This window comes from Prionailurus viverrinus, chromosome C1 (assembly GCF_022837055.1).
Source record: "Prionailurus viverrinus isolate Anna chromosome C1, UM_Priviv_1.0, whole genome shotgun sequence".
NCBI lineage: Eukaryota > Metazoa > Chordata > Mammalia > Carnivora > Felidae > Prionailurus > Prionailurus viverrinus.
Window position 1 is genome coordinate 198,913,096 of NC_062568.1, and position 119,493 is coordinate 199,032,588.

The 119,493-nt window shown below is 52.8% G+C and overlaps 1 protein-coding gene across 3 annotated transcripts; it reads left to right on the plus strand.

Moving 5' to 3' along the window:
• Positions 1 to 5,427: 5,427 nt before the first annotated feature.
• ECE1 (endothelin converting enzyme 1) lies at positions 5,428 to 119,281 on the plus strand. Of its 3 annotated transcripts, none has more exons than XM_047869801.1 (19): positions 5,428 to 5,891; positions 58,538 to 58,624; positions 66,809 to 66,950; positions 71,790 to 72,002; positions 86,593 to 86,714; positions 88,439 to 88,585; positions 89,676 to 89,741; positions 90,776 to 90,967; positions 96,931 to 97,073; positions 98,343 to 98,457; positions 103,012 to 103,122; positions 104,404 to 104,502; positions 104,997 to 105,074; positions 106,590 to 106,693; positions 111,146 to 111,256; positions 111,943 to 112,010; positions 112,831 to 113,021; positions 115,956 to 116,051; positions 116,711 to 119,281. In XM_047869801.1, exons 1-19 carry the CDS (start codon positions 5,889 to 5,891, stop codon positions 116,885 to 116,887), a joined length of 2,265 nt encoding a protein of 754 aa, XP_047725757.1. In that variant the 5' UTR covers positions 5,428 to 5,888; the 3' UTR covers positions 116,888 to 119,281. The 3 variants fall into 3 exon arrangements, with proteins under 3 accessions (XP_047725757.1, XP_047725758.1, XP_047725756.1); XM_047869802.1 differs by lacking the exon at positions 5,428 to 5,891 and adding an exon at positions 55,415 to 55,433; XM_047869800.1 differs by lacking the exon at positions 5,428 to 5,891 and adding an exon at positions 58,174 to 58,309.
• The last annotated feature ends 212 nt before the right edge of the window (positions 119,282 to 119,493 follow it).

A 119,493-nucleotide genomic window follows, 5' to 3' on the forward strand; every position in this document is an offset into this window, starting at 1 on the left:
AGAAAAGAGAGTCCTGGGGCGCCTGGGTGGCTCAGTCGATTAAGTGTCCGACTTTGGCTCAGGTCACAATCTCACAGTTTGTGAGTTCGAGCCCCATGTCGGGCTCTGTGCTGACAGCTCGGAGCCTGGAGCCTGCTTCGGATTCTGTGTCTCCCTCTCTCTCTCTGCCCCTACCCCACTCATGCTCTGTCTGTCTGTCTGTCTCTCTCTCTCAAAAATAAATAAACACATTTAAAAGAAATTTAAAAATAAAAATAAAGAAAGGACTCAGCCACAACATCGGAGGCTTTGTTTCTAGTCCTGGTTCTGCCCTGGGAGTGAATTTGGGCAAAGCTCCTCCCTGCTGTCCACATGTTCCTTTCAGAAGTGAGGAAGCCATGACCACTCTCCTCTGTTTCTTCCCACAGCCAGGATCACATCTTGTTTGTGCTGTTTCCCCACTGCTCAACCCGGTTTCTGCCTCGCTGATAGAGCATTTCAGAATGTCCATTGCATGAGTGAAGAAAATGTGGTTAGGATGCATGCCCTTTCTTTTTTGTTTTTGGAACATGTTGTTGGAATAAAATATACAGGCATACCCCCTTTGGGGTTTTTTTTAATAGCTTAAATTTTTTTTAATGTTTATTTTTGAGAGAGCGCGAGAGAGAGCGAGCACGAGTGGGGGAGGAACAGAAAGAGAGGGAGACACAGAATCTGGAGCAGGCTCCAGGCTCTGAGCTGTCAGCACAGAATTCAGTGCGGGACCCGAACTCACTGGCTGTGAGATCATGACCTGAGCCGAAGTCGGACGCTTAACTGACTGAGCCACACAGGTGCCCCGTGCTTGTTTTTTTAATTTATTTTTAAATTTTTTATTTTTGAGAGAGAGAAAGAGAGAGCTGCATGAGCGAGGTGGCAGAGAGAGGGAGACAGAGGAGCCAAAGCAGGCTCTGCACTGACAGCAGAGAGGGGCTTGAACTCATGAACCATGAGATCATGACCGGAGCCAAAGTCAGATGCTTAACTGACTGAGCCACCCAGGCACCCCAATGTTTATTTATTTTTGGCTCTGTGCTGATAGCAGAGAGCCTGATGTAGGGCTTGAACTCATGAACCATTCATGACCTAAGCCAAAGTTGGACACTTAACCAACTGAGCCACCCAGGCGCCCCTATTGTGCTTTGTAGAGATTGCATTTTTTACAAATTGAAGGTTTGTGGCAACCCTGTGTCGAGTAAGTCTATGGGTGCCATTTTCCAACAGTATTTGTTCACTTTGTGTCTCTGTGTCCCATTTTAGTGACTTTTTCATTATTATTTTTAAAGTTTTATTTATTTCAGTAATCTCTACTCCATGTGGGGCTCGAAATCACGACCCCAAGATCAAGAGTCCCATGCTCTTCTGACTGAGCCAGCCAGCACCCCAAATTATATGTTTCATTATTTTTCATTATTATATCTGTTATAGTGAACTGTGATCATTGATCTTTGATGTTTATTGTAATGGTTTGGGGGCACCACGGACCGTGCCCATATATGACAGCAAACCTCATCAATAAGCGTCGTGTGTGTTATGGCTGCTCCACTTATCAGCCACCCCCCTGTCTCTCTCCCTCTCCCTGGGTCTCCCTATTCACTGAGGCACAACAGTATTGAAATTAGGCCATTTAATAACCCTACAGTGGTCTCTAAGTGTTCAAATGAAAGGAAGAGTCACACGTCTCTTACTTTACATCAAAAGCTAGAAATGACTCAGCTCAGTGAGGAAGGCATATTGAAAGCTGAGATAGGCTGAGAGCGAGGCTTCCTGCACTGGTTAGCCAAGTCGTGAATGCAAGGGAAAAATTCTCGAAGGAAATGAGAAGCGCTACTCCAGTGAACGCACAAATGATAAGAAAGTGAAAGTCTTATTGCTGAGAAGAAGAAAGTTTGAGTGGCCTGGATGGAAGACCACACCAGCCACAACAAGCCCTGAAGCCAGAGCCTAATCCAGAGCAAGGCCCTCACTCTTTTCAGCTCTATGAAGGCTGAATGAGGGGAGGAGGCTGGAGGAGAAAAGTCCAAAGCTGGCAGAGGTCGGTTCACAAGATTTAAGGAAAGAAGACATCTCCATCGCATAAAAGTGCAGAATGAAGCAGCAAGTGGTGATGTAGAAGCCGCCGCAAGTTAGATCTAGCTGAGATATTGATAAAGGTGGCTACACTGAATAACAGACTTCCATGTAGATAAATCAGCCTTATATTAGAAGAAGATGCCATGTAGGATTCTCATAGCTGGAGAGGAGAAGTCAGTGCTGGGTTTCGAAGCTTCAAAGGACAGGCTGACTCTCTTGTCAGGGGCTAATGCAGCTGGTGGCTTGAGGTTGAAGCCTCTGCTCATGTACCACTTTGAAAATCCCAGGTCCCTCAAGAGTCATGCTAAATCTACTCTGCAGTCTAGAAAGGGAACAACAGAGACTGGGTGACAGCACATCTGTTCACGATGGTTTGCTGAATATTTTAAGCCCACTGTTGATTCCTATTGCTCAGGAAAAAAAAAAAAAAAAGCTTCATTTCAAGATATTACTGCTCACTGACAACGCACCTGGTCACCCGAGAGCTCCGATGGAGGTGTACAACAAGATTAAAGTTGTTTTCATGCCTGCTAATTAATATATCATCCCTTCAGCAGCCCATGGATCAAGGTCTTGGTATGTAAGATTATTTGATGCTGTTTAATATACTCACTTAATATTGAAGATTATTTAATAATATCCAAATTATTTGGATCTGGGCAAAGTAAGTTGAAAACTGTCTGGGAAGGATTCACTATTCCAGATGCCAGTGAGACCATTCATGATTCATGGGAAGAGGTCAAAATATCCACATTCACAGGAGTTAGGAAGAAGTTGATGCCCACCCTCACGGATGACGTGAGGGGTTCAAGACGTCAGCAGAGGGATCAGCTGCCGATGGGGTGGAAACAGCAAGAGAACTAGCATTAGAAGTGGAGCCTGAAAGGGGGACTTGCTTCTTATGGAAGAGCAAAGATCACGGTTTCTTGAGATGGAATCTACTCCTGGGGAAGATGCTGTGAAGACTGTTGAAAAGACAATGGATTTAGAATATTACATAAATATTACTTGGTTGATAAAGCAGTGGCAGGTTTGAGAGGATTGACTTGCAATTTTGAAAGAAGTTCTACTGTGGGCAAAATACTATCAAACAGCATTACATGTTACAGAGAAACTGTTCATGAAAGGAAGAGCCCATCAATAAGGCAAACTTCACCGATGTCTTATTTTAAGAAACTGCCACCAACAAAAGACAAAAACAGAAATTGCCACAGCCACCCCAGCCTTCAGCACCCACCATCCTGATCAGTCACCAACCATCAGCGTAGAGGTAAGACCCTCCACCAGCAACAGATTATGACTCATCGAAAGCTCATAATGTTTAGCGTTTTCCAGCAATGGAGTATCTTTTAACTAAGGTATGTACATTGGGTTCTTTTTTTAGGTATGATGCCTTTTGCACACTTAGCAGACTACAGTATAGTGTAAACATAACTTTAAATGTACTAGGAAACCAAAAAATTCATTTGACTTGCTTTACTGCAGTATTTGTTTCATGGTGGTGGTTTTGAACCAAACCTGCAATGTCTCCAAGGTGTGCCTGTAGAAAGAAAAATACACAGAGTCTAAGGAGGCTTCACAAACTGAGCACATCCCGTACCCAGCCCCTCTTTCCTGAGACCTTACCAGCACTCAGAAGTGTCCCTGGCTTTCCCTTTCCAGTTATTCCCTCCCCAAAGGTAGCCTGACTTCCCCACAGCACAGATTCATTTTGCTTATTTCTGAACTTTGTATAAATGGAACGATGCTTAGCATTTTCCAGTGGTTTGTAGTTTACAAGGGACTTGCGTGTACATTAACTTGTTAAATCCTCACATCAGTACAGGGAGGTGGGCAGGAATACAGAGGAGAAAACTGAGGCCCAGAGAAGAGAAGGGAATCCCCCACAATCACATTGTTGGATAACTCAGGATAACTGGGTTCCAATTTTGTGTTTTCCTGGATCTCAAAATCCAGGCCTCAGGCTACACCTCCCAGGAAGATACTTGAGGAATTGCCAGGAATCTGAAACTAGCTCAGGCCTGGGCAGCTGATGGTATGTTACCCAACCTCCAGGGTGGAGAGAGTGTCTGGGACAGAGACCTGGGCAAGGCCCAACCCGCCCCCCTCTCTACCATGCTTCCTGTCTGCTGCACTCAACATGCTACATGAATTTTGACAGGTGGCCCTACTCCTTACATCCTTCCCTCCACCTGAAAGGATTCAGAGTACTCTTGAATGGAAGGGGGGAGATTTACGTTCACAGAGCCCCTCCCTGCTCTCTAGGTTGCCACACACACTGCCCAGGAACAGATGGTCCCCTAGAAATCCTGGCATTGTGTGCCTAGACCTTCCCTCTTCTGCACGCGCAGTCATTCTGAGCCAGCTCCTGAGCAGGGGTTGCTGTCCCCTGTTCTCACCCTCCCTCCTGGCACTAGATGTCCTCTCTCCCAGAATCCACCTGTTCCCAGACAATTCAACGCCCTTACCACCAGTCTCACAGCTGGTGGGCAAGATTCCGCACGTCTTTCCTTCTTGCCTTATGAACGGCTTCTACCTCCTTCAAAGCCCAAACCCCATCTCCTCCAGGAGGGCTTTGTCTCTCCAGAATATACACTCATTACACCCCTTACACCTTGGTTTCTCTTTCTCAACACAACATGAATACAAGTGATCACAAAGTCACACAAACAAAACACTTTTGCTGCACACACAAGGTTTTTATCTCTTTCCACAAACTAGGCTACATCCACAGTGTACCAAATCACAGCCAAGCCTCCTTGTGTGTGCACATGTACACATGCACCCCCAACACCACAAAACCACAGGGATTTGGTCTCTGTAACAGGGACACAGTCTCTTTCTACCATATCACATGCATGTACAACAGGCCCATAAGGCACAGGTCACACATCATACAAATACACAGACACCCTGCCGCTCCCTCCTCCTTCACTCACTCTCTTATACAACACACATGTAGAGACAGTCTCTCCCCCGGACGCCCAAAATGCACAGGCATGGAGAGCCATCGGTCCTCCTCGCTGCTTGCCTCCCACTCCTTTTCTCGCCCTGCTCTCTTAAAACACACACACACACACACACACACACACACACACACACACACGCAAGCTTGAAGTAACAAACCCCAAATATAGCCAGTCTCTGCCTTTCGGTCGCAAATAAACACACAGGCACGCGGGATCCACGCCTCCCCCGCTTTTTCTCTGTCTTCTCCCCCTCCTCCCCTCTTGCGCGCGCGCGCGCGCACACACACACACACACACACACACACACACACACGCACACCACATAAATACACGCGCAGCTGCAGCGCCCTGGGTCACACTCCCGAGCAGGCGCCAGGCAGGAGACAAAGGTCGCCGAGGCTCCTGGCGCCGAGCACCCGCCGAAGCGGAGCCGCTCCCTGGGCTCCGCCTGCCCCCGAAGCCTGGCTCAGCGAGGGCTCACCCCGCACCCCGCACTCCGCCGCCCGAGACTCCGCCCGCGCGGGCCGCGGGGTCCCCACGCAGCCGCGCTCCCTGCCCGGCGCGCCTGGGGTTAAGGAGGTTGTGCGGGGCGGGGCCGAGGGCAGGCTCGGGGCGTGATTGGCTGCGCGGCCCGGCCCCCGCGTCCTGCCATTGGCCGCTCGGCGGGCCCGCCTCCCCGAATCTAGGCGCCGGAGCCGCGCTCGCCCGCGGGGAGCCGAGCGCGCGGCCGGGGCCAGCCAGCCGCGCCGTCCGAGGAGCGCTGCCTGGAGCCGCGAGCTGGGATCCGGCCCGGGGAGCTGCGCGGTGCAGGAGCGGAGCGCGCGAGCTATGGTGAGTGCCCCGCCCCGCCTGGACGGCCCCGGCGGCGGCGCCGCGGTGGGACTCGGCCGGGCTCGCGGGGGGCTGGGCGCCGGCTGCGGCTCTCGCCCGGGAGGCGAGGAGTCGGGGGGCGCGCGGGCCGGGCTCGGCTGGCCGGGCGGCGCCGCCTCGGTTCCGTCGGGGGCCGCGCCGAGCTTGCTTCTGGGCGGCTGGCCCCAGCCGGGTTTGGAGGGCTCGGGGTGGCCGATTCGGTTCGGGGACACTTGGTGCAGTTGGGGTCTGGGGCGTCCGGAAGTCCTGGCTGGGCGTGGAGACCCCGGGCATTCCGGCTGGGTCCGCAACGGGGTCGGGGTTGGTTAGGGAGCCGGTGGATCCAATTGGACCTGAGTGTCCCGGGACGCTGAGGTCGGTCTGGTGCTGAGGCTCGGCTTGGGGCATCGTGGGTGGCCGAGCCCAGCGCATTCGGAGGGTTCGGTCGAGGGCACTCGGGGACTGTCTATGCCACTATGGCCTACGGGAGTGGAGAATGGAGGCAGCTGGTTTGGCGGCTGTCAGAGACCAGGGGACACTTGAGGACCCTGCATTCAGTGATCCGGTCTCCCCAGCATCTCCCCGTAATGGGTCCTCGGAGGAGGGGGTTGCTGAAGGGGTTAGTCAGCGACACCAAGGAGAAGGGACATGGCTGGGAGATTTCATGGGGGTTTCTGAAGCCCCAGAGAGAAACTCATGTGGTTGAGGCTGGGCTTTTTGGAGCTCTTTTAAGGGAGGGGTGTTTTCTCTGGAAGGAAAAGCTTGGACCTTCCAATCACCTCCCTAGAGAGGTGACCTCCCTAGATCACTTCTGCATCTTGGGGGCGGAGGCCACCTACTTCTCTTTGCTTTCTTTCCCCTGGGCAAGCCCTTCTGATTCTGTCTCCTAGTCCTGCTCTGTGCCCTGTGAAGTGAGTACAAGTCACCATGTAGGGCCTGAGGAGGGCATGTGCCAGCGATGATGGCTGCCAGTCCCAGCGGTACAGCCACCTCTGTTTCTCTGTGATGCTGCTGCCAAGCCTGAAGGGGCCCAGGTGGGGGCAAGATGGGACCCCTGTAGACATGAAGAGTCCCCCAGTGGTTCCCCAGGACCAACCTCTGCTCCGCCCAGAGCTGGAGTCCCCTTACAACATCCCTTTCCCTTCCTCTCTCTCTCCTCTTCCTGCCAACATCTGCCTCCCCCTTTGCCATCACTTGCCTGTTCAGAGTCAGAAGTAATGAAATTATGGCTTAGAGACCATCTTGGATCCAACGTACCTCCTTGGTCAGGAATCTCTCCCCTGGAATGCTCTACTTGGATGGTTCCAGTGGCAGGGAGCTCGCACCCTAAGGCCACCCTATGGCCTGGCCCTTGATTTAAAGTCTCAGCACATAGGCAATTAAAGGGGGTGAGACATTGAGGTCATATCATTTGCTCCGCCTCCAAACCCACCCTGACCTACGTTACTCAGAAAGAGAATTTTTTCCTCCTTAGAAACCACCAAAGAAAGAGAGGGCACCTCACCTTGGACACACTTTTCCGAGCCTTACAACCTAAGAAACCTGCCAGGTTTTAGCATCAAACGGATTCAGGTGCAGAGCCCGGCTCTTCCACTTCCCCACAGGGACTTGGATCAAGTCAAACCCTCACCTCTAACTATCAGTTTCCTCATCTGTGAGAAGAGTTGAAAAGTCTTACTTGCAGGGGTGGAGTGGGGATTTGGTGAGATAACACTGCGGGAGTGCTTGCTCAAATACAGCTTCGTTTCCTTTCTTGTACAGTCTTAAACTCAAATTGGGAAGTTGTGTGTGACATCTGTTTGTTAGTCTGGAAGAAGGATTACAGTGTATCATGTTGTCGGGAGAAGAAGGGGACAGTGAGACTTAAGAATCACTTCTTTGTTCATCATTCAGTGAAGATTCATTGAACACTTACTATATGCCCTGTGCGGAGGAGGAACAACTGTCACAAATACTGTTAGGAGAGCTTCTGCCAGTGTGTAAATGTCTGCCAGGATCCTCATGCTAGGTGGCATATCTTCGGGAGGGGCAGAGGTCTCATGCCAGGCGAGGGCCCCCTCCTGGCTGGAGAGATGAGAGAAAGCTTCACTGAGCAAGTGGCATCTGAATTGGAAAGAACATCCAGGTAGAGAAACCTGTGTGAACAGAGGACCAGGGCGTGAGACACAGGAAATTCTCTCGGAAAGGCCAGAAGGGGGCTTGCCTGGCACCTGGGCATGAGCGAGCCAGGAAGGAGGAGAGAACGTGGTCAAGGGATGTTGGTGGGGCCAGATGGCCGAAGGCTTAGGCTGAGGAGTGGATTGTAGACCCAATGAGCACGTGTGTGTGTGGGGGGGGGGGGGTGGCTGTGGGGGGAGGGGGAGATGGGGTGGAGGCGGACGTCAGGCCTCTTTGGCCCCTGTCATTTGGTTTCCCCTGAACACTAGTTCCTGTGCTCATTCCTGAGGTGGGGGTGATTCAGGGCAGCTAAAGAGTTTATTCCTTGGATCTCCTGCTCCATGAGTTTTAAACAAACCCCACATTCCCTCCCCTCCAGTGTAGCCAAGTTTCTTTCCCATGGCCCCCAGGTTCCAAATGGGGCTCCTTTGGTGGGTGGGTGGGGCTGTTCCCTCTTGTCCTGGCTGAATCTCCCCGATGGTTTCCAGCTGCTCACCCAGGGCAGTTCTTAAAGTCCTCAGGTGGACCTCAGTGCAGGCTTAGCCTGAGGGTTCTAAGAAGGCTTTTTCTATCTCCTGTCTTCAGTTGTCTCATACCACCCAGCAGCAGGCACAGAGAGGTGAAGGAGATTGCCTAGAGTCACACAGCAAGATAGGGTCAAACATACCTCCTATATATTTAGAGCGTTACCAGGCAGACAGGTTGGGGAGAAAGAGACTCAACCCAGTGTTTCCAGTCTGCTGTTGTGGCTTCTTGAGAATGTTCCTTCACAGTCCAACCTAGGGGCTGAGCATAAAGCCATGGCTGAGGGTTGGGAATCATCTTTACTGTGAGTGGCTGAGTTGAGGACAGGGTCCAGTGCCTAGGTTTGAACACTGGATGTACCTCCAGCTTGCTGCATGACCTTGGATCAACTCTTCCCCCTCTCTGCACCTCCTTTCCTACCAAGTGGGGCAGATTTGTTTTCTTAGCAGGATTATCATGAGGATACAATCTAGGATACTATGTGGAATGCTTAAGAACTTAAGGTAAAGTGTTACTATTTGAAGATGCTAGGCCAGCCACATGTCCCCTGAACCAGTCTCTACTGGCTTCCCAGAGCCCGGTGGTACCCTTCCACGTGCAGCCAGCATCTACGCTCATAACCGGATTACTCAGGTTTCCTGACGTCGCTAAGATTTTTGGTAGACAGGCCCGTTGTTCATTTTTGTTAAAGAATAAATAGATGGTTTCCTAGGCAGAACTGGAGAGACCAGACCCCATCAGGGGAGCGACAAGATTTGAGGAGTGAGAGGGCTACAGGGTGGGTTCGACAGAAGGTTTCGGGCATTAGCCAAGACATAACCCGCTTGGCTAAAGTCCACACTTTGATGTCTACGGCCAGGGAGGAACCATCAGCAAACGTTTATGACTTTTTGTGTTTCCGCCCCATTTTTTTCCTTTTTTAGTTCACTAGGTGAGCACCCCTAGCACATTCATTCGTTCGTTCACCAAACAAGTCCGCCTGGCACATTACCAGGCATCGGGGCTGCAGTCAGGGTGAAAGAGACTGATAGGTCTCTCTTCCACAGTGTGGCAGACAGGCAGGCAGATAAGGAGCAGGAAATTAGGAGTGCAATTGCTGTTGCCAAGGAGACACACGGGGTACTGTAGAGCAGATAAGCGAACCTCACCTGGGGATCAGACAAGGCTCCTCGAGGACATGGCATTAAAGTTGTGGCCTGAAGAATGAATGGCACCTGGCAGAGCATTCCAGGCGGAAGGAGCCGTAGGTGCAAGATGGGACAAAATGTGTGTTCCGGAATTAATTCGTCTGGGGGCTCAGAAGATGATGCTCGGGAGGTGGCTGGGGCAGGTGCACGCAGGTGGGGTCTTGTTAAAGGTTTGGGGCTCGATCCTAAGGACAGTGGGGAGCCACCGTTGAGTTCAGAGCGAGGGGAGTGATGTCGTCAGAGTTGTGTTCTAAGATGGTCACACAAGCTGCTTCGGGGTGGGAGTGGTGAGGCTGGGAGCTGGAAAACCAGTTGGAGTGGCCCTGGGAGAGTTGGTGGTGGTCTAGACACTAGTCGCTGCCCCCTCCACGCCACCCACACCCCCAGCATGCTGCCCAGAGTGGGCGGTGAAGAGAGGTTGCACAAAGCCCCTTTCCGCGTGGACATTGACCGTCCTCCCCACCTCCTTTCCTGCAAATGATGTGTGGGGCTCCTGGCCTCAAGGAACTTTGATCTAATAGAGGAGAAGGACGAAGTTCCCAAGTGGCTCTAAAATAAGGTAGAATATGACATTACCAACCTGGGGATACAACTGCAGAGTCACCCCGGCCATGAGTACATATCAGGGAGAGCTTCCCAGAAGAGGTGGCATTTGTGCTTCCTCTGGCAACAGTTAGTGGAATGGAGTGCTTCCTAGGAGCCAAGTTTTAGAGTGATGAAAATAAGGAGGTGCTGTCCTGTCCTTAAAGAGTTTTAGTCTGGGCCAGGTTTAACGAACAACCAATGTTGATTGAATCCCACTGTCAGTAGGGGTCTAGAGCCTGGGGATTCTGCCCTTTTCCCAGATGCCCCAAGGACAGGGGTGGCAGAAATATCCACAGGCCTGTGTTGGCTCACTGACAAGCCTGGGAATGACTCTCTCCTCCCCACAGAGCTGTTGGGGGATTCCTTGGGGGGAGATGTAAACAGGGGAACAAGTTTCTGAAGACTATTCAGGAAATTAGCTGAGGGAGGATCTAACTTCGGGGCTCAGAGACGGAGAGGGGAACCTGGCTGCTAGATCTTACAACTGTAGAGTGCTTGGTTGTAACCATCTGATGCAACTTCCCCATTTTATAGGTGGAAAGATCGAGGGGCAAGATGAGGATCTCCCGTGTGCCTGGCACTTAAATGTAAACCTCTCCGACCTTCACGTGAACCCCAGGAAGTAGGTTTATCTCCGTTACAGAGCTGTGGAAGTTGACACTCAAAGATCACTTAGGGAATTAGGGACTGGAACCAGGCAGCGGCCTCCTGATTCCTCAAGATTCTGGCTTCAGTCCCAAGTTGCCACCCACTTCAGAAACTCTGCCCTCCTAGGAAAGCCCCCCTGGGGACGGGAATGGGGCTGTTGGGCAGTGGCCAGAGGCAGTGGGAGCTGATTGGGGCTGGACGGTGGCCAGGCTGGAATGTTGATACTTATCTTTCACCTTTGCACAGCACTTGACAGTCACTGAAGCCCTTTCCTCCCCATTCACGGACTGTTCTTGGGTCCCAGTGCCAGTCAGTGGCAGAGCTAGGACGGAAACTCAGCCCTGTGACTGCCAGCTCAGACCCCAGCTCCCCAGCTCCCCAGCTCCCCAGCTCCCCAGCTCCCCAGCTCCCGGCATTGCCCTGTGGGCTGCAGCCCAGGTCTCCAGCAGCCCCCCGACCGAAGATGTCCCGGGCTCCCTGCCCACTCGCCCCTAGGAGCATATGAGCAGCAGCTCCTGGCCCGTAAGCCTCCTCCCCTCTGGGCAGGACGGATCGGGACAGGACAGGACGAGTGTGGGGTGGGTGTGGGGTGGGTGTGGGGACAGGCGGAGTAGGGTTACAGTGTAAACAGTGTCATGTCAATATTTACCTCCGCCTGGAACCAGGCCTCCCTGCCTCCCACACGCTGCCCATCCAGGTGCACATGGCCTGCTCCAAGGCCCTGGTCACTGAAAGCCAGGCCAAGGGTGGACATGCAGCTTTCAGGCCAAGCCCTGCCACCAACTCTTTGTGTGGCCCTGGGCTGGGGGCTCTCCCTTCCTGGGCCTTAGTCTTTCCATCTGTAAAGCGATGCGGTCGGAACAGACCTACTCAGGGGGCATTTTCGGTGATAACGGGCAGGATTACAAGCATCACACTCCGGTTCAGAGCCCAGGGCTGAAGGCCGGGCAGACCTGGGTTTGAATCCCAGTGCTATCACTTCCTCCCCGTGAGACCCGGGAAGCCACCGCACCCCACTGAGTTCCAGTTTGTGTGTACAATGAGATCCTAACTAACTGTACCTGTTTTGGAGGGGCGTCGGTGAGGCTTCGCGAGACAGGCTCAAGCTCTTGGCACAGGCTACGAACTGAGTAAGCGGTGGCGATGGAGGGGGTGGCTGTTATTCCAAATAAACATTTCATGATTCTCTGAGTCCAGACACTGGGTTACGTCACTCGTGAACTGGAGCCAAGGGTGGGGTCTCTGACCGCAAGCCCTCCTGGCACTCTGGGGCCGCAGGCCTGGTCAGGGGAGCCCAGGAGCGGAGAAAGCCGCTTGGTCCACACCACCACTCACCCCTCGCCCCCAACACATAGCTGCCCGGCCTCTGGGGCTCCTTCTCATCGGGCAGAAGTCCAGGGCTGAAATGACCTCAGAGATATGTGGCAGTGAGGGGGTGAGGGAGGGTGGAAGAGGCGGAAGGCGGAGGAAGAACGCATTTCCTAAGCAGCTATTTCACAGAAGTTCAGTGCTCGTGCGGTGTTCGGTGTTCAGCCGGAGAGGAAGGGGCATGGGGGGTACCTGGGACCAGCAACCTCAAGGTGTGGGGAAGGGAGACAGGGGGGTGGAGACTGCTCCCTCACGTTTGCTGTGTCACTTCAGACACTCGGTCACCTCTCCGAGATTTGTTTTCCTCACCTCTGATCTGGAGATAGTGGGACCTCTTCTGTACAGTGGTTGGAAGTGTTAATCATACGCTGTTTCGGAAGAAGCCAGCTGAGTCCCAGCACAGCCTCTTTCATGACCGTGGTCATGAGGACGATATGCCAGTCCTGTTCCGCGGGTCTGTGTGCTTCCCGAGGGCAAGACTGTGCATTTTTTTAAATTGTGGTATAATTTCTTAAGTAAGATGCACACATCTTGTGCAGCTCAGTTTTTACAAATGTATATGCCTGCAGGGGGACCTGGGTGGCTCAGTTGGTTAAGCATCGGACTCTTGATTTCCGCTCGGGTCACAATCTCGAAGTTCGTGAGTTCCAGCCCCACATCGGGCTCTGTGCTGGCAGCATGGAGCCTGCTTCGGATTCTCTCTCCTCACCCCCTCCCTCTGTTCCTCCCCTGCTTGTGCTCTCTGTCTCTCTCCCCCTCCCCCTCCCCCCCAAAAATGTATACACCGGCAGAACCAGGACCTAGATCAAAACATAGGACATTTTCTCCTCCCTGGAGAGGTCCCATATACTCCCTTCCATCCCTCTCTGTGACAGGTAGCCGCTAATCTGCTTTATGTCACCCTAGTTTTGCCTGGTTTTGAACTTTATCTGCATGAACTCATAATATGTACTCTTGGGTCTGGTTTCCTTCAGCTTCCGATAACAGTGAATGGTGTTTAGTTTGCCCACGTTGCCGCACAGGCCGGAATGTGCTCCTTTTCAGGCTGCACGGTGTCCCACTGGGCAGAGGCACACGTGCGTCCACGGATGACACTCCTGTCTGGGCAGCTGTGACATTCCTGTTTTTCTCTTGGTGGATCTACACACCCCTTTCTCGCAGCTGGATCCTGGGAGGAGACCTGCAGAGTCAGAGGGTCTGTGTGTATTTCACTGTCATAGGATCCACCACGTGGTTCTCCGGGGAGGTGTCTGTTTCTGAGTGTGCTGTTCACCTCTGCCGACAGGCCCAAGATCTAGCCTCGAGTAGACTCTTGATGAATGTTTTTTTTTTTTTTTTTTTTTAATTTATTTTTGGGACAGAGAGAGACAGAGCATGAACGGGGGAGGGGCAGAGAGAGAGGGAGACACAGAATCGGAAACAGGCTCCAGGCTCTGAGCCATCAGCCCAGAGCCCGACGCGGGGCTCGAACCCACAGACCGCGGGATCGTGACCTGGCTGAAGTCGGATGCTTAACCGACTGCGCCACCCAGGCGCCCCGATGAATGTTTTTTGAAAGAAGGAAGGAATGTGAGTCTTTTCTTTGTCCAGGTGGTTCAGATCCACTCTGCCAGCCCTCCTCTGCCCTCAGGGCCTGGCAGTGCTCTCTCCCTAGAACCTGGGCTTTGGGTTTCCCCTGTCATTTCTCAGGGGAGGGAGGGGCCTCTGGCTCTGGAGACCCCAGACCGTGAGGCTCTGCCAGGCTGTGTAACCTCAGGTAGATCCCTTCCCTGCCCTGGTCCTAGGTTTCCCCTTCTGCACAACATGGGGTAGATTGAAGGTTTCCCCAGCTCCCCAGTTTCTAGTGGGCTCCCTTTATTTGGGAGGCATTCACGGCATGCTTCTTCATCTCCAGGATTGTACCTGCCCCACTGGCGAGCCCCAGCTGCCCCGTATCTCCAAAGAAGGACCATTGAGGAAGTAGGCAGGCCCTTCATTCTTGCTATCCTTGGTAGGAGCCTCACTGTGAATAAGTCCTCTCTGGGTGAGGGCCCCCCCCAAAGTGGGCCCCTGGAAGCCTTGTCCACGGAGGCTTTGCAGAAATGGCCTTGGTATCAGGAAGACCTGGGTCTGCATCCTGTGTGACCTTAGGCAAGTCAGTCCACCACTCTGAACTCCAGCATCCTCACCTGCACAGTTGTAAGGATGAAATGAGGTCCCACTCATTGTAGGGACCAAAGTGGATGAGGCAGTAAAATCCCTGCCCTTGAGGAGAGGTATTCTAGGTGAGGGAGCCGGAGACTACACAAGCAAACCAACCAACCACAAAGATCACTTCAGAGAAAGGAAGGAAAACAGAGTGATGTGGTGGAGAGTTAGCTGCGAGGTGGGGAGGGAGCTCCTCAAATGGGTGGGCAAGGAAGGAGGTGACATTAAGCCGAGTCCTGAAGGATGAGGAGAGGGCAGCTGGGCAAAGATGTGGGAGAGGAGAGTTCTGAACAGAGAAACAGCAGTGCGAAGGGCCTGAGACAGGGACATGGGGTTTGGATGTTATGGGCAGTAAGAAGGCTGACGTGGCTGGGCAGAGAGAGCAAGGGAAGAGGGGTGGGAAAAGGTGGGCATGGAGGGCCTTGTCAGGTGTGGGGACAGGGGCTGGAGGAGTTGACATTTCATTCTAAGAGTGATGGGAAGCCACTGCTGGGCTCCAAGCTGGTGTGTGTGTGTGTGTGTGTGTGTGTGTGTGTGTGTGTGTGTGTGTGTGTGAGAGAGAGAGAGAGAGAGAGAGAGAGAGAGCGAGCGAGCGAGAGAGTGTGACTGGTTTTGGCAAGGTTCTGGCTGCTGTGCGGATGAACCGCAGGGGGCAGGAGTGAGGCAGGGAGGCGGGCGGCAGGTAAAAGGGAAGCAGGACCCTAGTACTTTGACCTGTCCTGAAGGGGAGACTTCTCTTACGCTAGGATCTGAGACTTTAGCAACTACTTAGAAGGATGGAGAGGGGGAGACAGGGTATCTCAGATGGCACAGGACCTTCTGGCTGCAGAGCATGGTGAGCAAAAATCGCCTTTGGAACCCAACAGAGGTTCTCGTCTTAAAACTTCCCCTTGAACTTAGCCCTCCAGAGTGAGATCTCAGGATTCTCCCAGAGTGACCACATTCCCACCACTCCAGGTCACGGGGACCCAGAGAAATGAGCCGGAAGGGCACAGAGCCAGAGCCTGCCTCCCCCACTTCCGCACACCCTGCCGAGAAGTGAGGGCAGAGGAAGTGGTGGCTGCCCCGGGGATGCCCGGCCCCTCTGCCCTCTGGGCTCCCGCTCCCACGGCCCGGCGCGAGGGAATCTTGTGGCTTTGTGGTTCTGGGTGTTCCAGCTGCTTCGGATCATAAGGCAGCCATGAGAAGGCACTAGCTCATCTTTTTCTGCATGGCTGCTCCACTTGCTGCTGGGCTTCCCAGAGTGGGGGGGGGGGGGCAGCGAGAGGGCGTGGCAGTTCGGAGGGTCACCGAAGGGCTGAGACACCTTCTGGACCAACCTCTCCTGGGGAGACAAAGGCTCAGGACGGAACAGGGAGGAGATTTGCGTGAGGCCACACAGGGAGTTGGAAGCAGGACTTCGATCTTCATCTCCTGGACTCCTAATTCAGTGCTCTTTCTGTTTAAGATGTGGGTTTTACAGTCAACAGACGTGGTTTCTAGTCCCAGCTGGGTGACCTTGAGCCAGTGACTCTCTGAGCCTCGGTTTTCTGCCCCGTGGAATGGGATAATAGTACCTCCTTTCTCATGGATTGGTTGAAATGATTCATGTAGAGCTCCTGGGATGGTGCACATAGTAGGTCCTCAGTAAGGGGGAGCCATTATTGACATTATCACCGTTGTGGCTCTGTCATTCTAAGCCTGGTGACGTGCTGGGAAGAACAGGTGTGTGTGGCCTTCTCTTGCCCTGATTTCTGGTTCTGGTGAATGCACTTAAGCAGGGGAGGGGAGGAAATTCCACCATCACCCCACCCCACTGCTGCTTGCTTATTTTACTTCCCCATATAGTTGGGAGACCCTTTAACAAGGTTCTTAATTACCAACACCACCCCAACACACACACACACACACACACACACACACACACACACACACACACACAGCTTAGGTAGGCTGGAGCTGTTGTGTCTGCCTCCAGCCTGCACAGGGAGCCAACATAGACTAAATGCAGGCCTAGGATGGAACATCACGTGGCTTCCCACCTTCTGCATCAGGTCCCTACCACACACTCACCGATTCCTGTTTGTACGGTGGGGCCTAAGGGTTAAGAGCAGGGGCTACGGGATTGACTTGAACTTGAACCCAGCATCCACCCACCACTTAGTTGTTGTAAAGGGCCTTTTAGCAGGTGAGTTTTTCTCTCTGAGCCTTGGGCTTCCCGCCTGTGAAGTGGGGGGGGGGGGGGGGTCACAACTTCCTCCCTGGGTGATGGCAGACATGAAATGAGAGACGATGCAATCGGAGCACGTGTGGTGCATATACTCAGTGCTCGACTCAAAGAGGCGGGTGTCACTCAGAGCAACATTGACACATGTCCCAAATCCATTAAGCCTATTCCTCTTTCCACAGCTATCCTTAGATGTTTTCTCGATCACCCCCCACCCACCTGTCATGCACTCCCACAGCCCCTGTCACTTCCCACCCTGACTGCCTTCTGTCAGGGCGTAAGTCACCTTGGATGCAGTTTTCCACCCTGTCACGTCTCCCTGCGTCGACACAGATCAAGAGCTTGAGCTCTGGGGCCAGCCCGCGTAGGTTTGAATCCCAGCTCTGCCAATTACCCAAGGAACCTCAAGCAAAGTCCTTAATTTTTATCCTTTATCTCTGCCTGAGGAAAATGGGAACCATTATAGTACCAAACTCAGAGTAATTCCTGTGCAGTGTAGGATCCAGACCTACCATACAGGAAGTGCCTAGTATATGTTAACTGGTTTTATTCCCAGATGGAGTTCTAGTAGTGCCCCTGCCTTTTCCGCTCTGTATTCCTAGCGCCTGGCAAGGGTGGGATCGGGAGGGATCTGGGGCGGTGTGTAGGGGTGTGCGTTATGGACAACGGGGAGTTGCCTTACCAGTGAAATGGGCCTCCCTGGAAGGACTGTGCTTGGGGCCTTGGTCAAGGACTCAGGTTACATGGCCAGCTTGTTTACTTGGCAGAGATCCCCCACAACCCTGCTCTGTGTCACCCTTCACTGGGAGGACGTGCAGATGCAGCTCTTCCTAGGGAGCCCCAGTCCATGAGTGAGACCGGGCAACACGGCTCTGATACCGTTAGACCACGATCAGCACGGGGCCGGGCCCGCTGCTTCAGGGGAGACCTTCTGGGCCCGGCGACACCTGGTGATTCCGTGGCGGAAATGATATAATATTAACTTCTGCCTACATTAGGGTGTTCTTCAGTAATCTTTAGTCTTTTCCTGCCAGCAGTGTTTAATAGCTTAGCTATCATGTGATGATAATGGTGTTTATTGAGTTACTTGCTGTGTGCCAGGCACGATGCTGAATGTTTTATGTGACAAATTCACTTAGTCCTCATAGCAACCCTGTGAGGTATTTATTATCAGCCCCATTTTATAGGGGGTGAGACGAAGGCACAGAGAGGCAGCATATCTCTCAGAGTCAGTAAGTGGCAGAGCAAGATTTGAACCCCAGACAATCTGGTCACACAGCCCATTCTTAGCTACTGTGCTAGAGTGCTTCATCTATAACTGACTTTGCCCCACAGCCCTTATGCCCGACCAGGCAGTCTCATGGACTCTGAGCACTTCACCTTCCATGGGAGGCCTTGCAGTCAGCACAGGTGGAGAAATTACTATTAGGTCTTTCTGCACAGCCTTCCTTAAGTGTCAGCTCCGCGACGAGCAGATTCAGACCTCCAGGAGAAAGGGATCTGGAAGTCAAAACCCTAAAAAATAGAAGAGCCTGTATCAAGGAGAGGCACAGGGAGTCAAGTAGGAGGCATTCCGTGGGGAAAGGAAGGGAGCTCAGAAGGCTGAGAAAGTTGGAATTCAAATTAAATCAGCATTTGCTGAGCACATCTTTTGTGCCAGGTGTGAGGGTGCCCTCAAGGAACTCCCAGGCCTGTGGGAAAGATAGACAAGTCAACAGGTAAATTCCTGAATAGTATTTGAGTGTGTGGGCAGGAGCCTTTGAGGGCCGGGAGAAGTGGATGACTAAGTTGGCCCTGGGAGGTGATACTTGAGTTGGGTCTCGAAGGATGAGCAGGAGTTTGCCAGCCAGGTGCAGCCAGTAGTTGGCAGAGCGAGAATTTAAACCCAAACAGCTTGTCTTCAGAGTCTGTGTTCTCACCCACCATGGCTTGCTTGTCTCCACTACTCTGCAAGGCCTGGCCCTGAGAGATGTGACCCTTCTGGTCCCAGGTCCCTCAGTATGGGCCCTGGGCAGCTATCTAGCCATTTCCCATACATCCCCTGCTTCTGTTCCTTGGAAACCTGGCCGACTCTCCTTTTCTGCAAAGGAACTGGGTGGTTGACCAACCTTTCAGAGAGGGTCTCTGCCTGTTCTAGGTGGCCAGGAATTGTGGTGTCTGAGAAGGACACAGATTCCACCACCAGTGCTCTTGTGGCAGCCCAGGAGGCTTGGGGAGGTAGTGAAGCACTTCCTGTTTTGTTTTTCACCCTCCCCCCTCTTCCTCCCACTGGGCACCTGAAATGTACTTTGCATAAGGCACTTCCTCAGATTATCCCAACAACCTTGGCAGGTCGAGGTTGTTTGTCACCATTTTAAAAGTGAGGAAGGCAGCTCAGAGAGGTTGGGCCACATGTCTGAGGTCCCACAGCTAAGCAAGTAGGTAGAAAGACCAAAATTTATACTGTGATTTGTCTAAGCCCAAGGCCTGTGCTTCAGCCATTAGGAAGCATACCAGTTTCTGATAGACCGTGTGCCTTTCTGCTGACTGAAGCTTTAACCCTGTTATAACAGATAACCTCTGGGCTTAGAAGCAGGGCCCCCAGGAGTTGCCGGTTCCAGGTAACAGCGATACGATTGCATTAGTTGCCATGCTTCTCAAACTCGAGTATGCATGAAAACCATCAGAGATTCTGATTGCTAATGCAAATTTCATTCCCCTTGTCCCAGACATTCTGATTCAGTAAGTTTGAAGTGTAGGGACCTACATTTCTGACACACTCCCAGATTCTGATGCTGGTGGGCCATAGATCACACTTTGGAAATCCTGACGTCTTACAGTGTCTGCTCTGGACTCCGTGTTGTCCTGGGCATTTTATTTTGTCTTTCAGCCATCAGAACATTGCTTGGTGGCAGAAATTGATGCAAAAGGAGGCAGGGTGTCCTGAAAGAGATTTCTGCCAGTCATAATGAAGACATTTTTAAAAAAATACTTATTTTTGAGAGAGAGAGAGAGTGTGTGTGGGGGGGGGGGGTGGGGGGGGATGGGGCAGAGAGAGAGGGAGACAGGATCCAGAGTGGGGTCTGCACAGCAGTGAGCCCGATGCAGGGCTCGAACTCACTAACCGTGAGATCATGACCTGAGCCAAAGTTGGACGATCAACCGACTGAGCGCCCCGGGCACCCCATAACGAAGACATTTATAACCAAAGTGTCCAAAGTTTTAATTTAATCCTCAGATTAACAGGATCAGCCTGGCTGGCTCAGCTGACTGAGCATGAGACTCTTGATCTTGGGGTTGTGGGTTTGAGCCTGATGTTGGGTGGGGAGATTATTTAAAAATAGGATTTAACCAAACAAACAAGATTAGGAAACTGAGGCTCAGAGAAGTTAGGTGACTTGCCCAAAGACAGTTTGTAGTAGCAGAGCTGGGATTATAACCCAGATGCCTCAGCTGCCCAGGCTGCCAAAGTAACCCCCACACTGCCTCTTTTGCAGACTCTCGCATACAGATTCTTGGAAGCACAGAATCTAGCTCCTCCCACCAGGTAAATATGGGAAGATTAATGGTGACAATAGCTACCATTTATTGAACACCCGTTATGTGCAGGCATAAGGTAGAGAATGGTGAGCACACAGACATGGTCTTAGGTAATCTCATGGATCTCTAATTATTAGCAGGATGCTATGTGAGTTTATATCAGAGGGGCCCCTCCAAGGCAGAGGCTCAGGGGACCAGCATCAGGGAAGACATCTGTGAGGAAGAAATATTTGAGAAGAGATCTGAAGGATGGGATAAGCTAACCAGGTTAGAAGATGGGGAGAAAGATTCTAGGCCAAGGGAATAGCATGTGCAAAGGTCTTGAGGTAGGTGACCTCTATAGCATGTTCATGGTAGCTGGAGTAGAAATCAAAAGCAAGTGTGACCCAAGGTAAACTGAGAGGTAGTCAGGGGCTGGGCCCCACAAGCAGTGTAAACCAGGTAAGAGACTTAGACCTCATCCCAAGAGCAGTGGAAGTCTCTGTGTGTATGCGTATGTATTTTCAAATGAATAAATTTTAGGCTTTTATTTTCTTTGACACCAAAGACCCCATTTGAGCTGGAAAAAGAACAGAAGGCAAACATTTATAACCAGCAGGGTGGAGGGTTCAGCGGGGCCTGGAAGGGGTGCCAGCAGGGAGGCGACAGGATCTGACTTGCCTTTTTATCAAACTCGCTCTGGCTGTCCGCTGGGGATGAGGGGGCAAAAGTGGGGGTCGGAAGTGGTTCAGCCTAGGCCGGTGATAGTAGCGCTAAGAGGGAGAGAGGCAGACGGAGACATTGAAGGCTAGAATTGACAGGGCTTGGCGATTGGTTGGGGTGGGGCCGGGGATCCAGCCCACCGCTCTGACAGGTGGGAACAGAGCCTACAAAGGTGTGTGAGCTGCCCTGGGTCAGGGTCACGTAGCTCAGCATCAAAACTCCTGACTGACCCAGGGCCTTCCAGGAAAACTCTGACTCAGGGCCCCGATTCCCGGCAGCTACTTCAGCAAAGTTCTTCCAGGCTTTCTGGTGGCTGTGCCCCCTCTCCGTGTCCCCCCCCCCCCCCACCCCCAAAGACTCTGGTGGCTTCCAGGGAGGGGGATGCTTTGTGCGCACAGATTCTGTCTTTGAAGCCTCTGTTGGGGGAGGGGAGAGGGGTGGTGCTCTGACCTCCAGATTCTTTCTCTGTGACCTCTGCACTGAAGCCCTCCCCAGGCTTTTGAAGGAGCCCACAGAACCCGGGCTGGGCGGGGGCTGGAGCCACTGTGTACAAACAGCCCCTCACTGGGTGGGGTGGGATGTTCCAAGGCTTGGAGGAGATGCCCTGCCATGGGGAGAAAGGAGTCACAGAGCCAAAGCCTGGGCCTGCCTCGTTGCCCAGTGGGGTCTTCCCAGAGGCCAGCAGATACCCTTTCATCCAAACCTCTGAAAGCGGAAGCTGCTGGCTGCCCCTGTTTTCTTCCCCTAGTTAACCTTGTCTGGCACATAAGACCACTGAGATGTTCAATTAAATGACTTTCCAGCTCTGCAGGTCCCCACCTCCCGCCCCACCGTGGTCTAAACCCTCCAGGGATCCAGGATCCAAGATAACTCCCCTGTCATGAAACTCATCCCCTCTGTTTCTGAGCCCCCATTTTTCTCAGGATTTGGAATCTCTTTGGGGTTCAGGCTCCTTTTTTTCTTTCTCATCAGGGTCTGGAGCCCACTCACCTCACCCTATTCCCTGAGCATTGCCCTGGAACTTGGACCTGGGCCTGATCTCTGGGGGCTGGGTCCGCTGCTGTCCTAGAGACCCAACACCCACAGTCTTCTGGGTTCCTGAATCTCCCCAGGGACTGGCCCTTTCTCGCCCTGACACACAGTAGGCACTCAAGAAATGCCCTCTCTTTTTCCTGCTACCCCACCCCCCAGGCCCTCGCTTTGTGGCGTCTCCTTAGCCTCCTCCCCCTCCCCCACATGGGTATTTTTGCTCAGGGAATAGTGCTCTGTGGGGCAACTGAGCCTGGAAAGTAGCTATTGTTGGCTCAGAATGTTGGGTGGAAGAAGGATGAAGGCTGAGAAGGGGCAGGAAAAACAGATCTGCCCGCTCAGCCCCCTGGTCCTGCTGGGTCAGGGTGAGGCAGGTTTAGGACAAGCCTAAGAAAGTTCCCTTCCCCCATTAGGGAGCTGCGATCTGGAAATCACGGCACTAGTGTAAAGTGGGCAGCAGGTTTGGAAATGAGGTAGGTTAGTGTCAGAGCCACGAGTGGCTTCATGGAGAAGCCAGGATCTCCTTGAACCTCTGGCCAACATCAGGAGGACAGTACCGGGACCCCTTTATAACTCTTTGTAACACCTGTTCTCATTGTTCTCCGACCTGTCTGCTCCACGGAGCAGGACATAGGAACCACGGTTCCCTGAGCATTAACTTTTGAGGGCCCTGGGGGAGCAGCACATTTCATTTCATTAGGACGGACTCTCAAGAGGTGGGTCCTGTTGTGTCCCCATTTAACAGATGAGGAAGCTGAGGCTGGGTGAGGCAAGGCGACTCCACAAGGCCGTGCTGCTTAGAAGCGGCAGACCCAGTATCGTGGCCGACTCCAGAGCCAGAATTTCTTGTAGGGTCCTGTGGAGTATCCAATATCAGGGTGGAGGCTGGGTGTGCTTACGGCCTAGGAAGGCCACTGGGAGGGACAAGAGGAGGCTGGCAAAGGAGGACGAGCAGAAGGCTGCTCTGGAGCCCCATCTGGGGGTCTCCCTGGAGGGGAGCAGTTGGTACCCTCGGGGGAGGCAGGCAGCCGGAAGCACATTTGGAGCTGCCTCCCAGCCACTCACACCCTTTTGCCTCTTGTCTCTCCCGGAGGGGAAGTCCGTCTTGGCACTCCTGCCCTCAGCAGATGCCAAGCAAAGGATGAGCGGAGGAGGGCACAGCTTCGTGGGGCCGAAGTAGAGAGGGGCTCAGGATGGAGGACAAGCCTTCTTGTAGCCGGTCTCGTGTTCATGTGGTCCCTGGGGACGCATCTCTGCGTGTTGAATGCCAGCTAAAGGAGAAGTAGAATTTAACATCTAAAATTACCCTTTGCAGTCAGTTCCAACCCCCAGCCGCTGTGTTGTGCTTCTTTAAAGAATAAAACCCAGAACGAAATGCGAGTGAGCATTTGCGCTGGTGGTCTCTGATCCATCCACTGAAGAGATTTCTTAATGGGAACCGTTTTTCCCTTCTTTGGTGGTTTGCAAGTTCACCCGCTGTCCCCAGGTGGCGGTGAGTCAGCCGTAAAGCTCATTCAGGAAGGTCCAGAGGAGTTTTCTTCTGCATCAAGGTCCGTTTGAGCAATGCCAGGTGACACCTAGTGACATGCTCCAGGGTGGGTTGGGAGATCCTCTGGCTATTTGTGTGTGCCACCTCCGCCTCCGTTTGTTCCCTGACTTCCTGGGGCCCTGAGCCACTCAGCCAGCGCGGACAAGCTGATGAGTGATCCTCGGGTTCCTCCAGCCTGACTCAGCCCAGGCCTGGCCGTCTCTGGGGAAATGTGAGTCACTGCTTCAACCCTGAAATGTTTCTCTTTATGTGGAAAGAAGGGGGAAAGGTTCGGGGGTGGGGAGACCCCCTCTTGGTCCCCTCCAAATTTGTTTCTCAGCTACGAAGAGTGCCGTAACCGTGGATGGAGGGGTCCCAGGGCGACTGTTGGAGGGGGCAGCCAGACGCGGTTAAGTCACTAAACCGAATCTCCGCGGCCATCGAGGTCATCCTGGACAGAACTGTGCTGGGCTGAGCAGGTGGAGGGACCCTCCTGTCGACCAACACTGGCCCCTCTCCCCCTTCCTCTGCCCACCCGGTGCCCTCAGGAGGGCATGCGGCCCATTCTGTCCCTTAACCTCTCGAACCTGATCGAGTTAAGAAGGTACTTGGAGGGAAGGTATGGCAACACCCTACTAATTAGTAGCGGCTGTTGGAAGGGTTTGGAAATCTGGCTTCAGCAAAGGAGCGAGCAGAGGTGGGTTCCATCAGTTAGTGACATCTGCCAGGGCCCGGGGCGGGGCGGTGGGGCTCCTAACCACTTTCCCCAGAGAGGAACCGAGGGGCCCGTGTCCAGTTGTAGGTCTGGGAGCCTCCATTCTTTTCTAGGTGACCTTAAGTCAATTGGTTTAACCTCTTTAGGGCTCACTTTCTCATCTGTAAAACAGGGCGAATAAATACCACCCACAGATGTGAAAAATAAATGAGAAACCACCTGCAAAGTGTTTCCTTTGAGTCTTTGCTTAGATGTCGCTTGAGGGTGACATGAGGGCCACCCTAATGAAAAATGCCCACCCTTCCCATTTTCCGTACCCCATCCCCTGCCCCCCACTTGATTTTTCTCCTTAGCACTTACCATAATCTAGCACTTACCATAATTCGGTCCCCCTGCCTCTGCCTTCTCTCCAAGTTAGCGTATCCACTCTTGAGGCTTCATGCTTAACTTTTCTTTATTACTATTTTTTAAATATTTATTTGTTTTTGAGAGAGAGCACGCACATGCGAGTGGGGAAGGGGCAGAGAGAGAGAGAGAGAGAGAGAGAGAGAGAGAGAGAGAGAGAGGGAATCCCAAGCAGGCTCTTCACTGTCAGCTCAGAGCCTGATGTGAGGCTCCAGCTCACTAGTTGTGAGATCAAGACCTGAGCAGAAATCAAGAGTCGGACACTTAACTGACTGAGGCACCCAGGCTTTTGTTTTATTTTATTAAAAATTTTTAAAAATGTTTTAATTTTACTTTTGAGACAGAGAGAGACAGAGCACCAGCAGGGGGCAGGGGGGTGGTGCAGAGAGAAAAGGAGACACAGAATCGAAGCAGGCTCCAGGCTCCAAGCTGTCAGCACAGAGCCTGACATGGGGCTCGAACCCACAAACCACGAGATCATGACGTGAGCCAAAGTCGGATGCTTAACCAACTGAGTCACTCAGGTGCCCCTGTTTTTGTCTTAAATAAGCATCTGATTTTGAAATGATTTCAGATGCACAGACAAGTTGCAAAGATGATAAGAATTCTTGTGTACCCCTCACCCAGTTTCCCCTAATGGGAACGTGTACTCGACCACAGTGCATCTGTCAGCAGTAGGCAACCGGCACGGGGACATCACACTCTACTTGGGTTTCCCCGGTTCTTACAGCGAGGTCCTTTCTCTCTTCCAGGATCCCATCCAGGGCATCACAGGACATTGAGTTGACCAAGTTCTTTCAGCATCATGCTTCCCTCCCTTCCTCTTCCTCCCACTCCTCACCCTTGCTGGCCTCTGTCGGCCCCCTTTGCCCGGATTAGGTCAGAGCCTCCTTTCTGGCCTCCCGGCCTCCAGCCTGGCCCTCCAAGCTTTCCTCCTCAGCCATCTTTCTGAGACACATGGCTAGCCCGGCCACTGCCCTGCTTCAAACCCTTCCATTGCTCCCCATGACTCCGGGAGCGAGTCAGACTCCTTCATGGGAATTCTGGGGTGTTCGAAGCCCGTTTCCGTGCCTGGGCCTTGCGTGTTTCTCTACCTCTTCTCTGGCCTTCCCCCAGCCTGTCCTCCCTGCTTCTTCCACACAGCCTGCTCAGCATTCCCACCTCCACCCCTTTGCCCTCTTTGTCAGTTTCCTGCCGTCAGGCTGTGAGCCCCACGAGCGTAGAGACCTTGCCTGGCTTGTTCGCCACTGTCCCTGTGGCACCTTGGACAGTGTCTGGCGTGTGGTAGGCACCTGACAAATACCTGTGAGGAGGGCGTGGGGGCAGGTAAGCTCTTGATCAGATCATCTCAGACAAGCATGAAACTGCAGCAGTGACAAATGCCCTGAAGTCCTGGTGCTTGGGGGTGGGGTGGGGTGGGATTTGACCTCGTAAAGGTCAGAGGGGGCTTCTCTGCAGACGTGACACTCACTGTGATCTGAAGGAGAGGTGAGGTTGATTAGGTGGGAGGGGAGGAGCACTCCAGGCACAGGGAACAGTGTGTGCAAGGGCCCTGGAGTTTAAGGGATTAGAAAGGACGAAAGAAAAGCAGAGTCACTGGGGCCTGGGGTGGGGAGGCTGCAGATGTTGTGAAATGAGGCTCAACAGGGTGGCAAGGCCAGAGCCTGGGGTGCTTGTAGTTTTATCTTTAATTTTGGAACAATAAGGGACCATTGAATGGGGTCAGACGGCGAGAGAGTGTAGACAGAGAGAGAGATGGTGGGAAATAGAAGGAAAAGACAGGAAGAGAGGAAGAACCGTGACTTTGTCCCTGCATCCGAGCTGCATGACTCCACACACGGCGTGTCGTCTGCCTGAGCTTCGGGCTCCTGGTCTGTAAAGTGGGGGCAGCACCACCTACTTTGCAGGGTTGTCGGGTGGATGAAATGCCAGACACGGAAAGCACTTTCCCCCGTTATGGTGCGTAGTCCAGGGTCTGATAAACATCAGGTCTCCGCCCTCCCTCTGCCACCCACCCCCACTTACAAGCAAGCTGTGACAGCTCAGCTGTCCTCTTTGCTCAGGGCTCTTCCTGGCTCTTCCCTTCTTCCCTCCTGTCTCAGGAGCCAGGTGGGTCTCAGGAGCCCAACCAGACCTGCCTCCTGCTCTAACCAACAAGACCCTGGGATCCCGACGGCCTGTTTCTCCCAGAGTGCTGCAGGGACCAGTGAGCTATGGGAAAGCCAGCTGGTGTGGAAAGGTGGTTCTGATAACTCACGCGTCCGCCCCGACCCAGCCACCTGTCCGCTTGCTCTGTGCTAGCAATGACTGCATTTCCCAAGGACCCTGCTGTAGATGCTCTGTCACTGTTACCCTGTTTAAGCCACAGGCAGTCATACAAGGCACAAATCAGTGTCTGCTTTTCACGGATGAGGAAACTGAGGCCCAAAGAGATGACGTGATGTTCTCCAGGTTCCCATAGCTTGTTGGTAGCAGAAATGGATGGAAAACTGGTCTGTGTAACTCAGAGACCCACCATCCTGCACTGCCTCCTGTTGGACTTGGAGATCGTTGGAGACCAAGGACACTGGGATTAGCAACCAGTGTTTCTTTTTTTAAAAACTTTTTTTAAATGTTTATTTATTTTTGAGAGAGAGAGGGGAGCATGAGCAGGGGAGGGACAGAGAGAGAGAGAGAGAGACAGACAGAGGATCTGAAGCAGGCTCCATGCTGACCACCCTGAGCCCTATGCGGGGCTCGAACTCGTGAACTGCGCGATCATGACCTGAGCCAAAGTCGGAGGCTTACCTGACCGAGCCACCCAGGTGCCCCAGCAGCCAGTGTTTCTTAATGCAGGTGCCGTTGGCATTTTGAGAGAAGCAGTTTGTGTTATTTTGCAAGACTGTTGCACACACCGTGGGAATTTAACAACTATGGCCCCTGGGATTAAATGCTCGTACTCCCCAGTCATCTAACAACCAAAAATGCTGCCATGTATATACCGAAACTCCTCAGAGGGGCAGAACTGCCTCAGACTGAGGCCCGCTGATAATCCAATAAAAGGTACAGTAACCTTAATACCAGCTAATATTGAGGGTTTCGTATGGGCTACGTGCTTAACCTACATACTTTCATTTAATCTTGTCAGATATAGGTACCATTAATAGACCCATTTTACAGACGAGGAAATCGAGGGTCAGAGACAGGTTAAGTGATTTGCCCAAGATCACACATCTCGTTAGCAGTAGGATTTGAACTTGTGCTTCTGTCTTAAAGAAAAGGCCCAGAGAAGGCAGATGCTTTACCAAAGGTCACACAGCAAGTGAGTATCAGGGACTTGTAGAGCAGTGTTCTTTTCATTCTATACGATGCTTAGAAGGACAGAGACGAGCCCCGCTGACTGGCTGCTGGCAAGAGGAGCCACTGGCCCGTGGATGAGGGAGGATTCCTGCCACCCTCGGCCTGGGCCCGGGCCCTGGGGACCTTGAAATCTTGGGTCCACCACTGTCCCGTCCACCTAGACAGCTCTGTGGTGTTTGCTTGCACCCCAGTTCCCTCATTCTTCTCTGTCCCTCTCTCACCCCTGACCTTGTGCCCTGGCCTGGGCCCATCACCTGCATCTCTGACCTCACTCCCCTCCGTCTCGGGAGCCGTCCTTATCTTCTGTGGGGTGGGACAGTGCAGAGGCTCAGGTGACAACACTGGTGTGCCGAAGTGCTAGCTTGACACCAGCCATGGCCTGCAGGCTCAGGAAGTGTTGGCCGACTCTGAGCCCCCTTGTCCTTCCTGGCTCTGTTCTCTGGCTGTCCCTCTGTCTGTCCTTCCTCTGATTCTCCTCACCGTCTCTAGCTGGCTCACCGTCTCCTCGCCTACCTAGCTGTTTAGGCCAGCTTCACTCCCAGGGCTCAACAGCACCACCTCCCGGTCTTCTGTGCCGACATTTCGCACTGTCATTTTTGTCGCAAGGTCTGGAGCCTTGGAATGGGGCGCATGGGAGGAAGGTCCCTGGCATAGCCCCACTTTGAGCCCTTGGCCTGCCTTGTGCACTGGCCTGGTGAGAGAAGCTGACTGGCCTTCTGCCCTCACAGCGTCCTCTGGTGTTCCCATGGCATCCGTGCCGCCAGGATCCTCTGGCTTCTGCCGGGCAGAGGACCACCGAGTTCCCCACAGGGTGCCCGCAGTCATGGAAAGGAAGCGTCTGTTAGGAGGCCAGAAGTGGGCAGCACTGACCTGTCCCTAACCCTTACAGAGGGGAGCATTTCTCAGCTCAGCGAGGGTGTGGGGTCTTGTGGTTTCACCCCCACATACCCTGCCCCCAGCCCATCTCACTCGAAGCCACCGTGAGACTTCACTCTGAGCCTTGGTTTCCTCATCTGTAAATGGAGATACCATACTGATCTCCGAAGTTGTCCGGCTGCGCAGGTGAGCCATGTGGGGGCAGTGGTCAGTGGTCAGTGAGCCTGGGGAAGTGCCCTGGGAGCCTCAGGGAGGCGGGGACACAGGTCCAGACCAAGGAGAGCTGGCCAGGGACACAGCTGTGTTCCATTCGGACTCGGGAATCAGGCGGATCTACCCCTTTTGAGCAGAATGGTCTTGAGGAAGTGTCCTTCCCTCTCTAAGCCTCAGTTTCTCTTTCTCTAAAATGGAGATAATGCTTCCCGTGTGACAGGATTTCTAGGAAAACAGAATAAGATAAGCCCGGTGCCTGGCCCAGTATACAGTAGGTGCTCATTAAGTGTTGATTACTGTTGAAGGCACTGACTGGCCACAGGGAAGGATATCTCCCGTGGTCAGCCCTGTCTGCCCAGGCGTAGATCCCTAACAGACCCCCTTCGTGGGCAGGGCTGCTGGCGCCCCCAGGACTTGTGTCTCCCATGAGGGATTCCTCTTGTGTTACTCACACAAAGACTTCCCCAGGAAGGCCGAGCCCCTCTCTGTAAATGTCCCAGCCTGTTATCTGGCCTTCCCTGAAGGTCCTTATCGATTTCTGGTTTGTGTTAGGTTGTTTGTGTCGTGTCTTATCTCTCTCAGGAGACAGGGGCAGCCTGGTGAGTCAGAGTGGCCTGGGTTTGAGTCCCCAGCTGTCACTGATCGGCTGTGGGACGCCACCGGGCAAGTGATATCACCTCTCAGAACCTTGGTTTCCTCCTTTATAAAGTGAGGATAATAATACGTCCTGCACAGGATGGTCATGAAAATGCCTGCCGGAACCTGGCACGGGACAGGTGGTGCATCGCCGAGGGCTTCTCTAAGCCTTCTTCCCCTTCTCCAAACCGGGAGGCCCACAGCAGCAGCAGCAGGCCCCTGTGCCCTCTGACCCAGGGCAGGAGAAGAACGTTGCCTGCGATCTGCCCCAGACATTGGGGTAGCGGTGGCAGCACAGCTGAGCCCCAGGCTGCTGGCAGCTCCCACTACTCCCGTGGCCTAGAGGAGGCTAGGACCTCAGGAAGAAGCGTCCCCACAATGGTGGAGGGGTGGAGGGAAGACACCGGTGAGGTTCCTGCAGGGACATGGGCGAGTGTGGAGGTCAAGGGCACAGGCTGTGGATCAGGCACACACTTCCTCCAGCTGCCAGGGGGCTGTGTGACCCCGTATACGTGACTCAACCTCTCTGAGCCTCAGTTCTCCACCTGAGAAATGGGACTAATAATGCACCCTATCTCCTAGGGTTGCTGTGTGACGTGATGAGATCATGCATGGAAAGTGCTTGGCACGATCTGGCCAGGAATTTCCTGTTATTTATTTTTAAGATGTGCTCTCGGGGCCCACTGACTTTTTAGCTAAATTCCTGAATTACCCATAAGACAGTAATCATTTTTTTCTTTTCTTTTTTTTTTTTTAATTTTTTTTAATGTTTATTTATTTTTGAGACAGAGACAGAGCATGAACGGGGGAGGGTCAGAGAGAGGGAGACACAGAATCTGAAACAGGCTCCAGGCTCTGAGCTGTCAGCACAGAACCCGACGCGGGGCTCGAACTCACGGACTGTGAGATCATGACCTGAGCCGAAGTCGGCCGCTTAACCGACTGAGCCACCCAGGCGCCCCCAGTAATCATTTTTTAAGAGCTTAGTTTTTCAGTACCTTCCATGAGCCAGGCACTGTGCTTTGTGCCTTCCTCACACTACCCCGTTTAATTTTCACTGTCCCTGTTGTCCCCACTTTATAGGAAACCGAGCCTCTGAGAAGTCGGGTGACGTGCCCGAGCCAACACAGCTTCCCTGAGTGTTCTCTCACTTCGCCCCTGCTCTAGAGACAGCTGTGGACTGGCTTGGGGGATCTTGCCAGGTAGCAGCTGGACGCAGCAAGTCCCAAACACAATTCATGGGGAGAATCTATAAACAGAGGATCTGGAGTAGGGTGGAGGCCTGAGGAATGAAGACCAGCCTGGGAGGCAAGCGGTCTGCGGGAAGCTGGAGGCAGGAGCCGTGTGACTGTGAGTGTTTATTCAGCCTGTTCCAGGCAGGCAGGGGGCCCCGACTGGCCAGTGTAAACATCCGGACTGCTTGTTGGCCTGGTGGGGGGCTGAGCAAGCCAGGGAACCAGCAACCAGGGTCTCCTGGTGCCAGCCTGGTGCCAGGGGTACCTTGCTGGACAGATGGAGAGGCAGCATGCAGCCAGCATTTATTGAGCACCTAGTATGTGCCGGCTCCTTTACACACATCTTATCACATCTTCACAACAGCCCTGTTTGGTCTGTCTTATTATTTTTACTTAGCTGATGAGGAAACTGAGACCCTGGAGTTGTATGGGCTCAGCTCCGTCAAAGCCTGCAAAATCTGATGGGCCGAGAAGGGGTGTGAAAGCATAGCATGGGCAGTATTCCCCGTGCAGCCCCCTCTGCTGGGGGCACGCTTTCCACGCACACTGTTAGGATCCTGATTCACTTTCCCACGGAGACGCGTCCACCTGGTAGCTGTAATTACCTCCTTCATTGACTTTTGAGCACATCACGGTGTGTGGGACTGGCCGGGTGGAAGAGGCCATGGGGGGACTGGCCACATCACCCAGGGAAGGGGATTTTGCCGGTTCTGGTTATGCAGGCATGCGGAGCAGGTCTGATAGATTGGGGAGAACTTAGATATCATCCATCCATTTTGCAAATGGAGAAATGGAAGCCCACAGAAGGGAGAGATTGGCTCCCAAAGATTCACTGGGTGGCTGAAACAGAGTCTCAGTCTCCAAATCTGCAGGGAGGATACCCCTAGTCCAGGCTGCTCTTTTTTTTTTTTTTTTAATTTTTTTAAATACTTATTTTGAGACAGAGAGAGACAGAGCATGAACGGGGGAGGGTTAGAGAGAGAGGGAGACACAGAATCCAAAGCAGGCTCCAGGCTCTGAGCTGTCAGCACAGAGCCCGACACGGGGCTCGAACCCACGACCTGTGAGATCATGACCTGAGCTGAAGTCGGACACTTAACCGACTGAGCCACCCAGGCGCCCCGGGCTGCTCTTTATTAACGAGGGTGGGGGGCGCCTGGGTGGCACAGTCGGTTGAGCGTCCGACTTCAGCCAGGTCACGATCTCGCGGTCCGTGAGTTCGAGCCCCGCGTCGGGCTCTGGGCTGATGGCTCAGAGCCTGGAGCCTGTTTCCGATTCTGTGTCTCCCTCTCTCTGCCCCTCCCCCGTTCATGCTCTGTCTCTCTCTGTCCCAAAAATAAATAAACGTTGAAAAAAAAAATTATTAACAAGGGTGGGACCGGCTTAGGACGCAGCGGGGATGAAGTCAGTGTGTTCCCCAGATGCATCACAATCTGAAATAAAATGTCACAGCCACTCGCCCCCCCCCCCCACTTTGGCTGCCCTCTTGGGGCTGTGCCCCAGAAATGTCCCTGGACTCTCGGGAACTACGATAAACTCTTTCACGTGTGCCGGCAGGGTAGCCTCACTGGGTTCGCGTGCCTGAGGGCCTGTGTGAAGGATCCTTGCTCCTGTCTTCCTGCCCCTTTCTGCCCAGGTCCTGCCCTGCCCCCTACACATATCCCCTCACCCTACTTCATCTTGGAGTCCAACAGGACTGCCATCTTAGGTTGTACCAAAATCGGGAGGAATCGTTTAAATACATAAATCTTTAAATATCTATGTGTCTGGACACCTGGGATGTGCCATCAGATGCCTTTGAGCTGCACCTTTGGGACGCAGACCCTGTCTGCAGGTATCCTCCATCCCCGCTCTTAGAGGGAGGTGGCACGGCAGCCCGGGTTAGAGTTTGAGGTTACGTTCTGAGCCTGGATTTGAACCAGGAGACAGACGCCTGGGCTCCGTGCTCTGGGCCGTACCTGCTGATACCTGGGACCTGTGAGAGTTACTCCAGAGGATTTATTTGGGTACAAGGTGGCTAAGACTCCTCCTTGAGAATGATGAGCAGGGTCTCAGGAGTGGCTGGGGAGGACTGGGCAGGGAGGAGGCCAGCTTTCCTGCCCAGCTCACAAAAGGGAGGGGTCCCCAGAAGCCCAGGAACAGTCTGAGAAGAGAGTGGGAAGTTAGAGGGAGTCCAGCCAGCCCAGGCCTGTGACTGTACGTATCCTGGTCAAGGGATCAAGGTTGGCCAATCCCCAGAGCCCCAGATGCGTCACCAGTTAAGAATCACTGAAGGCCGCTCTGGCCTCGAGACAAGTAAACCCTCCCCCCCGCCCCCCGCCCCCAGTCGGAGGCCTGTGGACTGATGCTTCTTCTCTGCCTGTTCATTTTAGGAGATCCCCCCCACCCCCACCCCTGCCAGCAAGAACAATAGCGGCTGTCATGTGCCAGGCCGCCCTACTGTGCACAGGCCCTTTACAAACACAACCTCAACAAACACAACTCTTCTCAGAAGAGTCCTGGGAGCTGTTACGATCCCCACTTCACAGAGGAGAAAACTGAGCTCATATAACAGCAAAGCACTGGTCTGGCTTTGAATCCCAGTCTGCCTGTCTCCAAAGCTCCATGCCTTCTTTTGGTGTGTGACACAGTATTTCAGACACATAAAAAGCACAGCGTTCAGTAAAAACAAACATTGGCGAACCAACCATCCAGTTTAAGAAATAAAACATTCCAAATGCAGTTTAATCCCCCAACATGTGCCTACCTGATCCCATTCCCTACCACCCTGTCTTCTAGAAGAAACTACTTCTGTGAACGACTGCCTTGCTACCTTGACTGGACGTTTCTGCCTCCCCAAATGGTACACAGTATTGCTCACGTGCTTTAAAACTTTGCATCGTTGGCAGGAAGCTGTGTTTCCTTCTGCAGCTGGCTCTTCCCTCTTCGGTCTGTGTTTGAGTTGTGTGCAGTTCGCGTTCAGTGCCGAGTAGTATTCCACTGCGTGCACCTGCCAGGGCTTATCCGGGCTGCTCTAGACAACCGTGGGGCTTGTTTCTCACTCACTACTTCTTTTCTTTTTCTTTAATGTTTATTTATCTATTTTTGAGAGAGAGAGAGAGAGCACACAAGTGGGGAGGGGCAGAGAGACGGAGACACAAAATCCAAAGCAGGCTCTAGGCTCGACGCTGTGAGCACAGAGCCCGATGCGGGACTCGAACCCACAAACTGCGGGGTCATGACCTGAGCTGAAGTTGGATACTTCACTGACTGAGCCGCCCAGGCACCCCTCTGGTTCACTATTTCGACGATGCTGTGGGGCTTCCTTGTCCATGTCTCTTGGTGACCACAGGAGAGTGTCCAAGGTGTATATGGGTTATTGATGTTAAGGAGTGGGACAAGATCAGATAAGCCCCCCATATCATAGGACTCTTTGCTGAAAGAATTGACCAACAATTTGAAGGGACCCCTGCTCTGAAAATTAAAGGCCTCTTAACAACTCTGTTTCGTTTGCTGCTGTGAACAGCACCATGAACAGTGCCTGGCACATAGTAGGTGTGCAGTCACTATCTGTCGAGTGAATGAGTGGACGTGTGGCCAGTGTGAGACGTGGTGATGATCTTAACAGCCCGCTCTGAGGATGTGAGGAGGGCTTCTTCCATTTCACAGCTGAGCTGACGAAGGCTTTGAAGAGGTGGAGTCCCCATAGTGCCACAGCCCGTTCCCAAGTTGGCCAACTCCAGAGCCTGTACCCTTTCCCCAACCTAGTTCTCCCCTGGGGGTGCCCATGTACACAGAGAGCATATTCTCAGAGGCCAGGAATACAGGGCAAACAGGAGCTGCTTCTAATGCCTCGTCACCTGGATACAAATGCTTAGGGCTTTCGAAGTCATCCTGGAGGCTGGTCGAGTGAGGCAGGGCCAGCTGATTGTCACTTTGGTCTGAATGCCACCATGGGGTTGGTGGTGAGTGGCACCTCACGTCTGGGGCCAATCCGTGGGGGAACTGCAAAGGTTGGGACCGTGCTAGGCTTAGGATCCAGATGCACGTGGTGGGAGAGCCCCATCACGCAGGAGGCAGCCTGATCTGCCTGGAGCATGAGCAGGACTGCCTTCAAATCCCGGGCTTGCCACTTACTAGCTGTGTGACATTAGGTAAGTCTGTCAAGCTCTCTGAGCTTTATCATCTCCATCTGTTAAATAGGGATAGTGGCTCTCTCTTGCAGAGCTATTGATAGTTTCAGAATTGAGTATAACAACCTTAGCACAGTGCCCACAAGGTTGTTATTAATTACAGTATGGCGGGGGGGGGGAGGGTATTTTAACTAGAGATACATTCAGATCACTAAAGGTGCACACAGTTGGGGCAGCTTAGGACACAGAGGAGGACTTCATGGAGGAGATGACACTTGGTCTGGGTTCTGAAGGGTGAGTAAGAGTTCTCCAAGCTAAGAAGTAAGTTATGGGTCAGGCAACCTCTGTATGTCCTGTATTAGACTTGGTGTTGAGAAGGGTGTCTTACAAACAAACAAATGCTGGTTACTTACAGTTTGATAGAGATACATGACCCTGTGAGTTGGTGCAGACCCGGTGCTGACTAAATAGACAAATTGAGAATCAGTGATGCCTGGGTCAGAGGAGCACGCGAAGACTGTGGGCTGGCGCATTCGAGAAGTCTTCCTGGTGGGGGTGGAGGGTAAGAGTCAGATGGGAAAGGAACACACGACAGAGAGGGGTGCCTCACACTTGATTTCTTGGCTGGACTGGGTCAGGAAAGGGGTGTCCCCAGCCTGGCAGGGATGAAGGACAGACCTCAAGGGTCCTGGCGGTGGTCCCGCTGCATCCCTGTCACCAAGGCTTGTGCTGTTCTCTCCCCTGGAAGAGAAGAAACGTTCCCAATTGTTAATTGTGCAGTTGCAAATTGGCTCCTGGGCTGGCTGACCAGGAGCCAAGCCCTAGGGTGAGGAGGAGGAGGAGGAGGAGCTGGATAACTATAGAGCCAGGAGTTCGGGGGGCCCGGGAGGGGGTTTGCAAATGCCGCTGGGTGCTGGTGACTGCCCCAGGCAGGGACACCTCCCGGGCCAGAATTCCCACGCTGTGCCGCAGGATCCTGTGGTGCCTAAGAGCTGGGTAGACCTGGGTTTGAATGATGGCCTCTCGCCGGCTGTGTGGCCTGGGCCTGGTTACTTAACCTCTCTGTGTCTCCACGTCTCGCCTGTCACGCGGGGTAGTCGTTGGCACAGGACCTTGGAATGAAGTCCTTGCTCACGAAGTGGTGTTCGTGGCTGCTGCTGTGGCTGCTGTTACTCGTTCGCAGCAGCGGGGCCTTCACTGCTGCCACCTGCATGACACAGGTCACACTCAGGTTGAACCCTGGGGTCATTCTGGCCACCCATACTGCCTCTCCGGGAGCCAGAACGCTGCTGTGCCCGTGCCCTTACAAGGTGGTAGAACTCGAATTCCTGTGTGCCTTTGTCTTTTTGTGAATTATCTCCTTATTTCTTACCAGCCAGCCCCACAAAGTAGGTTTGCATCCCCATTGGGTAGATGAGGAAACATGCTCAGAGAGGTGAGGCCCCTCTCCCAGGATCACACAGCAGTAAGTCACAGGGGTCCACAACCTTTGCTCTTCCCACTGCTAGATGGGGGGAGAGCTTGTGCCGCGGAATCGTGGCCTGCACCTTCCCGCCCCTTAGTCACCCCTCTGCTCCCTTTCCTGTCGTGTCCCTGTCTCTGGTTCTCCGCCCCCTCCTCGGCTCCGCTCTGCGCCTGGGGACCACTCTGGGCCAAGGCTGCAGATGGGGCAGCATGTGTCCCCTTGAGCCAGTACAGCCCCTGCTCCCCCCACTGTCAGCAGGAGTCGGGCCTCCTCTCCCTGCTCGGCGTTTCCTCCCAGGCTCCCCCCAGCCTCCCGGGCAAGCAGGACACATGTGTGGTGAGGGGGGGTAATGGGGACCAGATGCGAGGCCGCCGAGCCTGGGGTGGGCTTTGTGAGGCAGACATTCCTGGTCACTGAGGCAACGCCAGCTCGGTAGCATCTGGTTTGGCAAGAGTCCACCCTGATTGGCCGGGGCTGCGTGGGGGCGTCACCCTCCCACGAGGCCTGGGCAGTGTGGCAGGTGGGGACCAGCACTTCCTGCTGAGACAGGATTTCAAAGTCCGGGAGGGAATAGCGGGGGGCAGAGGGGCGGAGGGAAAACAACAGGGGGTGCAGCGGCAGACAGGCTTGGCGTCTGGCCTTGGCTCTGCGGTTTTATCATCTGCGGAATGGGAGCCAGGAGTGGCACCCACCCCACGGATGTGCGCCAGAATCCAGCAAAGAGCAGTACCGAGTGCCTCAGGGGCTGTCGCTCTTTCTCCTGCCACACGTGAGAGCGGTGTTCTTGGTGTCCCCTTCTCCTGATAAACTGAGGCCCAGGGTGGTCGTGCCACTTGCCCAGGCCAGACACGTAGGAGGAGGCAGAGCTGGGATCCGAACCCCGGGCCTCCTCGGTCCCGAGTCCACCGCTCTCCTGCTGCCATGCCGTCCTGCCTCCCCGTGAGGGTGACGACGTACAGGGAAAGGGCCGCGCCACCTGGTGATGCTGGCTTGCCCCAGAAGCCCAGCCCGCGTGGCATGGGCCTGCCGAACGGAGGCGCGGGTGGACGCCCGGAACGCGCCTGCACGTGCGGTGAGGGGAGCTGCCGGGCTTGTGACCCTCTGGGTCCTGCAGGCGGGCAGCCGGCCAGACCCACTGTGGCCCTGAGAGGGGCAGGGAGCCCCCCTCTGAAAGCCGTGGCCCCCATCCCTCCAGGCCCTACCGCACGCCGCACACTTTGTCCACGTTCTCTTACTCCTCACAACCACCCGCTTGACCATAGTATCGTGTGTCTTCGCAAGAAGCTGGTTGGAACATTGGTCCAACTCACTGCAAAGCTGGAGTCCTTCCCCACGGGTGCACCAGCTTCCTGAGGGATGGGTTCCAGTGTCCTTGTCAGAGGTTTCTTTTTTTTTTTTTTTTAATTTTTTTTTGCAACGTTTATTTATTTTTTGGGACAGAGAGAGACAGAGCATGAACGGGGGAGGGGCAGAGAGAGAGGGAGACACAGAATCGGAAACAGGCTCCAGGCTCTGAGCCATCAGCCCAGAGCCTGACGCGGGGCTCGAACTCACGGACCACGAGATCGTGACCTGGCTGAAGTCGGACGCTTAACCGACTGCGCCACCCAGGCGCCCCAGAGGTTTCTTTTTTTAAAAAAAGGTGATTTAGACGATTGCAGGCAGAGGATCCGGGTGGGATCAAAAGATCCCGGTTGGCCCCGTGGGCAACTGCCTCTTCTCCTTGTGTCTTTTCTTCCTCTTTTTTTTTTTTTTTTTTTTTAGTGTTTATTTATTTTTGAGAGAGAGAGTGTGAGCGGGTTAGGGGCAGAGAGAGGGGGGAGACACAGAATCCGAAGCAGGCTCCAGGTTCTGAGCCGTCAGCACAGAGTCCGACACGGGGCTCGAACCCACAGACCACCTGGGCTGAAGTTGGATGCTCGACCAACTGAACCACCCAGATGACCCTCATCTTCCTCATTTGTTGAAAGCGGTTTACCTTCAAGGGGGCAGAGCTGAATGCCGGGATGCCAGGGTAACTAGAGCCGTGGCCCTTTAAGACTGCCTGGTCCAGCGGGTGGGACAGCCACGTACCCAGTCCCAGGTCATCCGGCAGCATGGTGGGATCTGGTGGGGGTGTGCAGGGTGCCATGGGAGCACAGGGGAAGGAATTTGCAGAGCCAGGGTGCCAGGGCCACGGCATGGACACAGATGGTGTCTGTCTAGCTGCCCTTCCCTCTCCTCCTGCTAACGGCAGCCCCTTGGGAGTAGTCAGTGCCAATCATAGGGCCTTGCCTCTTGCTTCTTCACCAGGAGGACACATGAGCCAGGCCTGGCCAATCAGACTTGTTCCCTAGGACTGTGTTTCAACACAGGGAGAAAGGAGGGTTCTCTTCTCTAGAAGAGAGGTTCTAGAAGAGGGTTCTCTTCTCTAGAGAAGAGATCGGGTGAGCCTGCCCGATCTCAACTCAGGAGGTGAGAATGAGGGTAACACACCAAGGGGAGGAGGGGGAGGGGAGAGAACCCACCAGCATCCTCTGAGCTCCTGGGTCTCTTCCTGTCTCAGGCCTGAGCCTCCCTCCCTTTCAGGTAGTGCAAGTCAGGCTGTTTGCTTTGATACAAAACCCAGTTCTTTCTGGGTTTCTCTCACTTACAAGGCTGAGGGTCTTGACCAAGGAGGCTTCACAGAGGAGGTGACATTTGAACTAGGTGTTGAAGGGGTTTGGGGAGACAAACAGCAGTGGCAAGGTTTTGCCAGGCAAAGGAAGCTTGGGGGAAAGACGTGATCATGACCTGCCTAGGGGGTGGCAGATGATGATGCCTGGGCAGATGTTAAAGGGCCTCATGTGCAGAGCTTGGGTGCATTGATCCATCCATCCATCCATGCAGCTAACCAGTCCGCTACTGTGTATCAGGCACCATTGTGAGCACTTCACAAAGAACAAATTTCATCCTCCTAACAACCCAGTGAGGTAGGTACTGTTATTTCCCCAATTTACAGGTGAGAAAATGGAGGCACAGAGAGGTTGAGTAACTTGCTCAAGGTTGTGTCGTGGGTAAACAACGGAGCCAGAATTTGAACCCAAGCAGTTTAGCTCTAGAGTTTATCTTCTTAACCACAGAGCAGGGGTGACCACCCCTGACTCCGGCCCAGAGTTCTTTCTGTGGAACTTCTGTGCCTTGTGCCCCAGTGGGGACGACACATGCCCATGCCCAACCCGTGGGAGCCCCGGTGTAGCTGGATGATGAACAGGGGAAGCCGGGAGGGTCCTGTGGATTCTCTCACAGGCGGTGGGGTGCTCCCCTGGCCCATTTCCAGTCCCGGCTAGCCAGGAGCTAGAGCCAGGCTCCTGCTGGGCACTCCCTGTCCTGCAGTTTCCAGAAACAGTGAATGACAGGCTCCAGCTGGGTCTGGCTAAGCCCTCGGCAGGAGGTCGATAACATGAAGGAGCTCTGGCTTCCAGCCCAGGTACTGGAGAGTTTTAAAGCCGTTTCTGACAGGGGAGGCCCTGGGTGGCAGGAAGGGGAGTCCTGGGTATTGTCAGCATCAGTCCGTGGCCCCCGCTTGCCTCAGGCTCAAGCACCTCCCACGTGCCAAGGGCTCCCCTTCTATTTAACGGAGGCAGGGAGTACCAACCCCATTTTACAAACGAGGAGTTTGGGGCTCAGTGAGTCTAAGTGACTTGCCCAGGGTTGCACAGCCGCATTTCCTAGATCCATGTGACAGGCTCTGGACAGCCTCACTCCTGCCTCTTCAGCCTCATCCCTGACCTAGGGATTCTGGGACACACACCAGAGCTCAGGTCTTCTGGCCCTTCCCACGGGACACCTTTCCTCATCTTATCTCCAATTTACAGAAGGAATTTTCCCCAGTGAGAGTGTTTTTCCATTCCTCCAAGGGAGGAGCCCAGCAGCCCCTGGGAATCCTACACGAGTGGTCTCTGGGGTCAGAGACTAAGGGGACTAAGGCTTCTGATTCTGCCCCCCTTTCTGGCCCTGGCAGGATATGGGAGAGAGGAGGCCAGTCAGTCTTGAGAGCCTTCATAAATGCTTGTACAAGGAAAGCACTAAGGAAGGAGGCACTTCAGCCAGGGGCAAAGGAAACACCATCTAGGTTGTGCCTCAAAAGAAAAAGATGAGGCCTCTGTGACTAGAGCAGGGAACAGGGTTCTCCAGGTGGAGGAGACCACGTAAGCAAAGGCCCGGAGCTCTAGGGGAAGGGTGGCGGTTCCCATGTGGGTGGGAGGAGCTGGGTGATGGTTCTTTGCGGGAGTGGGGCAGGCAGATTTCTAGAGGTCACCCGTTCTGAACCCTCTGGGAGGAACCAGAAGGGATGTGACCCACTGGGGTCTTGGGAAACCAGTGAGCCAGCCTCCTCCTCTCTTTTGAACCAAGATCTTTCTCCCACATCTCTGCCCCACAAGGATGCTCACGGCAGGCCCAGGCTCCCAAGTGGGCGGGCCCACAAAGGCTTATCTGTCCCTTCCCATTTCCTGTCTGGAACGGCAGCCCCCCCCCCTCCCCCAAAGGGGGCACCACCATCGAGGCAAGGGCTGGGCTGGGCCGGTGAGGCAGAGCTCCCAGCCCCAAGTTGTTTTCATCAGTGGGTCAAAGAATGCCACACTCTGTTCCAGAACTGGAGCCCCAGAGCTGGTGGCGACAGTGACCAGAATGGCTCCTGGGGTACAACGAAAGGTGCCCCCATGCTCCCAACATCCTCATGTCAGTGGGCACAACGATGATGTTTGAATGCCGTTTTTTATGTTTGAGCAGCCACTGCAGGTGACACTTTCCACACAGTGTCTCAGTGGCCACTCCTGTCAACGCTGCAAGGAAGCTGCTACTATCTTCATGGTGTGGAGGGGGAAACTGAGGCTCCAAGAGGTGGCATGACTGGCTCAGGGTCACAGTTCCTGAACAGCTAAGCTGGATGTGTCCCACTTCAAAATCTGTGTTTCCACCCATGACATGGAGATCCTGACTCCCACCCCTCAGAGTTGCTGTGAAGAGAAAAGCGAATTAAGGGGAGTGAACCCCCATGAGGAGAGAGAAAGCGCGGCAGCCAGCGTCGCACGACCCTGGCTGTGGAAACGTGGACAGGAGTCCTGAGCAGCAGGTGGCCCAGGAGCTGACTCCCCGGACCTCGAAGGGAGAGGGTCCGGATGCAGGGACGCCATGGGCCGTCAGCTGCCCTTGGCCATTCTAGGCCCAGGCAGGCTCGGTCCTCACTACTCAGCCCTTAGCATTCATGGCGAAGGCATGCAGGGCTTTGGGAGGAGCACTGGACTGAGGGTCCAGAGGCCTGGCTTCTGGTCCTGGCCGCACCCCTGATTCAGCTTACTCAGGGGGCTTCCTCTTGGGGCCTCGGTTAGTTCATCTGTAGGGTAGGACGGGATGGGGTTCGGACAAGGCTCACTTCCCTCCAACCACACTGTCCTTGTTTCTGCTCCGTGCACACAATGCTTGGTGCTGTCTCTGGGGCTTTGCTCTTGCTGTTCCCTCTGCCTGAAGTGCCCTTCTCCCAGCTGACACCTGTCATTCTGCTTTCAGTCTACATGTCACCTGCTCACAGAGGCCTTCCCTGACCCCTCCCCAGGAGTTCACTACCACGCCACCCTGCTGTACGTTATGACCCAGTGAGGCAGTCGGTCACTGCCTCTGCAGTGAGGCATTCAGGATACTGCGTAGGGTTAGGGACTCTAGAGTCGGATCGCCTGTGTTCAGATCTCAAGTGCCACCACTTAGAGCCACGCGATCTTGGCCATAACCTCTCTGTGCCTCAGTTCCGTCACCTATAAAATGGGGTCATTAATAACACATATTATTATTTTTGTTAGGATGAAATAAATGCATTAAAAATTAGCACTTGTAGAGCTTGGCACACAAGTAAGCACTCAATAAACGCTAGAGGCTGTTATTATAACTCTTAGCAACATTGTTTAGCGTTGGTCTCACCAATTAAAATCCACGCTCCTGACAAGGACTTTGTCTTGTTCAATGGTGTGCATGAAGCACGGAGCTCATTCCCTGGCACACAGTAGGTGCTGAATAAAGATTTGCTGAATAAGCAAACAGATGGATGGGCACTGACATCCCCCGCTTCTGGCAGCTCCCGTGTGGATGGAGAGGGGGACAGATGGGTGCTGGGAAGACGGACCTCGGCCAGCACCTTGCTCAGGGCCCAGCCAGCCCTCTCCGCTCGCGACAGAGCCCATGGTGGGCCCCATCCTGGCCTGCCCTGATAGGGGTCCGCACCCTGAGGATAGTGGGGTCTCTCTAGGGATCCAGGCAGCTCCTGTCTCAGCCACCGTGACCACAGCAGTGTCGGTGGGTGTCTGATGCTGTTTCTCAGCTCAAGTTCTGGCAGCCAGGCGTGGGGGCTAACGTAGATTTTTCCCTATGCTCAGCAGCCCTCCCTCCTGAGCCCGCAGAGTTGGGCCCGGCCTGTTTTCTTGATCACTGCCACCCCCTCCCCCAGGTTCAAAAGCTACTCTCACAAACAGAAACAGCCCCAGCGGCCCCGCCCATCACTCCCACGCCTCCCACCTGTTCTAGACTCCAGAATGGGCCTGCTGGCCCATCAGTTCTCCCGCAGGCCCCTGGTCCTCTGAGCGGCCGTGAGGACACTGGTTTTACGTGCCCAGGTCTGGGAGGGAGATAGTGCTGTGGCAGCGTCTCTACACAACACCAAGGCTCACAGGGGAGATTTGCTGGAGGCCCCACAGTCGTCAAGGACCAGAGTCCTGGGTTTCAAACCCGGGCCTCACTGTTTGCTTCTTCTGCCTTCATTCGTTCATCCAACTCATGTTTACTGAGCACCTAACTCTGTGTCGTTTGCTGTGAGGCTGTGATCACGGTGCCCACCCTGGTGGGTGATCTGGAAGTTACTGCAGCTTTGTAACTAGTGCGTACCCCAGTGCTGTTCAATAGAACTTTCTGCGATAGGGAAGTGTTCCGTGTCTGTGCCGTCCATCAACCACGCATGGCTGTTGAGCCCTTGAAACGTGGCTGGTACAGGGTCACGTGGGTGGCTCAGTCCGTTAAACGTCCAACTTCAGCTCAGTTCCTGACCTCACCGCTCCCGAGTTCGAGCCCCGCGTCGGGCTCTGTGCTGACAGCTCGGAGCCTGGAGCCTGCTTCGGATTCTGTGTCTCCATCTGTCTCTGCCCTTCCCCTGCCCCTGCTCTGTCTCTCTCCCTCTCAAAAATAAATAAACATTAAAAGAAAAAAGAAAGAAACGTGGCTGGTGCAAATGAGGAATTGAATTTTTTACTTTAATTTTATTTTAATTGACTTTAGTTTCAGTTTTATTTTAATTGCTTGCTGGCTTCTGTGTTGCACGTCACGGGTCTGTGTGCGGTTCTTTGAAGATCAGTCATGGCCTTAGACCATAGGTCTCCAGCTCAGATATGAGCAGGGGAACCCACTTGTCTTCCTGGGGGCACCTTAGGCTGTGTCTTCTTTGGCGTTTGCCAGTCTATTAAATTCACGGGTGTTCTCTTTACACCACAAAGGAATCACTCACCGTTTGCTTTGAAACATGAGACCCTCCTGCCCCATCTTTCCGTTTTCGCTTTTTTCTTCTTATCACGGTGTAAGTTTCATAGAGTGAAAGGCACAGACCGGAAGCAAACAGTTTGATGAGTTTTGACAAAGGTAGACACCCATGAAAACACAGTGGGCTCGAGATACGGGACATTTCCAGAGCATTCCATTCCCCCAGAAAGTTCCCTCCTGCCTCTTTCCAGTAAGTCCTGTCCTCAGAGGCAACTGCTATATTCTAACGTCTGTCACCATAGATTTGTCTTGCCCTGTTTAAGCCTCACGTAAGGTATTTTCCCACCTTTTTTTTTTTTTTAATTTTTAACATTTTATTTATTTTTTTTGAGAGAGAGAAAGAGTACGAGCAGCAGGGCGGGGGAAACACAGAGAGAGAGGGAGACACAGAATCCGAAGCAGGTTCCAGGCTCCGAGCTGTCAGCACAGAGCCCGATGCAGGGCTCGAACTCACGAACCGAGAGATCATGACCTGAGCCCAAGTCGGACACTTAATCGAGTGAGCCACCCAGGCACCCCGGTATTTTCCCACTTTTGACTAAGACAAGGGTACAAGAAATTCTTCTCTTTCTCTTCGTTACAAAAAACAGAGCACTAGCATGATGACAAGGGGCAGCTGACCCCGGGCCACATTGCAGAGGAGCCGGGAAGGGGTGGGGTGGGAGGGCTGTGGTGTCCTGGGAACTCGTGGCCTGTGACAAGGGGGCAGCCACTCCTCGGCTCCAGGGGAAAGCTGAAAATGCTGATTTTCATGTAAAGTCTCCTAAATGTTGGTATTTCAAAACCTTGTACTGCACCGCAGGCCGAATAATTCACATCTGTGGGCCAGACCCGTGGGCTTCCCGTGTTGTGAGTCCTGCCTCGGGCTAATCAGCATGTTAGTAATAGTAATAGCTGATATTTGTTAAGTGATTCCTTTGTTTGAGGTCCTTTCCTAAGTGCTTGATGTTATTAAGTCATCTAACCCCCCCTAACAATTTATTAATAAATCCATTTTACAGATGAGTAAGCTGCACCATAGGGAGGGATTAAGGGACCTGCCCAGGGTTACAGAGAGTGAGGACTTGGCTGGGCTTTGACCCCTGGCTGATTCCCAAGTCTGCGCTCCTCACCACCACCCACATTCCCCTCGGGAGGCAGGGTGCAGGGGAGAGGCCGCCAGGGGCGGGCACACCACTTGGGGTGCGGCGTCGCTGGCCACCCTGGACAGGCAGTGAGAGTGCACCTCGGCCCCGCCTGCCAGGACTGCCCTGGCACGGGCAGTTTTCAAGTTCAGACACCTTGGCTGTCAGTTGGTGGAGTCCCGATTTCAGGAAGTGCCGGGAAAGCAGCCAGGGGCGGGGTTGGGAAGATAGAAGGCTGGCTGCCCCTTGATGAGGCTGCCAGGGAGCGCTGGGCAAGTGGGGGCAGAAGTAGCAGGAACCCGGCAGGGGGAGAGCCCAGGCTGGGGGGTGGGGCAGGGGAGAAGGGAAGAATCAGCCAGGGGAGCCTACGGCCAGGCCAGGCTGCTGCGCCCTGGGGAGCTGGTGGCAGGAGCATCCTGGACGGCGCACCCATGCCCCCCCCCCCCCGCCCCGCCCCTGCCCTGGCCTCCTTTCAGCACATCATCGTCCAGACAAGCCTATCACTTGGGGAAGGAAGATAAGAATCGTCAGGCAAAACAGTGCTGCGTTTGTGTCATCCCCTCCCACCTTGGGGAGGCGGGGGGCACAAGAGGAACCTGAGGCCCAGAGAGGGCACAGCCAGGAGCCAAACCCGGACTGGCTTCTTTCTACTCCAGTGCTCTTTGTGCTCCGTTTGGTCCTATCCCTCAGGACTTGGTGTGGTGGGGAAAGAGGGTCTGTGGTCCCTGGCAGGCAAGTGTCCCAGAAGCTTGACGGGAAGGGCAGGGACAGGCCAGACCCTCCTGTCTGTTGTGTGTGTCACTGAACCAGGCTGGCCTGAAGTAAGTGATAAATAAGCATTTGCCATTGTTTTTGTTTGTTTGTTTTTTCCCAATTTGATCTTCACACCCACCTTTGAGATATGTATTCTTTTTCTTTTTAATGGTTATTTCTGAGACACAGAGAGAGAGAGAGAGAGAGAGAGAGCACGCGCGCGCGCGCACACACACACACACACGTGGGGGAGGGGCAGCGAGAAAGGGAGAGAATCCAAAGCAGGCTCTGCCCTAACAGCAGAGAGCCCGACGAGGGCCTCGACCCCACAAACCGAGAGATCATGACCTGAGCCAAAGTCGGACACTTAACCGACTGAGCCACCCAGGCGCCCCAAGGTATGTGTTCTTATCTTATGTCCCCCATTTTACCAGTGAGAAAGCCAGGCTCAGAGAGGTAGAAAGTCATTGGCAGGAGTAAATGAGTGATGTATGTAGGGTGCTTCACATCATTCTGGTGCACAGCAAAGGGCTGTGGGCCATGGGCCAGAGCAGGGATGAGGTGGCAGGACTGGCTAAGGAGGACCTCTCGGAGGAGGTGACATGGCCCAGCCTCTCGGGCTGCTGGTTCTCCTCTGGGTAAGGTGGTTTCCTGCATAAGACGTGTGCTGGTTGGGTGTCCTCACTCTGAGAATGCCACCTCCCACCAGAGCAGCAAGTCACATGGGCTGATACCCCAGGCCTTCACAAGCCTTCTGGCAGGCTCCACACCAGGGGAGACCTCTGGGCCTGGCTCCACATCCCATGCATTGGGAAGGGGCAGCCTGGCCTTGGGGCGGTCACGTCACTTCTCTGAGCCTCAGTTTCCTCATCTGTCAAATGGGGACAGTGCTACCCCCACCACGCAGGGTTGTGGTGGGGGCCTGGCATATGTTAGGTACTCAGTAAACAGGTACCGCGGAACCGCTGGGAAACAGCTATTGAGTCGAACTGGACTTTTAAAGTCAAAGGACAGACAGATCCCCAGTCTAGCTTGATCCGTGCTTGAGCACAGAACCAAAACCTGCCAACTGCTGCGTCTGAAGCTGCGTGCTTCAGAGGATCAGGAGTCCCTCACCCTTCTTCAGCTGTGTCTACACTGGATGAGGGCGCTAGCGAGCAAGTTTGTCTTTAGTTATTCCTCAGACTCAAGAGCTGCCAACACTTGCTGAGCACTTGCTGTTTGTCAGGCACTATGCTAAGGCCCTTATGTTGTCATTTTACACAGGGGGAAACAGGCTCAGTATCTGAACCCTGGGGACTCAGCCAGTACGTGGTGGAGTTGAGACTTGACCCTGTGCAGTCTGGCTCCAGACTCTGTGCTCCTAGGAAGAGAAAATAATCTACTAGAAATCAGCAAAAAGGGTCAATTTGGGGCAGTCTTTCACAATTGCAAAGGCTTTACATGCGCATGATTCAGTTCTGGCCTGATGTCACCAGATGAGAATGGTGTTATCATTTCGTGTCTTCCAGTTGAGGACAGTGAGGCCCAGACAGGTGCTGTGACCTGCTGGAGGCCACATGGCTGGGCTGGAATGTGGGTCCAGGGCTGTTTCCTTCTTCTTCTTCTTTTTTTTTTAAAGATTTTATTTTTAAGTGATCTCTACACCGAACATGGGGCTCAAACTCACAACCCTGAGATCAAGAGTTGAAGAGTCACATGCTCCACTCAGGCGCCCCTTCCCCTTGTCTCCCAGCCTCCACTGGGGGAGACAGCTATCGGCTTGAATGGTGGCAGGCGCCAGGTCCCTGTGAGCTCCACTGTGGGCACGGCCCGGCCTGCCCCACAGCCCCCATGTGCCCACCCCGCGGGGCAAACACCACCCGAGCCCCAGGCCACCACTTCCTGTATCCACATCATCTTCGATCTCAGAGCTTTAGAGCCAGTAGTTCTCAGAAAGAAATATAAATGAGTGATTTTCAAAATCCACCCCGTGGAGCCCTTGAGGAAGCCAGTTTGGGGTCAAGATAGGGGATCATTGAACGTAAGTGGCAACTCCGCGTAGATCTCGTTTGTAGTTTGGGTTGGGTTGCCATGGCAACCTTTTAATTAATTTATTTTAAGTTCATTTCTTTATTTTGAGAGAGAAAGAGAGTGTGCCTGTGTGCATGGGCACATGGGGAGAGGAGCAGAGAGGGAGAGGGAGAGAGAGAATCCCAAGCAGGCTCCGCACTGTCAGCGCAGAGCTTGATGCAGGGCTCCAACTCGTGAACCATGAGATCATGACCTGAGCCAAAATCAAGTCGAATGCCTCACCGACTGAGCCACCCCGGCACCTGGCAATGTTAACTCTTCAAAATAAAGGGCTCTATGGGGTTAAAAATATATGTGCTTGTGAACCACCGTTCTAATCTAGCAAACTGCCTCCCCATTTTACAGGTGGAAAAACCGACTTCAAAGCCCATGCTTTCCCCATAGGTAATAAAAATATTCAGGCACTGTTCTAGGTTTCTTAGCTTGATGAACCCTCCCACCCCTTTGAGGGCAACACTTTTGTCTCCATTTCACAGATGAGGACACTGAGGTTCAGATGGCAAAGTGGTTTGCCCCAACATTAGAATCCAAGGAACCCAGCTCCCAAGTCCATGCTTTCAGCCATGCCCAGCTTGACAGGCACACCCTGTTTGTGTCCTGAGGGGAAGTCAGCATCCGACTTGGGGCCACAATGTAGATCTCCTGCCTCCCAGCCCACACCCAAGCCTACTGTCTAGAACACCACCTGGGCCGGATGGGGAGATGAGCAGCCCTGTGTGAACCTTGGCTGTGTTCTTCCCTGGCTGTGTGACCTTGGACAAGTGAATGGACCTCTCTGAGCCTGTTTCCTCGCTTTAGAAAAGGGAGAATGGGGGCCACATCACAGAGAATGGGGGCCTGTTATCATGAATGTTAAACAGGATCATTCACCTGAGTTGGTTGGCACGGGGTCTGGCACAACTGTGAGGGCCCCGACCACCCTCAGTTCATGGATCCAAGGAGTCCCCAAAACTTCCAGCCCCACCTTCTTCCCCCTCCCTCTTCCCTGCCCTCACTACCCACCTCTGTAACACAGATACTAATTACAGCCATTTCCACGAGCTGCTTCCTGGTTGAGCCTAATTATGAGACAGCTCCGTCATTACCATTACAAATATCATTAAGTGAGACGGATTAACTTTGTCCTAAGCTTTATGTGATGAGATCAGCAAATTGTTCAGGCACACTGGGTCTCCTCGGCTTGGGACTTACCCAGACTGGTCACCCTGCGCAGCTTAGGGCCAGCTGCAAGGTTCTGGTCTGTTTTGACCTTGGTGCTTAGAGAAGATGGGAGTGAGTGAGCTGGCCCGTTAACCCAGCCGAGAGGTGAGGCCTGTGGCGGGAAGGATGGAGCAGGTTGGGGCTGCCATCTTACGTGTTGTCATGGCGAAACCATAAGCTCTGGGCATCGATACAGCTGGGCTGCACTCTGAGCTTCGTTATTTACCAGGTGTAGGGCTCTGAGCGTGTTCCCTCCCCACGTCACAGTTGTTCTGCACTGTGCAGTGGGGAAGAGTCAAGGACGTACTGTGTGCCAGCAAGTGCCAGGCCCGGCACCTGGCATGTCATAGGTCCTTCTAACTGTTGCTTCCCTTCCCGTCTCCTGTCATTCTCAGTATGACGGGGTTCAGGGCTTTCTGAACCCACCCACCAGCCACCCACGCTCATGTTTACCGAGCTGCCTCTCTGCAAGCACTGGACGGAGGACTTTCTGTGTCTCATTTGAGTTGATATGTATAAAGACCCTATGGGGCAGGTACCGTCATCATCTCCACTTAATAGACGAGAAACCCACAGAAAGGAAGTGGCATGACTTTGTGAAGGTCACACAGCTGCCCTTGGCTGCCAGTCACTATGTTGGGATGAGATATTAGAAGGTCATGCAGGGTGCTGCTGGGGAGCACAGAGGAGAGGTCACGGTGAAGTCCGAGAAGGCTGCCTGGAGGAAGATGCATGTGAGCTGAAGAGTTGGTGGGGAGGAAGGGGGAATGAGAGAGAGGAGAGGCCTGGCAGGCAGAGGGCAGTGGCTATGCAGAGGCCTGGCAGCAGGAAGCACAGTGTGTTTAGGGGACTGACCGTACATGTTTTACTGAGATTCGAGTATGTGAGGGGGGACTGGTAAGAAAGAAGCTCAGAAGGAACCAGGAGCCAGACCCCAGCAGGGAGGGGAGGTTGAAAGCCAGGCCAAGGCCTCTGTTTTTTTTCTGCCAGTTCCAGAGAGCCAACCTGTGAAGGAGGAGGCTGACTGGAGCATATCAGTTAGTTTAGAAAGTTCGGCTTGGAGCCAGCTGGGAGAGGAGACACTGGGGGGAGTGATAAACAGAGATCAAGCTGGTTAAGGGGCCAGCCAGGGAAGGCTTCCAGGGGGAGGAGGGGCAGACCCAAGCCCCCCACCCCCAAAGGGGCAGAGGTGACAGACGGAAGCTGTCCCGTGCACGGGTGGAGAGAGGCCACGTACCTCGGTCAGCAGTGTAATGTGCGGCCCGTGTCAGGGAGGAGGGAGGAGGTTACCGGCCAGCTCTGGGGCTTGGGCGTGGGCTAGCCTCCTCACCAGCACTCAGGCGGTTGGTTGGCAGCACCAGGTAGATTCTGAGTGCCTCCCAGGGCCCCCAGGCAGGTGAGTCAACGTGGGGCCAAGTAGGAGAGTGTTTTCCAGCTCCCTACATGTGTAGGCACGTCTCCTCTGCCAGCACATTAGGGGAGCTCGGCCTGCGACTCAATCCAGACCAGGGCAATTGACTCATGGGCTGTTAGGGCTGCTACCTCCTCTGAGGAGGCGGTGAGCAGCCTTGGTCTCCCATGTACATTCTGTACCCTCGGCCTCCTGTCTGTTGCAGAGTCGCACCTGTAGGCCTCCCCTGCCTCCAGCTCCTGTCTACCTTTCCATGTCTGGCCTCCAGCACCAAGTGAAGTCTCCTTCCCCAACCTCCACTGCCACTTATATCATCCCTCTGTCTCAGAACACAACCAGGGCAGCCTGTGGTCTCCAAAGGAGGTCGGCCTAGGGAGCCAGGCCCCAGGAAGGTGGCCCAAGAAGAGAGGAAGAGGCCGTGAGAGGGTCAGGAAGATCTGGGTTCAAGTCCCAGTTCTGTCACCAACTGGCAAGCTGCTTCCTTTCTCTGGCCTCGGTTTCTACATCTGTAAAATGGGGGTCCCAGGGCTTATTCTGCAGGGTGCTCATGAGATACATATAAGATAAGGATATAACAGAGCCTTGAGAACTGGGCAGTGCTGGGCTTGTGTCCATGTCCATGACTCCATTTTCTGTTTTAGAGGGCAGCAGTTGTGGTTTTTTAAAAAAATAAACATTTTGGGGCACCTGGCTGGCTCAGTCAGTTAGGCACCCAACTCTTGATTTCGGCTCAGGTCATGATCTCACAGTTCAGAGTTCAAGCCCCACCTCAGGCTCTGTGCTGACAGCACAGAGCCTGCTTGGGATTCTCTCTCTCCTTCTCTCTCTGCCCCTACCGTGCTCACACTCTCTGCATCTCTCTCTCTCTCTCTCTCTCTCTCTCTCTCTCTCTCTCTCTCTCAAAAACAAATAAACATTTGAAAAATATTTCATTTTAGAACAGTTTAGATTTATAGCATTTTTGAGAAAATGGTTGCTTACACTGCAATATTGATGCATTATTACCAGCTGAAGTCTGTACCTCATTCAGATTTCTCTCGTTTACTAATGTCCCTTTTCTGTTCTCGGATCCCCACCCCAATACATTCAGGAGTCATGGCTCCTTAACTCCTCTCGGCTGTGACAGTTTCTCGGACTTGCCTTGTTTCTTGACAGCTGCCTTGACCTTGACGGTTTTGAGGAGTACGGTCAGGTATTTCGTAGAATGTTTCTTAGTTGGTATTTGTCTGATGTTTTTCTCCTTATTAGACTGGCAATAATATGCCCTGGGGAGGAAGGACACAGAGGTAAAGTACCCCTCCCATCACGTATCAAGAGTGCCTACTGTCACGCTGGACTTACCACCGATGTTAACCTTGATCAGCAGGAAGTTGGTTATTTTTGTCCTGACTACAGCAGCACAGCTAAAGTAGGGCCAGTGTTGGCTGAACTACGGTTGCGATCAGAAACATGGGCGAAGGCAGAAGTAAATGGAAAAGTGGTGAAGAAAAATAAAGAGGAGCAGGTATGAGGTGAATTCGCTTGGGGATGGGATATGATGCTTACACGCCAGGCAGTTCACAACAACCCTTTTTTACAGATGAGGAAACTGAGGTCCAAAAGGGGAAATGAGCTCAGGAACCTGGGATTGGGCCCAGGTCTGTGTTGGCTGCCTCACCCACACTGTTGAAAAAGTTCCTTGGGGTGCCTGGGTGGCTCAGTCGGTTAAGCATCTGACTCTGGGTTTCAGCTCGGGTCATGATCTCATGGTTCATGGGATCAAGCCCCACATTGGGCTCTATGAGGAAGTGTGGATCCCACTTGGGATCCTCTCTCTCCCTCTTTCTCTGCCCCTCCCCCACTCGCATGCATGCTCTCTCTCAAAATAAATAAATAAACATTTTTAAAAATTATAAAAAAAAGAAGAAGAAGAAAGTTCTTGAAACTGTGTTCCCCGCAGCTTGGATGAGGGAAGGGGTGTTCCTGAATCAGGTTGTTTATAATTCACTTTATTCCACAAAGAATTCATGATGGATTATGACTAAAACTCATTCAATAAAATGCTATACAATAGAAATGGAAAACCAGGAGCAGAGAAAACAGACTGAAAAATGTGGACAAGGAAGAAGCTGAACGTAAAGACCAGGAAAGTACCCATAGCTGAGTTTCTGATTTGCCGGTCAGCTTCCTGGCAGCCAAGGCAAAAAAGGGTCTGGGACAATTGCTATGATTCCTATTATCAAAAAGCAAAGAAGCTGTTCATTCCTTCAAGAACTTTGTGGTAAATTTAAAAAGAGATTAATCATATGGAAGTTTCTCCTGTAAAAGACCAACCAGTGTAATAGATGATACAATAGTAATAAACGTCATGTAGCATCGTCTTCAGGAGGGACAGTCCTATTTTCACTGTCTTGTTCGTGCCCATAACTGTTCTGTTTGATTTTACTTGATTGTCATCAAGCAACTAAACTCTACTCTTTCTTCTTTGTTGCGGTCACAGATGCTTATGCCCTTGTGAAAATCCAGGATACAAATTAACCAATTATCTGGGCGCCTGGGTGGCTCAGGGTTGAGCATCTGACTCTTGATTTCAGCTCAGGTCATGACCTCACAGTTGGCGGAATCAAGCCCCACGTCTGCTTGGGATTCTCTCTCTCTCTCCGTCTCTCTCTGCCCCTCCCCTGCGCTCTCTCTCTCTCTCAAAATAAATAAACTTAAAAAAAAATTTAACCGGTTATCTCTATACCAGGTTATGTTCTAGGTACTGGGGATGGAAAGTAGTAAGATGATTGTTGCCCACTCCCCCAGGTCCTCTCCATCCCAGGGATAGAGATGCCCAGACAAGGCCTGAACATCAGTGCAGTTGCCACTTGGTGGGGGGGGGGGGGGGGGGGCACACCACAGAGAAGGAGGCAGGGAGGACCAGATGTCAGAGGAGATTGACCAGAGATGGAGAGCACTGGTTGGGAGGGGGCCCAGTCTTGGGAGAGGAGATATCAGCTGCTGGTCCCTCGGGGGTGGGACCAAGTCCTACCGGGAGCTGCCCCCTCAGCTTGCAGCACAGGCCTGACCTGCGTCAAGGACTCGATGGACTCCTGTGGGTGGTCAACGCCTGCAGGGCTGGGTCAGGGTTAGGGGACAACCGCTCACCTGAGGGGCATATGGAGGATGGACCTGGAGAGGGAGGAGTTCAGCGTTTGTTCTTTCGGTGGTGGGGGTCAAGGGGAAGTTTGCAGCCCTCATGTTTTGTAAGTAATGAAGAAGTAAATAAGGGCAATTCACACTTAGTGAGCACATGCTGTGTGCCCAGCCCGCTCTAAGTCAACTCACTTAAATGTGTATGACAGCAGTCCTGCGAGAGAGGGATTACAATCATCACCCCCACTTTCCAGATGAGCGACTGAGGCACAGAGAGGCTGTCCCTGGGAATCCAGAGCACAGGTGCAGATCTAGAGCTCTTACCCACTCTGTGGTTGTGTCTGTTAAATAACAGTATTGAACTAACACACAGTGCAAGTGTGTATTAGATGACATATAAGGACAGCACGGATCCCAGCCAATTATGAGCCCCCGAGGCAGGAACTGACGGAGCCAAGGCTTAGAAACAACACGAAAACAGCTTGGAGGGTGTGGCCAAGGAGTCGCAGGCCTCGGAATGTCACTCGCGACTGCTCTTCCTGCCTCTGACACACTCCAAGTCTCCTTGAAGATTCCCCGCCTTGGGCAAACCAACCACAGAACCATCTGAGTGACTAACGCAGTCACAGCACGCAGGATCACACCCGTGTGTCACTGGGCCAGAGGCCTTTGTTGTCAGAAACGTGAGAGTTCTCCAAAATTCCTCATTTCTGTTCACCCCAGGGTGGGGTTTCCAGAGCGGGACACCAGCACCCACGCCTCTGGCTTTCATCACCTTCTGTGTGCAGCTGCGGGCCTGGGGACGAGCTGTGGTCCCCACTCCTCTGTACTTGGTCTCCACCGAGCCCTTCTCGTGAACACTGAGGGGCCCGGTGAGGAAAAGCAGATCAAGGCCGACTCCCTGCAAAGCGGTTGTGTTCTTCTCCTTTCCCGGAAGCTCATGGGGTGGGGCGGGACACCTGCAATGAGACAGAATAAGCACGGCCACCCTGCTTGGGGCCTGGACTCCACTCCGTGAGGGCCCCACCTGAAGGAGCAGCTCCCCCTTCCACAGGGAGCACAGGACTAGGAGCACAGGGCCAGGTGCAGGGCCTTACTAGCCGTGAGGCTGGGGTTCCTGGAGGCGGCAGCATGAGCTGAGGCATCTCACTCTGCAGCCGGGGCAACCTGGGCCACCTGGGCCACCTGGGCGGCTGGGGAGGGGACTGTCACATCCCGCCTCCTCCCTAATCCTCAGTCTTCTCACTGGGAAAGTGGAGGTGATGGTTCCCCGCCCCCGCCCCCAGCAGGGCATCTAGGGGTCAGGAGAGGCGCATTTTTTGTGCAGCACAGAGCAGGTGCTGTTTTCTCCCTGCCCAGGGCCTCCGCTCCCTCTGGCCTCTCACTTCTCCTATAACATGGAAGTGATACCTGCCGAGGCTGAGGCTCCAGGTAGTTGTGGGGACCCAACAAGACCGTGAAGGGAAGGCCCCTTCCGGCTCTGGGTGGGGAAAAACATACGGCTGCCATTGTTGTTGGGAGTGTCGCTCACTCACTGACTGGAGCCTCTGTGCTCCTCACCGAGCCAGCCAAGCCATTCCCACGTCTGAGGCAGGCGTTTTAGGAGGGGCACCTCAGCTTTTGTGCACTGGAACATAAACAAGTCTCCATCTGAGCGGGTTTCTGCTTGGGAGGTATGTGAGCTGTGTTCATCATCCATCCACAAACGGGCTGCAGTGGGACGGCCGGCCCCCGTGGCCTGGCCTTGGCCCCTGGGATGGGTTTCCAGCCTCCCTCCTTTGCCTCCTACCTTCGCTCCAACACCCACGGAGACCCCGGCTGCGGCCTAGGCCCCGGGGGGGGGTACGGGACCTGAGGAGCCCTGGCCCCCACTTCAAGGTTCTCTCGTTTAGAGTGCTGTGGGCTTCAACAGAAGGAAGCACGGGGTGGGGGCCTGGGGTGGGGGGGGGACACTGAGCAGGGGGCCAGAGGCTCCCTTGTCTGGAGGGTGGTGAGGAGAGCTTCCCAGAAGGGGTGATCTCTGAAATGAGACAGAAGAAGGAGGAGCCACTGCCTCTCTGCACCCAGGCAAGTTACTTGCCTGAGCCTCAGTTTCAGGCTCTGTACAAGGGGCCAGTAATACTCAGAGGGAAGGGCCAGAGGCTTAAATGAGATGATGGATGAAACATTCGCTGCTGTGCCCGGCTGTGTGGTGAATTGAACTTGTTTTTCAAGGGTCTTTTCCTTGGGCGGTTGACACTTGTTACTTAATGTGACCGAGTGTCCTCGTTTCAGAAAAAGTCCAGCTGTAATCCAGCGTGAAGTGAAGAAGCGCGGGAGTCCTTTCTCTCTGTCTCCAGTGGGTAACGGGAACTCCTCCACCCAGTGGGAGCAGGGCAGAAGATTCCAGAATTAAAATTCTTCCCATGCACCCTGCCTCCCCCCAGGGCCTGTGCCCATTAGATATGTTCCCTTTATCCTTAGATGTTGCAAAATTAGATTGTCAGGAACTTCAGGGCACTGCCCCAGAGTAATTTTCACTTCCCCTGTACTTGTTCTACTATCGATTTGAACTGTCTACCGAGCATCTACTGTATGCGAGGTGATGGGGATTCTCTGTGCCAAACAGCGTCCCAGGCTCATGATGCTTGTGGTGGGAAGGGAGGGATCGATGCAAAAAAAAAAATAATGATGCTGGGGCGCCTGGGTGGCGCAGTCGGTTGAGCGTCCGACTTCAGCCAGGTCACGATCTCGCGGTCCGTGAGTTCGAGCCCCGCCTCGGGCTCTGGGCTGATGGCTCCGAGCCTGGAGCCTGTTTCAGATTCTGTGTCTCCCTCTCTCTCTGCCCCTCCCCCGTTCATGCTCTGTCTCTCTCTGTCCCAAAAATAAATAAACGTTGAAAAAAAAAATAATTAAAAAAAAAATAATGATGCTGATGACAACAGGGCTGCAGTAAATAGTATAAAGGGAAAAGAAGTGGTACGTGGAAGAGAATTTGAGGGGCTACTTAAGAGTGGTTAGGACACTGGGCGAGGTGACAGTTTAAGCTGAGGTCTGAAGCAGGGACTGGTCACGGGAGGAGTAGAGATGAGTAAAGAATGTTCCAGATAGAGGGAACAGCATCCGTAAAGATCTTGGGAGAGGAGAGAAACTTGAGAATCTGAGGAACTGCGTGAAGGCCAAAGAAGTTGGGGCCTAGTGAGTGAGGTGGGGAGCAGCATGAGACGAGGGTCAGGGGTGGCCCCGGGGGCCGTGGGGGACTGGTAAAGGGACTGCCCTTGCAGAGTTTCAAACAAGGGCATAGCGAGATCAGAATTTCCTTTTAATTTTTTTTAATGTTTATTCATTTTTGAGAGAGAGAGAGACAGAACATGAGCAGGGAGGGAGGGCGTTGGGGGTGGGGAGCAGAGAGAGAGAGGGAGACACAGAATCCGAAGCAGGCTCCAGGCTCTGAGCTGTCAGCACAGAGCCCGACACCGGGCTTGAACTCATGAACCGCGAGATCGTGACCTGAGCCGAAGTTGGACGCTTACCAACTGAGCCACCCAGGCACCCCCAGAATTTCCTTTTAAAGGTTCACTCTGGGTGCTGAGAGGCCCAGAGTAGAAGTGGGAGACTGCAAGGAGCTGTTGCTGTGACCCTAGGCAGTCACCTCACCATTGGAGCCAGATTCTGTGCACACGTGTGGCTGTGAGAACCAAATAATGGGAATCAACAGACGTGCATTGTGGAAAGCTGAAAAATGGACAAATGCAGGGGACTCCAGGTCTCACTGGAAGTGGAGGGTCCTTTGGGAAACTTGCCGGCTAGACTTCTCTGAGGTGGGAGGCACGGAGCCCCTGGAGTCCCTACCTGAGTGCACCCACACCCGAGAGAGCCCACTTTTCCAGCCCAGGTCACAGGGACTGGGGAGGGAGCACCAGCTTGAGTCTCTGGACTGCTGACAGGGAAGGTGGAGGGAGGAGTGGCTGGGTCACCTTCCTTGTGACTTCCGAAGTCTGGAGTTTTCTGAAATTCTCTGGCTTATAAGGCCCCTGAGCTAGAGGAAGGGGGAAATGAGAGGGGAGACACCTGTCTTTTTTATTCCCCCTCTTTCCCTCCCCCCCCCCCCCCGCCCCGTCTTTCTATCTCTGATGGGGAGACTTACTTGAGGCACCTAAGCGCCACTGGTGGGTGGAACCTCTCTGTTGACAGTCGTGATCCAAATTAGGGGCATTTTCCTCATACTTGACTCCCGTATCCGCCACCCACTTTACCGAAGGGAGAGTTGAGGTTTCCTAGGAGGAGGGGCTGCCCCGAGACCTCTTCCTGCCTGCTAGGGGGTGGCGGTGGGGGACCTCCACCTACCCCGGGTCACCCCGCGGGGCCAGGGAGGGAACCGGGAACCGCGCGCGGATCGGGCCCCGCCCGCCAAGGTGTCGTGTTGCCGTCCGGGCCCCCGCAGCCCGGCCCACCCCGGCCAGCCTGTCGCCCGGGCTCCCTGGCGGTGGGGACTGAGCGTCGCGGGGCGCAGGATGCGGAGCGGATGGCCGCAGCGCTGCGGGCGCTGCGGGCGCTGTGGGTGCTGGGGGTGAGGCGCGGCGTTGCATAAGCGGGATGGGGGGGAGGGGGGGGCGGGGAGGGGGCGGAGGGAGGCGGGACCCCCCTCCCCCGCCGCAGGCCGGTCCTTGGGCCGGTCTCGGTGTCCCGGCCGGCCGGGGCGGGGCGCGCGGTGGCGCCGGGCCGCTTCCCCATTCTCCCCATTCGTGCGAGAGCCATGGAGGCGCTGAGGGAGTCCGTGCTGCACTTGGCTTTGCAGATGTCGACCTACAAGCGGGCCACGCTGGACGAGGAGGACCTGGTCGACTCGCTGTCCGAGGGCGAAGTGTACCCGAACGGCCTGCAGGTAGGAGCCCTGGCCCGCTGCGAGCCCCCAAGGCAGCCGGGCATGCGCGCTGCTGTCGCCCCCGCCCCCATCCCTGCCAGCCCGGGAGGGGGCCGTGCCACCCTGGCAGCTCTGGGCTCCGTGGGGAAGAGGACTTTCTGGGGCAGAAGTGGTCCGGAGGTGCTGGGCTCCCTCCACCCGTGTCCCCTCCCCAGCCCTGGCTGCCCCTAAATCCTCCTGCCACCTGCTAGTGGGACTTCCACCCCTTGGCAGAGTTGCAGCACCCTATGGAACTGAACTGGACCGATTACCTTTCACACAAAAGGCAGCCCCCGAGTGCCGAGGAACTTGCCCAGGGTCACATAGTCCAATAATGGCAGAGTTTAAAACTGCCCCAGGTTTGGCTCGGAAAGCCCTGTGTCCCTGGAAACCCCTCAGTCCTGCGCAAACCAGGATGGTTAGTCACCCTCTCTGGTCGGCATGACCCCATTCTTCACTTCCTGCGTTTCCTGCAGGGAGGAGCCCATCTTCTGCCTCCTCTTTCCTCCCCTTTGCAGCCCACTCACGAAACCCAGTTTCTCCCCTCCCCACGGTCTGCCCCTGTGGGACTCAAAACCTGCCCACCGCCTCCCTACCTTGTGGCTGCTCTTCTCTCCCTGCAGGGCTGAGCTGGGGTAGTGTTGAACAGGACCTCAGCCCCGGTGAGGTTTGGACCCAGGCGGGTGGATGGGAACGAGTTGGAAGTGTCAGGGACACCCAGGGGGACCTTGATCCGACTCCTAGGAAGCCAGCTCGCAGAGAGGAGCAGGGCATCTCAGTCCGAGGATTTCTGCCAGGTTAACCAAGGGAGGAATTGGGGAGCGTGTTGGGGCCACGCAGTGAGCTGCCACCAAATCACAATTCACCCGGGGGCAAACTTAGGGTGCATGCAAACTCACACCTCTTAGAAGCTGGAATGGGGTGCCTGGGTGGCTCAGCTGGTTAAGCATTTGACTTCAGCTCAGGTCATGATCTTGCAGTCCTTGAGTTAGAGCCCCACGTTGGGTTCTGTGCTGACAGCTCAGAGCCTGAAGTCTGTCTCCCTCTTTCTGTCCCTTCCCCGTTCATGCTCTCTCTCTCTGTCTCTCAAAAATGAATACATGTTAACAATTTTTAAAAATAATAATAATGTTCAAGATTTGAAAAATAATAATAATACCAATAAAGGGAAACAGCATTGATGGAGTCCTCCCTACAGTTAATTAAGTAGGCCCAGGGAGATCCCAACTCATGATTCCAAGTGGTCTGCCCGCTAGAATATGGCACCCTTACCTACATCATCCCGCTTCACTTTCAGGACCACCCACATGTGGGGATTACTGTTCCCACTTACAGATGAGGAAACAGGTTCTGAATGGGGATACAACTCGCCTTAAGTCACTAAGAGCTAGAAATCTGGGAGTGAGAAATCAACTCAGTCTGTCTAAAACCTCTTCCCTGGGACCCTTCTTGAGAGGCTAAATCCAGCAGGAAATTAAATTTCTGTGGCAGGCGCTTTTCCCTTCACAAATCAAAACAGAATCTAATCGGCAACCTTTTCGGTCTCATATTGCCCAGAAGGTTCTAAATATATCGGCACAAACACATTTCAGAATTCACCACCAAATAATATGTGGCGTTGTCATCACCATACTAGGACAGGTAGCCCCCACAGGTAGAGCCTTTTCCATGTCACAGAGTATGTTCATCTGCCCGAGGCTGCCTAGCAGAGTGGAAGCTGGGGTCCCGGGTTTCATGGTCTTGGCTGAGCTGCTTAATCACGAAACTGTAAAATGGGATTTGGACAAAGTAAATGTAATTCCTATTATGGGGCCTGCTCGGACTATTGTTTTTACGACATATGAGGTAAGGGCCCCATGGCTATGTTACAGATGATGAAGCTGAGTCTCGTGGAGGTTGGGGACATTCCTGTGGTCATAGAGCTGTCATGTGGGATGGAGTACAGTGTTGCCGTCCCTACACCAATCTGCCAAACTGGGCGCATTGTCTACTTTTTATACAGGAAAAGCCAAGAATGTTGAAAGGACTTGGGGCATTTCTTTGGGTACCCAACCCGGCTTCTCTTGAACCCCCTTGACTTCCCCAAGGCAAGTGTGAACTAGCCAATGTTTGAATCAAGAACTTGATCAGCTTACAAAGCAGAGTTTTCTATTAGTTTTGTTTTTAATCATTAGGGTTCCCCCCCCCAATATAAAAACTTTACATGCTTATTTGTAAAAAACAAACAAACAAACAAACAAAATTTAAGTGTAGAGGTGCCTGGCTGGCTCAGTTGGTGGAGCATGCAACTCTTGATGTCAGGGCTGTGAGTTCAAGTCCCACACCGGGTATAGAGATTACTTAAGCAGAAAATCTTAAAAACAAATAGTCTAACATATATATATATATATATATATATATATATATATATATATATATATATATGACTTAAAAAGAAACAGTAATTCCAGCATTTGGAGATAACTACTTCTAGTTTTCCACATTTGCATGCATATATTTTTAAACATAATTGAGCTCACTCTGAGTACACGATGTTGTACTGTGCTTTTTTTTCATTTAATGACACTTCATAAGTATTTTTCTATGTTGTTTAAAAACTTCCAAAACATGCTGCCATTGAAAACTAAAATGCCTCATGGTACCAGTAGATGAAAATATATTTACTCAATCTGCTAAGGTTGGAAGATAAGCCTGGTAACTTTAACATTGCAGGTGACCGACCACCCTTTAGCCTTTCGGATGATTTCCTATGCCCTGAGACTAAAGACGCAACGGCTCCTTCAAGTTTAAGATTTAAAAAATGGCCCCTGTCCCCCCACCCCCAACTCTCCCTCTTTGATGGGCAGCTATAAAAATAAGCTACTTGATTTTTCGCAACTTTGAAGCCCATTATTCTAGAATACCAAAGTTATCTATACCAATACTAACAAATGAAAACCTTGAATGAAACTTGACCCCTTCATTACTGAATATGGTGACCAAATACTGAATTTAGCTGGACCCCCGTTCTACCTGTTTTTCTTTTCCTTTGTCTCACATTTAGGCCCCAGTGAATTGTGATCCACTGAGTGCCGAATTTAAAGCCGGATAGGCCCCAGGACAGATCCTCAGCTTTGCCTCTTATGGGCTGTGAGACCTAAAAGCAACTCACGGAAACAGCTTTTTTTTTTTTTTTTTTTTTTTTTGTCAAATGGGGTTAATATTATTTATCAACAGTTGTTGCAAAGATTAGGATGAGACAGTGTAAGTGAAAGCATTTTGCATAGTGCTCAGAAAATGGACTGGGTTGCTATCGGAATTATCGTGACTCACCACGTATGAGATCTCAGTGATGCCCTGAATATAACCACCCTGCTCTCTGGAGCCTCTGCTCTGCTCGGGCCGGCTGCCTGGCCTCCCCAGCAGCCCAGCACACACCATTTCAGTGACTCAAAGGGAAATAGCTAAAGTGATACCTGCAGCCTAAACTGGAGAGCCGGTGGCCGTGACTGTTACCAAAGCCTGTGAAACCCATCCTGTTGCTCGTAAAAAATCAATTGTTTCAAGAGAAGAGAAAGCTGAGATATTTAATTCTTAATGGTGGTTTTCTCATTTTTCTCTCCCCGCCACACACAGGCCTGTCCTTCGAGGGCCATTTCAGGCACAAGCCCGCTCAGTACTTTATAAAGACCTCTGTGCTCACCAGCAGGTCATTTCGGCTCATCTCCCCATTTGGGCCTTACACTCCTGGCTTTCAAGTTCTTCTAGAATTTGAGATGGTCAGACCTGGAACCTCATCTAGCTTCCTCATTTTAAAGATAGGAGATGGAGGTTCAGAGACTGCCCAGCGACACAGACACACATACATGCAGGGGTCTTGATAAAGTCGAGGCGGACCTTTGACGCCCCCCTTTTCTCACACCTTTGGTAGCTGGGTGTTCCTTCCGGGAAGAAAAGAGAGCTGGAAACGTGCTTCTTCTGAAAACTAGACTTTGGTTCCTGTTTAGATGGAAGGAGCCCTCCACCCCACAGCAGGTACTGTGGGGTGCTACTGATAAGCTACTATCAGTCATTGGAAGAGAGTCTGGCATGAAGGCAGGGGACAGGTAGGGCTCAGGGAAGAGGTGGGAGGACAAGAAGACATTATAGTTTTGCTCTGGGCTGGCCTCCATGGCCTCAGCTGGAAGTCCTCTATATAAAAACTTCACTGGTCATGGTCTGTCTGCTCTGAGAGACTGGCTGGAAGCAGGCAGTCCGGTCACCCTGCCAGCCCTCGTGGGGTGGCCAGGCTCTTGGGCTGCAGCGGGGATGGGCTCCCTGCCAAACCCTTGGCCAGACTGACTCCTGTTTGCCTCTCTGCACAGCCCAGGTCGCTGGGGGACCTGGCAGTGGCTCAGGAAGAACCTCTGCCTCTTTTCCTGACCCCCTGCTTCCTCTGAAAACCAGGCTTTGCCCCACTCCCCTCCCCTTCTCCCGCTGGCTGGTCTCCTGGGCCCCAGGCAGTCAGGTCCCGTCCTTGCCTGCAGAACTCGTTCTTGCTGTAAGCCTAGGTGAGCCAAGCACTCCCTTCTGTAACCGAATATTTATCCCTCATTAGGGCTTTGTTCCCTTGGCTGTGGAAACCCTGGGAACCCCTAGGCTGGACAGCTCAATCTCTTTCTCTCTCTCTCTGTTTCTCTGGCTTTGCCTGTCTCCTTCCTCCTCTGTCTCCCTCTCCGCCTGTCTCTTTTGAAGGCATCCTTTTCCTTCGGTTTTCTCTCTCTGCCTCACCGTGACAATAAATAGGATATTAAGCCCACCCATGAGCTGAGCATTTAAAGTAATTTTCAGCACCATCTTCCAGGCTTTGGCAGCTCAGCTCCTTGGCTGATGGCCACTCCCAGTCACCTCTCCCGAGACGGAGTGGGCTGCCTGACTCAAATCCCCCCAGCCTCCGAGCCGCTGCAGACCGGCTCCGGTCATCAACTTGCCCTCATTTCCAAAAGGAATGTGAGAAACCGCTTGTGTCCTCCCCTTGCTGTGACCTCAACTTGCTGGATGCTCTGAAGGAGGCAGGGCGAGGACCACAGGGCTCAGAGAGAAGGGCCTCGCAGCCTGGCCCTGTCCACCGCTCCAGGAATTGGACGGCTTCTCCTGGAGAGGCCCCTGGATCTGGGCGCGGTGCCTCCGGGGGACTTCTGCCCCAGAGGGGTGTCTCTGGATTCCTTCTGCCCTCAGAGACGAGGCTTGTCAGGAAACCAGCAGGCCCTCAGCTAGTTCAGTGTGAGTTGAGCGAAGAACATGACAAAGGTTAAAAATCCTATTTTCAACTCCTGTTTGCCATTTCTTCCTGGAACTGCATTCGTAATTTAATTCGGACTTAATTTTGATTCACTTTTGCAGTGAGCACCATCTGTTTGCTTGACGCTGAACAATGAGGCTCGGCTCTACTGATGTTCCTCGGGGGCAGCGCGGCCGTGGGGCTGAGGCTGCGGGTTCTGGAGACAGAGAGGTTTCTTTCACGGTTCTCTCTCCTCCCCTACTTCCTGTGTTTCTTCTGGAGCTGCTACTATAGTACCTTCTCTTAAGGATGCTGTGAAAAGAGAGTAGCCTCATCCAGCAACCAAACAGAATCAGCACGAAGCCAGGCACAGGGAAAGAACTCAAGTGTTGGCTACTTTTATGACTCTTTTCTCCTCCTCTCTGTTCCTTTCATCTTCTTCCCTCCCTTTCTTGCCTCCTTCCCTCCCTTTCACCATATTCCTCACACCAAGGTGTTGCTCTCCCTGCAGATGGTAAGTCGGCCCGCTCCCCCAGGCCTGATGGCTGTGCTCCCTGGCTTCCGAGAGCCGGCACCAGGCAGAGGGGTGCTTCTTAAACCAAGGCCTCCCTGCTTCTTTGCCTTTCACCCCCTCGCCCCATGAGCTGGGCCATGGTACGGGAGGCTGAGAAGCCTCAGGTGGAGGCAGACGGTGAGACGGGCCAGGGCCAGTGTGGCAGGAGGGGTGAAATGTCAGTGCGAGAATTGATGCTGAGGAGAAAGCACTTTATAAGCCTTCCAGTGCTGGGAACACGTTTAGCAGCGTCCCAGCTGACTCTGCACCAGGCCCTCCCGACCCACAGTTTTCACTTCACAGCAGGAGCCCGGTCAGAATCTTCGTTTCTCACATTTTTTTTTAAATATCTTTTTTAATCTGTATTTATTTTTGAGAGAGAGAGAGAGAGAGGGAGAGTGAGAGCAGGGGAGGAACAGAGAGAGAGGGAGACACAGAATCCGAAGCAGGCTCCAGGCTCCGAGCTGTCAGCGCAGAGCCCGACACGGGGCTTGAACCCACGAACCGCGAGATCATGACCCGAACCGAGGTCGGACATGTAACCGACTGAGCCACCCGGGCGTCCCTCGTTTCTCACATTTTTGAAACCATTCTTGAGAAAGGGGTTTCAGGAGGTGGCACCCTTCCCTCCACCTGACACAGCTGTTTCGGTATCGGGAGCCGCCTGGCCCTCCTCGGAAATATGACTAGGCCCCAAGTTCCTTTTGTTGGTTTTAGAACATAATTTTTTTTTTTGTCCTCCACATAAAGTCCTTGCGTTCCCCTTTCTCTGGTGTAGCAGTTCCCAGTCATTTCCTGCCCAGAAAATACCCGGGATGAGCATGAGGCCGCGTGGTGCGTTTCCCTAAGGTGACCAACCTCAGACCCCCAAGTGCCAGTGTGAGGCTCCCTGAGGGCTGTGACTTGGCTCCCGGGGACAGCCACCCCCTGAGCTTTTAGGGAGGCACTTGCAGGCCAGAATCTGGGTCTCCTCATCTCCCCTGGCAGGTCCCCACCCGTCGCCCCCACCCCCCACCCCCCCGGGCAACTACAGGTCTCCCCGCCTGCGTGCCCACACCCCAGCAAGCCTCACTCCCTCCACCTTGGTGTTTCCAAAGGGCAACTCCAGTCATGTCATTCCAGCCCTCCAGAAGATGTCTTCGTTCTTTAAATGGGCTTGTAGTGCCCCTTAGGATCTAGGCCTTGCCCCCTCTCTCCATTCTTTCCCCATCAGCCAGCCAGTCCTGCTTATTCCTCAACACCCAGCACAAGCGTCTGCATCTCCAGGAAGCCTTCCCTGACTGGACGCCCCCACCCCCACCCCTTCCCACCCTAGTCTGTTTCTGTATCTGCCTTCCTGCTGGACTGTGAGCCGCTGAAAGCGAGGGAGTCTATCTTCCTCCCAGCATTTCCAACATGGCCCTGAGCCGGTGCTCAGCTGTTGGCACACCGCCGTGTCACTAAGCCGAGCCCCACCTTTGGGGGACGCCTCCTGTCCTGTGGCCCTGGCTTTTGCAGGAAGCACCTCTTGGAATGGAAGGGGGGCTCCCCCGAGCTGGTCTGGGGTGTGAAGGCCTGGACTGAGGGCTCTGAGTGCTGTTGGCCAGTTTGTCTCCCCTCAGCCCTAAGGGCCCTGCCCCGCCCTCCACTTCCTCTCATTGTGCCTCCCTTCCTGTTTAGCTAGATTGTTAGGCCGGGGACATTTTTCCTCCCTTTGAGGGCCTGCCTCAGTGGAGCTATCTCTCCGTTGCATCTCCCCTGACACCTCCCAGACTCGAGTCCCTGATCCCCTGGTGGGCTCTGGAATCAACAGACGTGGGTTCAAACCCCATCTCTCCCCATTTAGCTGTGTGATGAGAGGCAGGGGTCTCACCCTCTCTGAACTTCGGTTTCCTCATCTGTAAAGGAGAACTAATAACACAGCCCTCACGGGACTCGGAGCAATGAGCGAAGGATGTCCACACTCCTGGGAAGCGCGAGCTTTGCTTGTGTCATCCTGGCCTGCCGGTGCGGGGGCTCTGAGGAGAGCCCAGCTGGACGCTCACTGGATGCCAAGTCCAAACATCCTGTTCTTTTTTGAACTCCTTACTGGAGAAACAGGGAAGAGCTCTTCTTTTTTTTTTTCTTCGACCCGTATCGGGTAACACAAAAAACACAAGTCCGGCTGGGTTGAGCGGCTTGACTCTAGCATTTAGGAGCTAATCCGAGCTGCTGAGCAGGGTGGCTGTTCCTTTCCTGGATTAGGACTGATTCCGTGGGAACCGGACCACCCCTGAGGCCAAGGGCAGCCCTGATGGCTCCCCGGGGCCCGGGCCTGCTGAGGAGCCCCTTGCTCCTGGGGAGTGGGGGGCCCAGGCTCACGTCCTCCCCGCCCCTCCTGCCTCCTTCCCTGCAGGTGAACTTCCGAAGCCCCCGGAGTGGCCAGAGATGCTGGGCTGCACGGACCCAGATGGAGAAGCGACTGGTGGTGCTGGTGGCACTTCTGGCGGCCGGACTGGTGGCCTGCTTGGCAGCCCTGGGCATTCAATACCGGACAAGTAGGTGCCTCTGTGTTTCGATGTGGGCTTGACTCACTCCTGCCTTCGGCTCTGTCCAGCCACTTGTGCAAGAGGGCTTCCCTGCTCAAGCCGGGGCTGGCCTTCAAGGCCAAGGAGAGAGTGGGTCTGGGCGGCTAGGTGCTGAGATGGACTGAGACACGGGAGGTGGACAGTGTGGGTGGTGTAAAGGTTTTGGACGTGAGTCCAAACACTGGCCCAGCCGTTCGTTGTCTGTGTGGCCTTGGACAAGTCACTTAGTCTCCCAGAGCCTGTGTCCTCTCTACTGTGAATGGGGAAAATGGTGTCCAGTTTGGGGCTGGCTCTGAGGATTAGAGATAATGTCTATCACATACCTGGTGCCTATTAGGACTTCTTTAACCTGAGCTCTGAGTGCTGTTATTGTTAGGATGTGGGCCGATTAGATGCACAGTCTGGCACCGTCCATCATCCTTAGTTCCAACAAAATAGCAACAATAGCTTCCGTTTACTTAATACTTTCCGTGGACCCAACACCCCACCTCTTCTTCACACACATAATCTCATTTCCTCCTCATAGCAACCCTTTGAGGTGTGGTTACTTTGGGCCCCGTTTTACACCTGAGGAAACTGAGGCAGTGAGACAAAGTGACTTGCTCAAGGTTACATGGCTGGTGCAGAAGTGACTAGGGCAGCCGGATTTCAACTGGAGGCTGGCACGCCCCACCTGCCTTTGTGATTGGGGTGCACCCCAGTGCGTGTTAGAACCCCCAGAACAGCCGTCCCGTCACAGCCCCGCCGCCCTCTGTGTACTTCATTTGTACACATTCTTATCACATTTCTCTATCATACCTTGTTTAGCGGCATGATCGGGCCCCTCTGATCCTGCCATCAGGTTTGAGGCTGGCCGTCTGTGTTTGGCTGAGAGGATCTAGTCAAGTACTTCATGTAGAGTTGATGCTCAGTAAGCACTTATGGAACTGGAAAGGGTGGAGTCAAGATAAGAAACAAGGATGGGGAGTCCTGCCGATTCCAGGGTCTCTCACACCCTTGTGCCCCAACACCTAGCTTTCTGATGGCAGATGGTCCATCTGAGCAGCCTCTGGGGGCTTTGCTCGGGGTCCAACCCCACCTACTTGGTCACCTGACTACTCATCCAGTCAGAGAGATTATGACCCCTCACGGGATCTGGGAGCATTCACTCCAGGCTTCTCTGGGCCTTCCCCACTGTGAAGTTGCTGGCCTGCGTGGCTGGCCATGTTAGACTAGGAGGGGGAAGGAGTTTGAGGGCCTGGAGAGAGGGCAGGACCTCATCTGAGTCATCCTTTCAGCCCCCTCGATCAGACTCTCTGAGAGTGCCCCAGGAGTTCCCAGAAACTAGAAGGGAGCCGCCAAGGGCTGGATCCCAGGTGGGGCCCACAGGGAGCAGTCTTGCTTTGGCCTGTATCAGGGCCCCCTGAGGACCGCAGGAGGGGGTCCCCAGTCTGGACCGGGATGAAAGGACCTCTCCCCCCAGGGTGGGCCTGGATGGGGGAATCTCATGAGCCCTGAGCCAACTGATGTGTCTTCATTGGCTGCCTCGACCAGGGAAAGCAGTGGCCACCCCAGATATTGACAGTAACCTCATGCCTGTCAGCAGGTGCTGGCATTGGTCACACCTGAGCAAACATCAGGCTAGTCGAAGAACATTCTCTGATGATTCTGAAAGACCATCTCAAAGTTATGTCTGGGCCCTTACGTACATATTTGTCTACCCTCACGCTGCACCCCGCTTTCCAGAAACTTGCAGGTGCTTTACAAACAGTGGCAACAAAGCACACCGATTCTCTCAGAAAATATTCTTAAGTGTCTTACTCCGTGTTGAGGCCCAGCACTGCCCAGACAGGTGTCTGTGAACTAGATCTGGGGCTGTTCCTGCTTTCTCGACTGATCGCACACATCCTCAAAGGAAGAAATATTTTCCGCCTCTGCAGGTGGTGACCAAGTCCTGGACAAAGCTCATTTCATTCACTCATTCATTCATTCAACAAACACATGTCGGACAGCCGTTAGGTACCAAGTACCGTGCCGAGCAAAGGCGATGTGAATGTGAGTAAGGTGCTGGCCCTACCCTCAAGCTCACGTTCCAGCTGCGGAGGGAGACAGGGAGACAGTCATGACACAGTATAGACTGTGCTCAGAGCGCGGACAGCCAGGCAGCCAGCCAAGGGGCCCAGCAAAGAATGAGGGTCTGGGAAGGTTTTCCTCAACAGCTGAAGCCTTGAAAGTGTTGACCGTGATGTTAGATGGTGGGGGGGGGGGGGGGGGGGGGGGCTGGAAACAATTGATCAAATACGTGTTAAGCCCCCACTGGGTCAGGAATAGCGAGAAAAGATCTACAAACCATTAAGCAGGTAAACAACCAATGATTGTTGCTTAAGCACTAGCTTGGTACCTAGCAGACTGGGTGCTTTCGTGAAGAACTCAGGCCTCTCAGAGTAACTCCTGGAGACTGGTTTCTTCTTTTGTGTTTAAACCCAAGTCCTCTCATGATAACCTCAAAAACCATTCATCCGGGATCTCCCCCCCCCCCCCCCCACCGTCTCTCCCACGCACCCTGGCATGCAGATTCTGACATGTCTTGTTCCCCAAGAATCACCATCTTGCAATCTGTCTTCTGGGCATTCCCACAAGCCAAGATTTTGTCAGGCTTCACTTCCTGTAGTTTGTTGTATAAAAACAATAGGTATTCTTTTCCTTTCCCGAATATGAAGTTCTATCATAATAGTGAATAGGCTTTTTCAAACTACGCAGAAACGCTCTTCCCCCTCCCCCCACCCACCCTAAAGAGTCTAGGAAATGTCTTTTCCTTCGTGGGGAGTGGGCCGTGCGACTTGGAACTGAGATGGTCTCACCTAGAGACAGTTAAATGGCACCATATTCCTGCCGCTTCCTTTCTCTGTTTTCCTGCCTGACGTGCTGGTAATTTGTAATTGTTGCATAGTTCTCTCCAAACAAGTAATTACCTCACAATAAGGTTACCTTGATTTTTATGCTAGCGTGTGGCTCCTGTGAGCCCTGCCAGACTTGGTGCCTGTCATCGGATATTAAAAAGCCCACAGGCCACCCCAGCCAGGCTGGTGCCAGACTCTGTATCCTTTCCTGCTCTCTGAAGGTTGGGCTGGGAACATCGGGCCCAGCCACGAAGGCAGCCATCATCACAGTGAAGTCAGGTCCACTGTGCTTCCTTGCTTCTAGGTGGAGAAACTGAGGCTCAGGGAGATGAGGTCACCTGCACAAGTCTCAGCCAGAATCAGAAAGCTGGGATTTAACCCAGGTCTCAGAGCCTCCAGCCCCGGCCCTGCCACACTCCTCCCTGTGTGGTAGGGATGCTGAACTTGAGAGAAGGGCCGCCCCGGACCCGATATGACCGGCAAAGAGGCGGTGAGGGAAAACTGAGAACCTGGCCTTGGAGTTGCTGCAGCAGAACAGAGCTGGTTCAGCCTCGGTTCTCCCCCTCGGCCGGGTGACCGCGTTCCATTCATTCACACAGAGCCTCAGTTTCCTTCTCTTTGAACCGGGCGTCACAGCCGTATCTGCTGTCTGCAGTGAAGCCTGAATGAGATAACGCGTGTGTGTAAAGTCCCTCTTGTTGCCCGTGTGGCATGTCAGCGGACGATCCAGCTGGGCCTGTGTTCTTAGTCACGAGGCTGGATCTCTGGCTGCTAAGGCTGCCCAGTTTAGTTCCTCTGCTGGAGCCCTCTGACCAATGCTGAGGCAGGGGTCCGGCCCCTCTTCTTGCCTCTGACCTTCGATGAGCCCTCACTGCCTCTGCCCCATGTCCTAGGAGAGCCGGGTCACAGGCAGCTGATTCACTGGGGGCACTTACAGTATCTGGTGGCCCTCCCCATGGCCCACCTGCACCGGTTACCACCCCTCCTTAGGGAGGCACCTGGCAGATGCCTCCTGTCATTGCTGGGATAGCACCCCTCCAGGCCTATAGGAGACAGAACAGAGAAAGGATGGGGTACCTTGGCTATTGAACAAGGTACTTAACTTCTCTGTGCCTCAGTTTCCTCGTATATAAAAATGGCCTTGAGCAAAATGGTCTCTTAGGTTTGTTTTGTTTTTGTTTCTTTGAGAGTCAATGAGATAATCTCCCACCTTGTACTCAGTGGGAATGATTTGTCATAGTTTTTTCTGTTCCTAATAGGCTCTCCTTCATCTTAAGTCCTGGCACCATATTGTCTGTATCACCCAGTTGTCATGGACCAAATATACTCAGTTTATGTTTATAGGATAAATGACAGACATTTCTCCTCCCGTCGTGATTTAACTTTTCTTGTCTAATGTCTGTATCCTCAGCTAAATTATTAGCTCTTGAAGGAAAGACTATGCCTTTTATATCCTTCACCACTCACATGCACACACACACACACACACACACACACACGCACACGTACACCTGCGCACACACACTGTCACACCATACTCAATAAGACCCTGGAAGAAACTCAGTAATTATTTTGTTGAATAAATGATTGCATGAATGAGTGAATCAACTTGTTGAGCATCCGGGAATAATAAAAAAAATCAATGAATATTTATGAAAGGAAGGACTGATTAAGAGAAACATCTCTGTTCTGGGTACTTTTCGAGCCGCAGAAAGCATTTTAAAAAGGGAGCTAAAAAAAAGTCTTATTTTATAAGCCAGGAAATTGTTAATCTACTGAAATCACTTGTCTCTAGAAGTCTAGTGACCATCCAGCTCCAAATCCAGTTGGTCAAGGCTGGGGTGGGCCATGGCACCCCAGGCCACCTGCGCTATATTCCCACAGCCTTCTCCCTGCCCTTCACTGGCCTCTTATCCTTGACCCCTGCCAGGAACCCCCTCAGTGTGCCTAAGTGAGGCCTGCGTCTCTGTGACCAGCTCCATCTTGAGTTCTATGGACCCCACGGTGGACCCCTGCCAGGACTTCTTCACCTACGCCTGTGGCGGCTGGATCAAAGCCAACCCCGTGCCTGACGGCCACTCTCGCTGGGGGACCTTTAGCAACCTCTGGGAACACAACCAAGCCATCATCAAGCACCTCCTCGGTAAGCACCCAGCAGGGAGGCCAGTGCGTGGGCTGCAGAGGGGAGCCGTCGGCTGGACCTACCTGGCCAGGCCTGGTTAGAGCAAGAGCTTGACGGAAGGGAAGACCAGAGGCTTTGGAGTCGATGAAGCCGGGTTAAAATGTCTGCCCCGTCACTCGTTGTGTGGTCCAGAGTAAGTTACTTGTCTCTGAGCCTCAGTCCCTTCATCTATAAAAACGGGGCTAATACACAGGGATGAAAGGTACAGCACAGGGAACGTAGTCAGTGGTACCATAATAGCCTTGTGTGGGGACAGACAGTAGCTCCTCTTGCCGTGAACACAGCACGGTGTGTAGGCTTGTCGAATCACTGTGTTGTACACCTGGGACTAATGTAACATGGTGTGTTGACTATACTTTAACTAAAAGAATTTCTTTTAATATTTCTGTATTTTGAGAGAGAGAGAGAGAGTCCTAAGCATGGACGCGGGGCTTCATCTCACGACTGTGAGCCGAAATCAAGACTCGGTGCTTACCTGACTGAGCCACCCAAGTGCCCCCAAAAGAAATTTTTTTTTAATGGGACTAATAATACCCAAACTTCGGAGTTTTGAGAACTATACAGCACACGTGTAAAGGGTTCGCGCAGGATGTGCGGCGCATAGTAGGTTCGCGAGGACTGGTAGCTGTGGCCCTTGCTTTTGTGGCTTTAAGCTGTGGCTTAGTTTGGACCGGAATTGGCTGTGAGCTTTGAAAGTTGTGAGCCAAGGGAACCAAGGTGAACACACTTGGTCAGACTTTAAGGTTGTGAGCAGATGAAAGTTAGAACAGCTTAACTGAGAGTTTATGCATTGCAGGCAGGGCCGTCCCTTGGCCTCGTGGTGGTGGGGTTTGCACGATAACCGTCTAACTGAAGTTCTCCTCTTTGCACCTTGTTGGGCCTCGGACACCTCTAGTTGACCTTGGTGTTGGTGGTTTCATCCTTAGGTTAGAGCCCCACGTCTGTCTTGTTTGCAGGGTTAACCCTGGATACTGTTTGTTGAATTAACACCTGCCCATTGGGGTCGTCTCCCACGTGAATTCGCAACACCCACCACGACATAGATCCTGACTTGAACCCCTCTGCAGCTGAGACCTTTGCCATCCCTCTCCTGCTGACCCGGCCCCGTCCTGGGTGCTGGGAGAGGCTAGATCATGAAAAGCCATCAGTGACAGAATCTAGATTCAGCGATTCAACAGATACTTACTAAGTTTTTAAAAATACCTTCAAGGTACTCAAAAGTAGGTAAAATATAAGAAGAGACCCCAAAGGGGACAGAAACCTTTCTATGAGACAGGAAAAAATTCTAACTTGACAATTACGAATCTCAGGCAATTGTGCCTTTTTGATGGTGGTAGAAATAAGCAGACCAGGTTAAGGCGACCTATCGTTTCTTTCCTATGCCAGCCCCCGGGGGTGGAAGGAAGTGCCCTTGCTGCTGGGTGAGGCCCACCCGCCATGTCTCCTTGGCCCGCTGTGGCTCCTGGGCAGGCCCCCCTCGGCAGCCCCCTCTGCAGTCCAACTTGCAGCTTGTCTCCCTGAGGATCAGAGCAGGGTAGTGTGTGGAGGGGGGGGCTGAAGGAACTCAGTATGTCAGGGACAGCAGAGCCCCCACCCTCTATATGCTGTCTAGGTACCTCTGAAAGGGGACACCGCCTTTGAGTTCAGAACTAGAAGTTCATATTTGCTTAAGAGGCAAATATGTCTATGGTAGCCAGATTAGAATTCAGGATGTCCCTTCTCTAGCACCTAAAGACAGCCAAGGGCTTGGCACAGACCAACAACCAATGCAGGAGAATAGTCCAAGTAGGAAACAAGATGGCCTAGGGCCTCTCCGTTAGTCACCAGGACCTGGGTTCAAATCCTGCCTCTGCCACTTATTCTGTGATCTCAGGTCAGTGACGTGGCCTCTCAGGGCTTCTCCTCTCATCAGTATAATGGGAACCGTGCCTCCTCCAGGTTACAAAAATAAAGTGGGAAAAATGTATTTAAAGTGCGTTGCCAGGGCACCTGGGTGTCAGTCGGTTAAGCGTCTGACTCTTGATCTCCGCTCAGCTCATGATCTCGTGGTTCGTGGGAGGGAGCCCCACATCATCAGGCTCTCGGCCGACAGCACGGAGCCTGCTTGGGATTTTCTCTTTCCCTTTCTCTCTGCCCCTCCCCCACTCTCACACCCACACGCAGTCTCTCTAAATAAATAAATATAACTAAAAAAAATAAAGCTCATTGCCTAGGCCGGGCATAGTGGGGCGGCTGCTGTGTATGTTAGTGTCGTAGTTATGATTCACCTTCGACCTTTGCACAGTCCTTTACAGTTTACAGAGCTCTTTTTGTAGATGTCGCCTTATTCGATCCTGTAGGTAGGAACGGGGAAGGTATCATTCACCCCACTTGATAGATGAGGAAACTAAAGTCCAGAGGCATCCACAGGACAGACTAGTAGGTGGCATGGCTGGGACTTGCCTGAATCGGGGCCAGGTGTCCTTCCCCCCACCGTCTCACCCCACCTCCTTCAGATATAAGGGGCGGCTATGACTCCCGCCCATCTTGCTGGCAGTGCGGGGCATTGAGGGTCTGAAGGAAGGAGAGAAGGAAACTGATGTTTGAGTGTCTGCTGCTTGCCATGCTGTGTACCAGGTTCTTTTTTTTTTTTTAATTTTTTTTTTAATGTTTTTATTTATTTTTGAGACAGAGAGAGACAGAGCATGAGCAGGGAAGGGGCAGAGAGAGAGGGAGACACAGACTGAGAAGCAGGCTCCAGGCTCTGAGCTGTCAGCACAGAGCCCGACGCGGGGCTCGAACTCACAGACTGTGAGATCGTGACCTGAGCTGAAGTCAGATGCTTAACCAACTGAGCCACCCAGGCGCCCCTGTACCAGGTTCTTTATATCCATTGCCTCCTTCATCCTCACAGCCTCCCTGGGACTTAGGAACTCTTGTTCCCTTTTTATAGATAAGGAAACAGGTTCAGAGACATTAAGGGACTTTGCTGAGGATACATTGCTGGTCCTGGATGGAGACGGGCTCCAGCCCTGGGGAGCAGTTAGCACCGAGAGGAGACGGAGAAGACAGGCAGAGAGGCCTTCTAACTTTCCAGTGTAGGCCCAGGACTGGCCCTCCTTTGTGGTGCCCACGGCCTATGCTCCTGCCAGTCCTTATCAGGAGGACCTTGGGTCTTTGCCAGGACTGAGTCCATGCCCCATCCCCCATCCCCCGACCTTCCCCCCAGCTGGCAGGGGCCATGAGGAGTGGGCTCTAGTCCCGTGCTCTGGCCTTAACATCCATCCTGTCCCTGAGAGTCAAGGTGCAGGTGGAGAGCTGTGCTGTGCTGGGTACGGAACAGCCAGAACCATGCGTTCAAGCCCCTGACCCTGCGGCCGGGGTCTGGTAGGATCAGGAGGCCAGACTGCAGGGTTTTGAAGTCAGGCACCCTTGACACACTCGCTTATCACTCGTGTGGCCTTGGACAAGTGACCCGCCTCCTCTCCGGCTTAGTTTTGTTATCTCTAAAATGGGGGTAATGATGCCATCTAACCCAAGGTTACCATGAGTATGGGCTTATATGTGCTAGGTCAGCGTGCTTAGCACAGAGCTTGGCACCTAGTAAGTGCTCACCAAAGCAGCGCCACCTTCTCGGTGTCCCGAGTGAGCGCCAGCCCAGACCTCTCCCTGACAAGCCGTGCGACCACAGAGAAGCTACTGGGCTCCTCGTCTGTAAGGTGGGAACTGACTCAGAGCATTGATGGCAATGTTGTAAGGATTAGTGCGGTGGCTGAAGAAAACCTCATTATTGCTTATTTTATTTATTTTAGAGGCACTGATGTGGACCTAGTTATTATGGAAAGAGGTACAAGGCATATCCATGACCATGCTAGGTTGTTTACTTGTATTATTTTATTTAAGCTGTGGATGTATATACCCACTGTACAGATGAGACTCACAAATACCTAGGAAGTAGTGAGATTTAGCCCCGGAGCTGTGGGGCCTCAAACCTGCACTCTTTTTCTACTGACTCCCCTCAGTCAGATTCACCATGCAGAGGCCACAGAGCAGCCCAGAAGCACGATTCACCAACCTCCTTTTTCCCAGTGGCAGCTTGATTAAGCTCTCCAGTCTAGGTGGGACCTGGCCCAAGCCTGATGAACACAGCAGGTGAGGTCACCCCCAAATCCTCCTGAACAGAAGCTTATGACCAGAAGGAATATCCTAGAGTCCCCTTCCTGCCAGGCTCACTCTTGGGAATTAGTCTGGAAATGGCCCCTCACCTGTGGGCTTTGATATCTGGGATTTTGACACCTGGAAACCCCCGAAGGGGCAGGAGGCAGGTGAGTGGGTGACCAAAAAATGCGGGAACATGGGCCAGTGCATAACATGGGCCAGTGCATTCCTGGGCTCAAGGCCAGACTGGTTTCAGCTTCTGCAGGACATAGGGGTCAGCCAGCTGGCCTCAGGAGCGGGGCCGAGGCTGATGGGGAGTGGAGTGTGCAAGGGGTGCCCAGGCTGGCCAAGCTGGCCTAGGGCAGGCTCCTCTGGAAGGAGAAGGAGCATTCAGAGTGCTGGTGAGTATTGTGTCAGCTGACCAGGCTGGCCTTGGGCGAGCCACTCCTTTCTCCGAACAGTGAATTCACTCTGGCCCCCCCAGAGGATATCCAGGCAGACCTGTAGCAGGTGGACTGAAGTCTGCCAGATGCCACTGTGACATGTCCTTGCAGCTCACGGGCTGGGAGGGCTGACCTCAGCTTCATGGGACAGAGGTGCCTCACCCAAGAGACACTCTGCCACCCACCCAAGTTGCCGGCTTGGGCTGTCCTCGTAGGCCTTGGGGAGGCAAGAGCATGGCCTCCCTTCATCAGGGGAAGGATGCAGCTAGACCTCTCACCCTTAGGCTGGGCCTTGCCCCAGGCTTTCCAGCTTGTGCTCTTAACGCAGATTATTCTGCTGTCTGGACTACCTGCCTCGCCCCTTCCAATCCTATAGGACTTTTCTCAAACCTGCTTCCTCCAGGGCGCCCGGGTAGCTCAGTCGGTTGGGCATCCAGCTTCGGCTCAGGTCATGATCTCACGGTCCGTGAGTTCGAGCCCCGCGTCAGGCTCTGTGCTGACAGCTCAGAGCCTGGAGCCTGCTTCCCAGTCTGTGTCTCCCTCTCTCTCTGCTCCTCCCCTGCTCATGCTCTGTCTCTCTCTGTCTCAAAAATAAATAAAAACATTTAAAAACAAAAAACAAAAACCTGCTTCCTCCGCCAGGCCTTCTGTGGCTACCAAAGGGCCTCTCTGAGTTTGAGCTACAATTGTGCTCTATGTGCCTGTCATATTTACCGTATTTTATAAGATTAATGCATGCAAAATTAATGCCTGGTTTTTGTAACAATTTGAGCAACCCATACTCCACAAGGAATTTGTGGTCTCCCTTCTTTCTACCCCAGCGCCAGTCTGCCTGAGAAATAGAGACAGAATCATTCCATCAGTATTACATTTGTCCATGTCAGTGACTTGGCAATTAATCGTGTCGCCCTGTGATATGTCTTGCACTTTTATTTTGGTTCGTTTTCCCGGTAGCTGCTGTCTAGCTTTGTTGCATCTTCCCATGCGTATTGGAAACTCTGTGGACAAGCTGTGTCCAACACGCTCTCCATCTGCAGCAGCGTGCCCGTCTTTCACGTTCTGAGGACAGGAGTGGGTGTCCAGGGCTTCTCCAGGCTGGCTGGACTGCTTCGGTGCTGCCAACCTGGAGGAAAGGAAAGGAATGCAGAGAGAGCTCACGTCCCTGACCTCAGCCACTCGCTTGTGGAACCTCAGGCACATTACTCAACCTCTTGCCTATGAATTGGGCGTGATAGTAACAACACCCGTTGGTGGAAACTGTTAGGACCAGATGCACACTCACAGCCACACCCACACAGAGAGGAAGCAGTTCGTTTTCTCAGGATGGCTTAAGAATGCTTGGGTTCAAATGCCAACGCATCACATATAAGCTTTGCCTCCCTAGACAAAAGTTCCTTCCTCTCCCTGGGCCTCACTCTCTTTCCCCGTGAAATGGGGGGATAGTATCACCTCAGGCTGTCAGCGTGGTGATGAGTAGAGCTCGGCCAGGACTTGGCCTGCAGTAGATACCAGTCATGGTAATGGTCTCATCATTTACTATTGTTCTTCTGCAGAAAAAGATGCTTCGTTCATCTGCTCCCCCACTTCTGCTCACAGGATGGGGGCCTGTGACGGCCTGAACCGAGTCTGTGGTTTTATCTAAAACAAGTGCAGATCTTGCCCTGATGTGGAGTCCCACATGCTCCTGGCCAGATGGTCTTTCTGCAGCACAGGGACCACAGAACCACAGAATTCCCAGGAACCCCCATCTCTGCAGCCCGCCCAGCTGCTGGAGATCGGTTTCCTCCCTGGGAGCGGTGTGGGAGAGGGTGTTCCGATAAAAACTTACAGAGGAAGAAGTGGGCCGATTAAATGGTGTGCTGTCTTTCCTCTTTGAGACTTTGGGGAAGTGACTGAGGGAGTTTCTGGAACTCAGGGTCCCTGGAAGGAAGTACCCAGGCAATTGGGAGGCCTGTTGTCTGGCCCTGGGCTGCCAAATGATTTTCATACCGTGGGGGCCCTGGAAGTGCCGCCATATTCAAACATGGCCTCCATCTCCATCCTGGGAGCTATACTGTTGAGCAGCTGCTCCCATGGAACCTTCTTCTGGAAAGTAAGCGCAAGCAGGGATGTCTCTGAGGAGTCCAAGGTTTTCCTCATGAGAAAACTAAATGTGGCTCATTTCACTTTGAACCAAAGCCTCCTCCCTCAGGCTGTTGTGATCGGTACCTTTCTTTGCAGAGCTCCCAGAATATTCCATCATTCATTCCTTCGTTCAGCAGTTAATATGTTATACACCAGCTGTGTGCCAGACATCACTAGGTGCAGGGATTGTGTAAGGAATAAGACAGCCCTTTCTTACGGAACTTATGTTCCAGCAAGGAAGACAGTAAACAGTGAACAAATAAACAAGTAAATAAGGAATGTTGTGAAGCATTAGGGCTTTGAAACCAATCACGTAGGATGCAGGGCCATGAAGGTAAGAGGCCACTGTTACTACACCAGTCAAGGAGGGATGGGCTTTCAGAAGAGGGACATTTGAACCGAAACTTGAATTAATCATGAGAGAATGGACCACGTGGATGTGAGGAGAAGATTATTCCAGGCAGGACAGTGAGCACAGTGGTCCTGGGGCAGGGATCTGGGAGCAAGAGGGAGAGGGGCTGGAGACAGACCAAGGGGTGGAGACCCCCATCAAGGGCAGTGTTTCTCAACCTTTTTTCATTAATTGCCCCCTCCCTAAAAGGTTTTTTTCTGCTGGAAGCGTCCGACTTCAGCTCAGGTCATGATCTCACAGTTCGTGAGTTTGAGCCCCATGTCGGGCTCTGTGCTGATAGCTTGGAGCCTGGAGCCTGCTTTGGATTCTGGGTCTCCCTCCCTCTCTGCCCCTCCCCTGCTCGTGCTCTGTCTCTGTCTCTCAAAAATGAATAAATGTCAAAAAAATTTTTTAAATATTTTTTCTGCTTTATTTTTTTTAGTTCAGTTTCTTTAAAGAGATAAACTAAAACAGCTCATGCATTTCTCCCATCACCCCACCCACCAACTCTGGCAACCACTTATCTGTTCTCTAGATCTGCGAGCTTGGTTTTTAAAATATATGTTATATGTAATATATTTTTTTAAATTTGTCTTTGTCTAACTTCCTTCACTTAGCATAATATCCTTGAGTTTCATCCATGTCATCACAAATGGCAAGATTTCCTTCTTTTTTATGAATGAACAATGTTCCTGGTGTGTGTGTGTGTGTGTATGTGTGTGTATACCACATTTTCTTTACCCATTCATCCATCAGTGGGCACTTAGGTTGTCTCAATATCTTGGCTATTGTAAATAATGCTGCAGTGGACGTGGGGTGCGTATGTTTTTGAGGTAGTGTTTTTGCTGACTTAGGGTACATATCCAGAAGTAGAATCGCTGGATTATAGGGTAGGTCTATTTTTAATTTTTTGAGGAACCTCCATACTGTTTTCCACAGCGGCTGCACCAATTTATATTCCCACCAACGGTGCATGAGGGTTTCCTTTTCTCCACGTCCTCACCAATACTTGTTATTTGTCTTTTCGATACTAGTCATTCTGACAGGTATGAGGTGGTCTCTCCTTGTGGTTTTGGTTTGCATTTCCTGATGATGAGTCATGTTGAACACCTTTTCATGTGTCTGTCGGCCATCTGCATGTCTTCTTTGGAAAAATGTCTATTTATGTCTCCTGTCCATTTTTTAAAATGTATTTATTTTTGAGAGAGAGAGAGAGAAAGAAAATGAGTAGGGGAGGGGCAGAGAGAGAGAGGGAATCCCAGGCACAGAGCCTGACACAGGACTCGAACCCACGGACTGTGAGATCATGAACCGTGAGCCAAAACCAAGAGTGTGATGCTCAGCAAACCGAGCCACCCAGCCACCCCTCTTCTGCCCATTTTTTAATAAGATAATAATTATTTTTTTTTGCTGTTGAATTGTATGAGTTTTTTATATATTTTGGATATAAGCCCCTTATCGGATGTGTGATTTGTACATATTTCCTCCCATTTAGTAGGTTGCCTTTTTCATTTTGTGGATGGTTTCCTCTGCTGTGCCCATAGTGTCTTCATTAATCAGGGAAATCAGGAAGCATGATGCCTCCAGCTTTTTTCTCCTTTCTTAAGATTACTCTGGGGGAGCCTGGGTGGCTCAGTCGGTTAAGCATCCAACTCTTGATCTCAGCTCAGGTCTTGATCTCAGGGTCATGATTTCAAGCCCCATGTGGAGCCTACTTTAAAAAAAAAAAAAGATTACTCTGGCTATTCAGGGTCTTTCATGGTTCCATATAGATTTTAGGATTATTTGTTCTGTCTCTGTAAAAAATGCCGTTGGAATTCTGATAAGGATTGCATTGAATCTGTACATTGCTTCTGGTAGTATGGACAGCATAACAGTATTAATTCTTCCAGTCTATAAACACAGAATATCTTTCCATTTAAGCGTCTTCTCCAATTTCTTTCACCAATATCTTGTTGTTTTCAATATACAGCTCTTTCAACTTCTTGGTTAAATTTATTCCTATATATTTTATTCTTTTTGACGTAATTGTAAATGGGACTGTTTTCTTAACTTCTCTTTTTGATAGTTCATTATCAGTGTAGTATAGAAATACAACAGGGACACCTGGGCAGCTCATTTGGTTAAGCGTCTGATGATTTTGGCTCAGGTCATGATCTCATGCTTCATGAGTTAGAGCCCTGAATCAGGCTCTGCACTAATAATGCAGTGCCTGCTTGGGATTCTCTGTCTCCCTGTCTCTCTCTGCCCCTCCTCCACTTGCACACTCTCTCTCTCTCTCTAATAAACTTAAAAAAAAAGAAAAAAAGAAATATAACAGACTTTTGCATATTGATGTTGTATCTTGCAACTTTATTGGATTTGTTTATTGGTTCTGACAGGTTTTTGATGGAGTCTTTAGGGTTTTCTGTATGTAATATCACATTCTCTGCATTATAGCAACAGTGTTACTTCTTCCATTCCCTTTTTTTTTTCAAAATTAAAAGACATTTATTCTCTCATTCACCATATTCACAGAACAAAAGATTTATAACTTGTGTTTAACTTGATAGATTTAAGTATTTCTTCCTTTCCAATTCAGATGCCTTTTATTTCTTTTTCTTAGCTAATTGTTCTGACTACAGCTTTCAGTGCTCTGTTGAATAGAAGTGGCAAGAGTGGGCATCCTAGTCTTTACCTGATCTTAGAGGAAAAGCTTTCACCAGTGGGTATGAGGTTAGCTGTGGGCCTTTATTATGTAGAGGCACATTCCCTCTATACTTTGTTGACAGTTTTTATCATAAATGGATACTGAATTTTGTCAAATGCTTTTTCTGCATCTGTTGAGATGATATAATTTTTATCCTTCATTGTGGACATTGAACCATCCTTGCATCCCTGGAATAAATGTGACTTGCTTGTGGTGTATGATCCTTTTAATGTTTCATTGAGTTCTGTTTGCTCATATTTTGTTGAGGATTTTTGTGTCTATGTTCATCAGGAATGTTGGCCTATAATTTTCTTTTCTTGGGGCATCTTCAGTTTTGGTATCAGGGTAATGCTGGCCTTGCAAAGTAAGTTTGGAAGAGTCATCTCTTCTGTCTTTTGGGAGAGTTTGAGAAAGATTGGTCCCTTAATTCTTTGTTGAATGTTTGGTAGAACTCACCGGTGAAGCTGTCTGGTCCTAGACTTTTGTTTGTTGAGAGGTTTTTGATTACTGATTCAATCTCCTTACCAGTAATTGGTCTGTTCAGATTTTCTGTTTCATCATGATTCAGTCTTGGTAGGCTGTGTATTTCTAAGAATTTATCCATTTCGTCCATGAAGTCCAGTAAGAATATAAGAGATACTACTACTTACAGTTTATGTATTATATGTACACGTGAAAGGGTAAGATATTTCTGCTCCCTAAGAGCTAATTCTCTCCCCCTTCGGGGGCAGTATTGTCCCTGTTGAGAGTGCACGACATAGGGCCTTATAGGCAGTTTTAAGGGATTTGTGTGCTCCAGAGTATATTTGAATTCAGAGTCGTTCAAGACACTAGCTGTTTAAAGTCCACACCCGGGGTTCCACCTCAGCGTCTACTAGACCGTCTCCAGCTAAAAATGTTGGAAACCGAACTGCTTATCCCCCTCCCCATCCCTCGACCCCTTGCTCAGGTCAAGGAAATGCAGTGGCATCTGAGACTCCTCTTTCTCTCATACTCCAACTGCTTCTCGCCCCTTCTCTGCTGTCGCCCCAGCCCAAGCCCGCACCATCGCTTACCTCGTCTGTTGCAGTGACCTGCCACCTGGCCGTCTTGCTTCACCTCTGTTTCCCCAGTGCCTTCCAGGTCATAGATGCCCCACGGGAGAGGATGAAAGAGAGGAGAGGGGAGAGGGTGCTGAGGGTTGTCCCAGTGGGCTCCATGAACCAGAGGGAGGCAGGGGGAGCCATGGAGGAGCGGGACCTTCTCCCAGAGCTCCTGCCCCAGCCGGTGTCACTGTGGGAATACAGGGGATGTGAGTGCCGATTCCTGGTGAGGCCTGTGCCCCTGGCCCTTCCTGCCACACCTGCCTCATTTCCTGCCTGTGCCAGTCTCCATCAGGCACTGACCTCATCGCCCTCTCGGCGCCCAGATACGGCATCCTTCCTCATCAGACAGACACTGGGCTCCGTTCTCCCAGCAAATACTGCTGGGGGCTACTCTGTGCCCTCCTCTGAGTTCAGGCGAGGAAACGGACAAGTAGGACAAACTAGTGGGTGAAGCGGCCCAAGCACAGGCCCCCGTGTCCCCGCCACATTGAGCTCAGCCTTCAGCCCAGAGTTCAGGCAAGGGGTTCCCTGGGGCCTCCCCCACCATCCTTTCTCAGGGCCTCCTGTCCTCATAGCGTTTGCCCTCCGTGCGGACAGATGCTTTGTGATCATCTCATTGCTGTCTGTCTCACCTACCAGCCTACAGGCCTTCTGTGGACAGACACATATCCACGTGGTCTGCTGCACTCTCCCTCCAGCCCGGCAGCCACCAAACCATAGGAACTCAATAAACATTTGTGAAAAAAACAAGCAAATGTGAGATCCAGGGTGTGGAGCTCAGAGGAAGGAAGTTTGAACTCATTAGGGGCAGCCTCTCAGTGAAGGAGAGCGGGAGGGTGTGTGTGTGCCTGAAGCACACATTCTGTCCTCCTGGCGATAATGCAGAGAAAGATGGGCACTGGAACTCTCTAGAATGAGCACAGCCAGGCTGTTCCTCCGGAGCCTTTCTTTGGGCCTCTTATCTCAGTGGCCTTGGTGCAGCAGGGGAGGGAGATGCCAGGCCCTCTCATTGGCCAGAGTACACAGAGCACACTCCCCCATCACCGACCCTGGCATTTCAGGGTCACGGCCAGAGCCACATATGGAAGATGAGACGCTACTTTCGGGCTCTGGCAAGCAATGATGATTCTTTTGCTTTCCCTTCTAACAGCCCAGCTGCTGGGAGGCATTGTCATAGAAACAAGGCTTCGGGGGAGGGGTGGAAACCCCCCTTTTGCTTTCCCTGAAGTTCTGCTTCCTGAGTCTGAGGAGCAGGGAGAGGTCCAGCTCTCCCCATTTCTGCCCTCCCCTCCGGAAGGCTTCCTTTCGTGCCCCAGAAGGGAATAGGGACGCGCAGGTGTTTCTAGGCTTCAGCGGCATGGCAGGCTGTGGCTTCCAGGACTGTGTGGACCCTCCACAGCCCCTCATCACTCAGGCCCCTGGACCACTGTCTCTCTCAGGGTTCTGTCTCTGCATCTCCCTTCAGACTAGCTCAGGCTGGTCCCATGCCTTCTTCAGGGCCATCACCCTGACTTCAGCAAGATGGGGGTTGATGCTCTCTGACCAGAGAAAACCGTGGTGCTGGTTATGGTAAGAATTGGGGGGAGGCCAGGTGGGCTTTTGCAACAGGGCTGGGAGAGCTAAAGTGACCCACGCTAAAAGTCAAGTCAGGAGCTGACGGGTGCCCCCTGCACCACAGGCCACTCCAAATGGATATCTTTTCTCTAGATAGCATGCCCTTGTGCGCCTCTCGTGTTTCCCCAAACTCTCCAATTTCGTCCAAACCCAAGGCTCTTTTCCCCTCATTTCTACCTGGTGAATAACTTCTTACCTTTAAAAGAACCAGCTCGGGGAGCTTGGCTGGCTTAGTCCGTGGAGCATACAACACCTGATCTAGGGGTTGTCAGTTCGAGCCCCACAGTGGGTGTAGAGCCTACTAAAAAAATTTTTTTTAATATTTTTTTATTGTTTTTTATACTTATTGATTTTTTGAGAGACAGAGCACAAGTTGGGGAGGGGCAGAGAGAGGAGACACAGGATCCGAAGCAGGCTCCAGGCTCCGAGCTGTCAGCACAGAGCCTGACGCGGGGCTTGAAATCACAAACCGTGAGATCATGACCTGAGCTGAAGTTGGACGCTTAACCGACTGAGCCACCCAGGTGCCCCTAAAAAATATTTTTAATAAAAAATAAATAAAAGAACTGGCTTAGAGCTAGAGTCCCCCTGACCCCACCTCACCCCACCAAAGGGTGTGAATTTTCTTTGGGCTCCATAGCCATTTGCAGTAACCAAAGCACCTCCGTGTCTCCTGGTCATTTCTTTGCTTGGCTGTGTCCACTACTAGACCATGAACTCCCTGGAGGCAGAGACTACCTGGGTCTTATTCATGTCTGTAAAACTGGAGCCAAGCCCAGTGCCCGGCACTCAATAGGTGCTCCATGTTGGGGCCTTCACCAAAGAACGTCTCCGGAGAGGCTCCATAGGAAAGATGGCCTCCGGGAGAGGCCTTGAAGGCTGTAAGATTTTGACAGTGTCCCATACAGGAGGGCCAGGGGGACGTTTTTCTTCATGTGTTTTCTTGTCTGTTATCTGTGTCGTCATACTAGAAAGGAAGAAGCACTGGGACGGGGACATTGTCTTTTGTGTCCCCGAAGCTTGTGCAGTACCTAGCACAGAGTGAGCATCTAGCATCTATTTAGTGGATGAGTGGATAAGGATCTGCCAGAAAAGTCTTCATGGAGGAGGTGGGGTTTGGGGGAGTCTTTGAAGGAAGCAAGAGAAGGAGTTTCTGGGTCCAGGAGAAGTGAATTTGAAATGAGGAAAGGTGACTGTGGAGCAGTGAGGAAGGGGTTCCCCAGGGAGGCAGCAAAGTGGACAGACAGAATTGAGGGGGTCAGGGACCCAGGCGTTATCTGGAACAGGGCTCTGAGATGAAGGCTCAGGCATGGGAGCTCTGGCAGGTAGTAGGTCCTTCACGACCTGAACAGCAGGACGTGGTCACCTTCCCTGGGTATAAGCAGGGCCCTGTCCTGTGCTGGTGCACGTACAGGAGTGTGGCCCTCAGCAGGCGGCTCCTGGACCGGGACATTGAGGACAGGGAGAGGGGGACCAAGGTCTCCCAGGCGTCCCGGTGTAAGGATAGAGGTGCTGACTGTTGAGTTAGGAAGAGACACGGCAAAAGCACTCTGCGTGAACTGTAAATCTGATGAACAGCCTGGACCCTCAGGGGAGAAAGGGAGAAGGAAACTCCTAGGGAATGAGGCCTTGGAAACTTCCATTCAGCTCCAGGCTTTATCCCAAGAGAAGTCATCTGGGATCTGAAAACCAAAACAGGCCTCTGTCCCACACACCAGGCGGGGGTGTCTGGGCCACGTGTTACCCAGCAGGGAAAGCAGGGTGTCCTCCTGGGTGGCCCATGCTGCCAGCCTAGGGACATGTCTGCAAACCTGCCTGGCAGACAGGGAGACACATGGTATGCTTTTCTTATTTTCCCTCAGCAAAAATTAGGAAGCACCTCATTTCCCAGGATCTGCCCAGGGGCAGTCATATACCCGCTGTGACTGAGTCTTTGTGGCTACCTGACAGGGAGAAGTCCTAGGTCTTTTTACAGCTGAGAACACCGAGGCTCTGAGAAGGACTCCCTCAGTGCTACCCACTGAGCAACTGAGGGCGTGTTGCAAACTGCTATCCCTTGTCATTCCAGAAAATTCCACAGCCAGTGTGAGCGAGGCAGAAAGGAAAGCCCAAGTATACTACCGTGCATGTATGAATGAAACCAGGATCGAGGAGCTTAAGGCCAAGCCCCTGATGGAGCTGATTGAGAAGGTGAGTTCTTGGAGCAGGCTCTCATGGATCTCCTCCAGCCTGAGCTACCTGCCTCCGCCCCTCTGGCTGCCACCCCAGCTCTCAGGTACCACTGGGGCCTGGCGACCTCACATCTCCAACCACCGCACCCAGCTGGACTGTAGAACCTGTCGGGGCTGAGTGTGTCTGAGTGTGTGTGTGTGTGTGTGTGTGTGTGTGTGTGTGTGTGTGTATGCGTGCACATGCTCATGTGCACGCATGCGTCTCTGTGGGTGGGAATATCTGTATTTGTGTCAGGGTACACGTCAGCACCTGTTGTGGATGTGTGCCACACGTATGTATGCCTCTCTGCATCTGTGTGTGGGATGGGGGCCGTATTTATAGAAAAAGCATTCTCTACCTTGTTGATTCCCTTTCCACAGAGGGTGTGTTTTTGTGAAGAGGGGTATGTTCCAGAAGGACCAACTGAAAGTCTCAGATCTAAAGCAGAACCCCCTCCCCCCCGCCCCAGGGCACCTGGGTGGCTCAGTTGGTTGAGCGTCTGACTCTTGATTTCCGCTCGGGTCCTGATCCCAGGTAGTGGGCTCAAGCCTTGTCAGCTCCGTGCTGAGCGTGAAACCTGCTTAAGATTCTCTCCCTCTGCCCCTCTCCCCACTGTCTTTGTCTCTCTTAAAAAAAAAAGAAGAAGAAGAAGAACCCTCTCCTCCCCCATGAGGAGGGCCCCAGTTACCCCAGGCCTCCCATTCTCTCACAGGGGAGGACTCTTTCTTGCTGGGCACCTCCCAGTCAGCCTTGGATGGACTCTGCAGGGGCTGCCTATGACTGGCTAGGCTGCCTGACACCCACAGAGGGTGGCCATGGATGTTTCCCAGCTGTCTCATGCTCCCTCAGGGCCCCGCCTCCTGGCTTGGCTCTGAGAAGTCATTGCAGCAGGATGGGGAGCTGTGGACACCGGAGACCAGACAGTCCTCCCCTCTGGCACTGGTCCCACATGCCAGTGTGTGCCAAGCCAGAGACACCGAGGAGGTTACAAAATCCCATCTTCGGGGCACCTGGCTGGCTCAGTTGGTAGAGTATGCGACTCTTGATCTCGGGGTCGTGAGTTTGAGCCCTGTGTTGGGTATAGAGCCTACTTGAAAACCAAAACTCCCAGGGGCACCTGGGTGGCTCAGTCGGTTAGGCATCTGACCTCGGCTCAGGTCATGGTCTCACGGTTCACCCCGCGTTGGGCTCTGCACTGACAGTGTGGAGCCTGCCTGGGATTCTCTCTCTCATGCTCTAAACAAACAAACAAACAAACAAACAAACAAGTAAACTTAAAAAAAAAAAAAAAGAGTCCAAGCTCTGAGAGACACTAGAGACCATGGCTTTATCAACCTTTTTAAAAATATGGAGACTTTTTTTTTCCATAGGCACAATTGAATTTTGTGCACAAGTGAATCCACATGAGTCAGTATTCAAAAAGTGAACAGGCTGTGGGAGAAGTCTCCTTTCCATCCCCATCCCCAAGAGAGCAGCTGCCACGTGGATTCATTGCTCGCTCATTTAGGGCAAATTTCGTTCCACCCAGCATCTCCTGTTGCTGGTCAGACACCCGACGAAGACCATCCCTTTCATTTGCTCTTGAGGCTCAGAGAGGTCAGATGACTGCTCCGGGTCACAGAGCAAGTCCGTGGCAGGAGCAGAATTCACACCCGGGTCTCCTGCCACCTCTTCACCTCCCCCTTCCCTCTCTCTGCCCGCAGCTAGGGGGCTGGAACATCACAGGTCCCTGGGACAAGGACAACTTCCAGGACACCCTGCAGGTGGTCACCTCCCACTACCGCACGTCTCCCTTCTTCTCTGTCTACGTCAGTGCCGACTCCAAGAATTCCAACAGCAACGTGATCCAGGTGAGCTGGCTTGGGTCCCCAGGAAGACGAATGGGCATGTTTTGCATTTAACCTGTTCTGAGTTTTGCAAGCGCCGGAGTAGGGGCAGACTTGCCCTGGGCGACAGGCCTCTGGTTTCTGAGCCTGGATTATTTCTGGAGACTCTGAACCGTGAGATTTTTGTCGGCAACAAGTCACGAAAGAGCAGGCTGCCGTCCTCGGGTAGGTGGGGTCAGTGCAGCACAGACGGATCTCCGGGGTTCTGATCGGTCACCGTGGGCCCCCAGAGTGATGCCAACTCCTGGACACAGCTAAAGCCCCCTCCCGGTTCCCTCACCTCAGCCTCCGCCCTTTGTGGCTCTGCTTGGAATGGCTTGGAGTCCCTCTCTTCCTGCCGGAGCCTGCCCTGGACTTTGTATCGGCACCCCCAGGGAAGCCCCGGCCCTGATCCGCCCACCCTCAGATGAGCAAGCGAGGAGCCCCGGCTGGGGCCGTGAAGGCCCAGTTCCCATCCAGTTCTGCCTCTCACTCAGCATGTGGCCTCGGGCAAGTGCCTCAACCGCTCTGAGCTGCAGTTTCCTTCTCGATCAAACGAATTGTAACAACACCTCCTCTAGGCTCTGAGAGTTGCTGTCAGGAACTGACCCTCCCCTGCCTGCCAGACCCTCAGCACGTCCTCCCCTGGCTCTCTCCTTTGAGTCCTCATTCCAGCTCTGAGAGCTAGGTATTATTTCCCCTATTTTCCATGCGAAGAACCTAAGGACCAGAAAGGTTCAGTGACTTGACTAAGGCCACAGGGGTCTTAACCACTGCACCGTCTTGGGAAGTGTTTAATTAAGTAGAAGCGCCATGCCAAGCCTAAGAGGTGTTTAGAGGGAGGGTGGCTCTAGCCCTTCGGAAGGGCCCAGAATCCCCGTGTCCGGGCAGCTATGTAGCCAGACGTGTCTGTTCCCACGCCGGCTGGCCCCACCCCAGAGGGGTCCTCCGCTACCAGCTCCTGCTCTGGCTGGGACCCAGGCCGGTCCTGTGTTGCCATGTGCCAGCTGTCCCCACAGCAGGCGGTGTGTATGTGCGACAGGAGACCCCCTCTCACTCCTGCCTTTCTCTCCAGGTGGACCAGTCTGGCCTGGGCTTACCCTCAAGGGACTATTACCTGAACAAAACTGAAAACGAGAAGGTGAGTGTGCTTCTTCAGAGAGAGTGGCTCCCAGCCCACACCCTGTGACGTTTTACCCTCTCAGTGTCCCCTCCACATCACACCTGTGCGGGTCTTTGAAGCTGGAATTGCACTGAGGAATCAGTTATCTGATGGATGATAGATAGTCCCTGGCAGAAACAGACTAGCTGTTTCCCATTCAGGCATCGTGGGCACAATAGGCAGGGGATGGACAGGTGTCTTTTGTCCCCACTGTAGAGTAAGACAGCAGTAATGGCCATGGCCATCTGTGGGTGCTAAGCCTCTTATATACTCACCTCTTCCCCCTGCCCCCCCAGTAACCCCACAGATACAGAACGTCTCTGAACTTCGTTCACCTCATCTGCCATGTGGGTATGATTTTTACCTTGCCTTTTATAGAGGAGAGAGCAAGGCCCAGAGATGCTAAGTGACCCGCCCAAGGTCACATAGGGGTGAGGCTGAGATTCACATCCAGACCTGCTAACTCCAAAACCCATGCCTCTCATGATGTCCTGGAGAAACCTCGTCTGTGGTTCATCGTGTCTCCATTCATCCTGCCCACTTGTATTGGGCGTGCACCTACCAAGTGCCTGATGCTGGGGGGAGAGTGGGGACTGAGACAGTCATGGTCACCGCTTAGAGTCTAGCAGGGGAGGCAGACGTTAATGAACTAACCACCCAGTTGGAGGCATAATGACAAATTGTGATAGCTCAAGGGTGAGCTGAGAAAGTCGAACACGGGAACCTAATTCAGATCTGGGGACATGGTAGAGGAGGGCAGCTCAGAAAAAGCGTGTTATAAGAACTGAAGGATGGTCTGTGGGTAGCTTTCCCGTGATGGGCATCCGAGCGGGAGTGTGGGTGGGGAACAGCAGGGACCCCCACCCACTCGAGCACCTGAGGGCTTCGTGCCGAGTTCCGTGGGCAGCCGGTCTGCGGACTTCCCGCGCTGGGCTGGCCCTGCCCCACCCGCCACCCGTGTCCAGCGTGCAGCAGGTGACACGACTGATAGACTGCGGGTGCTGGGCCCACAGGTGCTGACGGGATACCTGAACTACATGGTCCAGCTGGGGAAGCTGCTGGGTGGAGGGGACGAGGCCACCATCCGGCCCCAGATGCAACAGATTCTGGACTTTGAGACGGCACTGGCCAACATCACCATCCCCCAGGAGAAGCGCCGGGACGAGGAGCTCATCTACCACAAAGTGACAGCTGCCGAATTGCAGGTAACGTGAGCTCCGGTTGACGTGGAGCCCGGGGCAGGCGCAGGGCTTCAGGACGTAGGGTGCTGGGCTGGGGCTTTTATACCCACTTCATCAGGTCCCCAGAACAACCCTAAGGAGCAAGGATAGTTGTCACCCCAGTTCACAGGTGGGAAAACTGAGGCTCAGAGAGGCTAAGTTATCTGCTGAAGGCCACATAGCTTTTCTGTAACAACAGCACTTACCTGGGGAGGCTCTGTGGTCATGACGATAATAGCTCACACTGATTGGGCATTTCCATGCTCAAGCCCCAGTCACATCGAGCCTGGTGTATATACAGCAAACAATAGACCTGAGAGGTGGGTTCTGTAGTCACTTCTCCCTTTTCCAAGCCAGGAGGTTAAGTGACATGTTCAAGGCCCTGAGGCTCCCTAAGTGCCAGGGGAGCTGGACATTGGACTCACGCGTGGCTCATGGCATCTCTGTTCTTGACCACGATCCCTGGCAACCTCCTGGAGGTGAGAGGGGGTTTCTGTCTGTCACCGGGTATAACCCATTGGAAAGCAAGTGGCCCCTCTGCTGAAGGCTGCCCCCTGGTGGCTCCTTGAGGCTTGCAGGTGGTGAGTTGACTGCCAGTTCCGTCTTCCCAGTTCACCGCGTGTTGGTGTCTGGCTTTATCCCAGGTCCCCAGGGTCGCAGAGGAATCAGCAAGGTGGCCTTGGCCAGTCTTCCTGTTTCCTGCCATTGCCTAGGAAGCCTCGGTGAGGCCTGCTTCTCCGCTGGGGAGGGTGACTAGGCCACTGTGTAGGGGTTCCACCGAGATGTCTCCTCCCTCCTTGTCTACCTTGACCAGCCAGGTCCCGCCCACCCATTGGAGTTGGCTCATGCCCTCTCCTTTCAGAAAGAACACCTCAGTCCCTACCCTTTTTCACCCTCCATTCCTTGCTCTGACAGGTATAGGGCCATCGTCAGGGCCTTGCTCTGGAGGTTCTTCCAGGGTAGAGAGGAACACCAACCAGGAAGCAGTCCCAGACTCACTGCTGAGTGCTCTGGGTGAAAGAAGGTGGGCACTAGGACCCGAGTAGGGGGAAGTCAGGGAAGGTGAGTGGGATGTGTGGGCGAGAGGAGCACCAGGCCAACAGGGTGTCCCAGGTGGAGATACAGCCCAGGCAAAGCTGGGATGAAGGTGAGAGAGTCTTTTCTGGGTGCCAGCTGCCCTTCGGGTCCCCGGAGGAGCTGGCATCGGGGTGAGTGGTGTGCGTGGGTTGTTACAGAGATCAGCAGCCTGTGTTGGGGACCATCTGGCACCGTGTTGCCACTCTGAGGCCCGGAGGTCAACGGAGATGCTGTCTGTGCAGTGTGATTTGGTTTGCTCCAGCTGTCCACTTCTCAACGCAAGAAGGGCCCCAGCAGCAGCCCAGCCCCCCACGGTGGCCATAATGCCAACTGACCACCCCCAGGGAAGCAGAGGAGACACAGTAGCCCTGAGCACATCTGCCCCAGCATGGCTTCCGGGCTCTACCCCAGGGCACCTTATAACATTGCTTTTGCTCTGATCTTCGAGCAAGACAGGAAAGGCTTTTCCTCCCCCGCTGCTGCAGAGCCCTCCAGGTAGGGGAGGACTTTAGCAGAGGTACAGGCCCTGGGCTTGGAGTCAGAAGACTGCTCTGGCCCAGCCCCACTAGGAGCTGTGTGACCTTGGGCAAGTCACAAGACCCCCACGTGAGCCTTTGTTTCCTTCCTCACTCATTCACACCTGCTTTATTCCAGAACACAAGAGACAAATGAGAGGCAGCCCCTGTCCCCATAAGGTGCACTGGTTCTTTAGTCACAGAGTTCTTTGAGAACAAGTTGAAAACTCTGGAGTGTCTCCCAGGGGAACAGGGCATGTGTGCATATTAAAAAATTATGTCTAGCATTTAAAGATTAAGTCCTGGACCCCTGAAACCTAGTATCCTCCAAAAGAATCTCTTCCTGGCCTGCCCACAGGGTTTAAGAGGATGAGATGAGGCAAAGGATGAGATTTCATTTTGTAAGCTCATGTGCACAATTCAAATGTACTGTAGTAATCGTTATTCGTGTTATTCCTTTGTTGTTGATGATGCCAGCCCACGTCTCTAACACTAAACCATTTGATTTATTCCAGCCTTGGACAGAGAAGGCCTTGCTATTCCCTGGTAGCTGGAAATTTGGTTTTCTTCCTACACCCCAGGTGACTCAGGGAAAGGTGTGCCAGCCTTCACAGTATGTGTCCAGGCTAACCCCACCAGAATAGAGTGGTTCCAGGCCAGCCCCCATCAGAGTCTGAATTCAGAGCCACAAATCAGACATCCTTCTGTTCCTTCTCTGGGGGCCTGAGGCCCTTCTCATTCCTTTCTAAGACCTTCCATATCAGAAGTTGTTTGACGGGTGCCTGGGTGGCTCAGTTGGTTAAGCGTCCGACTCTTGGTTTCAGCTCAGGTTGTGATCTCACAGTTGCATGAATTCGAGCCCCGCACCGGGCTCTGCGCTAACAGCATGAAGCCTTCTTGGGATTCTGTCTCTCTCCCTCTCTCTGCCCCTCCCCTGCTCGCTCTCGCTTGCTCTCTCTCTCGCTCTCTCTCTCTCTCAAAATAAATAAACTTAAAAATTAAAAACAAGAAAAAGTTGTTTGAGCATGAGTCTTGTCCTCTGCTCTAAATTCTCCAGCTGAGATCATGTTTGATAGCATCTTCCTTTTCTCTCTTATTTTGCAAGCCTACTTGAGCTGGCTCGTTGGTGACCAGCAGTACTCTTTGGCTGCAGGTTTGGAAAATAGAGCTGACTGGTGTGCCCCCAAAGGATTTGAGTCACAAGTGGAATGTCCCAGTCAGTTAAAACAGCCGTCTCTATGGAGACAGATCTAGGCACACATGTTTAAGTTAGGCGTTCACTAAAGCAAGATTGAAAATGTGAAAATTCTGCTCAACACATACCTTATCTAGGGTTATGGGAATTTGCCTGCACAGAACACCTGCTCTCCCTGACGAAACAGGCATGTGTCAAGTGCACAGGGATTTATCACCACCTGATGTCTGTACCCTGATTAGAATGTTCCAGTCGCCTGCAGTTTGTGAAGCTCTCGTTCATTGTGTAAACAATGACATTTTGTAAACCTGGTGAATTTCCCAGGCGTCTTTGCCAACAGATCATGCAGGCAGGTGTCTCTAAGCGTTGAGCCCTATTTGACCGTCTCACCTGGACACCTCCCAGTTTTGCAGCCACAGAAATTGTTAGAGAAGCCCCAGAGGTTACCTGCCTAGGGGATTCTTGCCAGAGAGAAAGAGTTAATGGACAAGCTAGGGGGAAAGGCAGCTCAGGTTTAAAGAGCAGGCCATCCCCACGAGGTACAGAGCAGCCAACCACGGTGAGGTGGGGGGGGGGGGTGCAGAATGTTGTCCCCATTTTATTTGTATTTATATTTGTGTTGGGGGGGTGCATTTTAGAGAAAAGCTACAGAATGGCTTGAGGTCCCAGAACAAGTTCATGGTGAGGACTCTGATCCATGTCTCCTCTTGGAGTCGGGTGGGCAGGGATGTGCGGGAGCCCACCGGGCACGCCTCTTTGGAATCCTGTCTAGAGCATCTCTGACAGAAACCACCGCGGGTAGTTTGCGGTAGGTCCTGATGCCACTACGAATCGCCTCCCTGCCCCCCAAGAGCTGGCACACCGCTGCCTGTGGGAGCTGCCCTCTTCTGTCCTCGGAGGTCCTTATTCCCCAAGAGCTGAGTTGCCCTTTGAAACCGGAGAGACGAGGGAGCCTAGAGTTTAGACCTGCACAGTCACTAGCTAACTACGTGAACTCAGAAAGGTCACCTTAGCTCATCTGCAAAGTCGGCATCTGTTAAGGGGAGGGCTTTACGACTGCTTTCTCACTGGGGGTATCGTAGGTAGTTACCAACAGGTTATAGGTTCATCTGATGTTGTAGATTGATTTTACATTGTACATTATTGATCGATCTTACCATATGAAGGCCGATTGTAATGTGTCTCCTGCAGCCTTTGTCTTCAGTTCTGCCCTTTTGCAAGGGAACAGAGAACAGAATTTATAATCCTTCAAGCCCAGGCCCACGCTTGGGAGACCTTGAGAATGACTACAATAGTTCATATCGATTGAGTGCTTGTTAAGTGCTGGCTACCATTCTCTGTGATTGACACATATCATACAACACAGTATATGTTTGCATCTTGTAAAATTACAGGGCGAAAAAGTAAGAACAACAGGTCGTGTGGGAGAAATAGGACTTAGAGAGTTCCAGGGCCCTGCAGTTTATGAGGCTCTCATTAATTGTATAAACAACTCCAATTAGATTCAAAAGTTGTGCCACTTGAAAGACATCACGCTAAGTGAAACAAACCAGTCACAGAGACAAATACTGTATGGTTCCACTTACACGAGGTAGCGGGAGCCACCAAATTCATAGAGACAAAAAGTAGAATAATGGTTACTGGGGGCCCAGTAGGGAGGGAACTAGGGGGGATTCTTGTTTAATGGGTGCAGAGTTTCAGTTTTGCAAGATGGAATCTGGAGATGGACGGTGACGGTACTTAATGTCGCTGAACTGCATGCTTAAAAATGGTTTCGATGGTAAACTTCATGTTTGTGTATTTGACCACAGTTAAACCCAGAAGTTGTGCAAGTTTGTAACCAAAACAATAACTGGAACCTGGAGAGAGCTCAGCATGCCTGGAGGCTGCCTGGCGGGCAGTGGAGGAAGGCTGTTGTGGACACAGAGACCGTGCAGGCAGATGGGCTCTGTGCAGTGGGGCTGCTGCCGCTAGGCGGGCTGAGAGCAGGCTACCTGCTCAAAGCAGGGAGTTACTCGAAGCCGGAGTGCAGAGGGAGCTCTGGCATCGGCCGTCGTTTTAAATGATCTTACGGGCACCTGGGTGGCTCAGTTGGTCAAGCATCTGACTCCTGGTTTAGGTTCAGGTCATGATCCCAGGGTTGCAAGGTGGAGGCCCGTGTCGGGCTCTGTGCTGAGGGTGGAGCCTGCTTAGGATTCTCTCTCTCTCTCTCTCTCTCTCTCTCTCTCTCTCTCTCTCTCCCCCCCCCCACCCCCTGGCCTCTCTCCCCAGCTCATGCACTCTCTCTCTCTCTCTCTCTAAAAACTAAAAATAAATAATAAAAAATAAATGATCGTAAAATAGAGCTGACCAGCCAGCCTCCTGTGCATCAGCAGAGCTGGGGGCTTTTCCTTTCTCGCTGGAGGTTGTCAGTCTAAGCTTATTTTTTCAGATCCCGTGCCCAAGAAAAATCACCTGTAGCCCGAAGCATTTGCACATTATACTGCTATCATTCTCGAATTAACCGGTCGTATAGACTAATCACCTAGTAATTGGTATTATGGAAGTGCATGTTGAATGGAACAGACAGCATTAACCTGTTTAATCCTTACACTAACCCCATGGCGTGAGTTCTGTTATGATGAGGAGATCCCTTTTCAGATGAGACCCCGAGGCACAGAGTGGTTCATCCACTTACTCAAGGTTACACAGCCAGTAAGTAAGAGAGCTGGAATACGAACCCAGGCGGTTTGGCTCTGGATGCTACACAGCTTTCCGTTATAGGCCCGTCTGGGCTCAGTTTCTTCATCGATACACTGGGGACAGTGGCGCCTCCCACCGAGGCCTCTCATGAGGTCCCGCTGAGAGAAGACGTGTGAGTCGTTTGCAGTGGTACCTGGCGCAGGAGGGGCTTGCAGAATGGTAGCTACTGCTGCTGTCACTGTGTCCCCTTTATTCCGTCCCAGCTCCGTTTCAAGTTGAAGTTGGTGTTTGGCTCCTTAGAATTCTGTCGAGAGCATCTCTGACAAAAGCCAGAGACCTCAGTTTGACATCTGCACAGGGCGCTGTCCGTGCCCAGCTCTTCGGAGGCATGGTGCCGCCTTCCTCGGAAGAGCACCCTGGAGCCTTGGGCGTGGAGGAGAAACAACCCAGCCAGAGTCACACGGTCTCTTCCCTTCCAGGCCTTGGCGCCAGCCATCAACTGGCTGCCCTTTCTCAACACCATCTTCTACCCCGTGGAGATCAATGAGTCCGAGCCTGTTGTTATCTACGACAAGGAGTACCTGGGGCAGGTCTCCACCCTCATCAACAACACGGACAAATGGTAAGGGACGGCCAGGCAGCCCTTGGGGTCACACCCTCCCGCTGCTGCTGCTGCTGTCCTCTTCTCCCGCCAGATAGGTGTGGCCAGCAGGTGACAGACTGACTCAGGAGCGTGGGCCCTGGGGAGAGGCAGCCCTTCAAATCCCAGCCCCTCCCCCCACCAGCTCTGTACCCTTGGGCAAGTTTCTCGCCCTCTCCTGGTTCATGCTCCCCATCATAAAATGGGGCTGGAAACAGCACCTACCTGGTAGGGATCCCAGAGCCGAGGGAGAGTATGACTTGGAATGGGACTCAGTGAATGTTCGCTCATATTTATAGCTAATACTTCTGATTTTTTTAATTTTAAAGATTTGTTGGAGAGGCTTTTGAAAACTACAGAAAAAATAGAAAAAACTTAAACTTACCCAAACACTGCTGTTGATTCTATGGTGTGTGTGTGTGTGTGTGTGCACACGTGTGTGAGGGAGAGAGAGGTGAATTTTCTAATACATGGTTCCTTTTTTCCCCATTGTTGTGACCACATGTGTAATCTGCTTTTCTCTTGACCTTTGTCAAGAGCATTTTCCCCATGTTATCCCGCACTCTCTGTGGACCTCATTCTTCACGGCTGCACAGTATTCCACCAAGTATACATATAATTATTTACTCAACCCTTCCCCTATTGTCAGACATTTAGGTTGGTTCCAGTTTGAGGCTAGATGCTCACTGTTGTGAACATCTCTTTGTACCAAGGTGGCTTCTTTGCAAGGGTGACAACAGCCACAGAGGATTCTCTGTGCCCTGAGGGAGGGGGCAGTGAGCTCTTTCACGCAGACCATGGAGGGGCTGGCCAGGGCTTCCTTTCCTGCCCCTCCTATTCTTAAGGCCCCTTTCCTGACGCTGGCCCTCTGGCCGGGACATCTCCAAGCTGGGGACATGGCAGCCTCCTCCCTGCTCCAGCCCAGCAGTACACAGCATCCAGGGGGCATCTCCATGCTGCCCTTCCACGGCTTCCAGACAAAAAGCAGCTATGCAACAAGTGTGTATTGAGGACGTGTGATGTACAAATCACCTCACTAGGCACTGAGGGGTTTTCAAAAGAGGACCCAGGCTCTGCCTTGAAGAGCTGACATTCCCCGTTAGTGAGCAGTAACCTGCCAGACTGGGGCAGGTCAGGGAAAGAGCCTGCTAGCCTAAGGCCGGTTCTGAGCGCCCCCTAAAGGTCAGTGGGGGAAGTGCTGTGATGCTCTCAGCTCTGGGCCCTTCTGAGCGGTCTGATCTCTTGCCCCAGCCTGCTCAACAACTACATGATCTGGAACCTGGTACGGAAGACAAGTTCCTTCCTTGATCAGCGCTTTCAGGACGCCGACGAGAAGTTCATGGAAGTCATGTATGGGACCAAGAAGGTGAGCCTCTGTGACTGCATTCCTATGCATGTGCTGAGTACCTACTGTGTGCCAGGCCCTGGGTTGGAGGCTCTTGTGACCTTAGTGTCCTCTAGGGCCATGGAACTCATGAGGGAGGATCTAAGCTAGCTGGGGATGGACAGAAGCTTCCAGAAGGAGATGATTACATCCAATCTTAAAGGGTAAAGAGGAATCTTAGAGAGTTAGCTACTTTACGGCAAAAGGTGGCTTCTGTTTTCTTCCTTCCAACTCCTTCTCAATGCTGGTGATAATAAGCTTTCCTGTAACTCCAGTGATCTTAATATCCCTATGAGGTGGGTGTGATCATCATCCCCATTTTATACAGGGGACCTCCAGTAATACTGCTGCTTCTCCATAAACATAAAACACTCGGTGCAGCACCTGGTTCATGGTAAGTCCGCACATGTGTTCACTGCTGTCATGCTCCCTGGCCCCGAGAGCCCATTCTTCCAGAGGTCCCAGGGCTCCAGGACCCTCACTCCCCCCCTCTCAGGGCCCCACCCTAGGTGGGAACTTTCCCAGACACTTCCACTTTTTCCCCAAGGAGGTCACCCTCTCGTTCATGTAGCCCACAGACATGTATTCATAGGACATGAGTCCCTTGTGGGAACACAGAGACAAGTGAGGTGGCATCTGTGCCCCAAGAGCCCACATCGTGAGGTCCTCATATGTGCTGATGGGACGCACACCAAGTCAGGGCCCCAGGGAGGTGCCCCAGCCATAGACCAATAGAGGGCGAGGTGCTAAGCTTGCCCAGTGCACCCACCCAGGACAGCAGCTAGCAAGACCCCAGGGGACGGGCAGAGCTGGCTCCGGCCGCCCTGCCCCCATGGCCCTTCCTAGAGTCCAGTGTAGTGGACAGAGCCGGATAAGGGCTGGCAGAGAATGGTGGGATGTGGGTGCTGGCCTCCAGTCCTAGAGTTCATCCTGGGAAGAGTTCTCCTTTTCTTTACCCTCCCCATATATACCCACCTCTGGCAGGAAGGGGATGGAAGGAGAGGGTGGCTGGGAACAGGCCCTGCTCCTGACAAGAGGGGCCTCTGAGGGCACCAAAGGACCTCAGCCATGAGAGCCACGTGGCCCTGCAGAGAAGGACCAGGGGAAGGATTGGCTGCTTTGCTCAGCTGACCCGCCTTCCTGCTCCACCTGTACCTACCTTGGACCGGCCCTGGGTGAGCCCTGGGTCACAGACATGACGAGACATGGACTCTGTCCCCTGGAGCACTTGGCTTCCCACGGGACTTTATTCAGGAAGGGTCTGACCAGGACTGGGGATGGTAGTTACAGAGATGCCTCTGTGTGGGGATCATGTACCTGCATCATTGCTTACCCACTGGGTACAGATGAGGAAACGGGTCTAGGTGGTGAAGGGTTTCCCAAGTCACCCAGCAAGGAGGCAGCCAAACTCCCAATTCAAACCCAGCTCTGGATGACGGTGACACCTTGGCACTTTCAGCCACTCACTAATGCTAACGATGATCATCATCATAATAAAAGACATCATTACTAGATGTTGCCTTTTGTAGGCATTATGTCACCAAGTTCCTATAACAGCTCTGTGTGTTCGGAACTATTATCATCAGCCCATTTTATAGATAAAGAAACTGAGGCTCCATGAGGGGAAAGGACGATTCAAAGTCACACGGCTCATTAGTGGCGAGTGGGTTCTCAAACCTAGCACAGTTGATTCCACAGCCCCCACCCGAACTCTGCTCCACTCAGCCTCTGCTCTGCAGAAGCCAGAAGTCAAAATTGAGCTTCCTGGTGGTTGCCAGGGGCTGGGGGCAGGGAGGCGGGCATGGGGAGTTGTTCAATGGGGAGTTGTTCAATGGGTGTGAAGTTTCACATTTGCAAGATGAAAAGTTCTGGAAATTGGTTGCACAGCAATGTGAATATGCTTAGCACCACTGACCTATACACTTAAAGCAGCTGGAATGGTAAATCTTCTGTGTATTTTACCATGATAGATAGGTAGGCAGGTAGGTAGGTAGATAGATACATAGATACACAGGGAGAGCTTCCCTGGGCGAGTCTCAGAGTGCAGGGTGCTGCTCTAATCAGTGGGATGCTAAGAGCTGGTGGAGCCCAGAAAGGCTTTGCCAGAAGCCAGGGCAACTGGGAGCCCCTAGAGGTGGGAGGCTGTGAGCCAGGGTCACGATATGCCCCATGCATGGTATACGGAAACAGCACAGCACTGTGGTCAGAAGATCTGTGTTTGAAATGCTTCTTCTAACCACACAGCCTTGGGCAAATCACTTCATTGGAGCAGAAGACTCAGTCTTCCCAAATGTAAAAAGGAATACTTAATCCCTGCCCTGCCCTACTGACCAGGGCACCGTCTGGGATTACACAAAGGTGTTCCCACAAAGTCTGTCCTAAAGGCTAAAGCACTCCACACCCTGCACTTTATCTGCAAAGAGGAGCACAGAACCTGCCTCGTGGGGTTATTATGAGGATTATATGAGCTGTGGCCCACATTATGAGGATTATATGAGCTACGGCCCACACCCGATAAACACTCAGCTGGCACACACTAGTCTTGCTGCCATTGTTGCTGTTATTATGTGTCTGACTCTCCCCCTGGGTGCTCTGGGCGTTTCTATTGAGCCCCTTGAAGGCAGAGCTCACGGCTGATTCGCCTCTAGGTTCCAAGCACCTAGCGCTCTCAGGGTGCAGAAGAACTGCCCAGAGAGCACTGGGCATGTGAATGAATGAGTGAGCGAATGAATGAATGGGTTTATGCAAAAGCTCTCCTGAGAAGGCAGTGAGACTCAGCCCCTGACTCAGCCATCAGGGCCTAGGGCCCCCACGGAGCCTGGGAGTTCGAGTCCCCCCCCCCCCCCCCCCCGTTCCTGACCTTCTGCGTGGGTGGCCTCGGCCAGATCTGGGCACAGCCGTGTCCAGCTGTGGGAGGGCACAGCATCTAAATGGACACATGGGTGGGACAGCTTAAAAGAACCTGGGCCACTCAACTTGTGGAAGGCTGAGATGCCTTTTACTTCCTCCCCTTCTTCCTTCTTTCCTGGAAGAAATTTCTTTAAGGTAGAATTTGCGTACCGTAAAATGAGTGGGGTACACGAAGTACACAGTGTAGCGAGTTTTGACAAATGAAGTCGCCCATGTAACCAGCACCCCAATCGAGATAGAGAACATTCCTGTCACCCACTTATCCAGTGTCCTTGGAACAGAAGGTCCCTTCAGTCCCCCAAGTGGGTGTGGACAGGTGTGGGTGGGATTGCACACTGTGGGCTCTTTCACGTCTGGCTGCTTTTGCTCAGCTAATGGCTGTGAAATGCATCCATATTGTGTGTCACACTCCTTCCGGTTGCCAAGTAGTGTGCTGTTTTATAAAAATACCACATTTTGTGTATCCGTCTGCCTGTTGGTGGGCATTTGCTTGTTTTCAGTTGGAAAACTATCATGAAGCAGGCTGCCCCAAGCCTGGTGGTTGTTACCACCTGTTCTTCAGGGTCAGGAGGCCACACGAGGGATTTACACGAGCAGGGTGAGCAGGGCCACCACTCATGGTCACGGGGACCATGCACAGCCAGCAGGCTGGTGGGGCAGGAGAGCAAGCGGGGCTCGAACCAGCGTGGCTGTGCTTCCCCTGAGCTCTGTGGGGCTACAGCCTAAGGCCACCCATTTCCAGCTCCCCACAGGTGCCCTGGGGGCTGGTGGGCTGGCGGGCTGGCAGGCTTGTGGGCAAGACCACGGGCTACCAAGGCATCTGCGTCCTGCAGCATCACTGTGCTGGTCCTTCCTCTAGGAGGCTTTAAATGGGGTTGGGTCCTGGAGCGTCTGGGTGGCCCAGCCGGTTAAGCGTCCACCTTCGGGTCAGGTCATGATCTCACAGTTCGTGGGCTTGAGCCCCGCATCTGGCTCTGTGCTGACAGCTCAGAGCCTGGAGCTGCTTTGGATTCTGTGTCTCCCTCTCTCTCTGCCTCTCCCCCACTCATACTCTGTCTCTCTCTCTCTCTCTCAAAAAATAAACAAACATTAAAAAAGAAAATGGGGTTGGGTCTGGCCTTCTGGGAAGGTTTTCCTGTTGCACAAGAATAGACGCAGTAATTTCTCAAGTCTTTGCCACCAGGATTCTTAGCCTCCCCCAGGGGGCAGGGCGAGGTAGGGGTGGGGGGTGGGGCGTGCGATCAGGCATGTCAGAGTTCTGTCACTGTAACACCCCTCGCTCGCTGTGGGACCCTGGACCGGCGACTTCCCCTTGCAGAGTTTCTGTGTCTGTTTCCTCATCTGTCAAGGCCCACATCCCTGCCTTCCAGGTTCATTCTGATGGCTCCTTAAGATACCGTTTATGACATGCTGTACACAGAGCCTGGCATTCAGGAAATCATAGATGGCAGCGATGAGGAATATTCTGTGGCCTCTTGATCTAGTGCCTAAAATAACTTCCACTGCGTCAGAAAAGGTCTCCTGGAGGTTCTGGAAGGAAGCAGCCCCAGCCGCTGCTGCCTCCTGGATGGACAAGGGTTGGGAAGAAGGACAGGACCAAGTAACCCCTGTCCCTTGTGTTTCCAGACCTGTCTTCCCCGGTGGAAGTTCTGCGTGAGCGACACAGAGAACAACTTGGGCTTCGCCCTGGGCCCTATGTTTGTCAAAGCGACCTTTGCGGAGGACAGCAAGAGCATAGTGAGTGCCTCGTCTTGCACACAGGCTGTGACATCGCACCTGCACTAGCCCTTCGTGAACCTGACAGCCCACACTTCTGTCTGCTCTGGACCTTTCCTACTCCAGGCCAGGGCTCCAGCCTTAACTCAAAGTTCCTGTTTTCTGAAGCCTTGAATGCCAGGTGTTATTTGGGATAGCTCTATAATTGAGTGGCAGGCACTGTAGCTGTATTGCCCTTTAACCCCGCAAGGCCATTCCAGCCATCTCTGCCTCTACCTCCAAGGGGAATGAGGGGCCCAACGAGCTGGTGTTGGCAGAGCAGCTCTGGCCTGGAGGGTGACATTTTTCTTACCCTGTGGGTGACGGGTTTGTTCTGGACACGCAGAGGAACATCATGGCTACGTGTGTGAAGATAGCCAGGCCCCAGTCCAGATCCTGGATCCATCACCTCCTGGTGGGGTGACTTGGGACAGTTTTTCTCCCTTCACCGTTAACTTGGAAGTGGGGCTGTCCATCCCGTGGTGGGAGACAAAATGAAATACCGCACACAAAACAAGGGCTCAGTGAGTGGTAGCTATAATATTATTATTATTATGTTATCGTTACAGTTTTTGTTCCTGATTTTAGTTATGTAGATATTATCTGCAGTCAGATGTTAGCAAAGGGAGACTCCCATTCCTTAGGCGACTCGACTCACCTATGAGCAGCTGATACAGAATCTTCGTCTAGTTCTGTCGGCCGCCAGCCCCTCTGCTCTTTGTGCTGCACGACTTCCTCCCCCCGCTCTAGCATCTTTGGCCTCCGGGTCTGCCTGTGACATTATCGCCCTCAAGAGAAGCTGGTCATCTCCAGCCTGAGCACAGCATTGCTGAGACTGCTTCTCAGAACTCGGGTTCTGTAGATTTTAAAACCCATTCCATCAATAAAGAAATCCTGTGGGCCAGTAAGTCTGAGAAAGACTAATAAGACTTTTACACTCTCCAGAAGAACCACAGTGCATGTTGTACGCCAAAGGTTCCGAAAAGTCCTGCAGAGGAGAGACTTTTCCAGCTTCTCCAAAGCTTGTCCTATGCATATTTGGCCATGGAACTCTGTTTATGGAGGTCCAGTCTTGTCCTGCAGGACTTCAGTGTTCTGAGGAACAAGGTTGGGGAAGTGGTTGGGGCTCCCCTTCTTCGCCCAGCACTCACAGCCTGAGGTTTTGAGCTGTGATCTGAGTTTCGACTCTGGCCCGGGGCCTCCCTTCTGCCTGGGGTGTCTGTCCAGTGCCCAGCCCTCACTGGTCAGCTTCTCTCTCCTCAGGCCAGCGAGATAATCCTAGAGATCAAGAAGGCATTTGAGGAAAGCCTGAACACACTGAAGTGGATGGATGAGGACACTCGGAGATCAGCCAAGGAGAAGGTGAGGCTGGCCCGGTGCCTGAAGGGATGGCTGAGGCTTCCCGCCCGTGGGGCCACAGCCACGGACGGAGGAGGGTGCGTGAAGGGAGACCACTCCCAGCTAGTAAGCCCGGCGTGGACGCTGTCCTGCCCTCAGGGGGTGAACAGTCCAGCAGGATGGAGGGACAGCCTTGACCACATGATTGCATTAATAACTGTGTAAAAACAGACCGTGTTGAGCACGTGAGAGAAAAATGCAGGGAGATGTGACATGTCTAACGAAGAGGGAGGGACTTGATAGAGTCCAGCGGGGGACAGCCAGCAAAGGCTTCCCTCGGGACGTGACATTTAAGCAGAGGGCCAAAGGGTAAGTAGAAGTCGGGCAAGAGAGGAACCTTTCCAGAAAGAGATGTGGAAACCCCAAGCAGGAGGACTTGCCCGTGTCCCTTTGGTCCAGAGCCCGAGGCCAGCCGGCCCTGCTGAGCGCTCAGTGTCCGCCGTATCTCTCCTGTCTAGGCAGACGCAATCTACAACATGATAGGCTACCCCAACTTCATCATGGACCCCAAGGAGCTCGACAAAGTGTTCAATGACGTGAGTGGCTCCCACCCTGCCCCCTTGCATTCCCAAATGCCCCTGGAGGTCCGCAGTTGGGGACGAGCAGAGGCAGGCTGGGTCCAGGTGGGATGCTGGAGGCACCTTGACTGTCAGGACATCTCAAGATGCGGTGGTGGGAGGTGTGGGGTTCTCTGCTCCTCCCCTCCTGGGCCCGCCTCCCCCGAGCCTCTGTCAGTCAGTGCCCAGCCCTCAGTGCCAAATGGTGCCACGTGCCCTGCCAGACACTCCGTTTCATGGGCAGCTCCATTGGATGAGTGGGAATCATGGAGGTGAGCAGACCCTGGAAGGCACAGACAGAATTGATGCCCCTAAAATATCAGGGAGCCCTTCATACCACCTTTTCCTTCCCAGGCCCCCAAGTTGCCTCCTCTCCCCAGGGGCCTCCCCCACCTTCCCAGAAAAACCTGGACCTCATTTGGACCTTAAATGCTAATGGGAAAGAGGAAGCATGAATCCCAAATGCACATTTAAGCTTAAATGAGGCAATAGGGGTGCTTGATATATTCCTGGGAGTTGGAACTTTTGGCAGGTCATTCCTTTAAATGGATTGTATTTCTGCCCTGAAAGATAGTTTTATATCTTTTTGTGATTGAAATTTGTGAATTCAGGCATTTTTGCAATTATAATAACCTCTCATCATGGCTCTATTTAAAACCCAAGAATATTAAAACTACTTCTGAGAATATGGGACTGACTCATTCTGCAGCGTGTTTCCTTCAGAATAATTTAAGATGCCCCAGGGTGTCACAATACAGGATCCAGAGGCTCTTGCGGACAGCCCACGGGATCAGAGTCCTGGCCCCAGGGCCCCAGCATCTTTCCAGAGTCCTGACGAGAAGCCAGAAAGCCCTGGAGCCGATCTGAGGGAGAACCTTGCCCCCTGAAAAGAGCTGAAAGGCTGGGCTGAGTGCTAAGGAAAATGTGCAGTGATGCCTGTGCCCTGACATGTCAGAGACAGATCCCGCCTTGATTCATGTGCTATCCAGAGTGGTAGCTACAAGCCACTACTGTTTAATTAATTAAAATCTAAATACATTAAAATTTAATTAAATGTAAAAGTCACACTAGCCATGTTTGAAATGCTCAGTAGCCACATGTGGCTGGTATCTACCATACGGGATAACACAGGCATAGAACATGTCCCTCATCATGGATTGGACAGCACTGGAGGGATTTCCTGCCTAAGGCCCAGGCGTTGCTGCAGGCCGTGATACTGCTTGGTATTGAGCGGTCCTGGTGAAGTTCTTACCGTGTCCTCGAAAGGGAGAGGGGAGGGTGCCGGGCCCCAGCAGGGTCAGGGCCAAGGCAGGAAGCCACCAAGCCTGCAGTCCCGAGCCCTCCATTCCATCCTCTGACCTGTGGACCAATCCCTTAACCTCGTGGGGTCTCAGCTTCCTCAGTTTTAGAAGAAGGGGTTTGCCTTTCGAGGAGCCGGGGGGCCTCCTGGCCTGGGTACGCTCTGATCTTGTGATTTCGCTTCCTCTTGTCCAGTACACGGCAGTTCCGGACCTCTACTTCGAGAATGCCATGCGGTTTTTCAACTTCTCCTGGAGGGTCACTGCTGACCAGCTCAGGAAAGCTCCCAACAGAGACCAGTGAGTCCCTGGGCCTTGCTGGGAGGAAGTAGCTCCCAGAACACAGGGTGCTCTGGGCTGAGCTTGCCTTTGTCACACATGCACCACGTGCCCACCGTGACTCTCCTGAGTGCCATCTGAGGAGTGGGTACCGTGGTTTTCCCACTTTTCAGATGCAGAGACCAGGGACCAAGGAAGTGTGCCCAGCCAGGAGCTGGGACTGGCCCAGGTCTGTGTGCCCCCGGTGCCCAGCCTGTTGGCAGAGTAGTGGCCTCTAGACTTGAGCGGCCCGGCCTCACATCCTGGTTCCACAGCTTCAGTGTTTAGAGCCTTTGCCTTGTTATCTGCAGATAAGATGGGAGGAGCCCATGGACAGTCAAGTGTGAGAACTTCGCAGGAGTGTCTGGCCCAGAGGAGGCCCTCGGTTAGGGAGGATTCCAGACGGGCCCCCAACAGCTGTGGTTCCCAAACCTCACTGCATATCAGGGCCCTCTGGGGAAGTTTTGTGTGTGTGTGTGTGTGTGTGTGTGTGTGTGTGTGTGTGTGTTTTCCTGAGGAAGTTTGTTTTTTTTTAATGTTTATTTGTGAGAGGGAGACTGCGCATACGCACGTGGGCGGGGCAGAGAGAGAGGGAGACAGAGGATTCCAAAGGGACTCTGCTGACAGCAGAGAGCCCGACATGGTATTCGAACTCACGAACTGTGAGATCATAACCTGAGCCGAAACCAAGAGTTGGACGTTCAACCCACTGAGCCACCCAGGCGCCCCTCCTGGGGAAGTTTTTTTAAATACAGCTTTTGCCTGGACCTCAAACCTTCTTAAAATAATCTGGAATGAGGTCTGGCATCTGTCATTTTTTGAGCAGTCTCCTTGGAAAAAATCTTCTGTTGTCAACGCAGCTCTAGTTCTCAAAATAAGCTCCCTCCACGCCGAAAACATTTTGCAGAATAAATCTTACCAAGGTGGAAGCAACTTCTCTTTGCCTCTGGTGCCCCCTCGTGGCCAACCGAGGTTTGAACATCTCTGTTTCCTCTGTCTCCAGACTATGGCACAGATACTGCCACAAGGTTCCGAATTTATCTGAAGTCTTTAATTTAACTTGAAATTTGTCATTTAAATTCTGCCTCCTGCCCGTTCATGTAACCATGTGTTTTTAAAAAATATGAATTTTCAATTTCCCAGTATCTTTCCATGGCTTCAGTTACCCACCAACACATCTCTGTGGTGCTTACCTGGAGGAGACAGAGTGAACTGTCTAAGCTCTTGGAGAAAACGTCCTTCCTGTCTCACTCTGCTCCTTTTTTTTTTTTTTTTAATTAAAAAATATTTTTTTTCAACGTTTATTTATTTTTGGGACAGAGAGAGACAGGGCATGAATGGGGGAGGGGCAGAGAGAGAGGGAGACACAGAATCGGAAACAGGCTCCAGGCTCCGAGCCATCAGCCCAGAGCCTGACGCGGGGCTCGAACTCACGGACCGCGAGATCGCGACCTGGCTGAAGTCGGACGCTTAACCGACTGCGCCACCCAGGCGCCCCTACTCCTTTTTTTTTTTTTTTAAGTTTATTTATTTTGAGAGAGAGAGAGAGAGAGAGAGAGCGAGCGCCTCAGTGGGGGAGGGCAAAGAGAGAGGGAGAGAGTGAATACCAAGCCGACTCCACAGTGTCAGCGCAGAGCCTGATGCAGGACTCGAACTCACAAACCGTGAGATCATGACCTGAGCTGAAACCAAGAGTTGGACACAACCAACTGACTCAGGCACCCCAGCACTCCACTCCTTACTGAACTCCCCCCCCCCCCCATACCAGAAAAATTATCAAGTGGACAGATGTTTCTACCACTAGGTTCCCGGGGCGCCTGGGTGGCGCAGTCGGTTAAGCGTCCAACATCAGCCAGGTCACGATCTCGCGGTCCGCGAGTTGGAGCCCCGCGTCGGGCTCTGGGCTGATGGCTCAGAGCCTGGAGCCTGTTTCCCATTCTGTGTCTCCCTCTCTCTCTGCTCCTCCCCCGTTCATGCTCTGTCTCTCTCTGTCCCAAAAATAAATAAACGTTGAAAAAAAAAAATTTACCACTAGGTTCCCTTCTACATTCTTTGTTTTTAATTTTTTTTTTTTAGGTTTTATTTTTTTAACTAATTGTGCACCCAACATAGGGCTTGAACTCACAACCCCGAGATCAAGAGTTGCACGCTCCACCCACTGAGCCAGCCAGGCACTCTGCCCCACTTCTACACTCTTGAAAAATTATTGGACCCCAAAGAGTCATTTTTGTATGGCGATTATATGAATTTATTATAAATGTTATTAAAAGGAACTATTTTCTTACAAAATATTTAGTGAGAAAAAGGTATTATTTTACTTTTTGCCTATTTCTTTGATATCCGGCTAAATAGAAGACAGCTAGATTCTTTATCTGATGCTGTGTTCAATCTATTGCAATATCTTGTTTTGAAATATATAAAGAAAACCTAGCTTCGTGCAGACACGAAATTGGGAAAGGCAGGAATGCTTTAGTAGTCTTTTCTGATACTTGTGCACACTCTTTGTCGATACTACACCAAAACTCAGCAAGTAATAATTTGTTAAAGGTTAATCGCACTGTGGAACCTGAACCCATAGTCATGAACTTTTCCTACTCTGTTACACTGAAACCCATCAGTCTGTCTTGCACTTTGAATGGATCTTTTAGCCAGCCCTAATTTGTCACATCACACATCGGTCATTTGGGAAACAATGGCCCCGCTGACTTTTACATACCTTCCCCCCAAATCCACATTTGTTCATATCACTGTTGACCTCCTGAGAAGTCTTTAAAGTATTGGGAAGCTGTCAAGTTTGGAGGGACTAATACAAGTTCTTGTAATTTTACTAATTAAGTAATTAATTTTGCTTGAAACTTCAAAGCTTCTTTTTATTTTTTAAAAAATTCTGCGGCGCCTGGATGGCTCAATCGGTTAAGCATCTGACTTCGGATCAGGTCATGATCTCAACGGTTCATGAATTCAGGCCCCTCATCAGGCTCCATGCTCATCGTGTGGAGCCTGCTTGGGATTCTCTCTCTCTCTCTCTCTGCCCCTCCCCAACTCACAATTTCTCTCTCTCTCAAAATAAATCAATAAACTTAATTTTTTTTTTTTTTAGTTTTTTAGTTTTTATTTTTGTAAGTAAGCTCTATACCCAAGCTCTGTTTTTGTAAGTAAGCTCATAACCCATAGATCAAGAGTTGCATGCTCTGGGGGGCACCTGGGTGGCTCAGTCAGTTAAGCATCCGGCTTCAGCTCAGGTCATGGTCTCACAGTTCGTGGGTTTGAGCCCTGCATCAGGCTCTGTGTGGACAGCTCAGAGCCTGGAGCCTGCTTCGAATACTGTGTCTCCCTCTCTCTCTCTGCCCCTTCCCTGCTTGCGCTCTCTCTCTCTCCCTCTCTGTCTCTCAAAAATAAGTAAATATTTAAAAAAAGAAAAAAAGATGTTCCTAAATGGGGCGTCTGCATGGCTCAGTTCAGTTAAGCCATTGACTCTTGATTTCAGCTCAGATCATGATCTCACAGTTCGTGAGTTTGAGCCCCCATTGGGCTCTGCACTCACAGTGTGGAGCCTGCTTGGGATTCTCAATCTCTCTCTCACTCTCTCTCTCTCTCTCTCTCTCTCTCTGCCTCTCTGCCTCCCCACCCACCCAAAATAAGTAAATAAACTTGAAAGAAAGAGAGAGAGAGAGAGAGAGAGAGAGAGAGAGAGAGAAGGGAAGGGAGCAAGGAAGAAAGAAAAATGTTCCCAAATGGAATGGGTTTTTTTTTCCTGGTGAGGAGCACGGTGACCACTGGAGCAGCTGGTGCCCCTATCTTGAGTTACACTTAGGCTCCAGCAGCTTTACCCACTGTTGCAAATGTCAACATGTCACAAAGGCAAATAACGATTTAACATTATCATGAAAATAGCTTTGACCTTGCAGACCCCCCCCCCCCAAAGGGAATTGAGGGCCCCTCCCAGTGTCCACAGACCACACTTTCAGAGCTGCTTTGCAGCAGTGGCCTTCCTTCCTTCCTTCCTTCCTTTCTTTTTTAATTTTAATGTTTGTTTTTGAGAGAGAGACAGAGCATGAGCAGGGGAGGGGCAGAGAGAGGGGGAGACACAGAATCCGAAGCAGGCTCCAGGCTCTGAGCTCTCAGCACAGAGCCCGACACAGGGCTTGAACTTACGGACTGTGAGATCATGACCCAAGCTGAAGTTGGATACTTAACTGACTGAGCCACCCAGGCGCCCGTGGCCTGTCTCTCTTTGTAAGAGGCTCACTGTTCCTCCGTGTGTGTGACATCGGATTTCACCAATCCCTTGTCTGCAGACAGTTGGGGTTTTTCTGGTTTTTCCCTACAAAACAGTGATGCTAAGGATGTCCTTGTACTTGTGTGCACTTGGGGCCGGGGTTAAGGCTCCTGATATCCTCCAGACCGGCTGACCCCACCTGTGTGTCCTTGCAGGTGGAGCATGACTCCGCCCATGGTGAACGCCTACTACTCGCCCACCAAGAATGAGATCGTGTTTCCTGCCGGCATCCTGCAGGCGCCATTCTACACCCGCTCCTCACCCAAGTACGATGCTTGGGGTGCTCCCGTCCCGTCTCCTTCCCCTGCCCCTCAGTGGACGCCCGGCCCAGCCCTGTGGCCCACAGCCACACTGAGTGCTCTTTGTCCCACTGGCCCGGGGAGCTTGGGACGTCCACTCCCCCCTCCCACCCCGCCCCGTGCTTCCCTCCAGGGGTCTCCAGGATCCAGAAGCCCTTGCACAGTGGGGATTTGGGGGCATGTCATGGAGTCAGGAGCCCCATCTAGGGGAATGCCCCTCCAATGGTATCTTAGAGCCATCACGGCCGGGGAGGTGGAGGGGTGAGGGCCCTGTCTCACACAGACAAGGTATGGGGCCCTGAGTTTGAATCCCAGGTCTGCTCTTTGCTCACTGCGTGGCCCGTGGACAATGTGATCAAGCCATTCCAAGTGGCTTGCTCATTCATAGATCGGTCATTAATGCCGAACCCTTTTGAAGGGACCAAAGAGGACAGTGCCGTTCTGTGGAGCATCACATACAGTGCTTGGCACCCATTGGGCACAGGCTGACCACAGCCCGCTTGCCCAGCCTCTCAGTGGCCTCAGGGGACTGGCTGGAAGTTCAAGCTGCGGCCATGTCCCTGCAGAGCGCCACAGGACCCTGCTGTTTCTCCAGACACAGAAAGCCGTGTCCCCTTGTGATGTCACCCTCACTCTTGTTTCCTCCCCTCCAGGGCCTTAAACTTTGGTGGCATTGGTGTTGTCGTGGGCCACGAGCTGACTCATGCTTTTGATGATCAAGGTACGACTCCCTGGGGCCCCCTTCAGACCGGGCACATTGACTGCTGGCCCCACTGCTTCTGCTTTGCTCTCGTCGCTTCCAACAGTCTGGAGGCAGATGGATCTGGGTTCAGTCCTGGCCCTGCCTCCCGTCATCCGAATGAACTTTAACAAGTCCTGTCATTCTCCAGGCCTCCTCGTCCTTGTCTGTGAAGCGGGCATGGCAGTTCCGACCTCATGGGGTGATTGTGGGGACTGGGTCAGACACAGGGGGTTCCTGGAAGGTGTCCCATACTCAGGAGTGGGTGTTAGTAGTCCTCAGGGAGCACAATTTCTCCTCCACTCCAGAGACTTCTCTGGCCCCACCGCCAGCAGAGGAGTTGAAGTCATTCGCCTCCTCATCAGAAAATGTCCAGAATTCTCATTCCCTCCTTCCTTGGGGATTCCAAGGCCAAAAAGGAAGAGGCGGGACTTTAGAGGCCAGGGCCTGGCTGTGACCCCAGTGCTGCTGACTCCATTTACCCCTTCCTGGGCTCAGGGAACAAGGCCCTTCGCCAGCCTTGACAAGGACTCCCGCTCCGCTGAAATTGTGGACAAGCTGACCCTTGGCCCGCATCCCGTTCCTCCATTCTCTCGCCCCCACCTGCCACCCAGCCCGCCTGGCTCATCCTCCCAGCTCATCTGGCCCCCAGACCGGCACCATCTCCCCAGTGCTGGTGGGTAGAAGGGAGGTGGGCGGGTGGAGCCGTTTCTCACTGGAAGGAGAGGCTCCGTCAGACAGCTACACGTGCCAGCTCTGCCTCTCCTTCCCCTTGACCTGACGCTCCCTTCTGAACCCACAGGACGAGAATACGACAAGGATGGGAACCTTCGGCCCTGGTGGAAGAACTCGTCCGTGGAGGCTTTCAAGCAGCAGACCGAGTGCATGGTGGGCCAGTACAGCAACTACAGCGTGAACGGGGAGCCAGTGAACGGCCGGCACACCCTCGGGGAGAACATCGCCGACAACGGGGGCCTCAAGGCGGCCTATCGGGTAAGGGCTCACCCCCCGCACATGCCCCGGCCCAAGTCTGGGTCTGTGCAGGTGTCTCCTCAGTAAAGGGTCATTAGAGACCAGCTTGGGCAAACTGTAGCCACTCCATGAGCTGTTTCCCCGTCTGCAAAATGGGCGAGAACTGATGGAGAAGCTTGCGGAAGTCCCTAGCACAGAGCGTGGCACACAGAGGGCTTTCCAGCCTTGAGTCTGGCCCAACTAGGAGACATAGGAGAGGGCTTAGGCTGGACCTACCTGACGACCTTTTCAAGGAAAGCCACCACTAATTCAGACAGCAGTGGGCCCGGGAGGGAAAGGGAGGGAAGGGACACCGTCATGGAGCCAGTTCCGGGTTCAAGTCCTGGCTCTGGAGTAAGTCACTTAGCCTCCTCGAGCCCCAGTGTGCTTGACTGTGAACACCTACTCCCTACATCGCTGGCGTGGCAGAACGTTGACACAGATAGGGGCATCTGGGTGGCTCGGTCGGTTAAGAGTCCGACTTCAGCTCAGGTCATGATCTCACAGTTCCTGGGTTTGAGCCCCACGTCGGGCTCTGAGCTGACAGCTCGGAGTCTGAAGCCTGCTTCAGATTCTGTGTCTCCCTCTATCTCTGCCCCTCCCCTGCTTCGCTCTGTCTCTCTCTGTCTCTCAAAAGTAAATAAATGTTTAAAAAAAATTTTTTTAAAAGAAAGTTGGGCACAGAGTGACACTCCGAAAGGTCAGCTGAACTGGAAGGGAGAGAGAGCAGAGGCCACGAGAAGAGAAGGAGATGTCTCTCAAAAGAGCAATACAGAGCCTCCTTCTCACTGTGACAGTAAGAGCAGAAATAAATAAATGAGGTGCCATTTATTGAGGCCTTATTATGTGCCAGACTCTGCTCAGTACCCCCACAGTTTTACCATTGGGTATTACAGCCCCATTTTGCAGGTGAGAAAACTGAGCCCAGAAACACTCAATAACCTGCCTGAAGTCCAGGAGTCAGTGAAAATGTACTGAAAACCTTCTGCCCACCATGGGCTGCCTTAGGCACTGGAGATTTTGTGCCAAGACAGACAGGAATCATGCTCTCACAAAACTCACAATTTTGTGGGGCAGGGGAGGGGGAAGAAAGCCAATACACAAGTAAACAAATAAGATAATTTCAAGTACTGATAAGATGAAGAATATAAAATAGGGCAAGGTAGTGAAAAATAAGGGGGGAGGGTGGTCAGGGTAGGCCTTCTGGAGGGGATGACATTGGAATTGAGACCTTGAATGACGAGGAAGAGGCAGGGAAAGCTGGAATAGAATAGTATGTGCAAATGGGCACAGCCCGGCATGGTCAAAGACAGGAAGACAGGCAGGGGTGGAGCGGAGGGAGGGGATGTTGGAGGAGTGATCGGGACCAGAGCTCACCAGTCTGGGTCAACGGCTTAAGGAGCTTGGGTTTTGTTCTGTACAATGGGAGCTGCCGCACGATTTTTAAAAAGAAGAATGACACGATCTAATTTATCCTTTAAAACAAGGGTCAGCAAACCTACACCCTGTGGGCCAAATCCAGCTTTCAGCCTGTTTTTGTAAATACAAAATTTAGGGGGACACAGCCAGGCCCGTTCACTTCCACGTTGTCTGCAGCTGCTTTCACACTGACAACGCCAGAACTGAGTAGTTTCAACTAGACCCTTTGGCCTCCAAAACTGAAACTATTTACTTCACGGGAAAGTTTGCCAACCCCCACTTTATGAGGATGGCTTAAGATGCTGTGTCAGGAGGGGATTGGAATTGGACCCGCTCGAGGCAAGGAGTCTGGTTAGAAAGCTGTTGTGAGATTATCCGGCAAGAGAAGGGATAAAGCCATGGCAAGGGTAAGAAGTGGTCAGATTTGGATTGTTTGGATGATTGAAAGAGAGGCTCAGGGGGCCTGGCTCCCTCGGTCAGAAGAGTGTGTGATACTTGATCTCGGGGTTGTGAGTTCGAGCCCCACATTGAATGTAGAGATTACTTAACGATAAAATCTGGGGTGCCTGGCTCAGTCGGTTAAGCGTCCGACTTTAGCTCAGGTCATAATCTTGCAGTTCGTGAGTTTGAGCCCCGCATTGGACTCTGTGCTGACAGCTCAGAGCCTGGAGCCTGCTTTGGATTCTGTGTCTCCCTCTCTCTCTGCTCCTCCCCTCACTCATGCTCTGTCTCTCTGTCTCTCTCTCAAGAATAAATATTAAAAAATTTTTTTAATAAAATCTTTTTTAAATTATTTATTTATTTATTCTGAGAGAGAGAGGGAGAGAGAGCAGGGGAGGCACAGAAAGAGAGGGACAGAGAAAGAATCCCAAGCAGGTTCCGTGCTGTCAGCACAGAGCCCAACATGGGGCTCGATCCTACGAAATGTGAGATCGTGACTTGAGCTGAAATCAAGAGTTGAATGCTCAACCAACGGAGCCACCCAGGCGCTCCCAAAATAAAATCTTTAAAAAAAAACAAAAGGAAGAAAGAAAAAAAGAGAAGCTCAAAGAACTTTGGGGCTGGAGTCTGAGTAACTGGGCGGTTGGTGGTACCATTTACTGTGGTGGGAAGGCATATGTGCGTGCACGTGCATGTGCGTGTGCGTGTGTGTGTACAACCTCTCATTCTGCTGTGCCATGTTAGCTCTGGGATGCATCGTGGAAATCCAGCTGAAGCAGTTGAATAAACAAGTCAGGGAAGAGGCTGGAGCTGGAAGGAGGCACTTGAGAGCTGTGGGCGTGTCGGTGGTATCTAAGCCTAGGGTTGAACGAGCTCCCCTTCAGGATGAGTGCGGGTGAAGATCACTCTAGCCTGAGCCGAGGCCCAGACTCCGCAGTGTGAGTCCCCGCCCCAGCAGGGTAGAGCTTCCCGGGATCTCCCGCACTGGCCCTCCATTGTCGCCCTGTTTGCTCCTGTGTCGAGGGAGCCGCTGAGCTTTGTTTTCTCTGCTCCCAGGCCTACCAGAACTGGGTGGAGAAGAACGGGGCTGAGCAGACATTGCCCACCCTGGGCCTCACCAATAACCAGCTCTTCTTCCTGGGCTTTGCACAGGTGAGTTTGTTAGAGGAAAAAAATGCCAAACGCAGGCACATTCTGCCATCTTGAAGCTCCAAGAGCTCTGAGAGCCAAAAGGCAAGTTCCCCTCAATCGATAACCTTCTAGTTCATTGGCCCGTCCATCGGGCATCCAGTTTGTAAGGTGAGCTTCCTGCCATTAGAGAAATCCAGTGAATGCCATTAAAAGGTCTCCAGTATCAGGTAGATGAGAGGACAGGTAAGTGCTAAGGGCCTCCTGGTTCAGGGGTTCTAGAAGTTTCCTAAACTCAAAATGCCCCAGGATGTCCCTTGAGTTGGCATTAATGAATAGTCTTCTGTTGGTGCCCAGAGCCATAAACAGTTTTTTGTTCTGCCCAGGAGGTGAGTGATGTGGACTCAGTTCAAGGTTTTCAGACTGGTTTTAGGGCAGAACCCTTTGTTCAGATGAAATCTAATACAGAGGCCCAGGACAGACCCAGGTAACTGCAGTAGAGGATGCTGGGATGGGGGACATCCCAGCCCAGCGTCTCTTCCCCACACGCTCGGCAGCCCCAGCTGACTCCCCAGGCTCTCAGAACCAGGTGGGGGCCCATCCCCCTACTGCCGTGGACGGGGGCAGTCTGGCGGCCTCAGGGCCCCATAGTGACCCAGCTTCTCCTTTGTTGCCTCACAAAGGTCTGGTGCTCTGTCCGCACGCCCGAGAGCTCCCACGAAGGCCTCATCACCGATCCTCACAGCCCCTCCCGCTTCCGGGTCATTGGCTCTGTCTCCAACTCCAAGGAGTTCTCAGAACACTTCCACTGCCCCCCTGGCTCGCCCATGAACCCTCATCACAAGTGCGAAGTCTGGTGAGGGTGGGAGCACCTCGAGCCGAGACAGAGGATGAGCCCCCAGGTGGGGCCAACAAGGCCATCTCTCCATCCAGCGTCCAGGGCACCGCCCCGCCCCCCTGGCCACCCAGGGCCCCCCTACCCCGCACTGGAGGGTTTTCAGCCGGAACTGAGCCTACGATGTGGGTTCTCAACACAATCCGAGATTTGATCCCCTGTGAAGACCCTGGCATCCCAGGCACATGTGCGTCAACTCCAGTGGGCATTTGGGTATCAGGCTGGTTGCTCACCAGGCCTGGGCCCCACTCTGACAAGGGCAGTGGACGCAACCCCCCGCCCACATCCGGAGCCAGAAGCACCAGAAATGCCACTGTGTCAAATGCTTTAAAGATATATTTTTGGGGAAACTATTTTTTAAACATTGTGGAATACACTGGAAATGTTCAGGGAAATAATGAATTTAAAACACTTTTTTTTTTTTTTTAAGGAAAGGATTGGTATATTTATTATATTCTGTTTTTCTAAATAACCTGTGGATAAGGGAAGCCCCACTGATTTACCCCTCTCCTCCTCACTCGCCATGAGGTCGCCTGAGGCAGCCATCCCCAGCCACTGAGCGCGTCCCCAAGTAGAGAGCTGCCCATCCCTTGGCATTTACAGTTTCAGCCTCTGTCACCTGGTTTTGCAGTCGCAGGGTGTAGAGAGGAGAGGTGTGGAGACCAGGAAGGGGCAGAGGCCAGCTCATGGGCACCGCCCCTCGCAGCTTGCCTGCCTCTGTCCCCAGAGTCCAACAGTGGGAACCCCAACTAGGACGGTCTGTTCCCCAAAGTTGCAGCAGGGAATTGATGGCTGCAGCAGGATGAGGCCAGGTCATGGCCTTCAAACCCATCCTGGGGCACCCCGATGCCCTGGGCCTGGACAGCAGAAGGCCTGCAAGACCTGGCCCTCCATCAGATCCTCTCTGCCGTGCCGTAGATAGCCCCTCTCTGTCCCTCTTCTGGCCGCTGCCTGTGTGTCCCAGGGTCTGGTTCCCTGTCTACAGCAGCCCTCCCAGCCCGGCCACTCCAGGGTCTGCCTTGCTGACCCGTTTCTGCAGAGGAAGGAGAAAAGAGAAGACCGCTCTCCTGTCCCACAGGGCCCAGATCCTCCCTCTGAGCTCCGTCCTGCACCCCTGGCCTGGGCTTGGCTCCAGGGACCACATGCAGCCCCGCCTGCCCGCCCTTCATCTCTAGTGCCTTATCTGAGGCTGCAGCCCAGGCTCTACCCCAAGGAGACAACCCCCTACCAGGTGCCCCTTTGCTTCCTCAGTGAAGCCTTCAAGTGTCCTGACTATAATGCAAGGCCATACCCCCTACTCCCAGTGCCCACAGAGCTGCCCCTCACGGCGCCCTGGGAGCTCTAGCTTACAGGGCAGTGGCACCAACGTCAGGAATCTGAAGGACTCCTGAACTTGCCCTGAGCCCCATCCCACCCTCAGCCCCTTGGGTTGAATCGAGACGATACTTGTAACTAGAGGGACTCCTCATCTGGAGATGTTTTCAGCCAAGGCAGACTGAGGAAAAGGTTCCCCCAGTGTGATCAGTCTAGCCTGTGCGGTCAGGGAACCAGGAGTGGCTTCCCTCCTTGAAACTGTGGTACAGGAGCTCTCTCTGGGGGAAGCAGGCACCTGTGACTGAGGCCAGAGCAGCCAGTGCTCACCCTGGCTCTCCCTTCTCGGCAGCCCACGGCCTGGTCGTGCCCCGTCACCTCGCCCCGGAAGTTAGAATCCTCCCTGCCCAAGAGGACCAGCCAGATCAGCCTCGGCACTGAGGTGGGGTGGGGTCCAGATGAGGCCCCTGGTCCCCGCAAGCAGCAGTCCTGGTCACTTTTCAGAGACGTAGGACAGGAGCCAGAGAAGGAGCTAGAGTTGGGGGCTTCCACACAGAGTTTGGATTTCCCAGCCCTAGTGCCCTCCAGGTACCTCCTCTACCCCCCTCGTCCTGCCTTCCCGCCTTCCCCGTGGGCGGTCACAGTCCTCAGGGGTGTCTGTCCTCACCTTGGGCTGGGACCTCCCAACCAGAAGCAAGTGTCCCAGGGCTGAGGGTCCAGCCAGAGGGAATGTAGACTACATTCATTTCTTCAGGGTGTCCTGGGAATAGGCAGGGGCCAAGGGGGAGGAGGGCTCAGGCCCAGCAGGGACAGAAGCAAAGGGAGCATCCCCACTGTCCCTGCCGAGCTGAAAACAAGGCTGAGGAGGTGGACAGCTGCCCCGTGAGAGACCCCTCCCCTGAGGCCCGGGAGCCATAGGTCTGGCTTCTCTGCGGCTACTTGGATGTGGGGTTTGGGGCTGGGAATCTATTTTTTGTATTCTTACGTTTTGTGCTACTGTAGTTTCGGTGTGGCACTATTGTAACTGAAATAAACGACTTGTACCGAGCGCCATGTGACTGAGTGTGTGGCCTCCGAGGACAGTGCTTGGAGGCTATGGGAGGGCTCCTGGCCAGCACAGAGCTGCACACCGTCGCATGTGCATGGGGGCCAGCTGCACCCCTCCCCAGAGCAGAGGACTTGGACCCTGACAAGTGCCAGAAGGTTACTCAGTGCCTGTGCCCATCTGGCCGTCCTTCCTCCATCAATATGATCATGTGA

Bases quoted from the DNA above. Each gene is read 5' to 3' on its own strand.
- ECE1 (XM_047869800.1), top strand. From the start codon at position 58,265: ATGGCCGCAGCGCTGCGGGCGCTGCGGGCGCTGTGGGTGCTGGGG. The intron at 88,586-89,675 runs GTGAGCTGGCTT...CTTTCTCTCCAG, and splicing joins CCAACAGCAACGTGATCCAG to GTGGACCAGTCTGGCCTGGG. The intron at 90,968-96,930 runs GTAACGTGAGCT...CTTCCCTTCCAG, and splicing joins TGACAGCTGCCGAATTGCAG to GCCTTGGCGCCAGCCATCAA.